The sequence below is a fragment of the Ovis aries genome, chromosome 6 (genome assembly GCF_016772045.2).
Source record: "Ovis aries strain OAR_USU_Benz2616 breed Rambouillet chromosome 6, ARS-UI_Ramb_v3.0, whole genome shotgun sequence".
NCBI classification, from domain to species: Eukaryota; Metazoa; Chordata; class Mammalia; order Artiodactyla; family Bovidae; genus Ovis; species Ovis aries.
In genome coordinates, this window is record NC_056059.1 from 84,568,111 (window position 1) to 84,712,289 (window position 144,179).

A 144,179-nucleotide genomic window follows, 5' to 3' on the forward strand; every position below is an offset into this window, starting at 1 on the left:
AATCTCTCCCTATATGAAGCTTACACAAACCACTGGACCAACCTTAGGAGGGCAGAAACCAAAAGGAAGAAAAAATTCAACCTTCTTCAAGGAAAGAATTCAACTTTCCTTGAGGCCTGGGAAAAGGAGACTGCAAACACAATAAGTTAAAAAATAATAATAAAATGGCAGAGAAATAGTACACAAATGAAGGAACAAACTAGAAACACACAAGTCCAAATAAATGAAGAGGAAATAAGCAAACTACCTGAAAAAAGAAACAGAATAATGATAAAAAATAATAATTCAGAATAATAATAATTAAGAATAATAAAGATGATCAAAAATCTTGACAACAAAATGGAGTAAATGCAAGAATCAATGAACAAAGATATAGAAGAATTAAAGAATAAACATACAGAGACAAACAACACAATTACTGAAATGAAAAATAATCTAGAAGGAATCAGTAGCAGAATATCTGAAGCAGAAGAACGAATCAGTGAGTTGGAAGATAGAATGGTGGAAGTAACTTCTGAAGAGGAGAATAGAGTAAAAAGTATGAAAAGAAATGAGGATAGTCTCAGAGACCTCTGAGACAATATCAAAAGCACCAACATTCAAATTATAGAGGTCCCAGAAGAAGGAGAGAAAAAGAAAGGGTATGAGAAAATTTTTGAAGAGGTTATAGTTGAAAATTTCCCCAACATGAAAAGGAAATAGTCAATCAAGTCCAAGAGGCACAAAGAGTCCCATATAGGATAAACCTAAAGAGAAACATGCCAAGGCACATACTAATCAAACTGACAAAACTAAACACAAAGAAATAATAAAATAAAGTAAAATTAAAAAAAACTCACAAAATTTAAATTAGGATTCTGAGGGTGAATAAATGAACTGGCAATGGCTCATTATGGAAATAAATAAAATTCACACTTTTCTCATAAAAAAATAAAACAAATAAAAGCAGCAAGGGAGAAGCAACAAGTAACATAAAAAGGAAACGCCATATTCTTCACAGCTGATCTTTCAGCAGAAACTCTACAGGCCAGAAGAGAATGATAGGATATATCTGAAGTATTGAAAGGGAAAAACCTACAGCCAAGATTACTGTATCCGGCAAGGATCTCATTCAAAATTGATGGAGAAATAAATAAAAACTTTTCAGAGAAGCAAAAGTTAAGAGAATTCAGTACCAACAAACTAGTTGTACAACAAATATTAAAGGGATTTATATAGTCAAGAAATACAAGAGAAGAGAAAATATCAACAAAATCAACCCGAAGTGATTAAGAAAATGGCAATAGGAATGTATACATCAATAATTACTTTAAATGTCAATGGATTAAATGCTCCAACCAAAAGATACAGACTGGCTGAAGGGATACAAAAACAAGACCTATATATATGCTGTTTACAGGAAACCCATCTCAGAACTAAAGACACATATAGACTGAAAGTGAGAGGATGGAAAACTATATTCTATGCAACTGGGAAGCAAAAGAAAGCTGGAGTAGCAATCCTCACATCAGACAAAATCAGTTCAGTTCAGTCACTCAGTCGTGTCTGACTCTTTGCGACCCCAAGAATCACAGCATGTCAGGCCTCCCTGTCCATCAACTCCCAGAGTTCATTCAAACTCATGTCCATCTAGTTGGTGATGCCATCGAAACATCTCACCCTCTATCGTCCCCTTCTCCTCTTGCCCCCAATCCCTCCCAGCATCAGGGTCTTTTCCAATAAGTCAACTCTTCGCATGAGGTGGCCAAAATATTGGAGTTTCAGCTTCAGCATCAATCCCTCCAATGAACATCCAGGACTGATCTCCTTTAGGATGGACTGATTGGATCTCCTTGCAGTCCAAGGGACTCTCAAGAGTCTTCTCCAACACCACAGTCAAAAGCATCAATTCTTTGGCACTCAGCTTTCTTCACAGTCCAACTCTCACATCCGTTCATGACCACAGGAAAAACCATAGCTTTGACTAGATGGACCTTTGCTGGCAAAGTAATGTCTCTGCTTTTCAATATGCTATCTAGGTTGGTCATAACTTTCCTTCCAAGGAGTAAGCGTCTTTTAATTTCATGGCTGCAGTCACCATCTGCAGTGATTTTGGAGCCCCCCAAAATAAAGTCTGACACTGTTTCCACTGTTTCCCCATCTATCTGTCATGAAGTAATAGGACCAGATGCCATGATCTTAGTTTTCTGAATGTTGAGCTTTAAGCCAACTTTTTCACTCTCCTCTTTCACTTTCATCAAGAGGCTCTTTAGTTCCTCTTCACTTTCTGACATAAGGGTTGTGTCATCTTCATATCTGAACTTATTGATATTTCTCCCAGCAATCTTGATTCCAGCTTGTGCTTCTTCCAGCCCAGCATTTCTCTTGATATACTCTGCATAGAAGTTAAATAAGCAGGGTGACAATATACAGCATTGACATAGTCCTTTTCCTGTTTGGAACCAGTCCGTTGTTCCATGTCCAGCTCTAACTGTTGCTTCCTGACCTGCATATAGGTTTCTCAAGAGGCAGGTCAGGTGGTCTGTATTCCCATTTCTTTCAGAATTTTCCACAGTTTATTGTGGTCCACACAATCAAAGGCTTTGGCATAGTCAATAAAGCAGAAATAGATGTTTCTCTGGAACTCTCTTGCTTTTTCGATGATCCAGCGGATGTTGGCAATTTGATATTTAGTTCCTCTGCTTTTTCTACAACCAGCTTGGACATCTGGAAGTTCACAGTTCATGTTTTGCTGAAGTCTGGCTTGGAGAATTTTGAGCAATACTTTACTAGCCTGTGAGATGAGTGCAATTGTTTGGTAGTTTGAGCATTCTTTGGTATTTCCTTTCTTGGGACTGGAATGAAAACTGATCTTTTCCAGTCCTGTGGCCACTGCTGAGTTTTCCAAACTTGTTGGCATATTGAGTGCAACACTGTCACAGAATCATCTTTCAGGATTTGAAAGAGCTCAACTGAAATTCCATCACCTCCACTAGCTTTGTTCATAGTGATGCTTTCTAAGGCCCACTTGACTTCACATTCCAGGATGTCTGGCTCTAGGCGAGTAATCACACCATCATGATTATCTGGGTCATGAAGATCATTTTTGTACAGTTCTTCTGTGTATTCTTGCCACCTCTTCTTAATATTTTATACTTCTGTTAGGTCCATACCATTTCTGTCCATTATTGTGCCCATCTTTGAATGAAATGTTCCCTTGGTATCTCTAATTTTCTTGAAGAGATCTCTAGTCTTTCCCATTCTGTTGTTTTCCTCTATTTCTTTGCATTGATTGTTGAGGAAGGCTTTCTTATCTCTTCTTGCTACTCTTTGGAACTCTGCATTCAGATGCTTTAAGGAAAGACACTACCTAATGATCAAGGGATCAATCCAAGAGGAAGACATAACAATTGTAAATATCTATACACCCAACATAGGAGCACCTCAATACCTAAGACAAACTCTAATAGACAAAAATGGAGAAATTGACAGTAACACAATAATAGTAGGAGACTTTAACACCCCATTCACACCAATGGACAGATCTTCAAAACAGAAAATTAGTAAGGAAACACAAGACTTAAATGATACATTAGATGAGATGGATCTCATTGATATCTTCAGGAAATTCTATCTAGATGCAGAATACACCTTCTTCTCAAGTGCACATGGAACATTCTCCAGGATAGACCACATATTGAGTCACAGATCAAACCTCAGTAAATTTAAGAAAATTGAAATCGTATCAAGAATCTTCTCCAACCACAATGCTATGAGACTAGATATCAATTACAAGGAAAAAAAAAACTGTAAGAAGCACAAACATATGGAGATTAAACAACACGTTTCTAAATATCCAACAGGTTACTAAAGAAATCAAAAGAAAATAAAAATTTTTTAGAAACAAATAACAATGAAAACACAACTCAAAACCTATGGGATGCAGCAAAAGCAGTTCTTAGAGTGAAGTTTATATCAATACAATCCCACCTCAAGAAAAAGTATCGAATAGACAACCTAACTTTACACTTAAAAAACTGGAAAAAGAAGAAAAAAAAAAAAACCCTCCAAATTAGTAAAAGGAAGGAAATCATAAAGATCCAAGCAGAAATAAATGAAAAAGAAATGAAAGACACAATAGTAAAGATTAATAAAACTAAAAGCTAGTTCTTTGAGAAGATAAACAAAATTGACAAACCTTTAGGCAGACTCATCAAGGAAAAAAAAAAGAGAAGAATGAAATCAACAAAATTAGAAATGAAAAAGGAGAGGTTACAACAGACAATGCAGAAATACAAAGGAGTATAAGAGACTACTATGAACAATCATATGGCAATAAAGTAGATAATCTGGAAAAAATGGACAGATTCTTAGATAAGTTCAATCTTCCAAGACTGAACCAGGAAGAAATAGAAGTTATGAACAATCCAATTACAAGCCCTGAAATTTAAGCTGTCATCAAAAATCTCTCAAAAAACAAAATCCCAGGGCCAGATGGCTTCACAGGAGCATTCTATCAAACATTTAGAGAAGAGCTAATGCCTATCCTTTTAAAACTCTTTAAAAAATTGCAGAGGATGGAATACTTCCAAACTCATTCTATGAGGCCACCGTCACCCTGATAACAGAACCAGACAAAGACAACATAAAAAAGAAAACTACAAGGCCAATATCACTGATGAACATAGATGCAAAAATCCTCAACAAAATTTTAACAAATAATTCAGCACCATATCAAAAAGTCCATACATCATGATCCAGTTGGGTTTATTCCAGGAGTGCAAGGATTCTTCAATCAATGTGATACACCATATTTACTAATTGAAAGATAAAAACCATACGATCATCTCGATAGATGTAGAAAAAGCCTTTGACAAAATTCAGCACCTATTTATGATCAAAACTCTTCAAAAAATGGGCATAGAAAGAACCTACCTCAACATAGTAAAGGCCATATATGATAAGCCTACAGCAAACATTATTTTCAATGGTGAAAAGCTGAAAGCATTCCTCCTAAGATCAGGAACAAGACAAGGGTATCCACTTTCACTACTATTATTCAACATAATTCTGGAATCCTAGGTATAGCAATCAGAGAAGGAAAAGAAATAAAAGGAATCCAGATCAGAAAAGAAGAAATAAAGCTCTCACTGTTTGCAGATGACATAATACTGCACATAGAAAGCCCTAAAGATAGTATCAGAAAATAACTAGAACGAATATTCTTGCCTGGAGAATCCCATGGACGGAGGAGCCTGGGCTACAGTCTACGGGGTTGCAAAGAGTCAGACACAACTGAATGACTTCACTTTCACATTCAATCAGTGAATTTAGCAAAGTTGCAGGATATAAGATCAATACACAGAAATCACTTGCATTTCTATATACTAACTGAAAAATCAGAAAGAGAAATTAAGAGTCAATCCCATTCACCATTGCAACAAAAAGACTTAAATATCTAGGAACAAACTTACCTAAGGAGACAAAAGAACTGTACACAGAATATGATAAGACACTAATGAAAGAAATCAAAGACAACATAAACAGATGGAGAGATATTCCATGTTCCTGGGTAGGAAGAATCAATATTGTGAAAATGACTATACTACCAAATGCAATCTACAGATTCAATGTAATCCCTATCAAATTACCAATGGCATTTTTCACAGAACTAGAACAAAAAATTTCACAATTCATATGGAAACACAAAAGACTCTGAATAGCCAAAGCAATCTTGAGAAAGAGGCATGGAGCTGGAGGAATCAACCTTCCTGACTTCAGATTATACTACAAAGCTACAGTCATCAGGAGAGTATGGTACTGGCACAAAAACAGAAATATAGACCAATGGAACAAGATACAAGGCCCAGAAATAAACCCATGCACCTATGGGTACCTTATTTTTGACAAAAGGGTAAGAATATACAGTGGGGCAAAGACAGCCTCTTCAGTAAATGGTGCTGGGAAAACTGGACAGCTACATGTAAAAGAATGAAATTAGAACAATTCCTAACACCATACACAAAGATAAACTCAAAATGGATTAAAGACTTAAATGTAAGGCCAGAAACTATAAAACTCTTAGAGGAAAACATAGGAAGAGCACTGGATGACATAAAGCAAAGCAAGATCCTCTATGACTCACCTCCTAGAGTAATGGAAATTAAAAAGTTAACAAGTGGGAGCTGATTAAACTTAAAAGGTTTTGCACAGCAAAGGAAACTATAAGCAAGGTGAAAAGACAACCCTCAGAATGGGAGAAAATAATAACAAATGAAACAACTGACAAAGGATTAATTTCCAAAATATACAAGCATTTCATACAACTCAATACCAGAAAAACAAACAAGCCAATCAAAAAGTGGGAAAAAGACCTAAACAGACATTTCTCTAAAGAAGACATACAGATGGCTAACAAGCACATGAAAAGATGCTCAACATTGCTCATTATTAGAGAAATGCAAATTGAAACTACAATGATATATCACCATACACTGGTCAGAATGGCCATCATCAAAAAGTCTACAAAAAATAAATGCTGGAGAGGGTGTGAAGAAAAGGGAACACTTTTGCACTGTTGGTGGGAATGTAAACTGATACAGCCACTATGGAAGACAGTATGGTTATTCCTTATAAAACTAGGAATAAAACATATGACCCAGCAATCCCACTCCTAGGCATATACCCTGATGAAACCAAAATTGAAAAAGACACATGTATCCAATTGTTCATTTCAGCACTGTTTATAATGGCTAGAATATGGAAGCAACCTAGATGTCCATCGACAGATGAATGGATACAGAAGTTGTGTTACATATACAAGATGGTATATTACTCAGCCATAAAAAGGAACACATTTGAGTCAGTTCTGATGAGGTGGATGAACCTACAACCTATATTATACAAAGTGAAGTAAATCAGAAAGAGAAAGATATATATTGTATATTATTGCATATATACAAAATCTAGAAAAATGGTAATAAAGAATCTTTATGGTGCAACAATGGAGAAACAGAGAATAGACTTATGGACACAGGAAGAGGGGAGGAGAGGGTGAGATATATGGAAAGAGTGGCATGGAAACTTACATTACCATATGTAAAATAGATAGCCAAAGGAACTTGCTGTATGGCTTAGGAAACTCAAACAGGGCTCTGTATGAACCTAGAGGAGTGAGATAGGGAGGGAGATGGGAGGGGATATATGTATACCTATGGCTGATTCATGTTGAGGTTTGACAGAAAACAACAAAATTCTGTAAATCAGTTATCCTTCAATGAAAAATAAATTCAAAAAAATAAACAAAGACAATTTTATTTTTCCTATCTAAGTTGTTGTGCTCTAGATTAAGTACTTCTTATAGGAGTTAGAGAAACTAGAGGTATTTGAAATTAGAGGTGCAGAAGCATGAAATAGAGGACTGCAAGTTTGGAAAAAGATCATTTTGAAGTTATTCCAATAAATCAGAAGTGATGGACGTGGAAAAGAAATTAAGGTCATTTGGATTTATGAGTTCAAAGAATTGAGGCTAGATGTGGATTATCCATTTGGATGCTGAAATTGAACAGAGTGAAATTAAGAGTCAGATAGAGAGGTCTATTTTGAGCAGATGGCTAGTACCTCAGCTAATGTGTGTGGGGGGTGATGTCCAGAGCCTAGAAGTTATTAAGAGGGATAATATGTGGTATAGCTAGAGGTATGAGCCTAGGTACTAAAAATATTAGTTTATATGTTTATGCTATTGTGCAACAGTAATTGTTGGATGAACACAAATATTTGGAAGCTTTTAATGGGGAGTTGGAAGAATATTGACTTAGTATGAGATCCAGAGAGAAAGATGAATCACTTGAGAGGGTTACAGTGAAGGCATATGTTAGAGATATCCAGACTGAAGTAAGAGGATGAGGAAACATTCTGTGAAATGTTGAAGGTACAGGAAAATTTTTGATTAAAAAAAAAAAGAAAAATTAAGCAGAATCAGCTGAGAAAAGGGGTAGTAATGAGGTGTTAAGCCTATGAGGAAGACAAAGAACTGTATGAGAAGAAACCGCAGGTCTTATGAGAAAGAAGCAATGTAGAGGGAAAGATAGGTGAGTATTAGGGGTCTTCCTTCATGCAGTATAAGAGGGTTCATGGAGTGAGGAAGGGAAGGATGCCATGCTTTATGACTCATGACTCTGATGTAAAATGTAGCTGATAGCAGGCTAGCCTGATGTTCTGGGCAAGGTCAATGTGGTGTAAGGATCTATGTATCAACTCAAAGGTATCCATTAAAAATGATGAGTATCCTAACATGTGGTCATTGAAAAATATATAGTCTTAGATGGAGAAATAAATAATTTTAAAAATGCTACTTTGTCAATTTCATTAAATACATGTATGCATATATACAAAAATAGGAAAATAAAAATAGTTGTAAGTCGATATAATTTTGTGCCCTCATCCTCTCAAAAAGTATTAGTTATAATGTTCCTGTAGGTTTTTCTAAAGTGGAATAAATAAATCATTCATTTCCTGTAATGAAAAAAAAGAAAAGCTTTTATTCTGTGGCCTACTTTTTTTTTCTATGACAATTCTATAAAGTGGATTTCGCTTAATGTATTTGTCTTTCCAATGGTTTCCTTTTCACTTTCAGGTTCTATTTATTTCTCCTCTCCACTTTTAAATTCTTCTTTTCTTCATTGTGAATTTCAACCAAGCATTAATTTCCTAATCCTCTTTCCCTAAGGATTACTACTTATAGGACAAACACTAGAGGATTGTTAAAAATTTCCCAAGCATTCACTAATCTCCACCTAGATCTAAGCAGGAAGGTATGCGTTTGAGGTTCATAAGAAGGCTCTTGTTTTGAATACAGATGAAGGGTAGCTGAAACCATTAGGAAAGTAATCCTATGTATTTCTGAAACTTGTCCTCCTGAAAATATTTAATAAGGGTATATCTGAACAACTTTTATGGAGAATACTGATGTTTGGGAGTAGAAAGGGAAGAAAGATCTAACAATGCCCGCATCATCTCCAAAACTAAATTTTAAGTAAAAGTTGGGACATAGACTCTGACAATGGAACAAAATGTATACAAATAGAACTTCGCAGGAAACCTTTAACATCTGGTTATCACACTCACAATTACATAGCTCTGTGACTTAAGTTGAATCTTAAATGGTTCAGAATGCAGTACTAAGCAGAGTACTTGAAATATACTTTGTTAAATTATGACTTTGGAGTGATTTTGATATTTTCCACTGTCAGTTATAAGGTAGCTTTAACAATATTCCCAGTTGATTGATTATAAAAGTTCTCCAATATGTTATGGTAAAATACGTTGTTTAGTTGCTAAGTCATGTCCAAATCTTTTGTGACCCTGTGGACTATAGCTCACCAGGCTTCTCTGTCCATGGGATTTCTCAGGCAAGAATACTGGAGTGGGTTGTCATTTCCTTCTCCGGGGGTTATTCCTGACCCAGGGATTAAACCTGTGTCTCCTGCATTAGCAGGCAGATTCTTTACTACTGAGCAACCAAGGAAGCCCAAAATATGCTGTAAATAAAATGAATTGGGACTGTATTGATTCTTAAAGCTATTAAGTGAACAAGAATTTTATTTGCCTGGCACTTTTCAAGATAAATTAATATTACTCATACTAGCTGTGGAGTTAAAGAGCCTCTTGATAAAGGTGAAAGAGAAGAGTAAAAAAGCTGGCTTAAAACTCAACATTCAAAATATGAAGACCATGGCATCTGGTCCCATCACTTCATGGCAAATAGTTTGGGAAACAATGGAACAGTGACAGTCTTGATTTTCTTGGAGTGCAAAATCACTGCGGATGGTGACTCTAGTCATGAAGTTAAAAGATGCTTACTCCTTGGAAGAAAAGCTATGACAAACCTAGACAGTGTATTAAAAAGCAGAGACATTACTTTGCTGACAAAGGACCATATAGTCAAAGCTATGGTTTTTCCAGTAGTCATGCACAGATGTGAGAGCTGGACAATAAAAAAGAGCGATCCCCAGAGAACTGATGCCTTTGAACTGTGGTCTGGAAAAGACTCTTGAGAGTCCCTTGGATAGCAAGAAGATCAAACCAGTCAATCCTAAAGGAAATCAAACCTGAATATTCATAAGAAGGACTGATGCTGAAGCTGAAGTTCTAATCCTTTGGCTATCTGATGGGAAGGGCCCACTCACTGGAAAATACCCGGATCTGGGAAAGATTGAGGGCAGGAGGAGAAGGGGATGACAGAGGATGAGATGATTGGATGGCATCACAGACTCGATAGACAGGAGTCTGAGCAAACTCCAGGAGATGGTGAAGGACAGGGAAGCTTGGCATGCTGCAGTCCACGGGGTCACAAAGAGTTGGACACAACTGAGTGACGGAACAACAAATATGAGCTATATTATATATTATTTCTCTTCAAGAAAATAACTATAATTTCAACAAAACAGTGGTATTTGAAAAATACATAAAGCAATACTAATGATAAACACAAATGCTAAGACTGTATAAAAACTTAATGAAATCTTAGTGTGGGTGCAACATCAGCTGTGCTGTTACCAGTTTATAATAATATACTTGTCACTTTTCAAGCTGTTTGAAACATTCTCTGAATTTGGACTCTCTCATTCAAGAAGAAAATCTCACAACATTGTGAGGTAGATAGGTTAATATTCCATTTAAAAAGTTAAGGGCAATTGGGAGCAAAGATATATTTCTCTTAATTGCCTGACATGATTACATTTCTCTCATTTCTTATTAGCCAGTTAAAACTTTCAGGCCAGAAAAATACTGAAACATGTAAAAGAATGTTCATTGTAAGCATTCACAAAATCATCTTAATCAAAACTTCTAGTTTGCTGCATTTTAGTGCACTTCCTGTAGTTTTGTTTATAAAACAGATTTTCTAATGAGGCATTAAAAGGAGCAAAGTTTAAAGCAAACACTTTGTTTTAGCAAGATCTGAAATCTTTTGCTGCTCCTCTGCTGGGGTCCAGCCCCAATGGATCCAGGGTGATTCGAAGGTGGGGACGGAGTCTGCATCTTTGGAAAAATACATATTTAATCACAGATATAGAGAGATTAGAAATGGATAGTGTAGTAGGAAGATTAGTGGAGAAAAAGAGGCTGAATAACTTGGATTACGTGGAATAGCATCCATGCTCCAGATGGGAATTCAGCCAGAAAAACGAGGGCAAGAAAGAAGCGACATGGGGGAATCAGTCTTTCTGGAAACTGATCCAATTTCTTTACTTTTGGGTTTGCTTATATACCTTTTGTTACACATAGGGATGAATACAGAGTCACATGGGAGTCAGCAGTCCTGACCTTTATCAAAATCAGGTGCTTCACATAAAAAGGTCTTAGGGATTTTATGATCCTTTCTTTCTGATAACCAAAAAACTTATTTTTTCCAAGGGTGTTTTTTCTTAAACCAGGCACCACCCTCCAAATAAAGTTACATTCCTATAGGGTGAGGGTGTAGTGAGTTACAATCAAGAAAGGAATTTATTTAACCCAAGGTTAACATGATTAGTCTTAAAGGTTAATACTTATTTCTCCTATATGCTTAAAGGTTAATACTTATTTCTTCCTATATGATAGTTATATTCATTATAAGGGTAGGGAACATGGAGATTTAGCAGTAAACATCAGCCCAACAAATGAAAATCCTTTCACCAATGCTCCCCTTAAGATCTATTTAGTCTTAAGATATGATAAAGTTACATTTTTACATAGCAAGGACACAGTGATTTATAACAAAGTACAGTGATCTATTACAAAAGAGGAAATTCATTAACTCAAAAAGTCTAGTATTGCTAACATCAAAAACTACCATATTTCCTTTTCTATAGTCCAAATATATTGATTAATATATTCCTAAATGCCTAAGGATATGGAGACCTGGCGGCAATCATTGAGTCAACAAGAAGAAAAAGCCCTATGCTAATTAAGACTCTCAAAATACTCCAAAACTCTCTGTGCTGTTTATGGTTAAGAGGTAGTAAACAATCATGTGGCAGGAGTATGGATAATCCTGTCCCACAAGCTAGTCTGTCAGCAGAGAGGTTTGACCTGAGACACCCTTGTCCCACCCAGAGCAGGGAATTAGCAGCAATTATTGACACAACAAATGAAAAACCCTTCACCAATATAATTCCTAACCAACCCATTATACTAATAATTTCTAACTCCCCAAAATAATTTGCCTTTAGTAAATCTAAAACATCTCGTGCCTCTCAGATTGGGAGGCTGTAAACAATCACATGTGGCTGGACAAACCTATACAGGCGGGCTAGATAACCTTCAGAGGAGTCTGTAAGCTGAAACACTCTTGTCACGCCCAAGAATTTTTATTGCCTTGGAGCTTCGCGTTTACTCCTTCTCCAAGAGAAACGGTTATGGGGGAGAGAGCCCCCCGTAAAGTCAGAGGTGTAGGTGAGAGTATAAAACAGACTCTGGTTTGGGGGTAGATGCTCTGGAACAGGGGGTTTCCTGAGGCTTGATCACGCCTTTGCGTATGCCAAGCCTCCTTCCTCATGACCTTTGCCATGGGCGGAGTTCCTCATGCTGGCTCCCGGCACTCATTTTAAAATATGGTATAGATTCTTAATTTACACCACATAAAGGCTTTAACTAGAAAGTTTAGTGTGGAGGGATGAGAAAGAGAAGGGATATTGTGTAGATTTGTAGGGGAAAGTTTCCATGGATTATCCTGACCTGCCAATTTAACTAGCTCTACAGTTTCACCTACATTAAAATCATCCTTCTTTTCCATAGTTATAGCTGGATATAATTTTAAGTGGTATTATTTATCTTAACCATAAAGCTGGTTTGATTAAATGACATACTTTGCCAAACACGATGTGAGTTGAACTTTTTTTCCTAGGAGAAACACTGGTCTAGCAATAATCATTTCATTCCAATGACTTCTAGAACCACAATATCCCTGTCTAGTGAACATGTGTAACTCATGACTGAACTGGATGAAAGAGTTCCTGCATTCTCCTCCTCTGTTGATTATCATCTAATGTATTTCCTGGGGAAATTCTCTTGGCTTTGAATTATTGAAAAAGAAGTTTCATATAGATAATCTCTTAGGTCCTGTCCAGCTCTAACAGCTATAACTCTAGCATTAATTTCAATAATTTGTAACAAGTTCATGTTTCACTTGCATGATGACATGAATGAATGCCTTGCACATATCCCATCTCTGTCAAATAAACATATGAGCAAAGCATCAAGTTCATTGGATGATTGCTATTAATGTGTTTTTGCTCTTAGTGTTATTGAATCATGAAGATTTTCCTGAGAGGTTGTTAGACATTGTAAAATTTTTGTTTCAATCTTGCTCTAGCATTAATAATTAACCCTTTTATCCACATGGCACCCCAAATTCTACCAAGATTCTATAGGAATTATGTGCTACATCATTTACTATCAACTGAAATGGCTTTGACCTCTCTTTTTAAAAACAATGAGTCAGACAAATTGTAGAGTTTTTTTTTTTTTTTTTCTGTGAAAAGTTGTGTGTGTTATTATAGTATTCACAGCATACAAGACACAGCCCAGGCTTTTTTTTTTAACCACAAAATATCTGCAAAATTCACAAAGCAATACTATTGATAAATAAAAATAACACTGTAAAAAAAACCACTTCTGTATAATTTTAATGCATTTACAGCATCATCTGTACTAATATCAGTTTGCAGAAATATACTTTGCATTTTTTGAGCAAATTTTAAACATTCATTGATTTTTCAACTTTATTATTTTACAAGAAAGCTTTACAACAATGCCATGAGCTAGATCACCCAATGTCCCATATAGTAGGTGGAAAACATGAGGAAAAGCTATTGCATGATCCTTGTATCACCACACAACAGATCAGAATCAAACTAGAAATAGTATATATAAATCTATTTTTAAAATCTGCTTTTCCATTCCTTAGATTTTCATAGTCTACTGCATTTATTCCTCTCATATGTGTCAAAATGTCATTGGGCTGAATTAAGTTAACTGTATTATAATTTAAATAAGTATACGTAGTTTCACAGATATTTATATGCAAAGAGAAGTCACAGTCTTCTGAAATAAAAATATAGGTACACAAAAGCACATATCCATCCAATCTAGACAGATTTGTTTTCTTTTGTCTACCAAAGGCTGTGTTAGGCTTTAATATAAAGAAGCTACATCATCAATCAAACAGATTTTGAATATGCTAAATATTTGCCAAAAAGTTTTGGCTGTATCTCTACATATAAAAGGAAGCATAAGGATTTAAATTTTTATTCTGCTTTTTCTGTTGACATTTAGTTGCTAGGAGTTATCAGATCAGAAATTTGGTGATTTTTTTGTTTTCAAAAAGGAAGTATGTATGAATAACCATTTTGTGTCTATTATATCTTAACATTTATATTAAATGACTAGGAGTTGTTTAGTTACGTTTATCTTGTTTACATATACATTACATATAACACACATACATGCAAATTTAAAGTTTCGATCATTAAAGAAACTAAGAGGCTAGATTTTTCTTAGATAAATCAGAGCAACAAGTCTAGAATATGAGACCTCACGTTTGGAACCTGAGTGTGAATCCAGCTGCATCTCTGTGGCCATAGCCCTGATGACAGATGACAAGCATCTTATGACTACTTGTGTATAAACAGACTTGGTTAGACATACATTACTGAGGCATACAAAACTGATTTTGAAAACCTAGTAATTCACCTAATTTTTTACAATGTAATTTAAACTATTCTGAAATCAATTACATGATTTTAAAGAAGCAAGGTACAATTTTTAAAAAGTATATTGTTTTGTTGAGTCCAAAGCACATTAATAATAATTCATAGCAGCTAATCTATATACATGCTTCCCAGGTGGCTCAGTGTAAAGAACCGACCTGTCAGTGCAGGAGACATGGGTTCGATCCCTGGGTCAGGAAGATCCCCCTGGAATAAGAAACAGCAACCAATTCCAGTATTCTTGCCTGGAAAATTCCATGGACAGAGGAGCCTGGCGGGCTTCAGTCCATGGGGTCACAGAGATAGATACAACTGAGCATGCACACACAGCATGACACATAGTCCATATTGAGAGCCCGCTGTGTAAAGACACTGTTCCAAGTAATTTACCTGTATGAATGCATTTAATCCTCATAATGATATGAGGTAGGTACCATTTTTATTCTCACTGTAGAGATGAAAGTGCTAATGCAGAGATGTTAAGGACCCATAGTTTATACATGGCAGAGTCAACATTCAAGCTCAAGCAGTCTGATTCAAAGCCTATGCTCTCTCCCACCAGACTGGTTTAAGCCCTATGTCATTCACTTATTAAACAAATTAAGTTAATTTACTTTAAAACTCATAAAGGCATTCCTTCCCATTATAATAAACCTTTATATAGTGTATAATATATGCCAGACACTGTGCCAAGTATTGCACAAATCAGATTTCCTAACCTGACATTCCAGTAGACATCTGACTTGTCAGAGAACTTAAGACTTATAAAAGCACTGTATATGATATAGATATATCTAAATGATAATTCTTGCCTGGAGAATCCCAGGGACGGGGGAGCCTGCTGGGGCTGCCTTCTATGGGGTTGCACAGAGTCGGACACGACTGAAGTGATTTAGCAGCAGCAGCAGCAGCAGCAGCAAATGATAACTGGATGTCTCATTCCACCAAAAATCTAAAGAGTGCTTGTTTTGTTAGTAATTATTTGAAACATCTCTGATAGCCTAGGTTCCATTGGTTCTTTTTATCCTCCTTATACCCACGAAAAAGTGCTCCCAAGAGTTGTCTTCTTTTCAGTCTAGCTTCAAATGTGTGAATGGAAAGATGTTGTTAAAGAATAAACCAGAAATGCTTATTAACAGTACAACATGCATCCTGAAGCTAGCAGTGATGTATATAACCCAATGTTAATAGCAAGTTCAGATATATTTAAACACCTTTTAAATGGCAATTCTCATGGTTAATGATAATGCTCTGTATTATTATTAGTAAACACAGGTTAGAATTCAAGTTATATTGCAAATCTCACACACTTCATTCAAGCCATTGAAGGTCCAGTAATCAGTCCTAGAATGCTGGAGCCCTGAATCCTCAAGGATGGTTTCTGTTCGATATTTTGCTAGATGAATCCCAAGTGCTCCAGGTACTATCTGAAGTAAGATTTTGAGAGCCCTGGCAGCTCTTCATATCCTCTGGAAAATGATGTTCCCATCTTCAATGGAAGGAAAGTTTATGTAAATATTCATCTGATTAGTAGGATCACAATTTCCCATGTGAGTGAGGAGTTGGTGCTACCTGTCATTTGCTGTATCTTTTTCTCTTAGGGTAGAGAAAGATTTCTGTCCCATATACACAAAGTTCACCTCATGATATTAGATTGCTCTGCCTCTGAAGGACTTCTTGAGATTCAGCAAAAGAACTGATCCAAATCACAAGAATATAAATAATACATTATATGCAGGAGTTTTAGCTCTATGTGCGATGTATAAAATTCAGGATCAGTTCACACTAGATACCAGTCTTGGAGGCAATCCAGTCTCGATACTGAGACACTCTTGTGTAGACCCCAGGTTTTTTGGGAAGAGCACATGATTGTCCCCAACTTACTATACCAACAAGGTACCAGATTTCATGATTTTCATAAACCAGAGGTCCACCAGAATCTCCCTAGGGAAAAAAAAAATTGAGATTGTTAACTCTAATTCAGTAGGACAATCACTGCAATCATCTTTCTTCCAGAGGAAAAATGGAAACAGTTACATAGAACATGCAACCAGATTAAAGACAGATTATATGATGGTGCTCTTGACTGAGTTAAAATTTTGTGCTAAATTATTAAGTAAATTATTTTCTAGAAAGACCAATACTAATTTATATGGAATGGCTACATTATTTATGCTTCAGCATACATATATTTTTTGCTAGTTTTATTAGACACTGTAAGCATGATTTGCTAAGCATTTATCTGAAATATTTAATATGAGGTTGGTATTTGTACACTGAAGGAAATGGCAACCCACTCCAGTATTATTGCCTAGAGAATCCTGTGGAGGGTGGAGCCTGGTGGGCTGCTGTCCATAGGGTCACACAGGGTCAGACACGACTGAAACGACTTAGCATGCATGCATGCATTGGAGAAGGAAATGGCAACCCACTCCAGTATTCTTGCCTGGAGAATCCCAAGGACAGAGGAGCCTGGCGGGCTGCCGTCTGTGTCGCACAGAGTCGGACACAACTGAAGCAACTTAGCAGCAGCAGCAATTTTCTGTGATCTCTTCTGAGTATGTTAGCTCTTGATTGTATTTTATGAACCGACTCTGGCTTTCCTTTCTTTCACTTACCTATTTCTATCTTATGTTTGCTTTCTGAATTTTATATAAGCCTTCTTAAATCTCTTTTGGATCAGAGAAGATTATGCAAATAAATAGATGCAAGTATCGAGGTTAAAATTGTGGTCTCAGTAGTTGAACTGCCCGTTTCAGGTCCAGCTCTATTAATTACTTGTTGTGCGATCTTAGGTAAGATACACAGGATAAATTCTCTGTGCCTCTCCCACTTGCTTCATTTGTTTTTTCTTTTATCAACTATTTATTGAGTTCCTACTATATGTCACAGGGCTTCCTTGGTGGCTCAGATGGTAAAGAATCTGCCTGCAATGCAGGAGACCCCTGGGTATTGAGGATGCCTGGGTCAGGAGTATCCCTTGGAGAAGGGAGTGGCTACCCAATCCAGTATTCTTGCCTGGAGAACTCCATGGACAGAGGAGCCTGGGGGCTACAGCACATGTGATTGCAAAGAGTTGGACACAATTGAATGACCTAACACTTCGCTACATGTCTCAGGCATTTTGATGGGCATTGAGGATTAACAATGACCAAAAATGAACTGTCCCTATGCTCATAGAGCTTGACATTTAGGATAAGAAAAAAACAATATGAAATAAGCCTACAAGTATGCAAATGACAACTGTTATGAGTGCTATGGAGACATAAAATAGGGGGATTTGACTAGTCAGGGAGGTTAGGGATATTTCCCTTGGTGAAATGTAATCAGTCTAATAGCTGAAGGAAGAGGAGTAAATCATGAAAAGCAAGGCGTGAATGAAATGCGTTTTAGACAGAGGGAAGCATGACAAATGCTCTGTGGCATGAAGCAGCCTGGCATATGCAAAGGCTTGTAGAAATAGGAGACTGGAGAGAGGACAGCAAGTGGGCAAGTGGTACAGAATGAGGCCATAGCAGTAAAGAGAGACTATTCTATATAAAGTCCTATGGGTCTTTTTAAGAAGTTTTTATCATAAGAAAAAAATAAAGATAAAACATTGAAGATTTAAGTGTTTTAAGGAGGGTGTTAACATGATCAGATTGCATCCTGTTAGAAACCATCCTGAAATTCATTCGACTAATGCACTACAGGATCATAAGAATGAATACAAAGAGATTAACTAGATAGTTAATGTGTATGGGAGGGTGTCAAGGGACAGGAAGAGGAGGAGAGGTTGAGAGAGGATAGAAAGGCAAAAGATGGTGGAGAGAGATTTAAGGAAGCAAAATCCATGGGATTAGGTGGTTATTTGAATATGGGAAAAAGAGAAATTACAATGGTTTCTAGCCTTTGGCGTATCTAACAGAATGAAAGGGAATACCATTTGCAGAAATACAAAACACAGAAAGAAGATTAGTTGGGGAGAAGAATCAGAGCAGAATCAGGTACAACATTTGAATTTAAAGTGCCTTTGAAATATCCAACTGGAGCTGCCGAGTAGGAATAGAATAGATAAATCTGGAGATCAAAAGAGAGGATGGGGCTAAAAGTAAAATTTTATGTAGCATCTGCAAAAAAAAAAGATAATTGAAGCTATGAAAGAGAATTAGATTCTCTGGGGAGAAAGTATCAAGTGAAAAGATAAACAGGCATAAATTAACATGTAATGGGTGGGATTAAGAGAAGGACACTGAAAAGGAGATAGAGAAGGAGCAGACAGAGATGCAAAATGAAAATTATTACAAGCCAAGAGAAGACAATATTTCAATAAAGAGGGAGTGGTAAGCACTATTAAATACTGCTAAGAGGAAAAAAAGACCCCCTCAAGTTGTTGATGGTTGTTAGTGATTCATTGAAAACATTAGGAAGAGAGATTTTGATGAGACGATAAGGCAGGAACCATATTGAAACAGTTTGAGGAGTTAGTGAGAGATGAGAAAATTTCGACAATAAACATTTTCTCAAATATTTGATGGTAAAGAGATAAAATGAGAGGCTAGCTGAAGGCATTATGGGTCAAATAAAAAATTGCTTTTCTTTTTTTTCTCCGTGACTTGAGAGATCTGAATAGAGAATTTAGTTACAAGAGAAATGTTGACTCTGGAAGGAGAGAGACTGTAATTGCTAATATATACATGCTAAGTCACCTCAGTTGTGTCCAACTGTTTGTGACCCTATGGATTGTAGCCTGCTAGGCTTCTCTGTCCATGGAATTCTCCGGATAAGAATACTGGACTGGGTTGACATTTCCTTCTCCAGGGGGTCTTCCTGGGGATCAAACCCTCGTCTCTTATGTCTCCTGCATTGGCAGGTGGGTTCTTACCACTAGTGCCACCTGGGAAGCCCAGTTGCTAGTGTAAACTTCCCCAAAAGGTCAACAAGAGGAGGAATCTGAACAGTGGGAAGAGGCTATCCTTAGTGAAGGGGCAACTTCTCTGCAGTGACCTAAGCTGAAGGTGGATGAAAAGGGTTCAGATAAAGGCAGATCTGCAATGTTTGAAGCTAGGAAGGTGGGAAAATTCCCTACCATGGCTTTTATTTATTTACTTATTTATTTTTGAAAATTCAGAACAGAATCATCAGTCGAGAATAAATGAGCAGGAAAAACTGGAAGTTAAGAAAAGTAGAGAATGGTGGGAGAATTCAGAGAAAGGTAGATTTAGGAAAAAGCAACAAAAATAGTAAGGTTGTCAGCTTTGTTATGTGGAACACATACTGGAGCCATGTGTTCTGTTGTATTTTTTTCAGGAGCATATGATTTCCCAGATGCAGGCAGAGAGAGAGTCTGAATAACTGAGTTCTTTCAGGTTTGGAACTTGTCAGACATAAACACTAGGAAGAGAGAACATCAAGTGGATTTGGGGTATAAGCAAAAATGTTTAAAAAATGATCACAGTGAAATCTAAATTGGACAAGTGAACAGTGGAAGAAAGGAAAGAATTAATGGACTGTGAAACAGCAGAGAAGCTATGCTCTACAAGACTCTGTGAAACTGAAGAAGGGTGGTATTCAGCCAACAAATATTTGTGCCAAGACTGATTGAGGTATTCATGAAACAGAGGTAAATAAAATAGATGCTCTAAATTAGGTGCCTTCACAGAATTCACTTTCTAGGCTAGTGAGACAGTTAAGTAAAATATATTGTGCATTGAATGGTGTAAGAGCTAGAAATGAAAATAAAACAGAGAAGAGATGCAAAGAATATGTGTGTAAGTTGTGTATGTTGGACACTCAGGATTGGTAGGTTGGATTATAACAGTGTGACCAAAGAAATAGAAGTAGTTTAAAATCAGGCAGAAAGGACTGAGGATAGTTGTTAAATAGGAAGATTTGGGAATTTAGTGTCATTGGAGACGCAACAGGTTTTGATGACAAGGTTCAAGGTGTGGCCCTAGGAATATGTGACTGAGGAGGAGTTAAGGTCCCTGGAAGTTGAGATCTATGAACTAAGGATCCAGTATTTAAATGAATTGATGATAATATTGCAGACGTTAGGATGAAGGTGGAATCTATTTTAGGTGTCAATGGCATGAAAGAATGAGTGGGACAAAGTAGAGAGATTAGGAGGTAGGGAGATAAAAACAAGATAAATGAGAGACGATACAGCTGAATAAAGTGCTTTTCAGAAGAGAGGTTTCTCTGCCTTTTGACTACAAATTTGTTTAAGAAAATAACAATAGAGCATAAGAGGTTGTCTGACCCAGAAACTGGAGCATTAGACTAATTTTCTAATTTATAAATAGTACTACGTCATGGTACTATGTCAATAGTACCACACAAAGATGGACACAATAAAGGACAGAAATGGTATGGACCTAACAGAAGCAGAAGATATTAAGAAGAGGTGGCAAGAATACACAAAAGAACTGTACAAAAATGATCTTCAGGACCCAGAAAACCACGATGGTGTGATTGCTCACCTAGAGTCAGACATCTTGGAATACAGAGTCAAGTGGGCCTTCCTTAGGAAACATCACTACAAACAGAGCTAGGGGAGGTGATGGAATTCTAGTTGAGATATTTCAAATCCTAAAAGATGACACTGTGAAAGTGCTGCACTCAATATGCCAGCAAATTTGGAAAACTCAGCAGTGGCCACAATACTGGCAAAGGTCAATGTGCATTCCAGTCCCAAAGAAAGGCAATGCCAAAGAATGTTCAAACTACCACACAATTGTGCTCATCTTATATGCTAGTAACATAATGCTCAAAATTCTCCAAGCCAGGCTTCAACAGTATGTGAACTGTGAACTTCCAGATGTTCAAGATGGTTTTAGAAAAGGAAGAGGAACCAGAGATCAAATTGCCAACATCCACTGGATCATAGAAAAAGCAAGAGAGTTCCAGAAAAACATCTACTTCTGCTTTATTGACTATACCAAAGCCTTTGACTGTGTGGATCACAAGAAACTGTGAAAAATTCTGAAAGAGATGGGAATACCAGACCACTTGATCTGCCTCTTGAGAAATCCGTATGCAGGTCAGGAAGCAACAGTTAGAACTGGACATGAAACAACAGACTGGTTCCAAATCGGACAAGGAGTACATCAAGGCTGTATATTGTCACCCTGCTTATTTAATTTATATGCAGAGTACATTGTGAAAAACACTGGGCTGAATGAAGCACAAGCTGGAATCAAGATTGCCAAGAGATGTATCAATAATCTCAGATATGCAGATGACACCACTCTTATGGCAGAAAGCGAAGAACTAAAGAGCCTCTTGATGAAAGTGAAAGAGGAGAGTGAAAAAGTTGGCTTAAAACTCAACATTTAGAAAACTAAGATCATGGCATCTGGTCCTATCACTTCATGGGAAATAGATGGGGAAACAGTGGAAACATTGACAGACTTTATTTTGGGGGGCTCCAAAATCACTGCAGATGGTGACTTTCTCCTTGCAAGAAAAATTATGACTAACCTAGGTGAGATGAGGTGAAGTCGCTCAGTCGTGTCCGACTCTTTGTGACCCCGTGGACTGTAGCCTACCAGGCTCATCTGTCCATGGGATTCTCCAGGCAAGAATACTGGAGTGGGTTGCCATTTCCTTCTCCAGAGGATCTTCCCGACCCAGGGATTGAACCCAGGTCTCCTGCATTGGAAGCAGACGCTTTAACCTCTGAGCCACCAGGGAAGCCCATGACTAACCTAGACTGCATATTAAAAAGCAGAGACATTGCTTTGCCAACAAATGTCAGTCTAGTCAAGGCTATGGTTTTTCCAGTAGTCATGTATCATTGTGAGAGTTGGACTATAAAGAAAGCTGAGCATTGAAGAATTGATTCTTTTGAAATGTGGTGTTGGAGAAGACTCTTGAGAGTCTCTTGGACTGCAAGGAAATCCAACCCATCCATCCTAAAGGAAAACAGTCCTGAATATTCATTGGAAGGACTGATTGAAGCTGAAGCTCCAATACTTTGGCCACTTGATGTAAAGAAGTGACTCACTGGAAAAGAGATACTGGGAAAGATTCAAGGCAGGAGGAGAAGGGGATGAGAAGATGAGATGGTTGGATGCCATCACCGACTCAATGGACATGAGTTTGAGCAAGCTCTGGGAGTTGGTGATGGACAGTGAGGCCTGGCGTGCTGCAGTCCATGCGGTTGTAAAGAGTTGGACACGACTGAGTGACTGAAATGAACTATGTCAATCTCATTATATTAAATGAAATAACGTATAGAAAGTGTTCAGCATTGTTTTTGCATGCTCAAAACAATATAATAATTTTTATTATCATTGGTTATTTAGGTAAACTGATTCTTTGATAAAATTCATGTTTTTTCTTTAAACATATAGGCCCAAATTAGAAATCATTAATGGAAACTTTCCTTTTAAAGTGTTGACCTTGTCTTTGAACTTACCTTACATGCATCTACTTTTCCTTCCATGAATCCGGCACACAACATTCCTGAAGTTATCATGCCATCATATACATCCTTTCTGTTACACACCTCAGGGCTTATGGTTTCTACCCTGGCTTGCCGTAGTTTATTTTGTGTTGGTCCTATTACACAAACAAATGAAAAAACAAAAAACATGTTCTTTGAACACGGCTATATTTAAGACTCAGAAGACACATGAATTGTATATTCTTAGGAGTAAAAGCATTAGATTTTTCATTATTAATGATTGCCTAATTTTATTTTCTGTGGTATAAATGTCTACATGCAAGGAAACAGTACACATATATGTGGCGTTGGTGGTTTAGTTGCTGTTGTGTCCAACTCTTGCATTTGTGGACCTTCAAAAGTTCTTTGAACTCTCAAAACTACATACAATATTGTATGTATATGACTTTTTTCATGATTTTCCACATAAGGAAGCTGAGGCTCAGAGAAGTTCATTGATTTTCCAAAATCTACTCAAGTATAAACCAGGGTACAAACTGCGCAGGTCTGTTTGCCCTGCTCTATGCTATACAGTGTTATTTCAGAATGTCTCAAAGCATGAGAAACAAAGCAAATGCTGAAGATATATCAACAATATGACACCAGCAGAGAAGAAGGCCAGTGGTTAAGAGGAAAAAATACTGCACAAGTTAGTCTTAAAACATTCACAAACCATTTTTATATTTATGACCATAGTATATCCTCATTAAAATTAGGAAGAATCTTAACAACAACAAAAAAAGCATATGAAGTATACACTAGCCAGGAGTGTTTACATCTGGCGAATATACAACTTGTAGTGATTTACTTCCCTGTACTCCCATAGCATTTTGTTCCTTCTTAGTGTAACCAGAACAGTCTGTTCATCTTATCCATGTTATAGAACTCTCCTCTTCCCCACGACTGCTCCAAATAATTGTGAACTCCTCAAGGATGGGTATATGATTCCTTTCAGTTTTTTCACTTTAACACATAGCGCCTTGTTCTTCTCAGAGCCATACTTTCCTTCTCCATGGAATCTTCCTGACCCAGGGATTGAATCTGGGTCTACTGCACTGCAGGCAGATTCTTGACCATCTGAGCCACCAGGGAATCCCATACACATTAGAAGAATGAACATTTTAATGAAAAGTCTAAAGAAGTACCTCCTAGATGGCACATTAGATCCCAAGATAAATTTGTACTAAGTAAATTACATTGAACAACTCACCATCATCTACAATGGATCCAAATCCTGTGACAAATACACCTGTTTTAGGTCGCAACTTTAAGGATGAATCTGGGAGGCAAACTCTCTGAACTACATTTGAAAACTCAACTCGGGTAGCAAGCTGAGCCAAAGCAATGTCATTTTCATTTGTTTCTTTACGGTAATTTTCATGAATGATAATTTTCCTCAAACTTCGTTTCACTGTGGGTGGTGTTATAGTTATACCAAAAGTAACGATCCATCTATTTGGGTCTTTATTTCTGCATAAAAATAAAGAATAATATTAGTGATACTTAACTGTATCCTTTAAAAACAATTGAGACAGTATTCTTCACAACTATTGGAATTATGTCCCTGAAAAATTCCTGTAGCGAGAGAATTTGCAATTGATGGCCTTATGTAAAAAAACAGGTTAAAATACTGATGATACAAGTGAGAGTAGGAAAGCTCTTAAAATATTTCACAAGCTCTAAAATTTAAAAGAATACAATAGCTAAGTGGAATTCCATGCTGCAGTTGGAATAATAATAATGGGTAGTATACAATTAGTTTATCTTTTTAATTCTACCATTTTAATTAAACATTTTAATGTTAAATTAAATTAACAGTTTTGTTCATTAGGAACTCTTCAAATTTGATTTTTTCTCTAATTTCAATGAAGTATATAGAAATTAATTTTGACCTGTTTTGGACATTATCACCCTAAGAGGTATTTCCTTCTGTATGAGACATTCTCTCCATTCTTATTTTATGATTTAACCTGTTGACTCTTGTTTTTGAGTCTTACCTTGATCTTTGAGACAAAGTGTAATTTGTCTTCTTCACAAACCCTCATGTGTATACAGGATTATTTCTCCACCCAGTGCCCATACCCTGCCCCAATACTCAAGGGCTAAAAGCAGCCTTAACTCATTATTGTGCTGTTAGGGCTCCCACTACCCTTTCATCTGCCCTGGTCAGTCCCTCTTACTGTTACGGCTTTCCCTTAACACAGATGCTTTTCTCTACTATGAGATTACACTACAAGCAAATTTTGCATCCTTCTATCATCTCTTTACTCCCTGTTCTACCCTAAACCTCAATTTCCTCTTTGTCTAACCAGCCCTTTCAAGAATGACAAAAATATGTAGAAACTTGAATTCTCTATGTACAGGAAAATTATGTAAAAGGAAATTACACATAAGAGAATTCAAAAAGGGAATTTCCCTGTTCATGCAGGATTACTGTGTTGGTGAATCATAAAGTTTTAACTGTAATGCAAAACCTGAAAGATCAGTGGTTTGCAAAGTACTCTGTACTGCCCCAGGGATGAGCAGGCAGAGCCTAGGGGCCAAGGAATTGGGGTATGCAGGGGTCTCCTCTCTCAGCTGCTCTACTTATTTACACTTTAAAGGAAGGTTTAATTCAAAGCAGAAATCTTATGGATGAAGCATTCATCTGAAAACTAGAATTCTGGAAGCTACAAAGACTTATGTTACTTCAGTCCTTAAGGATCTTGTAAACCAACTGAAGTAGACAGAACAGAAATACCTTCATACAGGCATGAAAAACCAGAAAGGGAGACTCAAGTAATAGGCACAGTTCAGCATGCTCTACAGATAAGAACACTGAGATTCAGAAATTAAATGACTTGGCCAGGTACATGATATATTCAGCTGGTTAGTGTCAGAGACAGATGGCCCAGGTCCCATGATTTCCTGTCAATAACTTTTCCCTATATACACTTGTGTCACAAAGACTGGGATCATTTTTCACGGGCATAAAGGTACTAACATTTGTCTTAAATATGATTTTTAAAATATAGTATTTCTTTGGGAAAAAATGTAAAAATTTTAAAAGTATTTGGATAATTGTGATATTGTCTTCAAAGTACCTTTATTTTTCCTTCACAATAGTGCACTTCATTATGCAATTATATGAAATTATATCACATGCAAAATTGATCCCTTCCTCTCCGGGATCATTATCATTTCAAACTCTTTATTATTATTGGCATAAAATATACTATCACATTTCTCATATTAAAAAAAAATTCCTCCTTAGAATCCACAGCCACCGTGGACTATCAAATTTCTCTGCTCCCTTTCATTTAAAAACTCCTTGAAAGTGGGGTCTAAACTCACTACATCCAATCCTTAACTTTCTTTTCTCTCTTGAATTCATTCTCACCCCTATCACATCTTCACAACTTCTTTTATCAAGATCACCAGTTATCTCTGTTTTATCAAACTCAATGGCCAGTCCCTTTATATGTCTGCCCACACAGAAATGGCAGTGGACCTGCTAGAACATGTATCTCAGTCTATATAGCTTATATTCTTCACTAAATAGTTAAAGGCTTTACATTCTGAGCTTATTTCTTTTTAATTTATGTAAGCAAATATCAGTTATAAATTTTTTAAATGTATGAAGAATGGAGGACTACATGAGCATGAAAAAAATCATAAAGCCTTGAAAAATTAGTGAGACCCAAGTTTACCTAAGCATGATGATATTACTGAGGTTGTAAATACATACGTGTGCATCCTTTTTCTCTTTTTTCATGAGACAGTGACAATCACCTTAAATCCATTAAGTCATTCTCACTACACATCTACTCCACAAATAAAGGTGTAGGCATCTTAGAACAATTTGGGTGTTACCCTTAGAAGGATGATCAAGCACCACCTAGACTCACCAAGGATAGTTTCTTCTGAAAGGGTGTGTGAACAGTGTTGTTGGCCAGGACATTTTTCAGAACTTTTGCTTTTTGAGGGTTTAAAAGGAAAAACTCTCTGTACCTTGATGTTGAAGCCTCAGGGAAAGAAGATAGTGTGTCCCTGATCTTGGGCAATAGTGTGCCTGTGCGTGTCTGTGTATGTGAAGTGATATAGCTGAGTGTTAAGGGTTACAACTGTGAAAGCCCAACAGAGAGCTCTTTTCAGGTTTATATAACCCATCTTTCACACCGTGAGGGCAGTGATATAGGTTGGTAGATCTCTCCCACCATCCACATACCTCTCTAGTCCAGAAAAGCCCACATGAAATGAAGTGAAAGTGGCTAAGTCATGTCTGACTCTTTGTGACCCCATGGACTATACAGTCCATGGAATTTTTCAGGCCAGAATACTGGAGTGGATAGCCTTTCCATTCTCCAGTGGATCTTCCCAACTCAGGGATTGAACGCAGGTCTCCTGCATTGCAGGTGGATTCTTTACCAGCCCACATGGTTCTTGGATAATTGGAAGCTGTTGCTTTTTAGTTGCTTCAGTCGTGTCCAACTCCGTGCAACCCCATAGATGGCAGCTCCTCCATCCCTGGGATTCTCCAGGCAAGAATACTGGAGTTGGCTGCCATTTCCTTCTCCAGAATTGGAAGGGAGACCTTCAAAAATGATACCTTTGATTTTTTTTTTTCCTATAAGTGGTGGTGGATGTTGATAGTTGGAGGATAGATGAAATAATTTTTTAAAAGTGAAAGTGGCTGAATTTTCCTTAAATATGCAGAAGAGTTTAAATTTGTACATGTATAATAGTCTTTAAAATAATTTATGATGTAGTAGATAAAGATCGCATAGTTTCATGATGCTACATAGAAGGAAACAGATGGTATGAGCCACAAGAATGGCTCATTGGTTTGGTTTTCACCAAACCAAACATGATATATATTGAGAGAAGGGTGAGGGGATGAGTTCAATTGGGGCATGGAGCAGCCACAATGCATTTAGGGGATGGCGTGCATCCAGAGTAGAGTAGAGGATAATTTGGTGAGATTAAACTCTTCCCAGGCACTAAATTGATGGTAATTAATAACTGAGTAAGCAAGACTCACAAGAGCTCTAATAAACTTACCTGCGGAAGCAGTGAGCTGCGGTGAGCAGCCATGTGTTACTGATGAGGCTGGCTCCACACTGATGGCCAGCTCCTATGAGCTGGAGGCTGGCCTGCCATGGCCACTCCCCTTCCAGAGCTGCTTCACTTCCTTGGACAATTCTTTCAGTAGATGCAAATGCTGGTAATGGCATGTATGAAGGTGTCATCCTTATTCCACAGCCTGTCACAGAAACAAGTGTTACCTTGCTTTCAAAACGAGGGGGAAAAAGCACATCTTGATTTGCATTGGGTGCAGATGCTTAGAGGGTCCATTGAACCTGTTGCTCTTTAACCCATTTCTAGCACTCAGTCTCTGGGGTTATTCTCTAGGGGTGCTACTATTCCCAGAGGGGTTCAAAAGAAATATTTACCAACATTTCAAGGCATCCAAACCAGAATGAACTTCTGCTTCTGTACAGAGCATATACAGATGAATAAAGAGATAAGTAGATAGATAATTTAAGAGCATAAAAATGTGTAGATCCTCTGCTGAGAGGTTTCAATACATGTGTAGCAAAACACTTTTTAAATGAGAAAACTCAGCCCAGGAAAAAGAACATAAATTACTGAAGGTAACACAGCTGGCAAGAGACAGAGTTGGATATTGGAAGGATTCAGTTCAGTTTGGTTCAGTCGCTCAGTCATTTCCGACTCTTTGTGACCCCATGAATCGCAGCACACCAGGCCTCCTTGTTCATCACCATCTCCCAGAGTTCACTCAGACTCACGTCCATCGAGTCCGTGATGCCATCCAGCCATCTCATCCTTGGTCATCCCCTTCTCCTCCTGCCCCCAATCCCTCCCAGCATCAGTCTTTTCCAATGAGTCAACTCTTCACATGAGGTGGCCAAAATACTGGAGTTTAAGCTTTAGCGTCATTCCTTCCAAAGAAATCCCAGGACTGATCTCCTTCAGAATGGACTGGTTGGATCTCCTTGCAGTCCAAAGGCCTCTCAAGAGTCTTCTCCAACACCACAGTTCAAACGCATCAATTCTTCGGCACTCAGCCTTCTTCACAGTCCAACTCTCACATCCATAAATGACCACAGGAAAAACCATAGCCTTGACTAGATGGACCTTAGTCGGCAAAGTAATGTCTCTGCTTTTGAATATGCTATCTAGGTTGGTCATAACTTTTCTTCCAAGGAGTAAGCGTCTTTTAATTTCATGGCTGCAGTCACCATCAGCAGTGATTTTTGAGCCCCAAAAAATAAAGTCTGACACTGTTTCCACTGTTTCCCCATCTATTTGTCATGAAGTGATGGGACCAGATGCCATGATCTTCGTTTTCTGAATGTTGAGCTTTAAGCCAACTTTTTCACTCTCCTCTTTCGCTTTCATCAAGAGGCTTTTAGCTCTTCTTCACTTTCTGCCATAAGGATGGTGTCATCTGCGTATCTGAGGTTATTGATATTTCTCCCGGCAATCTTGATTCCAGCTTGTGTTTCTTTCAGCACAGCGTTTCTCATGATGTACTCTGCATATAAGTTAAATAAGCAGGGTGACAATATACAGCCTTGATGTACTCCTTTTCCTATTTGGAACCAGTCTGTTGTCCCATGTCCAGTTCTAACTGTTGCTTCCTGACCTGCACACAGATTTCTCAAGAGGCAGGTTAGGTGGTCTAGAAGGATCTATGTTGAAATTTATATCCTTACTACTGAGACTGAATGTCAGCCATGATTCTGCCTTGACATAAATCTGTACATTGTCTTTGAAAAGCCCTGAATTTTAACCATCTTAAATATTAATGACTATCTTTTCTAAAATTTAAAAAGACTGTTTTTTAAAACATATTCTGATTCCCTGATAACAAATTCTCAGTTGATTAGACTTCAACCCTAAATAATACCTGAAAGTGCATTAGTGTACTTTATTAATGTGCCTTCTAATTATTGATGTTTATATTTTTATTAACAATGTACTTTTTAAAAAAGAGGTTTTATTCAGAAACAGATTTAAAAAATAGTTGTGAAATCATATGTATAAATTTATCATAATTCTGTCATGTAGAGTTTCTCCATTACTACGGTGCCACATCAGTAGAGTCTAATGCCTCCTCTCCCAATTTCCTCTAAAAATAAATGTGAAGGTAATAATAATAAAAATAATATCTACTAGTTATGATCTAGACCCTGTACATAGTGTTACATATACTTGCCCTAATTTTAATAACTCTGTTATTATCTCTCTGTTATTAGATGTTATTATCCCAAGACTGAAGATGAAAAATTTGAGCTTATGGTATTACTCAAAGGCAAAAGGAACAAAATCATCAAAAATTAAGGAAAGATAAGAAAAAAATATATATACATTTTGGAGGTAATTTTCAGTAACTGCAGTATTCAGTGGGTTGGTTTAAAAAACAACTTCTTGGACTGCCCAACCTATTTCTTTGAACCAGAACTGTGTGGAGAACCCTAACAATTCTGACAAAGCCACTGATATTGTGATTTGCCACACCAGAAATAAAGGTATAGTTCACCAGTCCCTTGCCAAACAGAAGCTATAGTTCGAAACTTCCAGTCTTGACCCATCAACTCTTTTCTCTATGTATGCATTCAGAAGCCACCATGCCTGCACACCATCTTATCTAGGAACACAGGAAAGATGAAAGGTTCTATGAAAATGTGGTTATTTCATGCAATGGTCTGAATGTGTACTCCCCAGATTTATAGTTGAAATCCCTAACCCTTAAAGGTGGTAGTATTAGTAGGTACAGCCTTCCAGAGGTGCTTAAGTCATGACAGTGGAGCTCTCATGAATGGATCAGTACCTTGTAAAATAGTCTGCAGAGGAACCCCTAGCCCCTTCCACCACTTGACTGTACAGCAAGAATCTATGAGTAGGAAGTGGGCCCTCACCTCACAACAATCTCGGACTTCTAGCCTCCAGAACTATTAGCAATATATTTCTGCTGTTTATACACTACCCAGTCTATGGTAGGTATTTTTTATAGCACTGTGACTGGACTTATGAAACACAATTTAAACAGAGAACGACAGAAAGCACTGGCACCAGTGAATGCTGGAACTGGTGGTGCCCTAAAGTGGGCGGTCGATGTCGTTTTCATATACTCTGTTTTTAAAATCCAAATTTAATCCTAGATCTAACTGTATGGCATGGTTAAGATCCTCAAAATAAGATGATATATAAACTTAGAAGACAGACATATCACTGAAAATTGTCCTCAGAAATTTTCAGAACTTGCGCTGGGTATCAGCAAAGATATTCACGAAAACATGACCTTAATAAAACAAAGATAGCCAAACATAAGGGGAAAATATACTCTGATAAGAGCACACACAACAAAAGATTTGTATGTCAATCAAGAAAATTCAAGAAATCACAGAAATGTCATAACAGATAATAAATCCACATAGGAGAAGAGAAAATGTGACACCAGACAACTGAGGTAAGAGGTTGTCAGGAGTATAGATCTGATGAGATCTTTCATAATGCACTGAAACTGAACTGGAACTAGAAATAATGATTGTCATAGAGTTCAGTAAATGGACATTCAGATAAAAAATTATTTGTGTTCCTGAGGAAGAAAAAAAAAACCAAACCAATCAAAACAGAGTCAATTATCAAATTTATAAAGGAAGAATATTTTTCCAGGATGAGAAAAAACAGTGTTCAAGTTGAAAATCTCATAGTGTCCCAGACAAGTTTCAGTGTCAAATACACATCTAGATCTCTTGACAAAAAAAAAAAAAAATGTTATAGGATAAAGATTTCCTACCTTCTTCCAGGAACTAAAAAGATAACTTAAAAGAATAAAAATCACACCAGCCTTAGACTTCTGCTCTATAACAATACACTAGAAGAAGGTGGAATTATATGCACATAGTTATTTGAGAAAATTTATGATCCAAGAATCCTATAAAACATTAAGATAAAGGCAATGGAAAGAGATTCTGATACATGCAACTTCTCAAAAATACACCATCTATGTAGTTGTCTTAACCGAAAAATAAAGATACAGTGTAACAAGCAAAAAGGTGAATTTAAATCAAGACTCAAGAAAGCGAAATAGTAAATGTATAACAAGAAACTTTGATCCTGAAGCTAAGTTCTGACAATTTGGCCACCTGACGTGAAGAGCTGACTCGCTGGAAAAGACCCTGATGCTGGGAAAGATTGAAGGCAAAAGGAGAAGACAGCGTCAGAGGATGAAATGGTTAGATAGCATCACTGACTCAATAGACACGAATCTGAGCAAAGTCCCGGAGATAGTGAAGGACAAAGAAGCCTAGCATGTTTCTGTCCTTTGGGTCACAAAGAATCAGCCATGGTTTAGTGACTGAACAATGATCAAGCAAGAGACTTTAGTGATGGGTAAATGACTGTGACTGTTGGGATAAAATGGAACATATTGTTCTGAAAAAGATTAGTAATAGAGTACGTAAAGTTTGTGCTGGTGCTCAGTCATGTCTGACTCTTTGCAACCTCATGGACTGTAGCCTGCCAGCTCCTCTGTCCATGGGATTATCCAGGCAAGAATACTGGAATGGTTTGCCATTTCCTCCTCAAAGGGATCTTCCTGACCCAGGGATCGAGGCTGTATCTCCTGTGTCTCCTGCATTGGCACGTGGATTCTTTACCTCTGAGTCACCTGGGAAGTCCATGTAAAGATTAGTGATAAGTAAAATGTGAAATTGGTCTTCCCAGGTGGCTCTAGTGGTAAAGAATCCACCTGCCAATGCAGCAGACAGAGATGCAGGTTTCATCCCTGGGTAGGGAAGATTTCCTGGGGAAGGGCATGGTAACCCACTCCAGTATTCTTGTCTGGAGAATCCCATGGACAGAGGAACCTGGCGGTCTATGGGCCATAGGGTCACAAAGAGTTGAACACGACCAATGGAACTTAGCACGCATGCATGCAAGATGTTAGAAATATAGCTATATATGTTATGTATGTAATATCAAGAATACTGTGTAATTTTTTTTTTACCACATTCTGTAAGTCAAAACACTAAAAATTATATTTGGCATAAATGTATAAATTTAAATGTCTTAAAATGTCAACAGTAATAAAGCATAATAAAAAGATTAAGTGGTTTACATAGGGAAAAAAAACCGCTTGGTATTACTGTTATGATCATTTTCAAATACAGGTAACAAATAATTATACACTGTATGTTCAAAACTAATACAATGTTATATCAATTATACCTCATAAAAGAATGTGGTAAATTCTACTTGTAACTTTCTGGGCTTTTATTAATTATCTTTGCTATGAAATAGACAGTTAATCATGGGCTTTGGAACTTACGGCTGTTGAGAAGATTCCTCATCTTTTTGTTGTTGATAGCTGGAATAAACAAAACGTGAATTAGTTGGTGGAAGTGTATGTTCCTATTTTCATGTGATTTTGTTCAAATGGTTACTATAAAATGCTTATTGCCCAAAGAATCCATTTAAGATATTTTTGTAACCAAGAAATATATAAATAACCCTCTACTCTGATTTGGTTCAAAATGTATAATTTTACCCCAGAAAGGTAACATTTTGTTTTCTGATTTTCGCTAAGAAACCAAAAAAAAAAACGGAAGTTAGGAAATGAGGAAAGAATGATTAGGATAAATGTCCATGACTGATTTCTGTGGGAGTTCTGATAAAACTAAGGGAAACGACCTCTATTCCCATCACAACTGGTGTTCACTGTAGCAGCTGGACTGGCCTATGTGTGTTAGGTATATGGCTGGAAGCCAGGTTGATAGGCATCCCAGGTCCCTCACAGGCCAATTCCCAGGCCTTTGACTACAAAGGGTGGGAACTTGGTCCTTGCAGGCTGATGGCTTCTCTCACTGAGGATGACTCTCATAGTGAATACGGTGGAAGTCAGCAGGTACTGGAGGCATGAAGGTCTCTTGTATACAGCCAGCCCCCCTATTTCTCCCTCCACTTTATGTCTCCCTTCTGTGACACCTTTTCCCCTTCAAATTTATCTTAGTCTTCCTTTATAGTCGGTTTCATTTGATTGGGGTGGTTTGGTATTTGTTTTATTTGTTAGAAAGTAGGAAAGTATATCATATTTTCTGCAAGAATACTGACTTTCCCCTAAGAGGAATGTGAGCCCCAAATCCTATTAGAAGTCTCCTGGACATTTTACTTCTCTTTATTTAATGTGAGCTTTGTATGTAGCAGAAGAAAATGTATGTGGTAGAAGTTTGGTTATCAAGGATGGTCATAGAATATCATTTAATACAATCAATTAAAACAACCTTTATAATAAAAAGTCAGTATACATAACCAGGAAGGCTGAAAAATGATTTTTAAAATTGTAAAATAAGAAACTCTACAATTTTAATTTATGGTGGATATTTTACTTTAGCTTATATAATCATGTGTTAGGCACAATTATATTACCAGGAATTGAGATTTAGTTTGAGATTGCCATTTACAGAGTGCTGGAAAATGCCATGTTTTTCCTTGGAATATAATTGATTTTAAAATAAAGGTGGACAGCGTATTCTTCATCATTTCTAATTACTCTATGAAGAAGCTATCACTATTGTACATGGGGATTCTATCAAAATGTATTTAAAGGATTTTCCTGGTTTTCTACCAACAGAGAAATTCGACAATCTGTTTTTTAAATTCATAGTTGTTGGGAGGGGAAACAATTCAAGATCTAAAGGACAAGCCTTATTTTTTGGTATTAAGTCAGAAGCAACCACATTTGGAAATACTTAATTAGAAACAATGAACAGAGCTGGAATACCTAACGCCTGTGAGACATATGCTAGAGTTCAGGGGGAGGAATAAGAAAATAAAAAGACACAGTCCCTGATCTTGGCACTTATAATCTTATTTGAAATACATTATTTTACTTTCTCTAATTTTGTGTTGGTACAGAAAAACAGAAATGTCTCTCAGTTTGGATTCCCACTAGCTGTGAGGCAGTTTTAGTTTTACTTTCATAACCTTTTTGAGCTCCATTTTTTTCTGCTTTGGGGGGAAAATGAAATGACAGCTTTCGAGTTTGTATTGTGAAGAATCTGTGAGGAGATGACTAAAATTGTTTTAAATTGAAAATAAGCTAGAGAGAATCTCTTTATGGTTCATGTTAATGTTTCTTGCAACAGGTTTCAACCTTCATAAAGATTCTGTTTCTTTGATACTATGGAAGCTAACCCCCAGAACTGGCCTCTGGGGGTCGTGATACCTGTGCTTTATTACCGTCCCCGCCGCCCCCTGCCGCCAATGCTTGCAGGTCCTGTCTGACACCTATCCTGAGGCTAGCTTCCTTAAAATGGTGCAATTAATGCCTACCCTTTCAGGCTTTTTAAAAGATCCAACATGAAAATTCTTACACAGGGGTGAATTAAAAACCCATAGTGATGCCAAAGTTAAATATGAAAAAAAAAAAATCATAAAACTAGACTTGACCTCATAGCGAATTTTTATTTTTGTTTTAATCTACACTGACATACATTCATCAAGGGTGAATTCTTGAAATGAGAGAATACATTGACCTGAATTCTTACGAAAAGTAAAAAAAAGGATTGTGAAGGGAAGAAACTACAAAGATGGTAAAAGGACTTACGTGTGAGTGTAAATGATGGTTTGTATATAGTTAAAGGCATCGGTTCTCTCTTCAGACTTTGATATAGAATCCTTTCAATTTTTTTCCTGACTTGCTCAGTACTATCAGTAGATGGGAATCGAAACACAAGCACCATAAGAATGTTCATACCATTTTGATCTGGACTAAAGAGGAAAAAGCAGATAGAGGTAATCATAATAAAGTCAGTTCTCTAACCAGGAACTAGTTTTACACACTAGATTCACACTAGATTTAAAGAAACATAGTGAGTGGAATGTGTGCATATCAGATTTTTAAATGATCTCTAGGAATCCCAGCTAAAATAAATAGCTGGAAAAAACATTATTCTTGCCTCTAACTTAGCTCACCATCTAGCTATGAGATAATTTTAGTTTCATAACTTTTTTGAACTTCAAAAAGAGGAGGTTGTGGGAGGAGGAGAGGTTCATGAAATCATGCCCTACACATGCACTTAAGTGACTTGCTTTTTAAGGGATTCTGAACCAAGTTGTAACCAAGGTCATTATTCCTCTGTTGTGGTGTGGAAAAGACAAAGCTTTGCATTCACCAAACCCTTCTGCTAAGCTTTGCCTTCTAAGCAAGAGCTAAATTTCATTTCCTAGCCTTCCTTGCAGTTTATTGAAACTCTCTAGTGAATCCTGGACAGTGAAATGTGGGAAGAAATGATGTACCCTGCTCCCAGACCTGGCCCTCCTGTACCATCCTCCATGCGTTCACTCTTCCCTTATTTGCCAACCAGAGATTCAGTGAGCAAGTCCATTCTACAATCCCAATCATTCCTACATCCACTTATGCCACTTCTGTTTGGACTGTACTGTGGAAATTAAATAGATCTTTATTGTGTTAAGCCATTGGTGTTTAGGGGCTTAGTAGTCAGTTAATATGAGTTTGAAACATGGGTGATTAAAAAAAGAAATTATAAAAGGAGATCATTTGATAAGTTCAAATATAAAAATTTACAATAATGTGTAGAGGTCTAGAAGCCCTCTAGTTATATTTTGAGAACAAATTTAATTGGAAATATATAAAAAATGAAGGAAGAAAGGAGAGTAGAAAGGGGAAAGGGGATAGAAAAGACATGGGCTCCTGACCATATGTATATTTACCATCAAGAAGTGAAGTAAATAAGTATTACAAGTATATATGTGTATTTACATATATATATGTATATGCATGTTATCACATGTGTATATATCAACATATATATAGATATATATGTTGTTTAGCTACTAAGTTGTGTCTGACTCTTTGCAATCCCATGGTCTGTAGCCTGCCAGGCTCCTCTGTTCATGGGATTTTCCAGGCAAGAATACTAGAGTAGGTTGCCAGTTCCTTCTTCAGGGGATCTTCCCAACTCAGGGATCAAATCTGAGTGTCCTGCCTTGCAAGTGGATTCTTTATCACTGCACCACCTCTGAAGCTCGTGTGTATAAATATGTATGTGTGTAAACTGATTGATATCCACAATAAAATTTTTAAAATTTCATCAATTTTTATCAAAATTGATAGAAAACAAGATATATTATTTCACTAAATGCCAAGCCTTTTGGATATTCTATTAAAATATATTCAGGATAAATTTCAGTAACTTAGTCTCTGATAATGCATACCTTCAATTTATGTATGTTGCCTTTTATCAGAACAAAGAGTGAAAAGGCATTAGAAATAAAATAATGCAGGAGCATCCAAGGAAAAACCTTATTGAAGAGAAAATCATAGTCTGATTTTGGGTAGGCTTAAAGTGAGGATAATCAAAAGGGGCTGGCCTTTATGTGCTAAGTCACTTCAGTGGTGTCCAACTCTTTGAGACCCTAGGACTATAGTCCATCAGGCTCCTCTGTCCATGGGATTCTCTAGGCAAGAATATCAGAGTTGAGTTGCCATGCCCTCTCCAGGGGATCTTTCCAACCCAGGGATCGAAACCATGTCTCCTGCATCTCTTTCATTGGCAGGCAGATTCTTTACCACTGCTGCCACCTGGGAAGCCCCAAGCCAAGTTTACATACCTTAATTTGATAACATGAGATTTGATAAACCGACCCTCTCCAGAATGTTGAAATATCCTAGACATCTGAATAGAAAAAAATTTAAAGTGTTAATCCTAAGAAAATGTTACTCTTCATCTTATCTAGAGACATATGGATAAGTTAAGGATGCATTTGTTCCCAGACTTCTGAACTGGCTATATGCAGTGGTAAGACTTAAACCAAGGTCTAATCCTTGTAAAACTGAACAGTCTTATCATTATAGTTTGATTCTGCTCTAACATGATGTAACAGAGTCATGTACATTGTAGAGTTGTTTTGAGGATAAAAAAAAACAATGTATACCACATGTCACACATTGCTGATATACTAAACACTATTCATAATGTTCATTTTGATTGTCAAATAATTTAAACTATTGGTGCTATTTTTCAAGGCAGCATTCACCTACCATGTATTTTCCTCATTCTCCAATATGGCATTCTAATCTCTATTGGTATCAATTTGCTTATTTCTCACATGAATATCCCTTATGAGAGCATTTGACATAATATGTATCAACATCTGTCATGTGACTCTGATACCCTCACTTGTTAATCTTCTCTTTGGCAGGTCTATATTTCATCACACTTCATACTGTCAGCATTTTATTACTTGGCTTTTTTAGTCTGAACCATTGAAGGATTTTGGATATTCTGTGAAATTATCTCCTAAAGTTACCTGATCCCCAAAAGAGTATTGAGGCACTGCCTGAAAAGATTAAAACAAACAAACAAACAAACAAACACCAGAGTGAAAGTCAAAATTCAGAAATTGCAGGTCCGTGTAAGTTTACGTAGGGACCAGTTCCATGGTAATCTTGCCTTCTTTGGGAAGAGGGAATATTGGTTCCCTTGCCCAATAGATTCTTCCTTCTCCTTGATTCCTCTAAATTAATAACAGTGCTCAGTAGATTTTACCTCATTAAATACTGAATTTCCCTCTCCCTTCCATCTCACTGCTGTGGTCTAAAAATCAGCTCCTTCAAAACTTGCGTTCAGGCTTTTGCAGTGTTCCCCTCACTGGCACCTTTATGTGATTCAACTCTGTCTTTCCTCCCCTACTTGTTACCCAATATGCCAGCAGCCAGGACGAGATCCCTAAAGCACAAGTCTGAGTATATTACACTCCTGCTTGAAACCCAGTGTCTCTTAGTATGAGCTCCACAATCTTAACCCTTCATGGGCCTTGTTGTTGTTGCTGTTTAGTCACTCAGTTGTATCTGACTCTTTGAGACCCCATGGACCGCAGCATGCCAGGCTTCTCTGTTCTTCATTATCTCCCAGAGTTTACTCAGACTCATGGCCATTGAATTGGTGATGCCATCCAACCATCTCATCCTCTCTCGTCCCCTTCTCCTCCTGCCTTCAATCTTTCCCAGCATCAGGGTCTTCTCTAATGAGTCAGTTCTTCACATCAGGTGGCCAAAGTATTGGAGCTTCAGCTTCAGCATCAGTCCTTCCAATTAATATTCAGGGTTAATTTTCTTTATGATTGACTGGTTTGATCTCCTTGCAGTCCAAGGGACTCTCAAGAGTCTTCTCCAGCACTACAGTTCAAAAGTATCAATTCTTTGTCCCTCATCTATCTTTATGGTCCAACCCTTACATCTGTATATAACTACTGGAAAAACCATAGCTTTGATTATATGGACTTTTGTGAGCAAAGTGATGTATCTGCTTTTTAATACAGTGTCTAGGTTTGTTATAGCTTTTCTTCCAAGGAGCAAGCAAATTCTTGTTTTACGGATGCAGTTACCATCCACAGTGCTTTTGGGGGCCCAAGAAAATAAAGACTGTCACTGTTTCCATTTTTTCTCCATCTGATTGCCAGAAAGTTATGGGACTGCATGCCATGATCTTACTTTTTTGAATGTTGAATTTTAATCCAGCTTTCTCATTACCCTCTTTTATCCTCATCAAGAAATTCTTTAGTTCTTCTTCGCATTCTGCCATTAGAGTGGTATCATCTGCATATCATGGTCCTTTTTTAATCCTGCTCCTATTATCTTCTTTATTACCTGTTCTTTCCTAATCTTACTGTCCTGGTTCACACCTTTACAATTTTGCACACTCATTTCCCTCTTCCTTCAGTATACTTTTTTTTTTTTTCAGGTAAGTTTCTTCAATGACAATTATGGTATTCTTCAGTGACAACTAACTTGTCTTTGACTTGCCTTCCTCAAACAAAATTAAATTCTCCTTTTCATGGTAAATAGATGGAGAAACAGTGGAAACAGTGGCAGACTTTATTTATTTTTTATTTTTTGGCTCCCAAATAGCTGCAGATGGTGACTGCAGCCATGAAATTAAAAGACTCTTACTCCTTGGAAGGAAAGTTATGGTTATGAGCAACCTAGACTGCATATTAAAAAGCAGAGATATTACTTTGCCAACAAAGGTCCATCTAGTCCAGGCTACAGTTTTTCCAGTAGTCATGTATGGATATGAGAATTGGACTATAAAGAAAGCTGAGCGCTGAAGACTTGATCCTTCTGAACTGTGGTGTTGGACAGACTCTTGAGAGTCCCTTGAACTGCAAGGAGATCCAACCAGTCCATCCTAAAAGAGATCAGTCCTGAATGTTCATTGGAAGGACTGATGTTGAAGCTGAAACTCCAATATTTTGGCCTGATGCGAAGAGCTGACTCAGTGGAAAAGACACTGATGCTGGGAAAGATTGAGGGCAGGAGAAGGGGATTACAGAAGATGAGATAGTTGGATGGCATCATCGACTCAATGGGCATGAGTTTGGGTAAACTCTTGAAGTTGGTGATGGACAGGGAGGTCTGTCATGCTGCAGTCCATGGGGTTGCAAAGAGTTGGAAGTGACTGAGTGACTGAACTGAACTGAACTGAAGCCACCCCAGCATCTTGCACATGATTCTATCATAGCAATTATCACACTGGTTTACAATTGTCTTTCCCACTCTGGACTGTATGTTTATTGTTTGACACAATGCCTGGTCCACAGTAAATGCTCAATGTATGTTAGATGGATTAAATAAATGAATGAATAAATGAGAAAATGAATGAAAGTTCAAGAATACCATAAAGGAGAGAAAATAATAACATGGCTGTTTTTGCTTTATCTGCAAATAATGTTGCCAAGGGTAAGTTAAACTCTGTGGGAATCTAAAGCAAGGCAGAAGCCAGGAGACCCCAGTAGTGACTTCTACCCCCTTCATAAGTGGTCATTCCAGGGGTTTGGAGCAGTTCTGATTTATGTCACTTCTGATTCACTAAGTTTTTCAGAACACATTTCATTTTCATTTCTCAAGGAACAAGGAGAAAATGTGATGTTAAGATCTCTGCATATGTGCAGGCATGCTCACATGTCTGACTCTTTTGTGATCTTATGGATCATAGCCTCTGCTCATCTGTCCATGGATGTCCCCAGGCAAGAATACTGGAGTAAGTAACCAGTCCCTTCTTCAGAGGATCTTCTCAACCCAGGGATCAAACCCACATCTCCTGCATCCTGCTTTGGCAGGCAGATTCTTTACCACTGAGTCATCTGGGAAGCCCTTAAGATTTTTAGCACTTTAATATAAATGGCCTCTGAAATTCTGAACTGTGTACATAATGGCACTGTAGGAAAGGATCAGGATTCTGTCATATCAGAGTGTAAGAAATTACTAAGAATCTATTTGAACTAAAATGTGATATTAATAAGACCATGGTCCCTTGAGGAGTTGACCTCTATTTAAAAAATGAGTAGATTCTGGTATAGTACACTATTGGTGTAACCACTAATAATAGCTTGCATGTATTAAGTCCATACTACATGGTAGGCATTGGACCAGCTCCTTAGTCAACTTCATACAGCCTTATGAGGAGAGTATTTTCTTTATTCTCATCAGTCCCATTTTATAGGTGAAAAAAACTGAAGCTCAAGACACTTAATTGTCTAAATTGGCATTGGAAGTGGTTGTTCTGCCATGTGAACCCAGGATATCTGGCTCGAGATCTTGTATTCTTAAGCATTAAGTGACATTGACAACCCCAAGTTACTTACATGCCTGATGACAGATTTCCAGGTTGGTGAAGGTAGAGGTTTGGGGGCAGGAAGCCCTTAAAGAAGTCCTCAAAGCATCTTTTATTTCCTGAATCTAAACCTAATAAAAGATAATCTCCTAGGAGTTTGCTTTTTTTCTGCTTCTAGTTTAACAAGGCTAAGGGGACCACTTCTTTTTGGACACCTAATCATTGCTGTAACCAATTTCTGGAGAAGTTAAATCTATGTTTATATTTATCTACTGGAAGATCAGTATATATAAGTAAATGTTATATTTAGTCCAAATTACAAAAAATTAATTGTATCCTTCTGTTTTTAATGGTCTAAACTTAAGAATGGTTTGGCTTGGAAACTAACAGAGATCATTCTGTTGTTTTTGAGATTGCATCCAAGTACTGCATTTTGGCCTCTTTTGTTAACTATGATGGTTACTCCATTTCTTCTAAGGATTCTTGCCCACAGTAGTATATATGATGGTCATCTGAGTTAAATTCACCCATTCCAGTCCATTTTAGTTCCCTGATTCCTAAAATGTTGGCGTTCACTCTGGCCATCTCCTGTTTGACCACTTCCAATTCGCTTTGATTCATGGACCTGACATTCCAGGTTCCTATGCAAGATAGCTCTTTATAGCATTGCACCTTGTGTGCATCAAGAGCCACATCCACAACTGAATGATCTCTGTTCATTTCCAAGGTAAACCACTCAATATCAGGGTAATCTAAGTCTATACCCAGACCAATAATGCTGCAGAAGCTGAAGTTGAAAGGTTCTATGAAGACCTACAAGACCTTTTAGAACTAATACCCAAAAAAGATATCATTTTCATTATAGGGGACTGGAATGCAAAAGTAGGAAGTCAAGAAACACCTGGAGAAACAGACAAATTTGTCCTTGGAGTAGCAAACACCCTCTTCCAAGAACACAAGCGAAGACCTTACACATGGACATCACCAGATGTCAATACTGAAATCAAACTGATTACATTCTTTGCAGTCAAAGATGTAGAAGCTCTATACAGTCAGCAAAAACAAGACCAGAAGCTGACTTTGGCTCAGATTATAAACTCTTTATTTCCAAATTCAGGCTTAAATTTAAGAAAGTAGGGAAAACCACTAGGCCATTCAGGTATGACCTAAATTAAATACTTTACAATTATACAATGGAAATGGGAAATAGATTTAAGGGACTAGATCTGATTGACAGAGTACTGATGAAGTATGGATGGAGGTTTGTGACATTGTACAGGAGACAGGGATTAAGACCATCCCCAAGAAAAAGAAATGCCAAAAAGCAAAATGGCTCTCTGAGGAGGCCTTACAAAAAGCTGTCAAAAGAAGAGAAGCAAAATACAAAGGAAAAAAGGAAAGATATACCCATTTAAATGCAGAGTTCCAAAGAATAGCAAGGAGAGATAAGAAAGCCTTCCTCAGAGATCTGTGCAAAGAAATAGAGGAAAGCAATAGAATGGGAAAGACTAGAGACCGCTTTAAGAAAATTAGAGATACCAAGGGAACATTTCATGCAAAGATGGGCACAATAAAGGATAGAAATGTTATGGACCTAACAGAAGCAGAAGATATTAAGAAGAGGTGGCAAGAATACACAGAAGAACTGTGCAAAAAAGATCTTCATGACCCAGATAATCACGATGGTGTGTTCACTCACCTAGAGCCAGACATCGTGGGATGTGAAGTTAAGTGGGCCTTAGGAGACATCACTATGAAAAAAGCTAGTGGAGGCAATGGAATTTTCATTGAACTAGTTCAAATCCTAAAAGATGAAGCAGTGAAAGTGCTGCACTTAATATGCCAGCACATTTGGAAAACTCAGCAGTGGTCACAAGACTGGAAAACGTCAGTGTGCATTCCAATCCCAAAGAAAAGCAATGCCAAAGAACGTTCAAACTACTGCACAATTGCACTCATCTCACACACTAGTGAAGTAATGCTCAAAATTCTCCAAGCCAGGCTTCAACAATATGTGAATCATGAACTTCCAGATGTTCAAGCTGGTTTTAGAAAAGGCAGAGGAACCAGAGATCAAATTACCAATGTCCGATGGATCATGGAGAAAGCAAGAGAGTTCCAGAAAAACATCCACTTCTGCTTTATTGACTATACCAAAGCCTTTGACTGTGTGGATCACAATAAACGGTGGAAAATTCTGAAAGAGATGGGAATACCCTACCACTTGACCTGCCTCTTGAAAAATCTGTATGCAAGTCAGGAAGCAACAGTTAGAACCGGACATGGAACAACAGACTGGTTCCAAATAAGAAAAGGAGTATGTCAAGGCTGTATATTGTCACCTTGCTTATTTAACTTATATGCAGAGTACATCATGAGAAACGCTGGGCTGGAGGAAGTACAAGCTGGAATCAAAATTGCTGGGAGAAATATCAATAATCTCAGATATACAGATGACAACATCCTTAATGCAGAAGGTGAAGAAGAACTAAAGAGCCTCTTGATGAAGGTGAAAGAGGAGAGTGAAAAAGTTGGCTTAAAGCTCAACATTCAGAAAAGTAAGATCATAGCATCTGGTCCCATCACTTCATGGCAGATAGATGGGGAAACAGTGGAAACAGTGTCAGACTTTATTTTGGGGGGCTGAAAAATCACTGTAGATGGTGATTGAAACCATGGAATTAAAAGATGCTTACTCCTTGGAAGGAAAGTTACAACCAACCTAGACTGCATATTAAAAAGCAGAGACATTACTTTGCCAACAAAGGTCCACCTAGTCAAGGATACAATTTTTCCAGTAGTCATGTATAGATGTGAGAGTTGGACTATAAAGAAACCTGAGCACCAAAGAATTGATGCTTTTGAACTGTGGTGTTGGAGAAGACTCTTGAGCATCCCTTGGACTACAAGGAGATCCAATCAGTCCATCCTAAAAGAGATCAGTTCTGAGTGTTCATTGGAAGGACTAATGTTGAAGCTGAAACTCCAATAATTTGGCCACCTGATGTGAAGAGCTGACTCATTGGAAAAGACCCTGATGCTGGGAAAGATTGAAGACAGGAGAAGGGTGCGACAGAGGATGAGATGGTTGGATGGCATCATTGACTCAATGGGCGTGAGTTTGGGTAAACTCTGGGAGTTGGTGATGGACAGGGAGGCTTGTCAAGCTGCAGTCCATTTGGTCACAAAGACTGAACACTACTGAGGGACTGAACAGAACTGAACTGAACTGAAACCTAAGATTACTAGAGAGTACCCCATTTTAAACAAGATAATGACGAAGCCCGTTTGTTGTGGTTCAGTCACTAAGTCATATCCGACTCTTTGCTACCCCATGGAGTACAGTAAGCCAGGCTTCCCTTTCCTTTACTGAGCAGATAGCTCAAATTCATGTCCATTGCGTTGATGCTGTTATCCAACCATCTCATCCTCTGTTGCCCCCTTCTCCTCCTGCCCTTAATCTGGTAAAATGAAAATAAAACATTTTCCTTAAAATCAGACACAAACTGTAGCCCTTGATGTGACTCCAGGATCAAAATTAAAAGAGCATAATTGAAAAAATATGTGTGGCCCTGACTGAAAGTACACCCAGTAACCAAAAGTTACTGTCTTTGGCAAGCTTGAGCTTGTGCCTTCCCTCTGGCTGGGAACTGCATGCAGATTAGGTCTTTATGGAAGATTAGTAGTTACTGGTGAGAACTAGGAAATCCCTTTCTGGGCCTACCCATGAAAGTAATCAGACAAGTTCTGCAGATACCCTGCTTCTTTCAGGGGAAAAGCTACACACACACACACACACGCACACACACACACACACACCAACCAAACAAAAAAATACCCCCTTCCCAAACCACACTAGACTGCTTTCCTTTCCAAGGAAGCTTTTTGCTAGCTCAAAGAGATGTTTACTTCCTTGGAACCCCTAAAATACTGATTGTTTGAGTCATATATTAAACTATTATATTTTGCAATATAGCAGCTCTAGTATTATCATTCAGTCTTGTAAGCTCTTATATGTCATATCATTTGCTAAATAAATTATCTTTTTCTAATATTGTCCATGTCTAAACTTCTACATATAAACAATATTATACACTCCAAATAAAAAAGGAACTGTACTATGTAGACCTTGGCATTTTTCATTAGCTTGCACAAAAGAGGTACACAGTAACATTTTCATAAATTCATTGATTCTCCAGCTATGGTTAATCTTACTCAATGGTATGAAGAAAAAAAAATGCTGGCTTTTGCAGTGCTTCAAGACTCTTTCATTGTATCCATTGTTTCCTTTTTTTCTAACTTATCTGTTCATTCAGAACAATTGGCTAGAGAATCCCAGATTTGTTACTGTGACAATACTGGATAAAGAGTAGGAACAAAAAGCTGTGGTCCCTGGGCTCATAGAATAGAGAGAGAGCCAGTAATAAATAGTTAAATACAAAGGCTGGAATTTGCTGGTGGTCCAGAGTTTAGAACTCTACACTCGCACCGCTGAGAGCCTAGTTCAGTCCTTGTCAGAGAATTAAAATGCCACAAACTGTAGAATGGCCCCCCTAAAAGGTAACTAAAACAGTAAGGTAATTCAGGGTAATGGCTGAGGGTCTATAATTACCTCCAGAGAGGTAACATGATACATGAAGGATACAGGAAGGATCAGAAGGATCAGAAGAAGTAAGCAACAGAAAAAGTGGGATCAGGGGGTGCAGTTCCAGATAGAAGGAAAAAAATGTGTAGGTAATCTCAAAGAATTGATGCTTTTGAACTGTGGTGTTGGAGAAGACTTTTGAGAGTCCCTTGAACAGCAAGGAGATCCAACCAGTCTATCCTAGGGGAAATCAGTCCTGAATATTCATTGGAAGGACTGATGTTGAAGCTGAAACTCTAATACTTTGGCCACCTGATACGAAGAACTGACTCATGTGAAAAGACCTTGATGCTGGGAATGACTGAAGGCAGGAGGAAAAGGGCATGACAGAGGATGAGATGGTTGGATGCATCACTGACTCAATGGACATGAGTTTGAGTAAGCCCTGGGAGTTGGTGATGAATAGGGAAGCCTGGCGTACCGCAGTCCATGGGGTCACAAAGAGTCAGACTTGACTGAGTGACTGAACTGAACTGAATCTCAAAGAAGACCATTATGGTCAGAAAATAGTGAGCAAGGAGGAGAATGTAAAAGTTGGAAGAATAGTCAGAACCTCTGGGTACTAGATGCCAGCAGCTTTCCTCCTCCCAGTGTGACAATAACAAAAAAAAAAAAGTCTCCAGGAATTGTAAAATATCTTTAGGGAAACAAAAGTGCCCATAATTGGAAATCACTGGACCAGACTGTGGATCAAGGCAACTCAACCACAAAGGGAGTCTCTCTGCTCTAAAAGCTCCAGGAGAGACTCAGCACTTGGAAATACCACATGAGAAAAAGGAGACAGAGTGAAAAGAGGTTATAAAAGCTCATCACATTTCTACACACTGGTAAAAACCATTTTTAAAGAATGCACTTGGAAAAGATATCCATTAACAATGACCAAAAACAAACAAACCCCATATACACATAAAACCAAACAACCACAAAACAATCATCTCAGTTCAGTTCAGTTCAGCCGCTCAGTCGTGTCCAATTCTTTGCAACCCCATGAACTGCAGCACGCCAGGCCTCCCTGTCCATCACCAACTCCCGGAGTTCACTCAAACTCATGTCCATCGAGTTGGTGATGCCATCCAGCCATCTCATCCTCTGTCGTCCCTTCTCCTGCCCCCAATCCCTCCCAGGATCAGGGTCTTTCCAAATGAGTCGACTCTTTGCATGAGGTGACCAAAGTATTGGAGTTTCAGCTTCAGCATCAGTCCTTCCAGTGAACACCCAGGACTGATGTCCTTTAGGATGGACTGGTTGGATCTCCTTACAGTCCAGGGGACTCTCAAGAGTCTTCTCTAACTCCACAGTTCAAAAGCATCATTTCTTCAGCACTCAGCTTTCTTCACAGTCCAACTTCCACATCCATACATGACCACTGGAAAAACCATAGCCTTGACTAGATGGACCTTTGTTGTCAAAGTAATGTCTCTGCTTTTCAATATGCTTTCTAGGTTGGTCATAACTTTTCTTCCAAGGAGTAAGCGTCTTTTAATTTCACGGCTGCAGTCACCATCTGCAGTGATTTTGGAGCCCAAAAAATAAAGTCTGACACTGTTTCCCCATCTATCTGCCATGAAGTGATAGGACCATATGCCAGATCTTAGTTTTCTGAATGTTGAGCTTTAAGTCAACTTTTTCACTCTCCTCTTTCACTTTCATCAAGAGGCTTTTTAGTTCCTCTTCACTTTCTGCCATAAGGGTGGTGTCATCTGCATATCTGAGGTTATTGATATTTCTCCCAGCAATCTTCATTCCAGCTTGTGTTTCTTCCAGTCCAGCGTTTCTCATGATGTACTCTGTATAGAAGTTAAATAAGCACGCTGGCAATATACAGCCTTGACATACTCCTTTTCCTATTTGGAACCAGTCTATTGTTCCATGTCCAGTTCTAACTGTTGCTTCCTGACTTGTATATAGGTTTCTCAAGAGGCAGGTCAGGTGGTCTGGTATTCCCATCTCTTTCAGAATTTTCCACAGTTTATTGTGATCCACACGGTCAAAGGCTTTGGTATAGTCAATAAAGCAGAAATAGATGTTTTTCTGGTACTCTCTTGCTTTCTCCATGATCCAGCAGACATTGGCAATTTGATCTCTGGTTCCTTTGCCTTTTCTAAAACCAGCTTGAACATCTGGAAGTTCACAGTTCATGTACTGCTGAAGCCTGGCTTTCAGAATTTTGAGCATTACTTCATTAGGGTGTGAGACGGGTGCAATAGGTGGTAGTTTGAGCATTCTTTGGCATTGACTTTCTTTCGGATTGGAATGAAACAATCATCTAGGATTAAATTTAACTAAGATATACGAGACATTTAAGAAAATAATTTTAAAGCTCTATTGAAATATAGCAAATAAATATAAATGGTGTCAATTATTTCTCTAGATTTCTACATTTGAAGCACGCTAAATCAAAACCTCAATATGAGGGTGTGTGTGTGTGTGTGTGTGTGTGTGTGTGTGTGTGTGTTTGCTTGGTATGGGAAATAAAAAGGACAAGAAAAACTACAGTATACCTGAAAGAGATGATGATAAATCCAGGTGTATGGGTTGAATGCTGGCCCCCTAAAGATACATTTGACTCTGGGAATGTGTAAATGTGTCCTTACTTGGCAAAGAGTCTTTGCAGGTATAATTAAGTATATCAAGATGAGACCAGTGTAGACATCATCCAGGAACACTTTGAATCCAATGATAAGTATCCTCATCAGAGTAGAGAAACAAAGAAACCCGGAGAAGGCCAGGTGAAGATGGAGACAGAGATCAAGTTCATGTAGTCACATGACAAGGAATGCCTGAGGCTACCAGAAGTTGGAAGAAGCAAAGAAGAACTCTTCTCTAGAGACTTCCAAGGCTGCTGACATCTTGATTTTAAGATTTCTGGTCTCCATAACTGTGAGGGAATAAATTTCTGTTGTTTCAAGTCACTAGTTTTTTGTAATTTGCTACAGCAGTCCTAGGAAATTAGTACAACAGGTATTGACACATTGTCAAACTGTAGAGGTTAAAGTATCACAGTAATGACCCAGTGAAAAACAAGCTGTTGGATGGAACAGATTACAGATCCCAGCAGTATTCCACATCATATATGGAAACTTGAATTGTGGTGGAAATGACATGGCAGATCAACCAGGAAAGGACTGACTATTCAATCAGTGGTGCTAAAACAACTGTTTATTCACATAGGGGGAAAGAACAAACTTAAATCCCTAAATCAACCATGCTACACCACTATTAGTCATGCAATAGCCGAGACAGGGAAGCAAACTAGGTGTTCATTGATGAATAACTGGATAAAAAAGATGTGGCATAGACATGAAGTGAAGTGAAGTCGCTCAGTCGTGTCCAGCTCTTTGCGACCCCATGGACTGTAGCCTATCAGGCTCCTCTGTCCATGGGATTTTCCAGGCAAGAGTGCTGGAGTGGATTGCCATTTCCTTCTCCAGGGGATCTTCTCGACCCAGGAATTGAACCTGGGTCTCCCGCATTGCAGGCAGATGCTTTACCACCTGAGCCAACTATTCAGACATAGACAAGAATGAAATCTTGCTATTTTTGACAATTTACTGATGGACTTTGAAGGCGTTATGCTAAATGAAGTAGGTCAGACAGAGAAAGATAAATACCATATGATCTCAATGATATAGAATGTAACCAAACAAGAAAAACCCACAAATTCATATCTAGAGAACAGATTGCTGGTTGCCAGGAGTGAGAGATGAGTGTTAGGCAAAACGGGCTGAGGTGGTCAAAGGTGCAAGCTTCCAGTTATAAAATAAGTAAGTTCTTTGGGATATAATGTGTAACATGGTGACTGTATCTACTAACACTTCATTGTATATTTGAAAGTTGCTAAGAGAGTAAATCTTAAAAGTTCTCATCATAAGAAAAAAAATTATTACTACCTATGGTGTTTCATGTTAACTACACTTATGGTGGTGTTCCTTCTCAATTTATACAAATATCAACCATTATGTTGTACATCTGAAACTAACATAATGTTATATATCAATTATATTTCAATTACAAATAAAAATTCTAAATAAAGCCACCTACAAATAAAGTTGAAAAAGAACTGTGGCAACAAAACTGTAAAAACATTGTCCTATTTAAATGCAAAACCCTATCTACATAGGTACGAAAAATAAACCAGTGTTTGTTTTCAAACTTTAGAATGGAACTACATATAATCAAGCTATATAAGAATAAACAGCCAAATAAAATGCAAATACTTTCTTATGTTGTTAACAATTAAGAGAAAGGAGAGTACAATTAAGAGTGGGAGTGCTAAAGTCCTCCTCCCTTAATTAAGGGATAGTCTGTTTGACATATGGTAATGTATATGTTTCAATGCTATTCTCTCAAATCATCCCACCCTGTCCTTCTCCCACTGTGTCCAAAAGTCTATTTTTTATGTCTGTGTCTCCTTTGCTGCCCTGCACGTAGGATCATTGGTACTATCTTTCTAGATTCCATATATATGAGTTAATATATGATATTTGTCTTTCTATTTCTGACTTACTTCACTAAGTATAATAGGCTCTAGGTTCATCCACTATGTTAGAACTGACTCAAATGTGTTCCTTTCTATAGCTGAGTAATATTCCATTGTGTCTATGTACTACAACTTCCTTATCCATTCATCTGCCAGAGGGGTGGGGTAGATGGGGAGTTTCGAGGGGGATTCAGGATGGAGGGTCACATGTATGCCAATGACTGATTCATGTTGATGTATGGTAGAAGCCATCACAATATTATAATGTAATTATCTTCTAATTTAAATAAGTAAGGAATTAAAAAAGAGAGATAGTGTCTATAGCTAATCATAAAAACCATACTAATTTAAGTCCGCTTTCTATAGACCCCTTACTTCCTTGTTAGAATAACTCTCATGACTTTAATTATACTCTAGTCCAATGCTGTGGGTTTTGCTAAAGAAATCTATAGTCTCTAAGGACATATTTTTTATTAAACAAAAATAAACTCTTTTATTTGACTTTCTACTATAACAGGCAAGGATTTTGCTTGCCTGATATACTTTAAAAAATTAGAAATGCCTTGATAATTGCCTAGGTTTTCAAGGAAAGCCAAAATAATTGAGGGACATAACTAAATTTGAGATTGATAAGAATCATAGACACACAGTCTTGTATGTGACTCTTTATGTGTTTCAAAATCAAAACCACAAAATGACGAGACAAAGCATCACAATCCTATTTTCTTATGTTGAAAGAAAAGTTTAAGGAAAATGAACCGAGAAAGGAAATCAAGAGTTTAAAAATTGATCTGTTTTTAACAGAGAAATTTAAATTTAAACATAACTTAAACTGAGAATACCTGTTTCAACCAACAATTTCCTCAGAGGTTAATTTGTTGCCTACTCTAATATGTTTAATGGCATATGACATTACTCTAAATATTTTACATACATTATGCTAAAACTGTATGACCTACTATATTATCCTCATTTTATAGAAGAAGAAACTGAGCCATGGAGAAATTATGTTCCTATAACAATCACATTCAATGTCAGGCAGAGAAACATTCATAAGCTTTCAAAATTTCTATTGGGCTTACCATTCTCTCAATCTGATGACTCCTTTCTATAAACTGTTTTGAGGTTCTCATTCCATAACATTCTCTATATTTTATATTTGTAGCTTTAAAAGAGGCAAGATAGTAGAATGACTTATCATCTGAAAGGTAAAAATAAACAAAAGATTCATGCTTAGACATGATCAATTGCTTGTCCCCTTCCCTCAGGAAATCGATTTACAATAACACAGCTTATTTCTTCTTATCATTATATAATTAGTCATAGTCATTTTTTAAAATATTGTGTAATTTTTATCATTGCATCCAGCTAAAATAGATTATACTTTCAGAACCTCCATTTCTAGTGTCTATGCATATAAAATTTTTCACACAATCAGATACACAACATACAATAAAAATTCAAATGCTGAAAACAATTGCTGACAGTCATATAATAAAAATTATCATTTTCCTTAAAGAATTTTAATATAGGTATATTATAAGTGAGCTGCATTATGAAGCTATATCGAACGGGTGATCACTTTTTTCTACACTAATGACAAACTTACTTAAATATAAACCAGTATTTTAAATCTGCATTTCCTTTTTGCCCATGCAGGCATCAATTTTCTGTAATGGACTCTTAACAAACCACTGTCGCTGCCATTGTTAAGGGCAAAACAGTTATTATATCTAAGGCCATATTTATTTTGGTCTTTTTCAAAAATCATCTTGATTTCTTAGCGGACTTAATCATATTCCTTGAAAGCTTGTCTCTGGCTTTATGAAGCCATCTTCTGATTTTCTCTCTTGCTCTTGGCCTCTCACCGGTTACTTTGGAGAACTCTGTAGTTCTGTCCTTTGTTGTTGCTGAATAGTGGCCAAGTCGTGTTCGACTCTTTTGCAACTCAGCAGACTGTAGCACTCCAGGTTCTCTGTCCATGGGGTTATCCAGGCAAGAATACTGGAGTGGGTTACCATTTCCTTCTTCAAGGGATCTTCCTGACCCAGGGATTGAACCCATGTCTCCTACAATGGCAGGCAGATTCTTTACCACTGAGCCACCAGGGAAGCCCACTTCTATCCTTAACCAGGATTATTTATCTCTTTTTAGATTCAAACCTTGCTTCATATCCTGTTTTCTATCTTCTGAACAACTTACACGTCTATACATTCACCCAAGTTCAGTTCAGTTCAGTTGTCGCTCAGTCGTGTCTGACTCTTTGTGACCCCATGAATCGCAGCACCCCAGACCTCCCTGTCCATCACCATCTCCCGGAGTTCACTCAGACTCAATCCATTGAGTCCGTGATGCCATCCAGCAATCTCATCCTCTGTCGTCCCCTTCTCCTCCTGCCCCCAATCTCTCCCAGCATCAGAATCTTTTCCAATGAGTCAACTCTTCACATGAGGTGGCCAAAGTACTGGAGCTTCAGCTTTAGCATCATTCCTTCCAAAGAAATCCCAGGGTTGATCTCTTTCAGAATGGACTGGTTGGATCTCTTGCAGTCCAAGGTACCAAGAGTCTCTCCAACACCACAGTTCAAACGCATCAATTCTTTGGCGCTCAGCCTTCTTCACAGTCCAACTGTCACATCCATATATGACCACTGGGAAAACCATAGCCTTGACTAGATGGACCTTAGTCGGCAAAGTAATGTCTCTGCTTTTCAATATGCTATCTAGGTTGGTCATAACTTTTCTTCCAAGGAGTAAGTGTCTTTTAATTTCATGGCTGCAGTCACCATCTGCAGTGATTTTGGAGCCCCCCAAAATAAAGTCTGACACTGTTTCTACTGTTTCCCATCTATTTCCCATGAAGCGATGGGACCAGATGCCACGATCTTCATTTTCTGAATGTCGAGCTTTAGCCAACTTTTTCGCTCTCCTCTTTCACTTTCATCAAGAGGCTTTTTAGCTCTTCTTCACTTTCTGCCATAAGGATGGTGTCATCTGCGTATCTGAGGTTATTGATATTTCTCCCAGCAATCTTGATTCCAGCTTGTGTTTCTTCCAGTCCAGCGTTTCTCATGATGTACTCTGCACATAAGTTAAATAAGCAGGGTGACAATATACAGCCTTGACGTACTCCTTTTCTTATTTGGAACCAGTCTATTGTTCCATGTCCAGTTCTAACTGTTGCTTCCTGATCTGCATACAGATTTCTCAAGAGGCAGGTCAGGTGGTCTGGTATTCCCATCTCTTTCAGAATTTTCCACAGTTTATTGTGATCCACACAGTCAAAGGCTTTGGCATAGTCAATAAAGCAGAAATAGATGTTTTCTGGAACTCTCTTGCTTTTTCGATGATCCAGCAGATGTTGGCAATTTGATCTCTTGTTCCTCTGCCTTTTCTAAAACCAGCTTGAACATCAGGGAGTTCACGGTTCATGTATTGCTGAAGTCTGGCTTGGAGAATTTTGAGCATTACTTTTCTAGCATGTGAGATGAGTGCAACTGTGTGGTAGTTGGAGCATTCTTTGGCATTGCCTTTCTTTGGGATTGGAATGAAAACTGACCATTTCCAGTCCTGTGGCCACTGCTGAGTTTTTCAAACTTGCTGGCATATTGGGTGCAGCACTTTCACAGCATCATCTTTCAGGATTTGAAAGAGCTCAACTGGAATTCCATCACCTCCACTAGCTTTGTTTGTAGTGATGCTTTGTAAGGCCCACTTGACTTCACATTCCAAGATGTCTGGCTCTAGATTAGTGATCACATCATCATGATTATCCGGGTCATGAAGATCTTTTTTGTACATTTCTTCCATGTATTCTTGCCACCTCTTCCTAATATCTCCTGCTTCTGTTAGGTCCAGACCATTTCTGTCCTTTGTCGAACCCATCTTTGCATGAAATGTTCCTTTGGTATCTCTAATTTTCTTGAAGAGATCTCTAGTCTTTCCCATTCTGTTGTTTTCCTCTATTTCTTTGCATTGATCATTGAGGAAGGCTTTCTTATCTCTCCTTGCTATTCTTTGGAACTCTGCATTCAGATGCTTATATCTTTCCTTTTCTCCTTTGCTTTTCACCTCTCTTCTTTTCACAGTTATTTGTAAGGCCTCCCCAGACAGCCATTTTGCTTTATTGCATTTCTTTTCCATGGGGATGGTCTTGATCCCTGTCTCCTGTAAATGTCACGAACCTCATTCCACAGTTCATCAGGCACGCTATCTATCAAATCTAGACCCTTAAATCTATTACTGACTTCCACTGTATAATCATAAGGGATTTGATTTAGGTTATACCTGAATGGTCTAGCGGTTTTCCCTACTTTCTTCAATTTAAGTCTGAATTTGGCAATAAGGAGTTCATGATCTGAGCCACAGTCAGCTCCCAGTCTTGTTTTTGTTGACTGTATAGAACTTCTCCATCTTTGGCTGCAAAGAATATAATCAATCTGATTTCGGTGTTGACCGTCTGGTGATGTCCATGTGTAGAGTCTTCTCTTGTGTTGTTGGAAGAGGGTGTTTGCTATGACCAGTGCATTTTCTTGGCAAAACTCTATTAGTCTTTGCCCTGCTTCATTCCGCATTCCAAGGCCAATCTTGCCTGTTATTCCAGGTGTTTCTTGATTTCCTACTTTTGCATTCCAATCCCCTAGAATGAAAAGGACATCTTTTTGGGTGTTAGTTGTAAAAGATCTTGTAGGTCTTCATAAAACCGTTCAACTTCAGTTTCTTCAGCGTTACTCGTTGGGGCATAGACTTGGATAACTGTGATATTGAATGGTTTGCCTTGGAAATGAACAGAGATCATTCTGTCGTTTTTGAAATTGCATCCAAGTACTGCATTTTGGCCTCTTTTGTTGACCATGATGGCTACTCCATTTCTTCTGATGGATTCCTGCCCGCAGTAGTAGATATAATGGTCATGTGAGTTAAATTCACCCATTCCAGTCCATTTTAGTTCGCTGATTCCTAGAATGTTGACATTCACTCTTGCCATCTCTTGGTTGACCACTTCCAATTTGCCTTGATTCATGGACCTGACAGTCCAGGTTCCTATGCAATATTGCTCTTTACAGCATCAGATCTTGCTTCTATCACCAGTCACATCCACAACTGGGTATTGTTTTTGCTTTGGCTCCATCTCTTCATTCTTTCTGGAGTTATTTCTCCACTGATCTCCAGTAGCATATTGGGCACCTAATGACCTGGGGAGTTCCTCTTTTGATATCCTATCATTTTGCCTTTTCCTACTGTTCATAGGGTTCTCAAGGCAAGAATACTGAAGCGGCTTGCCATTCCCTTCTCCAGTGTATCACGTTCTGTCAGACCTCTCCACCATGACCTGCCCGTCTTGGGTTGCCCCGCAGGCATGGCTTGATTTCATTGACTTAGACAAGGCTATGGTCCTAGTGTGATTAGATTGACTAGTTTTCTGTGAGTATGGTTTCAGTGTGTCTGCCCTCTGATGCCCTTTTGCAACACTTACCATCTTACTTGGGTTTCTCTTACCTTGGCATGGGATATCTCTTCATGGCTGGCTTAATTCTCATTTGCAATATCCCATTTTTCAGTCTTAAGATCTATGAATTCAACTTATTAATATCTTCTGAATCCCTTATCCCACCCAGAAGAGTTATATCCTTAATTCAGATCCTCATCACCCCCATAGCTAATGTCTATCCAAAACAAAATGACCTTTCTATTAAAAAAGTACTCTGCCTAGATTCTCTATCTTAAATTCTGTCATTACAATCTCCTTCATGACCCAGACTGGAAATTTTAAAGTACACTTTGATCTCTTCCTATTAATCAACAGATCCTGAAAATTTTATCTCCTAAATTGTAAAACTTCATCATCTTTTCACAAATTCTATTGTCATTAATGCTCTCATCCATTTCCTTATCATTTATTGTCTGGAAAGTGTAACAACTTTCTAACTGGTACCCTGCCTCCTGTCTTGTTTTCCTCAGTTCTATTCCCCACATACCAGCAGAAAAATCTTTTTAAATTGCAAATTTGACAATATCACTTCTCCAATTAAAACACTTTCATTTTTCTCCATTGCCAATGGAGAAGGAGTCACAACACTTTACTATGATCTATAAAGGTTTTCCTTGACCTAGGTCCTGCTTACCTCTTGAGCATATTTTTTGCCATGTTCCCTTAATAATTTCTGTTGAAACTACAGCAGACTGCTAATATTTGTCTGCATTCACCACACAGTCTTCTTAAAATTTTTCTTACATTATCCTTTTCATCTTTTTATAGACCACTCCACTGAAGTGTAGGAGCTTCAGCTTCAGCATCAATTCTTCCAGTGAATAGTCAGGGTTGATTTCCTTGAGGATTGACTGGTTGGATGTCCTTACAGTCCAAGGACCTACCTCTGTATTAATTTCCTATTGCTGCTGTGACCAGTGACCACCAATTTAGGTCAAAAGTTTGAAATAAGTTTTACAGGGCTCAAATTAAGACCTGTTTGTATGTCTGTTTGTTTTTCTGGAGGATCTAAGGGGTGAATCTTTTTCCTTGCCTTTTTTGGCTGCTAGAGGGATCCTGGTTCCTTGGCCTGTGGTTATACATCCATTGTTTTCCTCTTCCCTACTGCTATTGTCACCTAGCCTTTTTCCTTCTTTGGGCTTTTTGCCTGTCCTTTATAAAGATACTGGGATTACATTTAGGGCCCATCCAGAAAATCCAGACTAACAGCTCTTCAAAATCCTTGAAGTGATCACATCTGGAAAGCCCCTTTTGCAGTATGAGGTAACACTCATCAGTTACAAAGGCTAAGACACAGATGTATTGGGGTGTGGGGACATTATTCAACCTAACACAACTTCTATGATATTTTAAAAATACTTTTTCCCATTATTTGTATTATTCCTTCACTTTTTTATTTCTTGAACACATGAAATATTGAAGATGAACTGCATTCTAAACACAAAAGATATTAACAAGAAAGACAGAGGTTAATGTAGTTTATTACTTTATTATATGAGTTTAAGAAATGAATATGATCAATCCCCCAATAAAGTAGGTAAGCTAGTAAGCTGAGCACATTGGACAATAATTCATCCCCATTTGGGAATTCTTTCAAATATGGTTTTATTGTTATGGGTCATACAATTTTGTAAAATTTTTGGCAAAGTCTCAGTCATATGTGATTATAAATACACACACCAAAGACAAAGGTAAATGACTTTGGTTGATTGTCATTTGGTTTAAATGTGGTACTGACACTCTATTTTTTCACCTAAGGTAGAATAATTCTGAGTTTTTTCTTCTTCCTTCAGTCTTAGAACAATGTCTTTTTTCTTTCAAAAATAATGTTTAACCTTTAGCCCTTTAAAGATATTTTTCATGTAATTTTCTCATATTATTAGTTTTTCTTAGAGCATCTCATTAACATATTGATTTAAAATATATATATATTACACTCAACACATGATGTGATTTGTTTTTATTCTAAAGATAATGTTTTCATTCTTTTTAAAAAAATATGTATTTGTTTTCGATTGTCTTCATAATAATGTAAATATATCACAAGCATCACTGGCTGGAAATATGAAACATAGGACTCAATATTGGGGCAATCTATAATTTAACATCAGTAAAAGATTAATAATTAAAATGCTAATAGCATGCAAATGGAATTTTTATATGACTGAGAATTTCAAGATATTAAGTCATGGAGCACTGAGGCAATAGAAATGTGACCTGTATACTTACCCTCAACAACAAAATGAGTAACAATACCAATGGCAATTCCTATGATTGCTATGATTGCCAATGTGAAAAGAGATAGACTTATAGGGCCCCAGCATTGCTGTCTTCTTTGATATTCAACTTGTGGGTAATCAGCTTGTGAACATTCAAGTGGTCTGTGATAAACAGAAAGAAAAATAGTAAGGTTAAAAAAAAAATTGTAGTACAGTTCTATTCCAAGTCCATGTGTGATAGAATTCTGTGAAAATAGTTTCTACTGCTAATTCACAATAACATACTTAGATTTTGATAGGAACATGAGGTTTTGTTTACCCTCCCCCAGTACCTCAATCCCAGTATGTTTTAATTAAAGCTCTACTGATGTTGACATTGAAGGGAGGGCATCTCCCCTCTACATTTTGTCAAACACGTTGGCAATTTGAAATTTGGGTGGTGAAGTACAGAGGCTCATGTAATAAAAAGGTAATTTATAGATAACATCTTAATATTTTAAAACAGAAACTTTTAGCAACAAAGTTGCATAATAATCTCACTGGTATCTCTTGATTAAAAATAAAAGGTTTTAATATGTATACTTTTCAATGACCTTAAACTTTTTATTAATTGCTTATTTTAAAAGTAACAACATAATGGAGAAAAGATAGTCTCTTCAATAAGTGGATGCTGGGAAAACTGGACAACCATGTATAAAAGAATGAAATTAGAACACTTCCTAACACCACACACAAAGATAAACTTGAAATGAATTAAAGACCTAAAAGAAGACCAGAAACTAGAAGACTCTTAGAGGAAAATATAGGCAGAACACCCTTTGACATAATTCAGGGCAAGATCTTCTATGACCCACCTCCTAGAGTAATGGAAATAAAAACAAAACATAAACAAACAAGACAAATTAAAACCTTTTGCACAGTAAAAGAAACCACACATAAGATGAAAATACAGCCCTCAGAATGGGAGAAAATAATTGCAAATGAAGCAGTTGACAAAACATACAAGCAGTAGATACAACTCAATATCAGCAAAAAAAAAAAAAAAAAAAAAAAAGGCAGCCCAATCAAAAAATTGAAGAAGACCTAAACAGACATTTCTCCAAAGAACTCATCTGGATAGCTAATAAACAGATGAAAAGATGTATAACATCACTAATTATTAAAGAAATGCAAATCAAAACTACAATGAGGTACCACCTCACACTGGTAGGAATGGCCATCATCAAGTATCTACAAACAATAAATGCTGGAGAGAGTATGGATAAAAGGAAACCCTCTTGCACTGTTGGTGGGAATATAAAGTTACATAGCCACTATTGAGAATAGTATGGAGACCCCTTAACAGAAAACCAGGAATAAAACTACCATATGATCCAGCAATCCCACTACTAGGCATATACCCTGAGAAAACCTAAATTTAAAAAGATACATGTACCCCAATGTTCATTGCAGCACTATTTACAATAGTCAGGACATGGAAGAAGCCCCAGATGTTCATCAACAGATGAATGGATGAGAAAATGTGGTCCATATATACAATGGAATATTACAAGGAAAGAAATTGAGTCAGTTTTAGTAAAGTGGATGAATCTAGAGCCTGTTATACAGAGTGAAGCAAATCAGAAAGAGAAAAACAAATATCGTATATTAATGCACATATGTGAAATCTAGAAAATGATACTGATGAACTTATTTGTAGGGCAGCAACAGAGACACTGACATAAACAGACTTGTGGACACAGTGGAGGAAGGAATGGGTGGGATGAATTGAGAGAGTAGTGTTGAAACATATACATTACCATATGTAAACTAGCCAGTGGGAATTTGCTCTTTGGTTCAGGGAGTTCAACCCCATGGTCTGTGACAACCTAGAGGGATGTGATGGGGTGGGAGGTGGGAGGGAGGTTGAAGGGGGGGAAGACATATGTATCCCTATGGTTGACTCACGCTGATATATGGCAGAAACCAACAAAACCTTGCAAAGCAGTCATCCTCCAATTAAAATAAAAATTTTTTTAAAGAGCAACAACATTGCTCTTGAAGTTCTGACTACAGTTCTTCCCATTTTTATTAGTGAAACCACAAATTGCAAGTTATACTTGATAAGATTTCAGTCCCTACGGAAACTCATTTCCATTTTACACTTCTTGTTGTTGCTCAGTCGCTAAGTTGTGTCTGACTCTTTGTAACCCCATGGACCACAGCACGCCAGGCCTTGCTTTCCTTCAATATCTCCCAGAGTTTGATCAGACTCATGACCCTTGAGATGGTGATGCCATCCACCAATCTCATCCTCTGTTGCTCCCCTCTTCTGCCCTCAATCTTTCCCAGCATCTGGATCTCTTCCAGTGAGTCAGCTCTTTACATCAGGTGGCCAGAGTATTGGAGTTTCAACATCCTTCAGTGTCAGACTTAATTTTTTTGGGCTCCAAAATCACTGCAGATGGTGATTGCAGCCATGAAATTAAAAGACGCTTACTCCTTGGAAGAAAAGTTATGACCAACCTAGACAGTATATTCAAAAGCAGAGACATTACTTTTCCGACTAAGGTCTGTCTAGTCAAGGCTATGGTTTTTCCAGTGGTCATGTATGGATGTGAGAGTTGGACTGTGAAGAAAGCTGAGCACTGAAGAATTGATGCGTTTGAACTGTGGCATTGGAGAAGACTCTTGAGAGTCCCTTGGACTGCAAGGAGATCCAACCAGTCCATTCTGAGGGAGATCAGCCCTGGGATTTCTTTGGAAGGAATGATGCTAAAGCTGAAACTCCAATACTTTGGCCACCTCACGCGAAAAGTTGACTCATTGGAAAAGACTCTGATGGTTGGAGGGATTGGGGGCAGGAGAAGAAGGGAACGACAGAGGATGAGATGGCTGGATGGCATCATGGACTCGATGGACATGAGTCTGAGTGAACTCTGGGAGTTGGTGATGAATAGGGAAACCTGGCATGCTGTGATTCATGGGGTTGCAAAGAGTCAGACATGACTGAGTGACTGAACTGAACTGAATGAAAATTCCGGGTTGATTTTTCTTTAGAATTGACAGGTTTGATCTCCTTACTGTCCAAGGAACTCTTATGAGTCTTCAGCATCACAATTCAAAAGCATCAATTCTTTGGCACTCAGCCTTCTTTATGGTCCAACTCTCACATCTGTACATCACATTGGAAAAACCATAACTTTGACTATATGGACTTTTGTCAGCAAAGTGATGTCTCTGCTTTTTAATATGGTGTCTAAGTTTGTCACAGATTTCCTTCCAAGGAGCAAGCGCCTTTTAATTTTGTGGCTGCTGTCAACCTCTGCAGTTATTTTGGAGCCCATGAAAATAAAATCTGTCACTGCTTCCACATTTTCCCCTTCTACTTGCTGTGAAGTGATAGTACCAGATGCCATGAGCTTAGTATTTTGAATGTGGAGTTTTAAGTCAGATTTCACTCTCGTCTTTCACCCTCATCAAGAGTCTCTTTAGTTCCTCTTCACTTTCTGCCATTGAAAGTGAAAGTTAGTCACACAGTTGTGTCTAACTCTTTGAAAACCCATGGACTGTAGCCTACCTGGCTCCTTTGTCCATGGAATTCTCCAGGCAAAACTACTGGAGTGGGTTGTCATTTCCTTCTCTGATTTCTGCCCTTAGAGTGGTATCATCTGCAAATGTGAGGTTGTTGATATTTCTCTCAGCATTTTTGATTCTGGGTTTCCATAATGACACAGTTGGTAAAGAATCTGCCTGCAATGCAGGAGACCCAGGTTTGATCCTTGTGTTGGGAAGATCCCCTCAAGAAGGAAATGGTAACCTAAACTAACACTCTTGCCTGGAGAATTCCATGGACAGAGGAGACAGACAGGCTACAGTCCATGGGATCGCAAAGAGTCAGACACGACTGTGCGACTAACTTTCATTTTTCCACTTCCAACCTTGATGGCAGCTTGTGATTCATCCAGCCCAAGATTTCATATGATGTTCTCTGCATAGATGTTAAATAAGCAGGGTGAAAATATACAATCTTGATGTACTCCATTCTCAATTTTGAACTGGTCAGTTCCATGTCCAGTTTTAATTATTGCTACTTGACCGGCATACAGGTTTCTCAGGAGACAGACAAGGTGGTCTGGTATTCCCATCTAAGAATTTTCCAATTTGTTGTGATCCACACAGTCAAGGGCTTTCGCATAGTCAATAAAGCAGGAGTAAATGTTTTTCTGGAATTCTCTTGCTTTCTCTATGATCCAATGAATGTTGACAATTCGATCTCTTGTTCCTCTGCCTTTTCTAAATCCAGATTGCACATTTCGAAGTTCTCCGTTGATTAGACTGAAGGAGTTTGAACATCATCTTGTTGACATCTGAAGTGAGCACAACTGTGTGCTAGCTTGAATACTCTTTGGCATTTCCCTTCTTTGGGATTGGAATGAACACTGACGTTTTCTAGTCCTATGGCCACTGCTGTTTTCCAAATTTGCTGACACATTGAGTGCAACAGTTTAACTGCATTATATTTTAGGATTTGAAATAGCTCAGCTAGAATTCCATCACCTCCACTAGCTTTGTTCATAGTAATGTTTCTTAACATGTGTACACCCGTGGCGGATTCATGTTGATGTATGGCAAAACCAATACAATATTGTAAAGTAATTAGCCTCCAATTAAATAAATTTATATTAAAAAAAAGACCCACTTGGCTTCACACTCCAGGATATCTGACTCTAGGTGAGTGATCACACCATCATGGCTATATGAGACATTAAGATCTTCTTTGTATAGTTCTTCTGTGTATTTTTGCCACATCTTCTTAATATCTCCTGCTTCTCTGAGGTCATTACCATTTCTAACCTTCTTCATGCCCATCCTTGCATGAAATGTTCTCTTTTTTGTCTCAGATTTTCTTGAATATATCTCTAGTCTTTCCCATTCTGTTTTTTTCCATCTAATTCTTTGCATTGTTCACTTAAGAAGGCTTTCTTATTTCTCCTTGCTATTCTCTGGTACTCTACATTCGGTTGGGTATATCTTTTCCTTTCTCCCTTGCCTTTCACATTTCCTCTTTTCTCGGTATTTGTAAAGCCTTCTCAGAAAATCTCTTTGCCTTCTTACATTTCTTTTCCTTTGAGATGTTTTTGGACACCACTTCCTATACAGTGCTACAAACCTCCATCTATAGTTCTTCAGGGACTCTGTCTACCAGACCTAATCCCTTGAATCTATTCCTCACCTCCACTGTATAATCATAAGGGATTTGATTTAGGTCATACCTGAAGGGCCTAGTGATTTCCCCTACTTTTTCAATTTAAGTCTGAATTTTGCGATAAAAAGTTCATGATCTGTGCCACAGTTAGCTCCAGGCCTTGTTTTTTGCTGAGTGTACACAGCTTCAATCTCTTTGGTTGCAAAGAACATAATCAGTCTGATTTCAGTATTGACCATCTGGAGATGTCCATGTGTAGAGTCATTTTTTGGGTTATTGGAAAATGCTGTTTGCTATGCCCAATGTATTCTTTTGACAAAACTCTGTTAGCTTTTGCCCTGTCTCATTTTGTCTCTTACCTATCCCAACTCATGTATTACCTGTCCACCCAAAATACCTTAAGTAATTTAAATTATCTTTCTCCAACTTGAGAACTGGTATTTATTTGCTTTATGTTCTGAATCCCCAAATAGGATTCAATATTTAATATTTTACAAGTGAGATATTTTGGAGCAGTTTTTATGTTTTTAATTTTATCTTAAAAATTCTATCTTAATTTATTTGAACTTAAATCTTTAAATGAGATGATCTTGAGAACATTCTTGAAATTATTCTAGAGCCCAAGAAGTATAAAAATTTTAAAATATGTATTTAGGATGCTCATATTATAAATGAGGACATAGACATAGAAACAAGTAATCAATAGACAGTATGAACTATGCCAAAAGAAAATTTAGTACAAGAAGAGAAAGCAGCCTCTTAGAGTGCTGTGTCAGGGAGTTTTATCAAGAAAGAAACATGTTTAAAACTTTGATAAAAGTTGTCCAGGAATAAAAGAGAAGAAAGGAACAGAGGCAAAAAATAGTATGTGCAAAAAATAAAAACGAAAAACACTAGGGAGGTAAAACAGCATTTTGCAATAATAATTATACTGGGAAAATACATACATAAAATAAGAATTTTGCCCTTAAACAATTATGTCTTCCAAAGTATATCCATGATGGCAGGTCTTTCACAGCATTATTGTACTCAAAAGAGGACATGGTAAGGCTGGAGGGTTGAACCAGCTCACGAGGAGTCTCATAACCCAAAGTAAAGAGCTTGAAATTTATTCTGTCGAAGGTGAGGTGACAAACCAATAAAAGTTTTAGTTAGGCTGAGAATTTAGAATAATTTCAGAGGTATGAATGAAATTTACAGCAAGAGTGCAGATGGAAAGACCAGTTTAGATGTCATTTTGAAAGTCCAGGAGAAAGGGCAATGGCTTGTACTAAGGCTGAGGCGGTAAGTAGGGTGGAGAGGAGAAAATGGATTTTGCTCTAGTCCTTGAGCTTTGTTGATTTCTTAGCTATCAGACAAAGAAAAGATTAATGGCTCCCTTGTTTCCATGATAGTGCCTCCAGGCAAGGTGAGGAAAATTAAATGAAGAGAAAGTGTTTCCAATGTAGACATAAATATTGTTAATAATGAGCAGTGTATGTTCCTCATATTTGGTCTCAAATGGGAAGTATCCAGTTTGCATCTTCTCTTTGACTCATTTTATTTTAATTTTGTCACGAACACCTGTTTGTATGACTCTAATAAAAGTAACTATTAAAGTTGATATCACACAGCCCGGAAACAAACAAACAAAAAGTTACTTTCTGTCTCCACATAAGTAATATATTCCTTCTCATTCATAACTGAAATCTCCAGCTCCAAAATCTATAACATTAAGTATTCTCAATTGTTTAGGTATAGATATTTTGTTTGCTGCAATTTAAAAAAATTCTCACTTCCTTTTCCTGTAAATTTTGTCAGTTTGGTTTTAGTACTCTGGGCCCTTCAGAAAGCAAGAAATGACAAAAGTCAAATTTATGGGGATGTTATTAATCATGATATTATATCAGGATATCATGATAACTCTATCTTATGAAGGAGATTTTTTTATCATGGTCATATTTAATTTTTTTTCTTTTTTTTTCCAGTTTTTTTTTTTGTGCTCTCTATTTTTTATTTATTTATTTATTTTTTTTACTTTACAATACTATATTGGTTTTGCCATACATTGACATGAGTCCGCCACGGGTGTACATGAGTTCCCAACCCTGAACCCCCCTCCTGCCACCCTCCCCATATTTAATTTTAAAATGAATTTTGTTTGGTAATAAGCTATTCTCAGTCTGTTACAGCTGGAATATAGACTTTTTGTCTCACGTGGAAGCCTAAATTTTAACCAAATACTCATTTCCATGTTTTGAAGTAGAGCTGGAGGGAGCATTATGCAGACACCAGATAATTATAAAGGAAGTGCTTTATCCTAATAGAGAAAAATAAAGTGGTAAAAAACAAACAAAGCATTTAGGAAATTTAAATAAGTTTATTAGCTAGACTGTTGTGAAATGTTTGTATGAGCATAATATACAGAATGCATTCAAGGCAATTTTAAGTGTGCAATGAACTTTGAGAACTTGGCTATGATAAATTGGATTTTTTCAAAATATATAACTGGTTCAAACTTTGAAAAAATATTGCTTTATTTTAGTTACTTATATTCCCTTTACATTATTCCCATATGTTTATTCTGATTTGTAGATTATAATTATTTACTCATCGAATGTGATTCAGACAATAAGGGGAACTTTTTACTGTTTTTAATAGTGCCTAGTATTTGATCTGTTTAAAAGAGAATTAAGCCTAAGTTTGTCCTTTTAAAGAAATGCATTAAAATGAACAAAATACAGGAACTAAAGTCTTTTGGCAAATAGAAATAAATAGAAATAAAACTTGAGTGGTTACACAGATGAAGTATGTATGGAAACAGCACTAGAAAAAGTAGGACATTCAGCATCAGAAATCTAAGGTTCAAGTCTTTGGTCGTATATTGATCCTTTTATGTTGATGCTCTGATTCTAAGAATCCCTTGTCTATCAAATTAGAGTGATGATATCTGCCCCTCCCCCATTTTAATGTGGTTGTATTTTAAGAAAGTATATATGAGACATTTCCTAATTCTGAAGAACTATATGAACAGAAAGTCAGAAACCAGAAGCTTGAGAAAAGTGAAAGTGAAGTCGCTGAGTCGTGCCCGACTCTTTGAGACCCCGTGGACTGTAGCCTACCAGGCTACTCTGTCCATGGGCTTCTCCAGGCAAAAATACTGGAGTGGGTTGCTCCGTCTCCAGGGGAGCTTACCGACCTAGGGATCCAACCCGCGTCTTCCACATTGCAGGCAGATGCTTTACCCTCTGAGCCACAATAATCAGTTCAGTTCAGTCCAGTTGCTCAGTCGTGTCCGACTCTTTGCGACCCCATGAATCTCAGCACGCCAGGCCTCCCTGTCCATCACCAACCCCCGGAGATCACTCAGACCCACGTCCATCTAGTCAGTGACGCCATCCAGCCATCTCATCCTTTGTCATCCCCTTCTCCTCCAGCCCCCAATCCCTCCCAGCATCAGAGTCTTTTCCAATGAGTCAACTCTTTGCATGAGGTGGCCAAAGTGCTGGAGTTTCAGCCTTAGCACCATTTCTTCCAAGGAAATCCCAGGGCTGATCTCCTTCAGAATGGACTGGTTGGATCTCCTTGCAGTCCGAGGGACTCTCAAGAGTCTTCTCCAACACCACAATTCAAAAGCACGAATTCTTCCGCACTCAGCTTTCTTCACAGTCCAACTCTCACATCCATACATGACCACTGGAAAAACCATAGCCTTGACTAGACGGACCTTTGTTGGCAAAGTAATGTCTCTGCTTTTCAATATGCTATCTAGGTTGGTCATAAATTTTCTTCCAAGGAGTAAGCATCTTTTAATTTCATGGCTGCAGTAATAGATTACTCTAATACTCTGCATCTAATGCAAATAATACCTAGCATAATTCCTGACATAAATGTCACTGCTCTTGGATGAATGAATGAATGATGAATGAAAGAATTTCAGTCTAGGTCCTACATCCAGAAAAATTACTTGCAATAAAAGCTAAACAATTCTAAAATGTGTTATTATCAATACTTACCAAACAATTATATCACAAACACTATGTTTTAGGCACTAATCATTATTGAATACACAGTAAATAAAATGAAAACACATTATCCTTGCTGTCATAGTGTTTGTAGTCTAGAAGAGAGGAAAGATAAAACTAGTAAGCATAGAGATCCTTAAAAGTTGGGATAAGAACTTAGAAGAAGTTCAATAAGATATCTGTGGTTGAAAATAAGATTTTATAGATTAGGTTGGGAGAGAGGGTGTACTTGAAAAAAGTAATGGAGTCCTCTGTGTGAAAGTTATCTTAATGCTGGGATGAAGTGTGAGGAGAATGTGTAGGATTGTTGCAAGTCTTTCAGGCAGATAGAACGTGTGTGAAGAGCTTGCATTAGAAAATAATTTGGGTGTTTGGAACTGGTAATTAAAAATATTATGAATAAGAAAGTATAAACCAATGAACATTTCTTGGCTTTAAATATTGTTAATATTAATTGAAATATTTTGGTTTCTTTAGCATAAGAAATTTATTCTATATTACTACAGAGATAGCTCCTATTTGTATTTCTCCTTTTTCTAAGCATATGCTGCTGTTTCATTCCTATGACTTACTCACAGAGCAAGAGAGGTATGTTAAAAAAAGTCAGTCTTAAAACACCTTCCTCTCTAAACAGTCTCACAAATGTTTTGATCAAGATAGCAAATATAAAACCTATGACTGCCTCCTCCAAAATGCAGCTGTGTAGATTAGAAATTAAGCTTAAGAGTTATATCCTTTTTTAGAGACAGGTTCTTTAATGATAAGTGCAATAACCATACTTAAATAAACAGGTGAGAGAATTTGCCCCTTCCCAATCACTACTTGCAATGAGCTCTGTAATTAGTATATCAAAAATAGCTGATAATTGGACACATGACAAATAATTATTGAGAGGCCTACAGCTAGTTCAGTCTTGAAATTTTAAGTTTGTTTAAGCAATTGAAACAGATGCTTTCCCAGTTTCCTTTACAGAACTTTTCTTAAAATGGAGACTTTTAAGAAAAATTTGATTGGGGTTCTAACTAGTTTAAATAGCACTGTGCAGAAATGGGCACAGTGCTATTTATATATTTCATTATATATTACATTAAATAACATGGATCTCATGCCTTGCAGTTGATCCTCATTGCTTATCTATTTTACATACAGTAGTTTATATCTTTTAATAATAATATACTCCTAACCTGTCACTCCTTCCTTCTCCCCTTTGGTAGTATAAGTTTTTTTTCTTGTATGTCAAAACAGCTAAGCAGATGGGACTTTTTTATGTTAGGCACACAGGGGCAATTGTTGTATGAGTAAGACATATCCCCAGTTTCTCAAGCCTCAACATGCTATGCTGTGCTCAGTCACTAAGTCGTGTCTGACTCTTTGCGATTCCATTGACTATATAGCCTGCCAGGCTCCTCTGTCCATGGGATTTTCCAGGGAAGAATATTGGAGTGAGTTGCCATCTCCTTCTCCAGGGGATCTTCTGGACCCAGGGATCCAACCAACCCATGTCTCCTAAACTGGCAGGCAGATTCTTTACTACTGAGATACCATAGAATAAGTTATTCAAAAGTCAGTGAGATATGCAACTATGTTTATGAGTCATAGTATTTTGCATCTAAAGAGCAATGAGTTACAAATAAGTCATGACAAAGAAGATGTGTAAAATAACCTATTAGTGGATTGTACAAATCACAGGAGAACACTCATGATAAGAGAGGTTGCTCCAAGCAAGAGTAAAATATCCTTAACCACCAAACGTCACTATCAGATATTCTCTGGGTGACATAATTGAAGATTCAGATGACAAAGGATTACTTTAAAATTTATATTCAGGATTTATTTTCTGCCTTTTTTCCTTGATACAACTTCAGTCACTAATTTGAGACACTTCATAGCATGTGGTTTGGCACAGTACTATGTGCTCCTTTTTAAACTTAATCCCTTAGTGCTTTAGTTTATTCAGTTATAAAAATTGAAATTTGAGCCAATTCATTATTTGAACCAGCTTGTTACTGACATATCATTATTGGCACTACTTTCCCCATTTCTAGACTTCACAATACAGTTGGTGTGTGTGTGCTCAAGTGCCCATGTATGTGTTTGATTTTCTAAGATTATTTCACCAGAGGCATTAATACATTGTTGAATAACTGTGTATTGGTTTAGCGTTGATGGACTACTTCTCAGCTTCTCTGAACTCATTGTACATATTGCTTATATATATATATATATATACACTTATATTAAAAATGATATATATGAGACATATTAAACATATATAATACATATATCGCACATAAATCATGTTTAACTTTTTTATAATAGACATACTTCAGATCTATGTACTACAGTGCTTTATGGATTCAGATGCAAAGCTTCTCAGAAGCTTTGTAAACTTGGGTATTATCAATATCTACTGTCTCTAAACTCCAATTAGATTAGAAGGTTTCCCAGTCCTTTTCTCTCCCACAGTCTTGCTATGAGTATTAAGTTCATGGTAAAGGTCCTAAAACTATTTGTTAATAATAAGACAATTGGCTTATTCATGTTAAACATGTCAGGTGTTCCCAGGCAAAACTTTGGTAGTACTGAACTTGGAACATGCCCAGAGCCACGTGACACGTGATCAGGTCAGTAGAGTTGTCACATGCCCTTTCGTTATACTTATTTCAATTATATTTAAGAACCTTTTATTACGTGCCTAATATATTCCAAGCACTGGGTGGGGATACACAAATTTAAAAACAAAACAAGGGCACAGACTTAGTATTCAAGGGGCTTATGGTAGAGTAGAAAGACATAATAAAATCAACAGAGTGTCATAGGAAAATAATAGATCTACCAAGTATTGTAATAAGGAACAGAGAATTGACTAATAAAAGTTGTTTGGGAAAAGTATAGAAATAGATACAGGTAAGACTTCTCAGATAACATGACAGTTGGGTCAACCCTTGAGGGCTACAGGAAGTTCTCCTGCATGTGATACAGGTTAAACATATCCTTCCCATTTCACCCCTTGCTTACAAGCAGAACAAATTCTCATGATCATATTCTCGTTATTCTTTTAAAACAGAAATATGACCATAGAATTTATTTGGAAGTCAAAGAAAACTATGCGCACACACACCAACTGTATTGTGAAGTCTAGAAATGGGGAAAGTAGTGCCAATAATGATATGTCAGTAACAAGCTGGTTCAAATAATGAATTGGCTCAAATTTCAATTTTATAACTGAATAAACTAAAGCACTAAGGGATTAAATTTAAAAAGGGGCACATAGTACTGTACCAAACCACATGCTATGAAGTGTCTCAAATTAGGGCCCACTACTACTGAAAAGAAAATTTGATGAAACTGACAAAAGAGAACAATTCACAGAAGGTGAGAAGTGGAAAGAGTTTAAGAAAATCTGGGGAAACATTTTGATAGTTTAAACAGTCTAATTTACTTCAGCTATGGCAGTGCAGTTCTCTTTGGAAGATTTCTTTCTATGGGAGGACTGTTAATAACACTGGAAAACATGTCAGAAACATTGGCAAAATGATGTGTAGTTAAAAACAGGAGCTGGTTGGATTGCTGCACCACTTAAATGATCCAGATATCCAGGTAGTGATGACACTGGTATTTTCATGACAAGGCAAAATCTGTCTCAAACTTGAAAAAAATTCCAAAGACAGAAGTCACAAATCAAAGGGCGATGGAAAGAAATGTCTTTGGTTTTGTCCAAAAGACACATGTCATATTCTGTAAATGTCATGGTAATAAGTGACTGCAGAAGCTCGAGGAGCTGGCAAAATGGGGAGAAACTGGGGAATTTCAAGTATGAGTTAGTCATCAAAATTAACTTCCCCACCAGTCAGATATGACTGGCTTGACAGGCAATGGAGGAGGGCAAAGTTGCAGAGTGTGGGCAGAAATTGCATAGCATCGTAACCCTTTGCTGCAATGTGTGCTCTGTTTACGGGGGGAAGGGAGGAGGAGGCAGGATGCTAGTCTTATTAAACCCTATTTATATAGAACAATACAGTATAAAAGCATGTGAGATATGTCAGGATATCACAAAAATGTCATATGTTTTACAAAAATTCCTTAAAATAAATGTTTAAGACCTATAAATTCTAGAGCCAGCCTAGGATCTATTCCCCTTTATACCTGACCTTCAAAATCATGATTGCCATCTTATCAGCACCCAGAAGCCACCTCCTCCCATGCTATAATATCAGCAAGTTCAGTCCTACCTCTGAAAGCAGCTACATAAACAATATTTACTAATTTAATTTAATTGCTTATGCTACAAATATGAGCGACATTTCTATGGTTTCCCTGTGTCCTTCAAAGATATGCCAGAGAATACATAAACTGAGGTGGGAATTCAGTCCTGCTCCTGCCAGGGATGACGGTGGGAGCCCAGAGTGCCTTTTTCCTGCCTGAAAATGGGCAGCAATGGGAGGCCAGGCGCTGAGCAGTCTGAAGGGGCAGAGATAATTCAGAGGCGGTTGTTAGAAGTCTGAGAGTGTAACTGCAGGAGTGCATCTGTGTTCTTTGCCCCGTGCCAGGAGTCGGAAATGGTTACTACAAAAATTACCTTAGAATGATCACATTTTTCGCCTCAAGAAGACTTATGGCTACTATAACTATCAAGCACACTGCACCCTTTGATTTTATTCATTAACTCACCACATTTTCATTGAGTATTGACTTATTTCAGACACTATTTTAGATAGTAGGGATATAGTAGGACTGAGCATATCTTCTCTGCCTTCATGTCTCCAGGTGGGAAGGACAGACAGTGAGCAATAAATAAATCTACTCATAAATGGAAAGTGCGCGGTAAGAGGATAGTGAATGAACAGGGATGCAGAAGGATTAAACAGGTTAGTGGAGACATCTCGGCAGAAGTAACATCTAAGTGGAGATATGAACAAGTGCAGGATGGAATCATTCAGATATCAGGGGAGAAAGTATTGCAAGCAAAGTTCAAGTGTTTTGAAGTGAGGGAGACTTGGGGTATTTGCAGAAGAGCCATAGTGTCAATAAGGCCACTGGGCAGTGAACAAGGAGAAGCAGGGGGAAAGATGAGGTTGAAGAGGGTCTTAGTGCCAGTTTATACTCTCTCAGGCCATAAGGAACCCTTTATGTTATTCTGAATAAGAAAGAAAGACATTATAGAATATTGGTCAGTGGAGTGTCATGATTGTTTCAAAGAATCACTGCGTGAAGAATACTCTGATGGGGGCTAGGGGTAACATGAGGGTAGAAACAGGGAAACTGGTTAGGGGACTATCATAGTGGTTCATGGGACACGTGATGGTGGCTAGGACTGAGATATTAGCAGTGAGGAGATCAGAATTTATAATTAGATTCAGAATGTATTTTGAAAGAAGAGCTGACAGAATGCTGACGACCTGGTCATAGAATGTGAAAGAAAGAGGTTAGGAATATTGCAACACATTTTTGCCTGGGGAACAAAACATTTTGCAGGCCATGAGACCTCTTTCTCAAAGTAATGCTTATCGAGAACTCTGATGTGTAACACCAATTTTAAACAGAGCTGTTTCTGGGATGCAGAGGGCATACAGAACTCTCAGTCAGTTCAATCACTCAGTCGTGTCTGACTCTTTGCGACCCCATGAATCGCAGCACACCAGGCCTCCCTGTCCATCTCCAACTCCTGGAGTTTACCCAAACTCATGTCCATCCAGTCGGTGACCAACCAGACATTTCATCCTCTGTCGTCCCCTTCTCCTCCTGCCCTCAGTCTTTCCCAGCATCAAGGTCTTTCCAATGAGTCGACTCTTCACATGAGGTGGCCAAAGTATTAAAGTTTCAGCATCAGCATCAGTCCTTCCAAAGAAATCCCAGGGCTGGTCTCCTTTAGAATGGACTGGTTGGATCTCCTTGCAGTTCAAGAGACTCTCAAGAGTCTTCTCCAACATCACAGTTCAAACGTATCAATTCTTCGGTGCTCAGCCTTCTTCACAGTTCAACTCTCACATATATACATGACCATTGGAAAAACCATAGCCTTAACTAAACGAACCTTTGTTGGTAAAGTAATGTCTCTGCTTTTGAATATACTATCTAGGTTGGTCATAACTTTCCTTCCAAAGAGTAAGCGTCTTTTAATTTCATGGCTGCAATCACCATCTGCAGTGATTTTGGAGCCCCCAAAAATAAAGTCTGACACTGTTTCCACTGTTTCCCCATCTATTGCCCATGAAGTGATGGGACCAGATGCCACGATCTTAGTTTTCTGAATGTTGAGCTTTAAGCCAACGTTTTCACTCTCCTCTTTCACTTTCATCAAGAGACTTTTAGTTCCTCTTCATTTTCTGCCATAAGGGTGGTGTCATCTGCATATCTGAGGTTATTGATATTTCTCCCAGCAATCTTGATTCCAGCTTGTGCTTTATCCAGCCCAGCATTTCTCATGATGTACTCTGCACATAAGTTAAATAAGCAGGGTAACAATATACAGCCTTGATGTACTCCTTTTCCCATTTGGAACCAGTCTGTTGTTCCATATCCAGTTCTAAACGCTGCTCCCTGCCCTGCATACAGATTTCTCAAGAGGCAGGTCAGGTGGTCTGGTATTTGCATCTCTTTCAGAATTTTCCACAGTTTATTGTGATCCACATAGTCAAAGGCTTTGGCATAGTCAATAAAGCAGAAATAGATATTTTTCTGGAACTCTCTTGCTTTTTTCCATGATCCAGCAGATGCTGGCAATTTGATCTCTGGTTCCTCTGCCTTTTCTAAAATCAGCTTGAACATCTGAAAGTTCATGGTTCATGTACTGCTGAAGCCTGGCTTGGAGAATTTTGAGCATTACTTTACTAGCGTGTGAGATGAGTGCATATATGAATGCGAGAGTTGGACTGTGAAGAAAGCTGAGTGCCGAAGAATTGATGCTTTTGAACTGCTGTGTTGGAGAAGACTCTTGAGAGTCCCTTGCACTGCAAGGAGATCCAACCAGTCCATTCTGAAGGAGATCAGCCCTGGGTATTCTTTGGAAGGAATGATGCTAAAGCTGAAGCTCCAGTACTTTGGCCACCTCATGCAAAAAGTTGACTCATTGGAAAAGACTCTGATGCTGGGAGGGATTGGGGGCTGGAGGAAAAGGGGATGACAGAGGTTGAGATGTCTGGATGGCATCACCGACTCGATGGACATGAGTTTGAGTGAACTCCGGGAGTTGGTGATGGATGGGAGGCCTGGCGTGCTGCGATTGATGGGGTCGCAAAGAGTCGGACATGACTGAGTGAATGAACTGAACTGAACTGAACTGAAATAAATACAATTGTGCAGTAGCTTGAGCATTTTTAGGCATTGCCTTTCTTTGGGATTGGAATGAAAACTGACCTTTGCCAGTCCTGTGACCGCTGCTGAGTTTTCCAGATTTGCTGGCATATTTAGTGCAGCACTTTCACAGCATCATCTTTCAGGATTTGAAAGAGCTCAACTGGAATTCTATCACCTCCACTAACTTTGTTCATAGTGATGCTTCCTAAGGCCCACTTGACTTCACATTCAGGATGTCTGGCTCTCAGTAAGTGATCATGCCATCGTGATTATCTGGGTCATGAAGATCTCTTTTGTACAGTTCTTCTGTGTATTCTTGCCACCTCTTCTTAATATCTTCTGCTTCTGTTGGGTCCATACCATTTCTGTTCTTTATCAAGACCATCTTTGCATGAAATATTCCCTTGGTATCTCTAATTTGTTGACGAGATCTCTAGTCTTTCCCATTCTGTTGTTTTCCTCTATTTCTTTGCATTGGTCACTGAGGAAGGCTTTCTTATCTCTCCTTGCTATTCTTTTGGAACTCTGCATTCAAATGGGAATATCTTTCCTTTTCTCCTTTGCTTTTCACTTCTCTTCTTTTCACAGCTATTTGTAAGGCCTCCCCAGACAGCCATTTTACTTTTTTGCATTTCTTTTCCATGGAGATGGTCTTGATCCCTGTCTCCTGTACAGTGTCACAAACCTCATTCCACAGTTCATCAGGCACTCTATCTATCAGATCTAGTCCCTTAAATCTATTTCTCACTTCCATTGTATAATCAATTTAGGTCTGAATTTGACAATAAGGAGTTCATGATCTGAGCCACAGTCAGCTCCCAGTCTTGTTTTTGCTGACTATATAGAGCTTCTCCATCTTTGGCTGCAAAGAATAAAATGAATCTGATTTCAGTGTTGACCATCTGGTGATGTCCATGTGTAGAGTCTTCTCTTGTGTTGTTGGAAGAGTGTGTTTGCTATGGCCAGTGCATTTTCTTGACAAAACTCTATTAGCCTTTGCCCTGCTTCATTCTGTATTCCAAGGCCAAGTTTGCTTGTTACCCCAGGTGTTTCTTGACTTCCTACTTTTGCATTCCAGTCCCCTATAATGAAAAGGACATCTTTTTTTGTGTGTTAGTTCTAAAAGTTCTTGTACGTCTTCATAGAACCATTCAACTTCAGCTTTTTCAGCATTACTGATTGGGGCATAGACTTGGATTACTGTGATATTGAATGGTTTGCCTTGGAAACAAACAGAGATCATTCTGTTGTTTTTGAGATTGCATCCAAGTACTGCATTTCAGACTCTTTTTTGACCATGATGGCTACTCCACTTCTTGTAAGGGATTCCTGCCCACAGTAGTAGATATAATGGTACAGAACTCTACCAGTACCTAATTTCCCCACTGAGGCACAGGTGTAGGAACTAACTTCTGACTTTCATCATGACACACAATTTTTTTAATGTAACCCTAGAGGTCCCATACGATGGAGTCCTTGGCAGCCTGATCTGTCACACAGCCCCTTCTCATCTCTAACATCTAAGTCTACAGCCTTTGCCTGCCGTAAACCTAGAGGACACCTTATCACTTTTAAAGTGTCCCTCTCTACCATCTTTCCAATGTATGAAAATCCTGGGCAGGCTTTGACCTGTAAGAAAGGAACCAGCAAGGTGCGCAGTAGATATAAACATGAGCCATGTATTCCCTCCCTGTCCCAGGGCCTCAGAAGAGGAAGGCAAGTCTGGGATCTAGAGAAGTCATCTTTAGTAGAGGGACCTGCTTCCTGAGACTGGTTGCAGATACAAATATATTTTTAAGTCTGGGAGCAGGGATATGAAGATGCCTTTCTTGATTTTCCCCAGGAATCCATATGAAAGCTTAGAATTCATAGCTGAGCATAACTTATAATGAATCTGCTCAGTCAACAATGCCACAGTGTCCTGTATTATACCACTACTATGCTGTACAGTCATCCAGCATATTCTTGAAACACTTCCTCCCTACTTTTCTGAGGAAATTTCTTTCACCTTTGAATAAACTGATGATGATTTTTAGAAATGCATCCGTAAACTTTATATCCATTATGCTGGTTATATTTCCTTAGGATCACGCAAAATGGATCTAACCCTTCTGTCACATGCGATTCATTCAACAAGTTCTTACTGAGCACCCACTGTGTGCCTAGCACAGTTACATACACTGGGATATTTGCTGATGAATAAATCTAGGTACTTGTTGTGACATAAAATCAGGTGAACTTTTCCAGTTCTTTCTACCAATGGGCCAAATCTTTTTACTGCTTTGGGAAAACAATGAGACATGTTAAGAAAGTATTTCTCATCATCTCTTAGTACCTGAGAAATGTTAATAGGAATTATATAGCAGGTGAATAGAAATGATGAAAGCAGAGCTCCCAGAGAATTTTGTAAGCACACTTTTTTCATTCAGTATCTTTTTGTCTTTGTTTTAAAAATCAACCAAGTGATGCTTCTCAAAATTAAAAACAGAGAACCAAGAGTTTACGTTTGAATAAAGTCATATGTTAATTTGACTAGGTAACACAATGGAAAGGAGGATGAGTTGGCTAAGGGTCTTTTGAAATACAAAAGACAAGAAATTTTGTGAAGACTCTATGATCAACTTTATTTATATAAAGTGTGACCAATATTTTTCAAACCTTTAAGATCACTCTTAGATGACTTTCTCTTTGGGCAATATTATTAAATATTTGGGCAATATTATTAAAATATTACCAGGAAACCCTGTTTGATTACTTTGAAATAGGTGAAGTGAATCCATCAGATAACTATTGATATTCACATGAGAATTTAAATATGACTATTCTTGGTACTAAAGACATGTAAATATCCAAGGTTAAGGTAAATAAGATACACTCCTCCATGGGCAGCATAAATATCTACGTGTTAATAAGGTGTTCTCCTGACAGCAGCCCTAAGGGGAATTCTTATCATATCTTACACATGTCTTAACATATTTGTATTCAACCTGAAGCATAGATACATATTAGATATTCTGTTCGGGCACAGTCCTCTCTGCTTCTTGCCAAATAGCATATATTTCTGGGAATTCCCATGGTTAGTAATACCTCTATAATGACATGGGTTAACTGAGGTTAACAACCTTCCTTAAAACACACACACACACACAGAGTGACATATACACATAGTGACACACACAGGATAATGGAGAGAATCAGCAACAGAAAACTAACCCAAAATGCATTTTAAATACAATTTTGAATGCACAAAGGAAGCTTCACACCTCAGCAATATCTGCAGACTCAGAATCTTTTCCCCCAGTGTTTAGCCCTGGATATGACATAGCAGAAGTAAATCACTAACAGTGGACTTTTATTATGATCTACTGTATGGTCAGTTAAAAGGCATAAAGTTTGTTTTGAGTTGAGATACAGTATATTATAGTAACTAAAAGCACCACCAGGAGTCCAGTTGTTTCCTTTAAATTCCCATTTTAATTTGCCTGCAATGCAGGAGACCTGGGTTTTATCCCTGGGTTGGGAAGAACCACTGGAGAAGGGAAAGGCTAATCACTCCAGTATTCTGGCCTAGAGAATTCCATGGACTGTATAGTCCATGGAGTTACAGAGTTGGACACGACTGAGCGACTTTCACTTAATGCCTAACTGTGTAACTTCAGACAAGATGTTTAATCCCTCTGTGCTTCAGTATGTTTGTTTCTTTATTTTTAATCAGAAAATGTGTATAATACTTTGTTTTTTTCTTGTTTAGTCACTACTCTTTGTGACCCCATGGACTGCAGTCTTCCAGGCTCCTCTGTCCATGGGATTTTCCAGGCAAGAATACTGGAGTGGGTTTCCATCTCTTTCTCCAGGGGATCTGCCTGACCCAGGGATTGAACCCAGGTCTCCTAATTGCAGGCGGATTCTTTACCACTGAGTCACTAAGGAAGTCCATAATACTATCTACTTCACAAATTTCTTGCAAAAATAAAATGAAACTTTGTATGTAAAGTGCTATAAGTGCATGAATATTTTTTCTGTTGTTAAAATGCCACTAACTTGCTGAGCTTTATGAAAAAAAAATCCATTATTTTCCCAGGCAAAACAATGGTAACTGAATCCAAATAACTTTCTTCTTTTTCAATAAGCCATTTTATTTTGATTCTCACTCAAATGGAATACATTTTTGCATTCTTATCTGACTTTCTTTTCTTGAAAAATGGCTCTAGTAGGAGTCCAAGGATGGAAATGGAGAGTAACACCTCTTCAATCATTGGTCAGACATGGTACCAGGTAACCTCAAAATAATCAAGGCCATCATGCAGTTTAATCCCATTTTTATTGTCTTTTTTAGGTGAAGCTCACCAATAATGGGTAGTTTGTAAATTCTGTATTGCATTAAGCATGATGCTGTAACATATTGACCTCAGCACTAAAACCCCAGAACAAGGTTGTTTTCCCTGCCTTTGCCTTGTTGCCTTAGTCTATATTTGAAGCTTATATGTCTACTAATACAATTTACACTCATGTCTGTTTAGTATTTCTGAAATTATTCCTTCTCTTACACTGAATATCTTAATAAACACATTCTGCTTATAAAAATTTATGACTACTGTTATGACAACTCATTTTTACCTGGTGTATTAAGATACCATGAAATAGACTGCCCAATACTTGCAGATGACAGTAGGTTCTACTACTTATTAATAACTTTATAACTTCTTGATAGATTTCAGTTCTCTGTTAAAAAGCAGCAACAATGGCTCACATTTTCTGTACTATATTAAGAAATAATGGAAATGGGATTCTGAGCACAGTGCCTGACAAATAATAGACAGCCAATGGAAGGAAAGTGTTATAATTACAGTTCATCAACTTGAAACTATAATTCTTACACTGGTATTCCCCAAATGTTGGCAGAAATATCAACAACCTCACATATGCAGATGATACCACTCTAATAGCAGAAAGTGAAGAGGAACTAAAGAGCCTCTTGATGAGGGTGAAAGAGGAGAGCTAAAAAGCTGGATTAAAATTCAACATTCAAGAAACTAAGATCATGGCATCTGGTCCCATCACTTCATGGCAAATAGAAGGGGAAAAGTGGAAGCAGTGACAGATTTTATTTTCTCGGGCTTCAAAATCACTGCGGATGGTGACTGCAGCCCTGAAATTAAAAGTCGCTCCTTGGAAGAAAAGCTATGACAAACCTAGAAAGCATATTTAAAAGCAGAGACATCACTTTGCTGATGAAGGCCTGTATAGTAGAAGCTATGGTTTTTCCAGTAATCATGTATAGATGTGAAACATGGACTATAAATAACGCTGAGTGCTAAAGAATTGATGCTTTTGAATTGTGGTGCTGGAGAAGACTCTTGAGAGTCCTTTGGACAGCAAAGAGATCAAACCAGTCAGTCCTAAAGGAAATCAACCCTGGATATTCGTTGGAATGACTGACACTGAAGCTCCAGTATTTTGGCCACCTGATGCAAAGAGCCAGCTCATTGGATAAGACCCTGATCTGGGAAATACTGAGGGAAGGAGGAGAAGGGGGCAATAGAGGATGAGATGGTTAGATAGCATAACTGACTCAATGGACATGAATTTGAGCAAATTTTGGGAGATAGTGAAGGACAGGGAAGCCTGATGGGCTGTAGTCCACGGAGTTGCAAGGAATTGGACACGTCTTAGTGATTGAACAACAACAAATCCAAATGCCACCTTGGGGAAAGCAGACTTGTGTGACTTCCACTTTGGAACATATCCCCTCTATCACATTGGTGCTGAGCATTGATACATTTTATCTCAAATTCATCCCCAAATTCTGGAATGCAATCATTAGTAGCCTCAGTTAATAATAAATTAACTAAGATTTAGATTAGTTTGGGCAAGGTGAGATTGGCAAGAATTGAGACAAGAATTTAAAATCAAGACTATGACTCTAAATCTCAAGGCACTTCTATGTTCTACATGTTTTCCTTTGATAAGTAAACCCAAAGATCTGGGCAATTCCTGCCTCATTATGTCCTTACTGAACTATCATAATGGAATTTTAGCCATTTTCACTGTTCCTCCCCATCAGTCTATTCAGCACCTTGTAAACAGATATATTTTGGACATCTCATTTTCTGTGGTGTTTCTTCTGCTTAAATGTCTCTTCAGCTACTTTCTGTTTCCTCAATCAAGCCTAGACATTCTCTCATAGCTCTAAACCCATCTTTCCAGCCAGCTGGTTGCTATTTTCAGTTAAGCTCCCAGTAGCTTGCCTCCTGCATGATCTTTGATCCTCTAGACCTTCTCATATTTGAATGATTCTGTCCATGCCATCGCCTCCATCTGCATTGCTCTTTTCCACCTCTACCCCAGGCCAAATCCCACCCATCCTTCGAGATCCAACTCAGTTACTATGTTTCTGTGAAGGCTTTCAGAATCCCTGGCTAAAAATGATCTTTCTCTTCATAATCACAAACTTCTTCGGGGTTCATATTCTTATATGTTGTGTTCTCATACTATTGCATGTATGCTCCCATAGTGCCCTCTACATTTCCAAATTTAAATTTATAATAAATGATCAATATTATTTTTATTTATGTTAATGTCTCCCCCGCTCCCTACTTCTAGGTGGCAAACAGCATAGATAGTACCAGTCTTGCTAATTGCTGTATCTTCTGTGTCTAGCAGAGTGCCTGGTATACAGTAGTTGTTCAATAAACACTTTTGAGTGAGTACATAGATACTATCTTCTACTTCATTTAATAATCTGTTTTACTAACAATCTCCTATATCTTCTCCTGGGTTATAATTTCCTAAAGGATGGAATCTGTGACTGTCTTCTTTATATCACTCACTGAGTTCACAAATGTGGGTTAAATATATTAATAAATATTTCCTATACAAAACTTGTTCTATAAGAAATAAGATTTAAGAATATTTACATTTCTAATTTTGTACACTATATTAAATATTATACAGCTATACTCTTACACTTCAAATAAAAATATCCTAAATGGTTGCTTCTAGATAATAAACTGGGGTTTCACTAGTCAATATTTTAGCAAATACTATTTGGAACTAACTCACCAGTGCCAGTAGGAATAATATATAATCCCAAGAATTTGACCATAGTGGAATAAAGGTTTGAAGTTGACTGAAGAAGTATGTTGTTTCAGATAAAAACCAACTCAATAGAAATCCTCAGTCAAGAGTCTTCTAATCTTGTCAAAGTTTTACTTTGAATAAACAAATGGTGTGTTGTTGTTATTTTTTAATTTAAGAAGTTTGTTTTTATAATCAGTTAAGAAATAACATTTAGTCCCATATTACCACTAAATTAAATTATAAGCATGGTAAATATTTCAGTGGCCCAGTTCTATACATAACGTGTATCATTATGTTTTCAAATATTTCATAATTCAAGATGTCTTATCTCCCAGTTATTCTGGTAATATTTTACTCTGAATCATTAAAAAAAATGTTGCCTGCATCTTTGCATTAGAGTTTTCCTTTTGCTTAAAATACTCCCTCCCCAGATATCTACATGTCTCACTTTATAAAGACACTTTGGTTATCCTAATAACCTGTTTTACACTGAGAGCTCAACTCACTCCCTATCTCTTTATTCTTTTTCATTTTTTTTGTTGTACTTATCATTACCCGAATTATGATATATGTATTTACTTATTTTCAGCCTCAATTAAAATATGTTGCCTTAATAACAGACACATGATAGATATCAAGTAGCTACTTGATGAGTAAATGAACTTAACATTTAACTCATCAGTCACCTTCAGAACTCATCAGAAGTATTCATTGCTTTTAGTATTTTATAGCATAAACCTCTTTATCAGGTTGAACTCCAAGTTTGTGTCAAAAATATACTCAGTTTTTTGTAGTCATTTTTCAAATGTTTATACAGCTAAACAAGAGACACATAGCTGAAAATATAAGCTTTTCAAGGGAAGAAGTTTTTTCTCATGTTCATTTTCCACTTTTTTTTTTCCTATTCAACACAGTAAGTCAGCATCCAAGGGAAATAACTACCCTTCTAAGTTACCCATATATTTTTAACTCTAAAAATTTACTGGAAATAGTTTGTGAAGTACCCAAGTTGCAACCTTTAGTTGGTCCTAGAAAAATCTCAAGAGTGATGGTCATGTCACAAGAAAAGCTCCTCTTCACAGGGATACCTTTCCATTCTAGCTTTTGTCATCATTAATTTGCACTTAAATTTTAAAAATCTAGTGTAAAGGGCTTCCCAGGTGGTACAGTGATAAAGATTCCATCTGCCAGTACAGAAGATGAAAGAAACACAGGTTCAACCCCTGTGAGGGGGAAGATCCCTGGAGAAGGAAATGGCTATCCACTTCAGTACTCTTGCCTGGGAAATTCCATGGTCAGAGGACCCTGGCAGGTTACAGTCTATGGGATTGTGAATAATCAGACACACCTGAGCAAGTGAATGATGTCATTTTAGTCTTTTTTAGGAACACAATAACCTCAGATATGCAGATGACACCACCTTTATGGCAGAAAGTGAAGAGGAACTAAAAAGCCTCTTGATGAAAGTGAAAGAGGAGAGTGAAAAAGTTGGCTTAAAGCTCAACATTCAGAAAACTAAAATCATGGCATCCGGTTCCATCACTTCATGGGAAATAGATGGGGAAACAGTGGAAACAGTGTCAGACTTTATTTTTGGGGGCTCCAAAATCACTGCAGATGGTTATTGCAGCCATGAAATTAAAAGATGCTTACTCCTTGGAAGAAAAGTTATGACCAACCTAGATAGTATATTGAAAAGCAGAGACATTACTTTGCCGACTAAGTTCTGTCTAGTCAAGGCTATGGTTTTTCCTGTGGTCATGTATGGATGTGACAGTTGGATTGTGAAGAAGGCTGAGCGCTGAAGAATTGATGCGTTTGAACTGTGGTGTTGGAGAAGACTCTTGAGTGTCCCTTAGACTGCAAGAGATCCAACCAGTCCATTCTGAAGGAGATCAACCCTGGGATTTATTTGGAAGGACTGATGCTAAAGCTGAAGCTCCAGTACTTTGGCCACTTCATGAGAAGAGTTGACTCATTGGAAAAGACTCTGATGCTTGGAGGGATTGGGGACAGGAGGAGAAGGGGATGACCAAGGATGAGATGGCTGGATGGCATCACGGACTCGATGGATGTGAGTCTGAGTGAACTCCGGGAGATGGTGATGAAGAGGGAGGCCTGGCGTGCTGCGATTCAGGGGTTTGCAAAGAGTCGGACACGACTGAGCGACTTAACTGAACTTCCATTTCATTATTAAAAACAGAGTCATAGCAATGTGATAGTGATGTCTGACACTTAAAAGAAATCTGTGTACTTGAAATATTAAGCAAAATGCACATGCACTTGAATATTGACCTGAATGCTTTCCCCTAAGACTGGGATCACAGCAGGGATCACTCCTATTCATACTAGAGGCCCTAACCTGTTCAGGGAAGCAAGAAAAAGAAATTTAGAACCTACAGAATGAAAAGAATAAACTGCCTTTATTAGCATATTATATAGAAAATATCTAAGTATTGATCAGAAAGGGACTAGTATGTAAGCTTACAAAGGTTACAGGATAGCAAATTACATATAAACATCAAACAATATTTTCATATATTATCTCTGGATGAATGAATATTGAAATTATAAAAGCAGTACAGTTATACCTCAGAGATACAGGTTCAGTTCCAGATAACTGCAATAAAATCAGATATCACAATAAAGCAAGTCACACAAGTTCTTTGTTTCTCAGTATGTATAAAAGTTATGTTGATACTATACTGTAGCCCATTAAGTATGCAATGATATTATGACTAAAAAGCAATATCCATAGCTTAATTTAAAAATTCTTTATTACTAAAAATGCTAATCATTATATTAGTCTTCAGTGAGTTGCAATCTTTTATCTGATTGAGGCTCTTGCCTTGATGTTAATGCCTTGCTGACAGAAGTGGTTGCTGATGGTTGGGATGGATGTGAACATTTCTTAAAATAAAATGACAGTGTAATTTGCTGCATTAATTGACTTTTACTGTGACAAATGATTTCTCTTTGGCATGCAATGTGATTTGATAGTATATACCCATGGACTGCAAGGAGATCCAACCAGTCCATTCTAAAGGAGATCAGTCCTGGGATTTTTCTTTGGAAGGAATGATGCTAAAGCTGAAACTCCAGTACTTTGGGCACCTCATGCGAAGAGTTAACTTGTTGGAAAAGACTCTGATGCTGGGAGGGATTGGGGGCAGGAGGAAAAGGGGATGACAGAGGATGAGATGGCTGAATGGCATCATCGACTCCATGGACATGGGTTTGAGTGAACTCTGGGAGTTGGTGATGGACAGGGAGGCCTGGCGTGCTGCAATTCATGGGGTCACAAAGAGTTGGACATGACTGAGTGACTGAACTGAACTGATCCATAGTAGAACTTGTTTCAAAATTGGAGTCAGTTCTCTAGAAACTTACCACTACTTTATCAACTAAATTTATGTAGTATTCTAAATCCTTGTTATTTCAACAATCTTCATAGCATCTTTACTAGGAGTATATTCCATCTCCAGAAACCAATTTCTTTGTTTATCCATAAGGAGCAACTCCCCATCTGTTTTATCATGAGATTGTAGCAAATTAGTCACATCTTCAGGTTCCACTTCAAATTCTCGTTCTCTTGCTATTTCTGTCATATCTGCAGTTCCTTCCTCCACGGATGTCTTGAACCCCTCAAAGTTATCCAGGTGGGTTGAAATCTACTTCTTCAGAGCTGCTGTTAATGTTGACAACTTGATGTCTTCTTATGAATCACAAATATTCTTAACGGTATCTAGACTGGTGAATCTTTCCAGAAGGTTTTTAATTTAGTTTGCTTAGATCCATTAGAGGAATCATTATCCGTGGCAACTATGTGTGTATGTGTGCTCAGTCATGTCTGACTCTTTGCAGCCCTATGGACTGTAGCCCACTGGGCTCCTCTGTCCATGGGATCTCCCAGGCAAGAATACTGGAGTGGGCTACCATTTCATCCTCCAGGGGATCTTCCTAACCCAGGAATCCAATCCACGTCTCCTGCACTTTAGGTTGATTCTTTACCACTGAGCCACTGGAGAAGCCCATGACAACTCTGGTTTTACAAAATGTATTTCTTAAATAATAAGATTGAAAGTTAAAATTACTCCTTGATTCATGGATTGAAGAATGGCTATGTTAAGAAATAATAATAATAATGATAATAAAATAAAATCTGATAATAATAAAAAATTTTCTTTATCAGTGCTCTTTAGTGACCAGGTGCCTTGTCCATTAACAGTAATATTTTGAAAGGAATCATTTTTTCTGAACAGTAGATCTCAACAGTGGGCTTAAAATATTCAGGAAACAATATTATAAACAGATGTGCCATCATCCAGGCTTTGTTGTTCCATTTATAAATTACAGGCAGAGATATATAGCATAATCTTAAGGACACTAGGATTTTTTGGAATGATAAATTAGCATTGGCCTCAATTTAGAGTTACCAGCTGCATTAGCCCCTAACAAGAGAACCCACCTGTCTTTTGAAACTTTGAAGCCAGGCATTGACTTATCTCTAGCTCTGAAAGCCCTAGATGCCATCTTTTTCCAATATAAGGCTATTTCATTTACATTGAAAATCTGTTCTTCAGTGTTGCCACCTTCATAAATTATCTTAACTAGATCTTCAAGATAATTTAATGAAGCTTATATAATGCATCAGCATTTGTTGCTTAACTTCGTACCTTCATGTTCTGAAGATGACTTCTTTCCTTAAACCTTGTGAACCCAACTCTGCTAGCTTCAAACTTTTCTTCTGTAGTTTCTTTACTTCTCTTAGACTTCATAGAATTAAAAAGAATTAGGACCTTGGCTTTGGCCTAAAGGAATATTGCAATTGGTTTGATCTTCTATTCAGACACTAAAACTTTCTCCATATGAGCAATAAGGCTGTTTCTTTTCATTCATATATTCACAGGAGTAGCACTTTAAAGTTCCTTCAAGATTTTTTCCTTTGCATTCACAGCTTGGCTAACTGATGCAAGAGACCTAGCTTTTGGCCTGTACACAGGCTTTCAACATGCCTTCCTCACTAAGCTGAATTATTTCTAGCTTTGACTTAAAGTGAGAGATATATGACTGATCCTTTTACTTGAACACTTTGAGACTATTGTAGGGTTAGAAAGTGGCCTAATTTCAATATTGTTTTATTTTAGGGAATAGGGAGGCCTGAGGAGAGAAAGAGAAAAGGGGAAACTGCTAGTGGATAGAACAATCAGAACACACACATTTATCAATTAAGTTCGCTATCTTACATGGGCGCAATTTGTGGTGTCCAAAACATTTACAATAGTAACATCAGAGATACCGACCACAGACCACCATAGCAAATATAATAATAAAAAAGTTTGAAATATTGTGAAAATTAACATAATGTGACACAGAGACACAAAGTGAGCAAATGCTATTGGAAGAATGGTGTCAGTAGACTTGCTAGATATTAGGTTGCCACAAAACTTCAATTTGTTAAAAAATACAGTATCTGTGAAGGGCAATAAAATTAAGTGAAATGAAATGAGGTATGCCTGTATCGCCTCCAATAGCATTAAAAGCCAAGGGAATTGTAGATATTATCCTATAATAACTTTTAATGGAATATAATTTGTAAAAATACTGAATCACTATGCTGTATTCCAGAAACTAATACAATATTATTAATCAACTTTACTTCAATGAAAAAAAATTAAATTAAAAAAATAGAGCAAGGGATCAGGGAAGATTTCCCTGAGGACATTTGAACCTAAACCTAAAGGATTCTCTGATTAGGTGAAGCTTACAAGGAAGAGCTGCACAAGAAGAGGAAGCAGTGTGTGTTAGATGAGTAGGAGCTTGGTTAGTTCATGTTACTGATATGACAAGTGTGTATGAAACATAGTGAGCATGAAAGAAAACAGCCTATAGTTATTGCAAAAAGAAATGCAAAATCATTCCACAAAAATTTTAGTATATGAGTGTTCAAAATTAGCTTCTTTAATCTGGCCAGTTTTATAGTATATGAAGTTAATGTGTGCATGTGTGCATACCAAGTCACATGTTCAACTCTTTGTGACTCTATGGGCTATAGCCCACCATGCTCCTCTGTCTATGGGATTCTCCAGGTGAGAATACTGAAGTGGATTGTCATTTCCTACTCCACTGAAGTTCATTAAGGAGTAATAATGTATATGTAGATTTATAAAGTGAAAGTGGAGAGCGAAAAAGTTGGCCTAAAGCTCAAATTACAGAAAACGAAGATCATGGCATCCGGTCCCATCACTTCATGGGAAATAGATGGGAAAACAGTGGAAACAGTGTCAGACTTTATTTTTGGGGGGCTCCAAAATCACTGTAGATGGTGATTGCAGACATGAAATTAAAAGATGCTTACTCCTTGAAAGAAAAGTTATGACCAACCTAGATAGCATATTCAAAAGCAGAGACATTACTTTGCCAACTAAGGTCTGTCTAGTCAAGGCTATGGTTTTCCCAGTGGTCATGTAGGGATGTGAGAGTTGGACTGTGAAGAAGGCTGAGCGCCAAAGAATTGATGCATTTGAACTGTGGTGTTGGAGAAGACTCTTGAGAGTCCCTTGGACTGCAAGGAGATCCAACCAGTCCATTCTGAAGGAGATCCAACCAGTCCATTCTGAAGGAGATCAGCCCTGGGATTTCTTTTGGAAGGAATGATGCTGAAGCTGAAACTCCAGTACTTCGGCCACCTCATGCAAAGAGTTGACTCACTGGAAAAGACTCTGATGCTGGAAGGGAATGGGGGCAGGAGGAGAAGGGGCTGACAGAGGATGAGATGGCTGGATGGCATCACTGACTCGATGGACGTGAGTCTGAGTGAACTCCGGGAGTTGGTGATGGACAGGGAGGCCTGGCGTGCTGCAATTCATGGGGCCGCAAAGAGTCAGACACGACTGAGTGATTGAACTGAACTTAACTGATGCTGAATATTTTCTAAATGTAATAATTGTGACAATGTTGGAAAAACAGCAATAATAGGAATACTATATAGATAAAAGGTATACAAATTCTAGAAATGCTTCCTGCAATGATTATATATAAGCATCCTGGTTTATTATTAATATTCTTCTGTCTTTTCCACCAGTATTTATTACAGTGTTCACTGCTTAATTGAATGCTAATTTAATTTATTATTCCCTGTGTGATTAAAATTTACTTCTCCCAGATTGTAAAATCCTAAAAGGTAGAGGTTTTCTGCTTCTTTTGCATTTCCAAAAGGCCCTTGCTTAGCATTAATCAGAAACTTATGCACTTGGAAATTTCAACTATGAATACGAATCACAATGAACCTTAGATTCACAACTTGCCAGCATTTCAGGAAGTCAAGGAGAGTATAAATCAACATCTGACACATAATTAAGATCAATTAATAGCAACCATAGTGTAACTTCCCAGAGTCAAATTAAGAATCCCTTGTCTGAGGGCAGCAAAGAAGATGCAGACATAAAAAACAGACTGGTGGACACAGTGGAGGAAGGAGAGGGTGGAACGATTTGAGAGAGTTGCACTGAAACATATACATTACTGTAGAGCCAGTGAGAATTTGCTGTATGAAGCAAGGAGCTCAAGTTCAGGGCTCTGTGACACTGGTGGGGTTGGGTGGGAGGTGGAAGGGAGGTTCAAGAGGGAGGGGACATATGTATACCTATGGCTGATTCATGCTGATATACAGCAGAAACCAACACAGTGTTGTAAAGCAATTATCCTCCAGCTTAAAAAAAAAAAAAAAGAATCCTTGCTCTGAGGTTCTACTTTGTCCCCTGAAACTGTGGGCAAATACATCACCTAACAAGGGCGAGACAATACTTTTTTCCATTAGGTTCTTGAACTTCAGATTAGCTGACAGGCAAGGCATGTTTTGTCCTCAAAAAATGGCCCAGGAGTTCTCTTTTCAAATATTGGCAAAAGAGAAATTGAAAGAAAAATGCTAAATTACAAGAAATTGCATACAAATTTTACCTTCCTTTATATGTAACACTCTCACTTGACTGGATCCATAGCTCCCATGTTAGCTTTTTTAAAAAAATTATAAGATAGCTCAATAGACTCTCAATAAATTCTTAAAAACAAAAACAAAAACTCTAGTCCCATTTCTTTGAACTAAAGTAATTTTAACCATTCTTACCCAACACAGCATAAAATGTTTCTTGAGAAATCAAATTCTGTTACTTGAAACTGAGTTTATTAGAGCATCTTAGGGGACAAAAGCAGAGTTAAAACAGTTTTAATGACTGAAAAAGATTTTGTAAACTGTTAAGCACACACTCCTCTGACAAATATTTAGAATGTTTATTAATGCTCAATATTTTTGGCATCCATCCTTAAAAAAATCTTCAGAATATTGTCTCTTAATCAGAAACCAAATAGTTTATATAAAGTGTAATCTTACAATAAATTGAACTTGTAATAAATATATACTTTATATACACACTTGTATACACACATATTGTGGGCTTCCCCAATAGCTCAGTTGGTAAAGAATCCGCCTGCAATGCAGGAGACCCCTGTGCAGGAGACCCCGGTTTGATTCCTGGGTCAGGAAGATCTCCTGGAGAAGGGATAGGCTACCCACTTCGGTATTCTTAGGCTTCCCTTGTGGCACAGCTGGTAAAGAATCTGCTTGCAATGTGGGATCGATCCCTGGGTTCAATCCCTGGGTTGGGAAGATCTATAGAAGGGAAAAGTGACCCACTCCAGTATTCTGGCCTGGAGAATTCCATGGACTGTAGAATCCATGGGGTTGCAAAGTCAGACATGACTGAGCAACTTTTGCTTTCCCATACACACATATTGCCAAAAAGAATGTGGTATTGCTATTTTGTCTCTGGTAAAATAAATAATGAAATGCATAAATATGTATTTTTAAAACACAGTTGTTTTCAATAAGCAACCAGTTTTCTTTCCTCAGCTTCCTGTTTGGTTGACAGACATAAAGGTTTGCATTTCAGTGGTATTTTGCAATCCAGTTCAAAAGGAGGAGCTATGATTAAGATTTAAATGTCCTAGATAAGAGAGATCAACAATTATCATAATCTGCATATTAAATAAACAAAATTAATGTGCTCCAGAATCTTTCTGTCACATTTCTAAAGGGCCAGATGTGAAAGAGGTAATGAGGTTAGAGTGCTGCATAAGAAGAAGAAATGTAAGAGTTTCTCATTCTTGGAATTTTCCCCTCAAAAGTTGAGCTGCCATATCATTGACCAATGAACTAAACTGTTACGATGGCCAAAAGATTTATTTGAGTTTTTCCATAAGCTCTTATGGAAAAACTTAAACAACCTTTTTGCCTAACCCAGTATCATGCAGCCCAAATCCTGTTTCATTAGATTTATAGTTTTTCTAAAAAGTCATTCTTTATTTTTTGAAGGTCTAAGTATACATTAAGTGGTTACTTGATAGCTATTTGCTATAGTAAAATAATCTAATTCCTAGAAATTTAAAAAGACATACCTAATAGCTATGAAATTACATCAAATAATTAAACTGTATTTCCTGAGCTTTTAAAGAAAACTGACAAACTGTATGTATAGCTTAAAAAATGTAACTACTAAATTTTGTCTTTGTAAGAATGAAAGTGTGAAAGTGTTATTTGCTCAGCTGTGTGTCCTATTCTTTGAGATCCCATGGACTGTAGCCCTCCAGGCTCCTCTGTTCATGGAATTCCCCTGGCAAAAATACTGGAGTAGGTAGTCATTCCCTTCTCCGGGCTCAGCTGTGTGTCCTATTCTTTGAGATCCCATGGACTGTAGCCCTCCAGGCTCCTCTGTTCATGGAATTCCCCTGGCAAAAATACTGGAGTAGGTAGTCATTCCCTTCTCCGGGGGATCTTCCTGACCCATGGATCCTGCAGTGCAGGCAGATTCTTTACCATCTGAGCCACTATCCATTCTCGCTTTCTAAGAATGACTAGGGTTCTATTATTGAATTTCATTTTCTGAGAGATCCTACATTTATTTCTATAAATAGGTCAACAGAAATTTCCTTCCATATTTGCATGAAAATCTATTAATCAATTTATTATAATATTACATTTCCCTATAGATAAAATTTTGAAAAGGAATTACATCCAAAAAAAAAGCTTATTTCATGGCTGTATGTATAATAAATCATATTTCATTAAATATACTGAAGCATTTGGAATCTGGTTTTTAAATAATTTTCTTGATGAAATTAAGCTTTATGAATACAACATTAGCATTAGCAAATGTAATATAAATCATAGAAAATGCAATTCTAATCAATTTGATTCTAAATAATGTTTATTTCATTTATTTTAATGAATGGAAAACACATAATTAAAGTACATAATCCAGGTCCAGGCATTTAGAACAAATCTTACCACATAGCCTGTTGAATGAAAGGCATCTTATTTAAAATTTATAAAACTACTTTCAGAAAGGCAATCATTAACAGTATCTCTTATCCTTATTAGTTTAAAGATATTCACATTCAGTTCAGTTCAGTTCAGTTCAGTCTCTCAGTCGTGTCTGACTCTTTGCAACCCCATGAATCGCAGCACACCAGGCCTCCCTGTCCATCACCAACTCCCAGAGTTCACTCAGATTCCTGTCCATCGAGTCAGTGATGCCATCCAGCCATCTCATCCTCTGTCAGCCCCTTCTCCTCCTGCCCCCAATCCCTCCCAGCATCAGAGTCTTTTCCAATGAGTCAACCCTTCGCATGAGGTGGCCAAAGTATTGGAGTTTCAGCTTTAGCATCATTCCTTCCAAAGAACACCCAGGGTTGATCTCCTTCAGAATGGACTGGTTGGATCTCCTTGCAGTCCAAGGGACTCTCAAGAGTCTTCTCCAACACCACAGTTCAAAAGCATCAATTCTTCGGTGCTCAGCCTTCTTCACAGTCCAACTCTCACATCCATACATGACTACTGGAAAACCATAGCCTTGACTAGATGGACCTTTGAATATGCTATCTGGGTTGGTCATAACTTTTCTTCCAAGGAGTAAACGTCTTTTAATTTCATGGCTGCAGTCACCATCTGCAGTGATTTTGGAGCCCAAAAAATAAATTCTGACACTGTTTCCACTGTTTCCCATCTATTTCCCATGAAGTGATGGGACCGGATGCCATGATCTTCGTTTTCTGAATGTTGAGCTTTAAGGGTCCTTGAATTCTTGATCCACTTTAAAAAATTGGGAGCAATTAGAAAGATTTTTTTTTAATTTGAAGAAATGTAAACTGATGCCTAAATATGAACTCTGGCTTTCAAATATCAGCAATAGTATCTAGTTCAGCTTATTTGACTTGGTTAGTAAGGCAAGTATATAGCAATAATTGGCTTTACTATATTCTTTGATAATAAACTGCAACTTTGCTTCAGCCATGCACATGTCCAACCAGTGGAGGTTTCTGAGATAATCACCACAAATAGATCCCCGTAATATAAATAAGGTATATAGTTCAGTTCAGTTCAGTTCAGTCACTCAGTCATGTCCGACTCTTTGAGACTCCATGAACCGCCCAACCCCAGGCCTCCCTGTCTGTCACCAACTCCCGGAGTTCACCCAGACTCACATCCATCGAGTCGGTGATGCCATCCAGCCATCTTATCCTCCGTCATCCCCTTCTCCTCCTGCCCCCAATCCCTCCAACCATAAGAGTCTTTTCCAATGAGTCAACTCTTTGCATGAGGTGGCCAAAGTACTGGTTTTTCAGCCTTAGCATCATTCCTTCCAAAGAAATCCCAGGGCTGATCTCCCTCAGAATGGACTGGTTGGATCTCCTTGCAGTCCAAGGGACTCTCAAGAGTCTTCTCCAACACCACAGTTCAAAAGCATCAATTCTTCGGTGCTCAGCTTTCTTCACAATCCAACTCTCACATCTATACATGACCACTAGAAAACCATAGCCTTGACTAGATGGACTTTTGTTGGCAAAGTAATGTCTCTGCTTTTCAATATGCTAAGGTATATATAACAGTATCAAAAAATTTATTCAAAAACCATAAATTTGTAAATGAATAAATTATTGGCTAATAAGCCATATCTTCCACATTGTTACAGATCATTTATAAGTAATATTTAAGTAACCAACAAGGTATTAATTTCCAAAATTTACAAACAGTTCATGAGGCTTAATATTATCAAATAAATAAACAAAAATTGGGCAGAAGACTTAAAGAGAAATTTTTCCAAAGAAGATATACAGATGGCCAAGATACACATAAAAAGAGGCTTAACACCACTAATTATTAGAGAAATGCAAATCAAAGCTACAATGAGATATCACCTCACATTGGTCAGAATGACTATCATCAAAAAATCTACAAACAATAAGTGCTGGAGAGAGTGTGGAGTAAAGGGAACCTTCCTACACTGTTGGTGGGAAAATAATTTGGTGCAGCCTCTATGGAGAATAGTATGGAGATTCTTTTAAAAACAAAAAATAGAGCTTCTGTATGATTCAGCAATCTCACTTCTGGGCATATATCCAGAGAAAACTTTGATTCAAAAGGATATAGGGACCCCAGTGTTCATTACACACTGTTTACAATAGCCAAGACATAGAAGCAACCTAAATATCCATCATACGTGATTTCAGCACGTATGTAGATGAGATGGCCAAAAAGTTCATTCTGATTTTTCTGGACAATGATATAAAACCTTGAATGAATTTTTTGGCCAACCCAATATGTATGAAAATATTAGTGATTTCAATATGGAAGTGACATAAGTGACCTGACTTTTAGTCTATTTTTTAAAACTTTTATAAAGATGAAACTATAAATTCTTACTGTGTATAGCTTCACTTATGATTTGACACTGAAATATTGTCCAAAGTCTTTATTCATATGAGGTCTTTCTACCTATTCAAGTTTATTTGGCTGATTATGAAAAAGAAGCAGTGCACAGCATATACAAGAATCTGTCACTAGGTGAGAGAGGGAAAATACAAAACGAAGCAGCTGTCTAGCACTTGTAAATCAAATGATTATCTAGACTATTTTCCTTTTGACTTGCAATAGACACACTTTACATTTTGGTTTGCACTGGATTCTATTTTTTCTGTTTTTAGCACTTAATTCTTGCCAATTTGCTCTATTTTATCTCACTAGTTTGAGATGTGTATTCAAGATTTTTTGACATTCTAGTATCTAAGCCTGTATTTATTAGGTAGTATAAAGGGTTTTTCAAAGGATGCTTTGATAGGTTTTAAAATCATGTAAGTTTTAGGTTGTATTGCTCATTCCATATATAATATTCCAGAATAAGTAAAACAAGACATGGAAGAGACTTGATAAGTTTGAACCATGTGAAATTTCTGGTATTCATATGTTTTAACCCTACACAAAGGTCAATTTCATATGGTTCCCACTTGTAGATCATACTACTGTATATTTTCTACAGTTATATTTTAGAGTAATTCATTTTTATTTTATATTAAAGACTTAAAATAGGATCTGCTCTCTTCACCCAATGATAATGTTATATAAATTGTTGATGCCTCAGAGTAGCCTGATTTCAAATTCTGAGCCATAATAAGCAATTAATTATAAAATCTTAAGAACTGTGCAAAATAATTTAAAAGCAAGTCACTGGAAAAGACTCTGATGCTGGGAGGGATCGGGGGCAGGAGGAAAAGGGAACGACAGAGGATGAGATGGCTAGATGGCATCACCGACTCGATGGATATGAGTTTGAGTGAACTCCGGGAGATAGTGATGGACAGGGAGGCCTGGCGTGCTGCAATTCATGGGGTTGCAAAGAGTCGGACACAACTGAGCGACTGAACTGAACTGATACATTTTAAATATAGGCAACTATAGGGAATCAGTTAAGATTCACAGTTTAGTCATATACACTATTAAAAGAAAATATATTGTACAGAATTGAAAACAACAAATGTAAACATCTCTGAGTGTCTTTAAATGGGCTTTTGAACCTGGATTTTGAGTATTAGACTTCCTGAAATGCTAAGGTTTCAAGTGCTTCATAATCATTATATGAAACTATATAATGGTTATATGATTCAAGAGCATGAAAACTTTCTTGTCTCTACATATTCATTATCCTAACACATCCAGCCCCATAGTATTCCAGAGACACAATATCTTTTTCAAAGACTACTGCAAATAACTGCTCGAACCAACATAGACTTATCTTCTTGGTCAAAATACTGGTTTCTATGCTGTCTTCCTACACCCATATATGCACAACATATATCATGTGTGTATATATATAATGTACAAAGATATGCACATACAGTATATGTATAGTGTGCTACATTACAAGCAAAAATAATAAACATTTGTTGAATTAACAAATAAAGAAAACTATAAAATCTAGTGTATAAGCATCTGATATTTTCACATCATCCACAATAAATCCTTATCAGTACCACAAGTTTCAGTTCAGTTCAGTTCAGTCGCTCAGTCATGTCTGACTCTTTGCGACCCCATGAATTGCAGCCCGCCAGGCCTCCCGTCCATCACCAACTCCAACGAGAGAAGACCACAAGTTACTTGGAATGAATTCTTTCCACTGTTCAGTTCTTCACCTTCTGAATCACTATATTTCAAACATTCCATAGGTCTTCTTAAACAATTATGTAATGAAAAACAAATTTGAAATTTCCATTTATTCCTGATCTGTTGTCTTTTCTTATTATCTATTCTTTGGCTTTTGGCATATGTTACCCTAAGTCAGCATACAAATCTTGAATGCTTACAATGGGCCAAGCAATGTGTTTAGCGCTGGAAATACAGACAGCTCTCTGTTTAACTAGAGAGACATAATTGTAAGCAAATAATTAATCATGCAGAGAAGTGCCAACAGAAGCATATACCATCTGTTATCCAAGTTTGATTAGGATGACTAAGCCTCAGGAATAATTAAGATTAAAGATATGAGGGTAGGAAGACAGTAGGTTCTCATCTAACATGAGAAGGAAATTCATTTTAGGCAGAAGAAACGTGCTCAAGGATGGTCTCCTGCTACTCCCTACGTTTAGTTCTGCAACTGTACACAAAAGATAAGTAGAACCATGATACTGCTCTGGTAGTCTACCCTAGCATTTCTAAATTGCAAATTTCATCACTTCTTCCTCTTGTTTAGTTTTTCACTCAACTCTCAAAGTTCAAAGACTTAAACTGGGTACAAAAGGTCCTTCTTAGTCTTACTGATCATTTCAGTTTCATTTGATAATTTCCAACATCTATTGGTGAGTGTATCTCAAGTCTTGACTTTTGCAGGGGCTATGTTCTTTCAGCTCAAGAATACCATCTTTCTCTTCCAGCTAATCTCTACGTGCCTTTTAAGACTAAATTCAATCATTATACTTTCAGAGAAGTTTTTATGAGATTGAGTAGGCACCTCTAGAGCACTGTGTTTACACTTTAAATATTGATCAGTTCATACAATCAGCATGTGGATTTTTGACTTGTGTCTTGCCTCTTATATTGGAGAAGGAAATGGCAACCCACTCCAGTATTCTTGCCTGGAAAATCCCATGGACAGAGGAGCCTGGTGGGCTGTCTCACTGGTAGACAGCATCAGATATAGGGACCAAGAAAAATCAATCTATAATATAGAGTAATTTAAGAGGTTCTCTAAGGCCTTAAACAAGATAATATTCTCTATATTAACTACCTATTAGCACTTTAGAAATCATAGAATTTAAGTATTTAAAAGGACTTTAAGGCTATCTAATTGAAAGTTTTAAAAAATTTTTTTGACCATGACCCACCATAAGAGATGTTCTACATCACAGTGTGGTGTACACACACAATCACATATTTAAAGCAACAGTTCCACAACATAATACACTTACTACTTACAATACTGTAAAACTACAACAATATCAAATATTAATACAGCAAAGAAAAAACAAAATGAATAATGTAAAATATGCAAATTATAATCCAATAAACTAAAAGTAGCTTATCCACAAAAAGTATTTCAAATCCCCTTAATGCTTACAACACCCCCAGCCCCCATTTATTTTACTGCAAACTCTCCCTATATTACCAATAAAAGTGAAGTCTTGAGAGGTAAGTGTCTTGCTGAAGACTGGATCTAGAACACATTTAAAGCTCAGGCTAGTATTCTTTCCACTACATCAGTGAGAAAAAACTTCTGCTAAGAAGCCATCACATATCTAACTCATTCACTTTGAGGGATTGGATCCTTTGGCCCAGATATCTTTACAAATTAAGTGAACCACTGTCTAATCATCTTATTTTTAAGGCATAATCTGTATTTTTAGACAAAATATCTGTATTAAAAATAGTACTGATCTGGAATCCAATTAGAAAGATACTTTAAAATCCTCAGAACTATAAACTGTGAATCAATGCTGATGAAGCTTAAATTCAGAAATTTCATATACCTCTAACAATTCCTTCAAAGTGGAAAAGTGAATGAATAGAGATAATGCCATAAATTGGGAAGAGGAGAACCAGGCTGATAGAGAAGTCATACCAAAAAAATTCTGAAAAAAAAAGAAAAAAAGGAGAATGAGAGTACTTCAAATCCTTTGCTAATTTTTTTAAAATTGAGACTGTTGACATATGTTTACCTGAAGTTTGTTAAGTATAAAAGTAAGTTTTTTTCTAGTGCACATTTTGTCTTCCTCTAACCTTATCTTGGTAAACAAAAGATACATTTTCTTAAAATACATTTTAATTAAAAGTACAGATAATATTGCTATGCAATGCTATCATGAAAGGGTCTATGGGGGAAGCTTCGTGCATGAAATGGACATTCTTCTTCAGGATGTGCTGTTGTTTGAGAGTAAATTAAGGACGGCAGGAACACTCATTATTTAAGTGTCATAGCCTAATGGCTTAAAGCATTACATTTAATTGAAGACAAAATCAAATGATTGTACAGTTACAATGATCACAAAATCGTGACTGCAAGTTTGAAAGAGTCAGAGCTGAACATGTGGGAAATTGGTGTCTCTATAGAGATTAAGAATCTTTGAGAAGCAAGGTTAGACTAAGCAGGTGTTTGAACAAAATTACTCATCAAATATCAGTTATTAATTTCCGAGTCTGTAAAACAATAGCCTGAAGTTACCTAAATATAAATACAAATTTATCTACCTTAAATTCATCAATTAATCAATCACTTTGGAGTTCACTTACAACAAATGTCACATAGAGTCTAGATTTTGTTAATGCACTAAGTCTTTAGATAAGAATATTTTAATTCATTTCATTCATATGGTAGAAACAATCTTATTGCTACATACTTTCTATTATTTAGAGAGACTATGCTCTTACTTTTATATTTCAAATGTTCCCAGTATATACTTCAATTAGCAACATAGACAAAAATTTATACCAAGCTATTAATCATACTGAAGAAATTAAATGAACTATATTAAATACTTTATTCTTTAAGGCATAGATTTTTCTAAATGTTTAGGTATAATATAATTTATCACTGTGGATCATTTCTACTTCTACCATTTAGAAAGGACCATAATGTTTCATTTTGAGCACAGGGAGCTCTCTCTACTCAGTGCTCTGTAGTGACCTAAATGGGAAGGAAAGATAGATAAGGAGGGGATAAATGTGTACATATAGCTGATTTGTATACAGCAGAAACTAACAACATTGGAAAGCAGCTATACTCCAATAAAAATTTTAAAAAATAAAAGAAAATAAAACTTTAACACAAAATACAATAACACACATGAAAAACTCTTATTTTTAAAGCACTCTCCACCAGCCAACATCTGTTCTGACCATCTCAGGAGTAAGTCATAAACCTTTGTACCTATTGATAACCCGGACTGAGAAAAGCTGAGTACTTACTGGTACATCATGGAATCAGGGCTGCACCAGCTTCTATTCAGTCACTATCTGATCTTTATCAGCCAGGTCAGGGTTGGGAGGCTGGAAAATAATGAGAGTAATTGACAACAAGAAAGGAAACAAGTCTGACTAGTTTAGTGACTGAATTCTGCAACCTGAAAATAGTCTGATAAGAACATGATCAGTTTGCACCAGCTGGTTCCACACAGTGAAGTAATTGTCAATACCTTCACAGAGAAGCTCCATGCAGTAGAGGAAGCACAACATCAGCAGCTGATGATTCAGAGAACCACATTTTTCTGGTTGGAGAAGTATGATCAGCACGAGGTGTGGCCCTAATTTGTTTTTTAAAAAAATCAACACAAAAGACATTGATGGTGCTTCATACTTTTTCATTAGAATCATTATTTCTTCTCCAGTTTTCAGGGAACCATGAGGTGTTGTGACGTGGAGAAGACCTGGGTTATGGACCAGGATGGTTGTCTTTGCTATCTATCTTGCTAGTATGATAGTATCTATCTTGTTGGGATTTATTTTTTCATAAATAAATATTAGGAGTATAATAGCTTTTGATAATACTGTCCCCATTGTAACTCTAAAGATAATAAATTTATTCAAATAATTTATTAATCCCCAAAAGTCAAAAAAAAGAAAAGAAAATTTTCAAAAACTGAACTATTTTTCTCCTTTTTTATTAAGAATACTTTAGTCCATTTTAGTGTGTGTGAATTTCTCAGTATTTAGAGTCACTTTAGATGATTGCATTCATCCACAGAAATTTTAGTCTGACTACACGAACTGCTTAAGATCAGTGAAGTTTCAGGATGAATATTATAATTTTAAGTGCTGCTTTTAAAGGCTCAGAGCTAGGAAATATTAAAGGAAAAAAAGCTTTAAACGTGCATCTTCATTGTTCATACAGAATACTTTATCTAGGGAATTCCCTGGTAGTCCTGTGATTAAAACTCAGAGCTTTCTCTGCTGTACACCCTGGTTCTTTGCTTTAATTATAATAAATAAAGGCATTGATGTATGAGGACCTAGTTAATGTATCATATGAAGGTTTTTAAATGAATGTTCCTTAGAATTGACAACTCAATCCGTTAATTCTAAAAGTTAGCAGGTAGTAGTGAAATTCACTCCATGTGAATTTGACTTCATTGATATCATCACATGCAGCCACATATGGGCAGGCACCATGCTGGTCCTATCGCTGTGCTGCTGATTGATTTATTATCAGTCAAAGACAAAGAGTGTATGATGCAAAGCCTCAATGGGAAAAAGTTTACAATAAGATGACTTTACATCTTACATTCTGATGACCGGACATTAAGGGGAAAGTTAAGATACTCCCGAATTGATCATGTTTCATCAGTGTCCAAAATTAAAGAAAGGAACAGAAAAATACACCTTTTAGAATAGATTCTAAAGGTACATTTCCCTGTAATTTCAGATTTTTATGGTAAATTAATTAAATTTATGAACATAGTAAGTAGTGTCATCACAAAGAAATAATTTAACCTCATACTTTCTAGTAGCCTAAGGTTTGAGTGCTGACCTTAAGTCACCTTGCACTCATTAAGGCAATCAGTGTACTACTTTGCCGTTGAAAGAAAGTAAAGGAGGTTTAGTGGAGGATCACACCTTGCCTAAAAACCTTTTGGTGGTTGTAGTGATGGTTTAGTCCCTAGGTCATGTATGACTCTTTTGAGACCCCATGGATTATAGCCCACCAGGTTCCTCTGTCCATGGGATTTCTCAGGCAAGAATACTGAACTGGCTTGCCATTTCCTTCTCCAGGGGATCTTCCCAACCAAGGGATTGAACATTCATCAATCTGCAGGCAGATTCTTTACTGCTAAGCCACGATGGAAGCCCTAGCTTCCTATCTTTCACCTCATCAAGAATTTGTTCATTAAGTTCAAAATCCTCTAAGAATCAAATTTACCCAACCTTTTCCCCCATAATACATCACATCATGACTTTGTGATTTCTCTTCTATTTTCACAACCTCCTTCCCATTGGAGTGTTCTCCTTATTCTTTCATTCACTTAAGATAACATTTAGTAAAAGCCCAATACAATTACTATCTCAATCAAATCTCTAACTGTTTGAGACAGTTTAACATGCAGCTTATGGGCATCCATACTTAGATTCAAACTTTTGTTTTGTGACCTTGGTTATCTCTCTGTGCCTCAATTTCTTCATCATATAAAATAAAAATAACATAACTTTTACATTATTTTATTTTTATTCTAGTATAGTTGTTACAAAAGTTATGTTAGTTTCAGGTATACAACAGAGTGATTCAATATTTTTATAGGTTATATTTTTCTAAAGTTATAAAATAGTGACTATATTCCCTGTACTAAAGAGTATCTCTTTGTAGCTTATTTATTTTATACAGAGTAGCTTGTACCTCTCAATCCCCTGCCTCTATTTTGTCCCTCCCTCTTTCCCTCACCAACATTTGTTATTTGTGTGCTTTTTGATGATAGCCATTGTGACAGGTATGAGATGATAGCTCATTGGGCATTTCTCTGATGACAGTGAGGTTGAACATTTTTTCATGTACCTGTTGGCCATCCACATGTCTTCTTTGAGAAAAGGTGTATTGAGATCTTCTGCCCATTTTTGAATTGGGTTGTTTGTTTTTTATGTGGAGTTTTATGACCTGTTTATATGTTTTGGACATTAACCTTTAAAGACCAACAACTGGATCGTTTGCTTCTCTGATGTCTTCTAGTGTCTTAGGTAGACCAGTAGTAGGTGACCAATTAACACTTACTGGGTGATTTGTCATGTCACTTCCAAATCACAATTCATTTTTACCTTCTACATTGATTCTGGGCTTCCCTGGTGGCTCAGTGGTAAACAATCTGCCTGCCAAGCAGGAGAATCAGTACGTGTGGGTTGCAACCCTGGATCAGGAAGATTCCCTGGAAAAGGAAATGGCAACCCACTCCAGTATTCTTGCCTGAGAAATCTCATGGACAAAGGAACCTGGTGGGCTACAATCCATGGGGTCACAGAAGAGCCAGACATGACTGGTTGACTAAACAACAATTTTGCTTCTGGAAAGTTGGAATTTAGGTTTTGCAGTGGCTTATATCTTATTCATAAGTAGCTTATACTCCTTACTGATAACTTGATAAAACTCTGACTCTGGTACAGAATAACTTGGAAAAATTCTTTGCTGCTCTAAAATGGTGGTACACCAAGGTTGGAGTCAGGGCTTGTGGAAGCTGTCTATTCTACATATAGAAAATAAAGAGGATGTGTTTTCTGTAAATAGTTCTATTAATGAAACAAAAGAAAACTGATTAAAGTCAGTGTTGTTACTATTGTCACCATGTACCAGAATTTCTAAACATAATTAATAAAATGTTCCTCCCTGCTGAAGGGTTGAAAACTCAAACTAATGCCCCTAGCCTAACTTATCTTTTGCGTCATGTTCCAAAGTTATCCTGCAGGCATTAAATTTCTCCTGGTCAGTAATGAGGATCCTGATACATCTTAGTGCAGCCTTCTCACCCATATTTTTACTATGTGTCACAGTAACAATGCATTTCACATCACAGCAAAGTTTCCACACAGATACACATATATGTTCACTAAATGGACATCTTTACTTGTAACAGAGAATGGCACTGATTTCGAAAATTACCTTTTAATTTGATCCATAGCCATCCAAATTAGAACTTCCAAGAAACTGTTCTAGAATTAATTAAGTAGTCTCCAGAGGTTCTGTGAACTAGATAGAGCACAAAATTGGAAATATAGTAGACTGCTGATATTTAGGGGTAAAAATAGAATTTAAGAAACTGATTTACTTTCTTTGGCATCTACACTAGTAGGGTTACATTACAGAAAAAATAGTATATCAAAGCAAGTATCAAGAAATAAAGAGGCAAATGGTTGTCTGAGGAAGCCTTACAAATAGCTGAGAAAAGAAGAGAAGCTAAAGGCAAAAGAGAAAAGAAGAAATATACCTATCTGAATGCAGAGTTCCAAAGAAGAGCAAGGAGAGATAAGAAAGCCTTCCTCAGTGGTCAGTGCAAAGAAGTAGAGGAAAACAATAGAATGGGAAAGAACAGAGATCTCTTCAAGAAAATTAGAGATATCAAGGGAACATTTCACGAAAAGATGGGCACAATAAAGGACAGAAATGGTGTGGACCTAACAGAAGCAGAAGATATTAAGAAGAGGTGGCAAGAATACACAGAAGAATTATACAAAAAAGATCTTAATGACCCAGATAACCATGATGGTATGATCACTCACCTAGAGCCAGACATCCTGGAATGCAAAGTCAAGTGTGCCTTAGGAAACATCACTAAGAACAAAGCTAGTGGAGGTGATGGAATTCCAATTGAACTATTTCAGATCCTGAAAGATGAGGCTATTAAAGTGCTGTCCTCAATACACCAGCAAAGCTGGAAAACTCAGCAGTGGCCACAGGACTGGAAAAGGTCAGTTTTCATTCCAATCCCAAAGAAAGGCAATGCTAAAGAATGTTCAAACTACTACACAATTGCACTCATCTCACACTAGCAAACTAATGCTCAAAATGCTCCAAGTGAGCCTTCAACAGTACATGAACCAAGAACTTCCAGATGTTCAAGCTGGATTTGGAAAAGGAAGAGGAACCAGAGATCAAATTGCCAATATCCTTTGAATCATAGAAAAAACAAGAGAACTCCAGAAAAAAATATCTACTTTTGCTTTATTGACTATGCCAAAGACTTTGACAGTGAGAATCACAATAAACCGTGGAGAATTCTTTTTTTAATTTATTTTTTATTTTTTAATTTAATTTTATTTATTTATTTTAATGAAGAATTCTTAAAGAGATGGAAATACCAGACCACCTAACCTGCCTGCTGCGAAATCTGCATGCAGGTCAAGAAGCAACAGTTAGAACTGGACACGGAACAACAAATTGTTTTAAATTGGGAAGAGAGTATGTCAAGGCTGTATATTGTCACCTTGTCTATTTAACTTATATGCAGAGTACATCATGTAAAATGCCAGGTTTGATGAAGTGCCAGCTGGAATCAAGGTTGTCGGGAGAATAACCTCAGATATGCAGATGACACCACCCTTATGGCAGAAAGCAAAGAGTAACTAAAGAATCTCCTTATGAAAGTGAAAGAGGAGAGTGAAAAAGCTGGCTTAAAACTCAACTTTCAAAGACTAAGATCATGACATCTGGTCCCATCACTTCATGGCAAATAGATGGTAAAACAATGGAAACAGTGACAGATTTTATTTTGGGGAGCTCCAAAGTCACTGCAAATGGTGACTGCAGCCATGAAAGTAAAAGACACTTGCTCCTTGGAAGAAAAGCTATGACCAACATAGACAGCATACTAAAAAGCAGAGACATTACTTTGCTAACAAAGTCCATTTAGTCAAAGATAATGTTTTTCCAGGAATCATGTATGGATGTGAGAGTTGGACTATAAAGAAAGCTGAGCGCCAAAGAATTGATGCTTTTGAACTGTGGTGTTGGAGAAGACTCTTGAGAGTCTCTTGGACTGCAAGGAGATTCAAACAATCCATCCTAAAGGAAATCAGTTCTGAATATTTATTGGGAGAACTGATGCTAAAGCTGAAACTACAATACTTTGGTCACCTGATGCAAAGAGCTGACTCATTGGAAAAGACCCTGGTGCTGGGAAAGATTGAAGGCAGGAGGAGAAGGGGACGAGAGAGGATGAGATGGTTGGATGGCATCATCAACTCAATGGACATGAGTTTGAGCAAGCTCTGGGAGCTGGTGATGGACAAGGAGGCTCGGCATGCTGCAGTCCATGGGGTTGCAAAGAGTCAGACACAACTGAGTGACTGAACTGAACTCAACAGAAATAATAGTATGTCAAAGCTAGTATCCAGGCTGAGGGGTGATTATCGCCCAAAAGCCCCTTGCCCTTCCTCTTTGAAGTCTCAAGTCCTGCGCTGATCTGAGTACCATCTCTCAATTTCTCCCCCAACTTTGAAAAAAAACCGTGTGAGCTAGTCACTCAGTCGTGTCAGACTCTTTGTGACCCCGTGGACTATAGCCCACCAGGCTCCTCTCTGTACATGAAATTCTCCAGGCAAGAATACTGGAGTGAACAGCTATTCCCTTCTCCAGAGGATCTTCTGACCTAGGGATCAAACCCTGGTCTTCTACATTACAGAAGAATTCTTTACCATCTGTGCCACCACTTACTCCTCATCTAATAATGTGTTAATTATTCAACTCTGGCCAGTTTCTTATTCCATTCCAAATTCACATAATACTGAAGTTCATTAATATCCATCTCTTTCTAAAGCATTTGTTCATTCCTCTCTAATGAGTATACCAATCTCTTAGTCATCTTAGTCATCTCTCCATCTATGCATAATTTAAGTACTTCTTACTGGAGGAATTTCTTTATGCCTGCAATACATGAAGGCATCATTATGTAATGTTGACTGGTCAGGATGTCCTCATGAAAGCTATAGTTAGATGGCCCATTAACTGCAAGATTAGAAATTTATGCTTAATGACACATCTTAAATATTACAAATTATTCTCCCTTGTCCACTCTTTCGTTTAAGATAGAGACTGGTTGTAATCATTATAATTTTCAGAAGTTCGTTAAAAATAGCTAAAATTTTGTCAAATATATTGATAAAAGTTTAAAAAAGGATGATTTATTCTTAGTTATACATGAGTAAACCTTCAGCTGTTTTATTTAAAATGAGAAGGTGACCTTAAGTCTATTTCAATAGAGACTGTAGGGACTGATTACAGGTTAACATGCATATTTTTTTTTACAAAGTAGTATTCACATAGGTTATTATTTCCTCTGAGTTGTGATTTTTCTCACTGTTTAAATGAAGGCTATAAACATTAACAGTTTTCTGGTTGTTCATGATATAATGATATGGCATGAAACTGTAAAAGGACATGTAATTATTGAAAATTTGTTGGGTAAAAATAATATTTCTACACAAAAAATGCAAGTTAAGTAAATGAAAAATTACTAAACTAATACAAGATTTCAAAGTTGCCTGAATCAAGACATAAATATACCAAACTTACTAACTTTAAAATATTAGCCAATTATAAATTATAATAAAGTCATTTCTTTCAGAAAACAAAAAAATTATACAATATAACTAGTAATATCCTTAAGAAATTATAAGACTCATGTAGAGAAAGCTATATACACATTTTAAAAAGAATAAAAAATACTGCAAAGATATGTGCAAAAATGTTACAAAAGATAGAGACATTTATATAAGGATAAGATGATTTTTATATGTGAAAACTGGAAATATACAATTATTAAATAAATGTGACATTTAACAATTGTTAATTCATTTTAGGTTTGAGGATGGGAAAAGGGAGCTTTAGAGAAGAGAAAAAATGGGCAGAAAACAATGAAAAGATGAAAGAAAATGAGAGAAGAAACACAGAAAATTGATAGAACCACTATGGAAGGCAATATGGAAATTCCTTAAAAAAAAAACTAGGAATAAAACCATCATATGACTCAGCAAGCCCACCCCTAGGTATACACCCTGAGGAAACGAAAGTTGAAAAAGACACAGGTATCCCATTGTTCATTGCAGTATTATTTGCAATAGCTAGAACATGGAAGCAACCTAGATGTCTATTGATAGATGAATGGATAAAGAAGTTGTGCTCAAATACACAATGGAATATTACTTAGCCATAAAAAGGAATGCATTTGAGTCAGTTCTAATGAGGTGGATGAACCTAGAACCTATTATACAGAGTGAAGTGAGTAAGAAAGAGAAAGAGAAATATTATATTCTAATGCATATATACAGAATCTAGAAAAATGTTACTGAAGAATTTATTTGCAAGGCAGCAATGGAGAAACAGACATAGAGAACAGACTTATGGACATGGGGAGAGGAGGGAGAGGGTGAGATGTATGGAAAGAGTGACATGGAAACTTACATTAGCATATGTAAAATAGGTAGCCAACGGATATTTGCTGTATGGCTCAGGAAACTCAAACAGAGGTTCTGTATCAACCTAGAGGGGTGGAATGGAGAGAGAAGGAGGTTGAAAAGGGAGGGGATATATGTATATCTAAGTAAGAAACCTATGCAGGTCAGAAAACAACAATTAGAACTAGATATGGAACAACAGACTGGTTCCAAATAGGAAAAGGAGTACGTCAAGGCTGTATCTTGTCACCCTGCTTATTTAACTTCTATGCAGACTACATCATGAGAAACGCTGGGCCGGAAGAAGCACAAGCTGGAATCAAGATTGCTGGGAGAAATATCAATCACCTCAGATATGCAGATGACACCACCCTTATGGCAGAAAGTGAAGAGGAACTACAAAGCCTCTCAATGAAAGTGAAAGAGGAGAATGAAAAAGAAAAAGTTGGTTTAAAGCTCAACATTCAGAAAACGAAGATCATGGCATCCGATCCATCACTTCATGGGAAATAGATGGGGAAACAGTGGAAACAGTGTCAGACTTTATTTTGGGGGGCTCCAAAACCACTGCAGATGGTGATTGCAGCCATGAAATGAAAAGATGCTTACTCCTTGGAAGGAAAGTTATGACAAACTTAGATAGTATATTAAAAAACAGAGACATTTCTTTTCCGACTAAGGTCCATCTAGTCAAGGCTATGATTTTTCCAGTGGTCATGTATGGATGTGAGAGTTGGACTGTGAAGAAAGCTGAGCACCGAAGAATTGATTCGTTTGAACTGTGGTGTTGGAGAAGACTCTTGAGAGTCCCTTGGACTGCGAAGAGATCCAACCAGTCCATCCTAAAGGGGACCAGTCCTGGGTGTTCATTGGAAGGACTGATGCTAAAGCTGAAACTCTAAAACTCTGGCCACCTCATGGGAAGTGTTGAGTCATTGGAAAAGACCCTGATGCTGGGAGGGATTGAGGGCAGGAAGAGAGGCATCACCGACTCAATGCACATGAGTTTGGGTGAACTCCGGGAGTTGGTGGTGGACAGGGAAGCCTGGCGTGCTGTGATTCATGGGGTTGCAAAGAGTCGGACATGACTGAGTGACTGAACTAAACTGAAGGCTGATTCATGTTGAGGTTTGACAGAAAACAATAAAATTCTATAAAGCAATTATCCTTCAATTAAAAATAAATAAATATAGGTCCTCCTAGTGGACTGAAGTAGTGGGTGAAAGCTTCAAAGAGCACCAATTTAGGTCTGTGGAACTGATGTATCATTGTAATTGAATATTTTTCACTCAAGATCAAAGATCTCACACAGCAGACGGTGGAGAACTGGAGAAAATAATTAGCAATATAGTTAAAAGAATATTTGACTAGGAAACCAGATTCCAGTTTTAGAATTAGTCACTTAATAACTTGTGCTTCCTTGGTGGCTCAGATGGTAAAAATCCACTTGCAGTGAGGGATACCTGGGTTTGATCCCTGGTTTGGGAAGTTCCCCTGGAGGAGGGCATGGCAACCCACTCCAGTATTCTTGCCTGAAGAATCCCATGGACAGAGGAGCCTTGTGGGCTACAGTCTATGGGGTCTCAAAGAGTTGGACAGGACTGAGCGACTGAGCACACACACCACCTTGTTTGTTATCTATCCCTCTCTATGCCTCTACTTCTATCTCTGCCAAAGGAAAGCTTGTACTACATAATCTCTGATGTCGTTTTCTGATCCAGAATAATTATACTTCCATGATTTTAATCATGTAATCTATGACAAACCTAATTGACTTGTAGTGGGGTCTCACAAAGTTCTGATCATCAAAATATATGTATATTTAGAGATCGTCAGTGTGGTTATGGCAACCCACTCCAGTACTCTTGCCTGGAAAATCCCATGGACGAAGGAGCCTGGTAGGCTGCAGTCCATGGGGTCGTGAAGAGTCGGATACGACTGAGTGACTTAATTTTCACTTTTCGCTTTCATGCATTGGAGAAGGAAATGGCAACCTACTCCAGTGTTCTTGCCTGGAGAATCCCAGGGACGGTGGAGCCTGGAGGGCTGCCCTCTATGGGGTCCCACAGAGTTGGACATGACAGAAGTGACTTAGCAGCAGCAGCAGCAGCAGTGTGGTTATGGATGTGATTGTGTTAAATTGCTGGGACCAGGAGATAAACATTAAAACAAACACAAAAATACCTCCTGGAACAGTAGTGCTAAACATTTTAAAGTTTTTGATATGCAATCATTAAATGTATAATCACTGTGTTAAATATGTGATGGACTAAGTCACTAAATAAGAAAATAACAGATGACATTTTATGAGATTATATGTTTTAAAAATCTAGCTTCAAGGCTATTAAATTAACACCCTATCATAAAGGTATATTCTGATTGACTTCTCTCTTGCAAAGAATTAAAAGAAAGGTACTTAGATATTTTATTCTCATGAAACAGACATATCCTTAAAAATTATTGAGAACACTAAACAACTATGGTTTATATAAGCTATCAATATTTACTGTATTAGAATTAAAACAAAGAAATTCCAAACATTTATTAATTTAAAATTGAAGATAATCAGCCATTTAAAAATAACATCATTATTTTTAAAACTATTTTAAAAAATGTGAATCTCATTTTATATCTATCTGCTTTTGAACTCATTTCATTGCAATGGGTTGTTTTGATTGAAGTATTTTAGGCAAATTCTGTCTCCACAGAAGTAGTTGAAAAGAAAGAGTATCTTGATAGCCTTTTCAAATTATTATGGATATTCTTTGACTCTACACAAAATCTTGAAAAGCAGTAATTTCTTACAGGCTAGTTGTTGCAATATGAAGCCGTATCAATGAAACTGTTGTATTCAGTTCATGTCACTTTGTGAGGGAATCTTTTGATGTGCCTGATTTTGTAAAATATTATGCATTGGCTATTTATGAAGTATGGGTGTACTTAGTTCACACAGTCATACAGATCTCCCAAATGCTGACATATTCCATTATGCAATATCACCACCAATCTCATTATAGAACTCTCCATTTATAAGGATTCATTACCTTTTATAAAATTCTCATTTTCACATCAGAGTTTAAATTTTATCACAAGCAACACATTACTAATTATTTTTCCTGACGTGATTGGCTCACTTGATTAGTTTTCAATAAACTGTCTATAAAAGAACTGAGTCTAAATTACCATGGTATTGTCTGTTAGTTTCTTTTTCTAGCGAAAATGGCACTATGTGATAAACAGCAGCTACTTGAGCTTTTGACTCAAATGTCCAAGAACTTTCCTCAAGACAACCACCGTCCTTCAGTATGCAGCAGAGGTGTTTATGCATGTTTCCATTTTGTAACCTAGCGTATTAAAGAAAATCTGTACTCAGTGGGCAAGATTTAATAAAATTAATTTTTATTGTTTCATCAAGAACATTCTTAAATGAAACAAGAATTTTTTTTTTAAGAGCCCTTAAAAGGAAAAAGATTAGCTCTAAGGTGCTAACAATTTTAAACATCACTGCTTTGATTTTATCAGTACCAGTGTCAGCCCAGAGAAACCACAAATGATACTTTGTTTTGATGTCGCCAGCCCATGAGAGACTCAGGGATATCTGAGAGTTGACGGTACCCACTTTAAGAAACAAATTAGACTTTTCAAACCAAACAAATACCATTTCAAACCTCCCAAAATATCTTTTGATTGACTAAAAATCTACTTCTAAGCAACATATTGAAAATGCCTTATCATTCATTTAAGGTTCAAGTGGAGAAAATAAAATTTGAACAAGGCAGATAGAAAATGTAAACATAGAAGTACATTTAGGAAAGATCATGCCGTAGGAAACTATAACATGGTATAAGGAGAAAAATAGATTTTAAAATATGCATTAATCTCATAAATACTGCTTTCCATACCTTGTAATTTATGATCTTGAAGTGGTTCTGACATTAGATTGCATCTTCTCCTTTGCCTGGCAGCTGATGTAAACGGCCCTAGAATGAAACTTTTGAAACTTTCCTCTGAAATCCAAAATATATGAAAGACAATACCACCTCCTTCTCGACCAGGACTTGGGTCTTTAAACCTGAGTCAGGCATGCACCATGATTTCAAAATGATTCTTGACAATCTGAAGTCAGTCACATGCCATCTTTCTTTAGCCAATCATAGGGTGATGCTAAAAACAACAACAGGTCAATTGAGGCATTTTCTAACACACCTATAATCACCACTATCATTATTCCTGGCTCTCTTCCAGAGAACTCTGAGGACAGCACAGATCCCATCTGGTCCTACAGCTCCCAACACGTAGCAAGAAAACATCATGCTTACTCTCTTCTCTACAAGGATGATGCAGTTTGCCCAAAGTCTCATAGCAAACTTAGGAGTGAAAATGTTGATGAAAGAACTTGGGTATAGAATCCTTATTTCAAGAAATACCTTTTTTACTCATATTACTTTATGCTCTTGAAGAAAATGAATGGAATAAATAACCTACAGTAATAACTTTAGAGTATCCTTTGCTAGCACATTAAATTTCTGCTGATGAAACATTGCAGCATGAAACTAATATTTATTCAGTCCGGACTACCGCAAAACACACTTTTAATCACTTAACAATTGAAGGATTCAGCAGATATTATCATGACATAAATTATTCACAGTACTTTTCAGTTCAGTTCAGTCGCTTAGTCATGTCCGACTCTTTGCAACCCCATGAACCGCAGCACCCCAGGCCTCCCTGTCCATCACCAACTCCCAGAGTTCACTCAGACTCACTTCCATCGAGTCAGTGATGCCATCCAGCCATCTCATCCTCTGCCGTCCCCTTCTCCTCCTGCCCCCAATCCCTCCCAGCATCAGAGTCTTTTCCAATGAGTCAGCTCTTCGAATGAGGTGGCCAAAGTACTGGAGTTTCAGCTTCAGCATCATTCCCTCCAAAGAAATCCCAGGGCTGACCTCCTTCAGAATGGACTGGTTGGATCTCCTTGCAGTCCAAGGGACTCTCAAGAGTCTTCTCCAACACCACAGTTAAAAAGCATCAATTCTTTGGTGGTCAGCTTTCTTCACAGTTCAACTCTCATGTGCATACATTACCACAGGAAAAACCATAGCCTTGACTAGATGGACCTTTGTTGCCTAGTGTCTGATAAAAACATCTAATTTGAAAGGTTGTTGAGTAAATACCCCAAGGAAATAGTTTTGCAGCTACATTTTGGCTTTAAATTATTGCTGCTTAACAGAGGAGATATGTTCAAACTACTATATACTACATTATTAGTGTGCCCTTGGCAGTAGATTGAAACACAAGTCAACAAAGAGTTATATGAGGATGGTGATGGAGTCCAACTTTTGCAACCCCATGGACACTAGCCCTCCAGGCTCCTCTGTCCATGGGATTTCCAAGGCAAGAATACTGGAGCGGGTTGCCACTTCCTTCTCCAGGGGATCCTCCCAACCCAGGGGTTGAACCTGTGTCTCCTACATTGCAGGCAGGCTCCTACACTGCAAGTGGATTCTTCATCACTGAGCCACCAGGGAAGCCTAAAAGGACTCCTTAACAAATGCTCATTCTTCAAAATTTTTGCTGAATCCTCTACCTCTTCTCAGCTACTAAATTTTGCAAATTCTCTTGGCTCAGCCTTCACATGTTTTCTATTCAGATAATTTCTATTCTTTCTCTATCACACTTGCCTGACTCATCTAATTCCTTTGTTTCAAATGCACTCTCTATGTCCAGGAGTCCTAAACTTACATTTCCAGTCGTTATCTCCTCTCTGAACTCCATACTTGTATCTTTAAATCTCCACTCAGCATACTTACTTGTATTTTACATAAGCATCTTATGCTTAATATATACCAAATTTAACAATTAATTCTCCCTAGTCCTATAACTTCTTCTTTCAGCACTTTCAAATAGCAACAAACTGCACTGTTCTTCACCCAGTTGGTCACGACAAAAACCTTAAAGTCATGCTAGACTCTTCTCCACATCCAATCCATTAGAAAATCCTAGCATCTCTACCTTCAAAACGTATATTTGAATCTGACCACTAGTCATTATCTTCACTAATACCACCATAATCCATGATCTAATACCACCATAATCCATGATCTAATGACTAGTCATCTGAATTACTGCATTGTCTCCTAACTGGCATCACCACTTCCATAATTAGCCCTACTCAGTCTATTCTGTATACAATGATCAGAGTAACATTATTGAAATGTCAGTCAAGTTATGTTTCTGTCTTGAATAAAACCCTCAAATGCCTTTTTGGCACAGTCAGAACAAAATTAAGTCTTATCTTAGCAGGTGAGATCATGTATAGTCTTGCTCTTCTTGTTCTCTGGCATTTCCAACGTCATGTTCACTCAGTTCCAGACATGTTGCCTTTAGTCTTTGTAATTTCTATTCTCTCTCTTTGAAACTCTTGCTGCAAATACCTCCAAGTCTTGCTCTTTCACTTCTTTTACATCTCTGCTCTGATGTTACCTTATCAAAGGAACTTCTCTGACCATGTTGTCTAAAATAGTTACCTCATCACTTTCTATTCACAACCTCTGCTTACTTCTTTTTCTTAGCATTCATAGCTTGTTATCTCTACTCTCTTTTTGTGTATACTATACATATGCATATTATATTCATGTATATATATTAATTTATCAATTTATTAACAGAATGAAAATGAGTTATCTCCTGAATAATAGATAATCAATTATTCATTCATATGGACTTGTACATAAACACTAATTATAGTAAATAATTTTTGAGTCATTTGTTCTAGCTTTACCTAGTAGCCAATGCTTAAACAATTCTTTGATAAAGCACTGGAACTTACTGCTGGAACTATATATACTATATAATATTTTGTAAATTGAAAAACTACACACACATATATATATATAGCTCTAGTATAGAAACAAAAAGCAACTAAGTGAAAAAAAGTAATGACTGTTTATTCAGAGCATGCTATATACAGCCAGGGAGTCAGCCACCATCATTTGTGTTTGGCAGAGACTCAAAAGTAGGCACAGTGAGGGAAGCTTTATAGTATTAAAAAGAAGATTTCAAATATGCCCTGATTGGGGGCCGCTAGCATAGGAAAACTCTAAGAAGGTTAATTAGAAATGAAGCATTGTATTCGATTGGATAAAGCGTGCCTATTTAGCTTTCTCTGGTTGGTCCTAAGTTGGAAGTGGGGGAAAATATAAGGAAAGTTACCAGCTATTTATTAAGACCAAATCATTTGCGGCTGATTGCATGTTGTTTGGCCTTCTGGACTGGTTGTTGCAGATAGTGATTTGGCTTTGTGGGCTGGTTGCCAAAGCAAATGATAAGGATGCATTTTTTTTATATGATCTGGACATTGCCTGTTTGTATTTTGAACCTCTAACTAGGTGACTTTTAATAAGCTAAATATAATTTATTATATACTCTAAAATATTTTATAATGATAATATTTTAACATTATCTCATTTAGTATTTTTTTGTACTCAAAAAGGAAATACCTGGAGGTACTTCCAGGTATTGCTATTGATAAATATCTACAAGTAACAGACTCTGCATCTGAATCCACCCAATCTGCCCTCTTCCCCTTTCTGTTGATCTTGCATCAATTGTTCTTATCTGAGGCTCTTGTTCTTGGGTCCTAACACTGACCTCCACTAATATATCAAAAGATGTCACTATAGAAATTAATGGTCTTGTTCTCCTGCAAGCAATTTTTCTACTTTGTACTGGACTGTTTTCAGCATACAACCATGTTGGATAAACCTATTTTTAAGAAAGAAAGAAAATCCTTGAAAGCTCCCCTACCCCGATTAAGACACTGTCTCATTTTTTATTTTGCTTTAGAGCAAAATTTCTATAAAGGATTGTTACTTTCTAGTACATTAAAAATACCCCCCCCCCAAAAAAGGAACAAAAGTAACAGATAAACATGGGAAAATTTGTAATCTTAGTAGAAATCAGGAAACTCTAGATTTAGAGACATATGGGCATCCATTAATGAGCATTTAAAAATCTCTTTAATATCAGATCTTAACACAGATATGGAGAGAAGGTCCTCTCATACGCTGTTGGGGGAAGTACGAATTCTTTCCTCAAGTCTTTCTAAATGTTAACATGATGTTTATTTAAAAATCTATCAAGCAAGTGCTTCTCCCTTCCTTCCTTACTTCTTTGTTTTCCTCTTTCTTTCCTTGGTTGTTTTCTCCATTCTTCTTCTAATAATTCACTCCCAAATCAATTAAATGGGTCTGGGGGATGTAGGTGTCTATGGTGGTGGTGGTTTAGTTGCTAAGTGGTATTGGACTCTTGAGACCCCTTGGACAGTAGCCCACCAGGCTCCTCTATCCATAGGCTTTCCCAGGCAAGAATAATGGAGTGGGTAGTCATTACCTTCTCCAGGGGATCTTCCAACCCAGGGATCAAATCTGCCTCTCCTGCATTGCAGGCAGTTTCCCATATTGCAGATGGATTATTAAATGCTGAGTCATCAGGGAAGCCTGTAGGTGTCTATATGTGGAGGTTTAAAAAGCTCAACTGGGATGAGGGCATCCATACACAGAAATGCCAGTGGCAGCAGGCTGGCTTAAGTCTGGAGTCATGAGAGTACGTTCACACAGGAGCTCAGGAGTGGGAAGTAGTAAATAGAAGTAGTAGAATGAGCAGGAGTCAGTAATTGCCTACTCAGTAATAGCTAGACTGACTTTATTTATCTGGGCTCCAAAATCACTGCAGATGGTGACTGCAGCCATGAAATTAAAAGACGCTTACTCCTTGGAAGGAAAGTTATGACCAACCTAGACAGCATATTGAAAAGAAGAGACATTACTTTGTCAACAAATTTCCGTCTAGTCAAAGCTATGGTTTTCCCAGTGGTCATGTATGGATGTGAGAATTGGACTATAAAGAAAGCTGAGCACCAAAGAATTGATGCTTTTGAACTGTGGTGTTGGAGAAGACTCTTGAGAGTCCCTTGGACTGCAAGGAGATCCAACCAGTCCTTCCTAAAGGAAATCAGTCCTGAATATTCATTGGAAGGATTGATGCTGAAGTTGAAACTCCAATACTTTGGCCACCTGATGTGAAGAACTGACTCATCTGAAAAGACCCTGATGCTGGGAAAGATTGAGGACAGAAGGAGAAGGGGATGAGAGAGGATGAGATGGTTGGATGGCATCACCGACTCAATGGACATGGGTTTGGGTGAACTCTGGGAGCTGGTGATAGACAGGGAGGCCTGGGGTTGGGCAGTTCATGAGGTCTCAGAGTCAGACATGACTGAGTGACTGAACTGAACTGAAACAAGTAAATATACCAAGGACAGAAGGAGGAGCTAGGTTTCTCACAGTATGAGAAAGAAGTTACAATATTAAAAGAAAGAAAGCTTGAGTGAACCTTGTAACTTTGGATTGAAATTGGAGATATTGTGATTAATTTAGTTTTCCCTACAATGATAAAGATATATAGATGTAAGTATGTATATACATATACATAGGTAGTTCAGTTCAGTTCAGTTCAATCACTCAGTCATGTCCGTGAATCGCAGCACATCAGGCCTCCCTGTCCATCACCAACTGCCAGAGTTCACTCAGAGTCGCGTCCATCGGGTCAGTGATGCCATCCAGCCATCTCATCCTCTGTCGTCCCCTTCTCCTCCTGCCCCCAACCCCTCCCAGCATCAAAGTCTTCTCCAATGAGTCAACTCTTCGCATGAGGTGGCCAAAGTACTGGAGTTTCAGCTTTAGTTACTGATACACATATCTTCTTTAGCTCTATCCACTACGAAAGCTTGGTAGAAATAATAACCCAATAACAATGGTCGCATCTAGCATTCAGATCTTAGTTTCTAAATACCACTCTCCACTATGGTAACCAGAGATTTTAGAGGAACAACTGGATCACAAAAAGCACAGGATGAGCTTGGAACATTTTGTCCTGTCCTGACAGAAATTAGGGAAGTACTCAGTTATTGGAACTTGTCAAAAAGACACTAAAGCCAGAGTAAAGGGGACACCACTGTTCAAATCTATGATAACTATTGTATCCAAATAAATGATATAGTAACAGATTATAATTCATTAAGTAAAATAGGAAGCTACAAAGCAACACTTACAAATAACTAAATGTTATAGTTTTGACTTACAGTGGGATATCCACAATGAATGTGAAATGAATGATGGAATTATATAAAAATCATCTCTTGGCAATCAAGTTAGTAATGACGGATTCAGGAAGAAAAAAATTAGATGAGAAATTAAGTGAAAGTTGATGAAAAATAGGTTATTTGCATAGACCTGGCATATTTCCCACAAATTACCTACAATTTTAAAAAACTATCACCATGAAAAGGCCTTAAATACACCTTCTTATTTAAATGATGAAAAGTAATGGGACCAGCAATGGGAAATCAAAATTGTGGTCCATTTGACAGGATATAAAGAAAACAGTCTGAATCTGGCAATAAGGAGTTTATAATCTGAGCCACAATCATCTCCCGGTCTTGTTTTTCCTGACTGTATAGAACTTCTCCATCTTTGGCTGCAAAGAATATAATCAATCTGATTTCGGTGTTGATCATCTGATGGCCATGTGTAGAATCTCCTCTTGTGTTGTTGGAAGAGGGTGTTTGCTATGACCAGTGCGTTCTTTGGCAGAACTCTATTAGCCTTTGCCCTGCTTCATTCTGTATTCCGAGACCAAATTTGCCTGTTACTCCAGGTGTTTCTTGACTTCCTACTGTTGCATTCCAGTCCCTATAATGAAAAGGACATCTTTTTTGGGTGTTAGTTCTAAAAGATCTTGTAGGTCTTCATAGAACTGTTCAACTTCAGCTTCTTCGGCATTTCTAATAGGGGCATAGAGTTGAATTACCATGATATTGAATGGTTTGCCTTGGAAATGAACAGAGATCATTCTGTTGTTTTTGAGATTGCATCAAGTACTGCATTTCAGACTCTTTTTTTGACCATGATGGCTACTCCATTTCTTCTAAGGGATTCCTGCACACAGTAGTAGATACAATGGTCATCTGAGTTAAATTCACCCATTCCAGTCCATCTTAGTTCACTGATTCCTAGAATGCTGAAGTTCACTCTTGTCATCTCCTGTTTGACCACTTCTAATTTGCCTTGATTCATGGACCTAACTTTCCATGTTCCTATGCAATATTGCTCTTTACAACATCTAATCTTATTTCTATCACCAGTCCCATTCACAATTGGGTATTGTTTTTGCTTTGGCTCCATCCCTTCATTCTTTCTGGAGTTATTTCTCCACTGATATCCAGTAGCATATTGGGCACCTACCGACCTGGGGAGTTCATCTTTCAGGGTCCTATCTTTTGCCTTTTCATACTGTTCATGGGATTCTCAAGGCAAGAATACTGAAGTGGTTTGCCATTCCTTTCTCCAGTGGACCACATTCTGTCAGACCTCTCCACCATGACCTGCCCATCTTGGGTGGCCCCATAGGGCATGGCTTTGTTTCATTGAGTTAGACAAGGCTGTGGTTCATGTGATCAGATTGGCTAGTTGTCTGTGACTGTAGTTTCAGTCTGTCTGCCCCTGATCTCCTCTCGCAGTGCCTACTGTCTTACCTGGATTTCTCTTACCTTTGAAGTGGGGTCTCTCTTCATGGCTGCTCTTCAAATCCCTTATGACTATACAGTGGAAGTGAGAAATAGATTTAAGGGACTAGATCTGATAGACAGAGTGCTTGATGAAATATGGATGGAGGTTCCTGACATTGTACAAGAGACAGGAATCAAGACTCCAAGAAAAGAAATGCAAAAAAAGCAAAATGGCGGTCTGAGGAGGCCTTACAAATAGCTGTGAAAAGGAACTGAAATGTAAAGGAGAAAAGGAAAGATATTCCCATTTAAATGTAGAGTTCCAAAAAATAGCAAAGAGATAAGAAAGCCTTCGTCAGCGATCAATGCAAAGAAATAAAGGAAAACAATAGAATGAGAAAGCCTAGAGATCTCTTCAAGAAAATTATATATACCAAGGAACATTTCATGCAAAGATAGGCTCAACAAAGGACAGAAAATGTGGGGAACCTAACAGAATCAGAAGATATTAAGAAGAGGTATCAAGAATACACCGAAGAACTGTACAAAAAAGATCTTCATGACCCAGACAATCACGATGGTGTGATCACTCACCTAGAGCCAGACATCCTGGAATGTGAAGTCAAATGGGCCTTAGGAAGCATCACTACAAACAAAGCTAGGGGAGGTGATGGAATTCCAGTTGAGCTATTTCAAATCTTGAAAGATGGCACTGTGGAGGGAGGGAAAGATGGCGGAGGAATAGGACGGGAAGATCACGTTCTCCCTCACAAATTCCTCAAAAGAACATTTCAACGCCGAGCAAAATCCACGAAACAACTTCTGTAGGCTGGCAGAGGACATCAGGCAACCAAAAAAGCAGACCATTGTCTTCAAAAACAGGTAGGAAAAAATATAAAAGACGAAAAAGGAGACAAAGGAGGTGGGGAGGGAGCTCCGTCCCGGGAAGGGAAGCCCGTCCCGGGAAGGGAATTTTAAGAAGAGAGGTTTCCAAACACCAGGAAACACTCTCCCTGCCGAGTCTGTGGCGAGCCTTGGAAACACAGAGGGCAACATAACAGGAAGGAAAAATAGATAAATAATTAAAACCAACAGATTACAAGCCCACCAGTAACTCCCCCAGCGGAAAAGCAGCACAGACGCCTGCATCTGCCATTGGGAAGTGGGGGCAGGGCAGGGACGCGCGGGAGGCGCGGGCTGCAGTGCTTTGTAAGAATCGGGCAGGAACGCCCCACGCTCCACCAGAACGATCTAACTTGGGCTAGCAAACCAGACTGTGGGATAGCTACCACGCGAAAAGCTCGAACATAAGACACCGCCAGGACCCAGCACAGAACAAAGGACGGAACGGAAAAAGCCGGCTGCAGACCATTCCCCGCCGGGGACAGGCAGCCAGAGCCGTAAGGACTGGAAAGGGGCAATTGCAGACCCGGAGAGACTTTACTTACCTAACTGCAAGCAGGCTCCTTTGCTAAGACTTCTGGGGGTGCTGGACAGTCACAGTCTGCCTCACGGGGTGCGCCAGCGGTCCACCCAGAGAGCTGAGCGGCAGCGGCGGAAAAGGTGACAAGCCACGGCGGTTGCGCTCGCCAAACTCCTGAGCTACTCGGACCTGGGAAGGGCACAAAGCGCAGTCCCAGCCGCATTTGTGCCTCTGAGGGCTGCCTGAGGGCCGAACCTGAGCGGCTTGGACCGGGAAGTGCACGCAGCCTAGGGCCGGCCCCAGACGGTTCCCGGCTGAGCATCGTAGAGCCGGAGCGGTTTGTGCGCCGCGAGGAAGGACAGGTCAAGCGGGGCAGAGATACTGTGTGCACACGACAGTGCTATTTGTTTGCAGCATCCCCCCTCCCCACAGTGCGACTGAACTAGTGAGCCTAAAAACCAGCAAACAGAAGAAGTTAAACAGAGGGAACCACCTTGGAAGTGAGCCCACACGGCCCATAACATCAGAGAAAAGCAAGATATATTTTTAATTTTTAATATTTTTAAAATCATTCTTTTTTTTTTGCCTTTTGCTTTTTTTTCTTTTTTTCCGAGCTTTTTTAAATTGTTAAGTCTTCTATTTCTCCTCTAATTTTTATTTCTATAACCTAGTATTACTATTTAAAAAAAAAAAAAAAGACTTTTTTTTTTTTAAGGCAAACACCATATATACTCTTTGGATGGTTGTTGGTGTTTTGTTTTGTATTTTTTTGTTTGTTTGTTTTTAATAACTCTTTTTTTTCTTTCTTCCTTTTTCCTTCTGCTTTTCTTTAATATTGTATCTTTGAAAATCCAACCTCTACTCCAGATTTTTAATCTTTGTTGTTAATTTTGTACATTTAAAAACCCAAACTTCACTACCCAAGTTTACCTGAGAGCGAGATTATTGGCTTGTCCACTCTCTCCTCCTCTGGCCTCTCCTTTTTCTCCACCAGGTGGCCTCTGTCTCTTTGCTCCCCATCTCTTCTCTATCTAACTCTGTGAATCTCTGTGTGTTCCAGACGGTAGAGAACACCTAAGGAACTGGTTACTGGCAGGATTTGTCTCTCTCCTACTCATTCCTCTCTCTTATCCTCCTGGTCACCTCTGTCTACTTCCTCCCTCTCCTCTTCCCCGTATAACTCTGTAAATTCCTCTGAGCGGTCCAGACTATAGAGCGCACATAAGGAAGTGACTACTGGCTAGCTTGCTCTCTCCTCTCTTGATCTCACCGCATCTCATTCCAGTTACCTCTAACTACCCCCTCCATCTTCTCTTCTCCTTGTAACTTAGTGAACCTCTCTGAGTGTCCCTCAAGGTGGAGAAACTTTTCATCTTTAACCTAGATGTTTTATCATCGGTGCTGTATAGATGGAGAAGTCTAGAGGCTACTGTGAAAATAAAACTGAAAACCAGAAGCAGGAAGCTTAAACCCAAAGCCTGAAAACATTAGAGAACTCTTGAATTCAGGGAACATTAAGCAATAGGAGCTCATCAAAAGCCTTCATACCTACACTGAAACCAAGCTCCACCCAAGGGCCAACAAGTTCCAAAACAACACATACCACGCAAATTCTCCAGCAACACAGGAACACTCCCCTGAGCCTCAATATACAGGCAGCTCAAAATTATCCCAAAACCTTTGATGTCTCATAACCCATTACGGGTCACTCCACTGCACTCCAGAGAGAAGAAACCCAGCTCCACCCACCAAAACTCCAACACAAGCCTCCCTAACCAGGAAACCTTGACAAGCCACTGATAGAACCCCACCCAAAGTGAGGAAGCTCCATAATAAAGAGAACTCCACAAATTATCAGATTATAAAAAGGCCACCCCAAACGCAGCAATATAACCAAGATGAAGAGACAGAGGAATACTCAGCAGGTAAAGGAACAGGAGAGTTGCCCACCAAACCAAACAAAAGAGGAAGAAGTAGGGAATCTACCGGAGAAGGAATTCCGAATATTGATAGTGAAAATGATCCAAAATCTTGAAATCAAAATGGAAACACAGATAAACAGCCTAGAGACAAGGATTGAGAAGATGCAAGAAAGGTTTAACAAGGACCTAGAAGAAATAAAAAGAGTCAAAATATAACGAATAACACAATAAATGAGATCAGAAACACTCTGGAGGCAACAAATAGTAGAATAACGGAGGCAGAAGATAGGATTAGTGAAATAGAAGATAGAATGGTAGAAATAAATGAATCAGAGAGGAAACAAGAAAAACGAATTAAAAGAAACGAGGACAATCTCAGAGACCTCCAGGACAATATGAAACGCTCCAACATTCGAATTATAGGAGTCCCAGAAGAAGAAGACAGAAAGAAAGATCATGAGAAAATCCTTGAGGAGATAATAGTTGAAAACTTCCCTAAAATGGGGAAGGAAATAATCACCCAAGTCCAAGAAACACAGAGAGTCCCAAATAGGATAAACCCAAGGCGAAACACCCCAAGACACATATTAATCAAATTAACAAAGATCAAACACAAAGAACAAATATTAAAAGCAGCAAGGGAAAAACAACAAATAACACACAAGGGGATTCCCATAAGGATAACAGCTGATCTGTCAATAGAAACTCTTCAGGCCAGGAGGGAATGGCAAGACATACTTAAAGTGATGAAAGACAATAACCTACAGCCCAGATTACTGTACCCAGCAAGGATCTCATTCAAATACGAAGGAGAAATCAAAAGCTTTACAGACAAGCAAAAGCTGAGAGAATTCAGCACCACCAAACCAGCTCTCCAACAAATTCTAAAGGATATCCTCTAGACAGGAAACACGAAAGGGTGTATAAAACCGAACCCAAAACAATAAAGTAAATGGCAACGGGATCATACTTATCAATAATTACCATAAACGTAAATGGGTTGAACGCCCCAACCAAAAAGACAAAGACTGGCTGAATGGATACAAAACAAGACCCCTCTATATGCTGCTTACAAGAGACCCACCTCAAAACAGGGGACACATACAGACTGAAAGTGAAGGGCTGGAAAAAGATATACCACGCGAATAGAGACCAAAAGAAAGCAGGAGTGGCAATACTCATATCCGATAAAATAGACTTTAAAACAAAGGCTGTGAAAAGAGACAAAGAAGGCCACTACATAATGATCAAAGGAACAATCCAAGAAGAAGATATAACAATTATAAATATATATGCACCCAATATAGGAGCACCACAATATGTAAGACAAATGCTAACAAGTATGAAAGGGAAATCAACAATAACACAATAATAGTGGGAGACTTTAATACCCCACTCACACCTATGGACAGATCAACTAAACAGAAAATTAACAAAGAAACGCAAACTTTAAATGATACATTAGATCAGTTAGACCTAATTGATATCTATAGGACATTTCACCCCAAAACAACGAATTTCACCTTTTTTCAAGTGCTCATGGAACCTTCTCCAGGATAGATCACATCCTGGGCCATAAATCTAAACTTGATAAATTCAAAAAATCGAAATCATTCCAAGCATCTTTTCTGACCATAATGCATTAAGATTAGATCTCAATTACAGGAGAAAAACTATTAAAAATTCCAACATATGGAGGTTGAACAACACACTTCTGAATAACCAACAAATCACAGAAGAAATCAAAAAGAAATCAAAATATGCATAGAAACTAATGAAAATGAAAACACAACAACCCAAAACCTGTGGGACACTATAAAAGCAGTGCTAAGAGGAAAGTTCATAGCAATACAGGCATACCTCAAGAAACAAGAAAAAGTCAAATAAATAACCTAACTCTACAACTAAAGCAACTAGAAAAGGAAGAGTTGGAGAACCCCAGAGTGAGTAGAAGGAAAGAAATCTTAAAAATTAGGGCAGAAATAAATGCAAAAGAAACAAAAGAGACCATAGCAAAAATCAACAAAGCCAAAAGCTGGTTCTTTGAAAGGATAAATAAAATTGACAAACCATTAGCCAGACTCATCAAGAAGCAAAGAGAGAAAAATCAAATCAATAAAATTAGAAATGAAAATGGAGAGATCACAACAGACAACACAGAAATACAAAGGATCATAAGAGACTACTATCAGCAGTTGTATGCCAATAAAATGGACAACGTGGAAGAAATGGACAAATTCTTAGAAAAGTACAATTTTCCAAAACTGAACCGGGAAGAAATCGAAAATCTTAACAGACCCATCACAAGCATGGAAATTGAAACTGTAATCAGAAATCTTCCAGCAAACAAAAGCCCAGGTCCAGATGGCTTCACAGCTGAATTCTACCAAAAATTTCGAGAAGAGCTAACACCTATCCTACTCAAACTCTTCCAGAAAATTGCAGAGGAAGGTAAACTTCCAAACTCATTCTATGAGGCCACCATCACCCTAATACCAAAACCTGACAAAGATGTCACAAAAAAGAAAACTACAGGCCAATATCTCTGATGAACATAGATGCAAAAATCCTCAACAAAATTCTAGCAATCAGAATCCAACAACACATTAAAAGATCATACACCATGACCAAGTGGGCTTTATCCCAGGGATGCAAGGATTCTTCAATATCCGCAAATCAATCAATGTAATTCACCACATTAACAAATTGAAAAATAAAAACCATATGATTATCTCAATAGATGCAGAGAAGGCCTTTGACAAAATTCAGCATCCATTTATGATAAAAACTCTCCAGAAAGCAGGAATAGAAGGAACATATCTCAACATAATAAAAGCTATCTATGACAAACCCACAGCAAACATTATCCTCAATGGTGAAAAATTGAAAGCATTTCCCCTAAAGTCAGGAACAAGACAAGGGTGTCCACTTTCACCGCTACTATTCAACATAGTTCTGGAAGTTTTGGCCACAGCAATCAGAGCAGAAAAAGAAATAAAAGGAATCCAAATTGGAAAGAAGAAGTAAAACTCTCACTGTTCGCAGATGACATGATCCTCTACATGGAAAACCCTAAAGACTCCACCAGAAAATTACTAGAACTAATCAATGAATATAGTAAAGTTGCAGGATATAAAATCAACACACAGAAATCCCTTGCATTCCTATACACGAATAATGAGAAAGTAGAAAAAGAAATTAAGGAAACAATTCCATTCACCATTGCAACGAAAAGAATAAAATACTTAGGAATATATCTACCTAAAGAAACTAAAGACCTATATATAGAAAACTATAAAACACTGATGAAAGAAATCAAAGAGGACACTAATAGATGGAGAAATATACCATGTTCATGGATTGGAAGAATCAATATAGTGAAAATGAGTATACTACCCAAAGCAATTTACAAATTCAATGCAATCCCTATCAAGCTACCAGCCACATTTTTCACAGAACTAGAACAAATAATTTCAAGATTTGTATGGAAATACAAAAACCTCGAATAGCCAAAGCAATCTTGAGAAAGAAGAATGGAACTGGAGGAATCAACTTGCCTGACTTCAGGCTCTACTACAAAGCCACAGTCATCAAGACAGTATGGTACTGGCACAAAGACAGACATATAGATCAATGGAACAAAATAGAAAGCCCAGAGATAAATCCACACACATATGGACACCTTATCTTTTGACAAAGGAGGCAAGAATATACAATGGAGTAAAGACAATCTCTTTAACAAGTGGTGCTGGGAAAACTGGTCAACCACTTGTAAAAGAATGAAACTAGATCACTTTCTAACACCACACACAAAAATAAACTCAAAATGGATTAAAGATCTAAATGTAAGATCAGAAACTATAAAACTCCTAGAGGAGAACATAGGCAAAACACTCTCAGACATAAATCACAGCAGGATCCTCTATGATCCACCTCCCAGAATGCTGGAAATAAAAGCAAAAATAAACAAATGGGATCTAATTAAAATTAAAAGCTTCTGCACAACAAAGGAAAATATAAGCAAGGTGAAAAGACAGCCTTCTGAATGGGAGAAAATAATAGCAAATGAAGCAACTGACAAACAACTAATCTCAAAAATATACAAGCAACTTCTGCAGCTCAACTCCAGAAAATAAACGACCCAATCAAAAATGGGCCAAAGAACTAAATCGACATTTCTCCAAAGAAGACATACGGATGGCTAACAAACACATGAAAAGATGCTCAACATCACTCATTATTAGAGAAATGCAAATCAAAACCACAATGAGGTACCACTTCACACCAGTCAGAATGGCTGCGATCCAAAAATCTGCAAGCAATAATTGTTGGAGAGGGTGTGGAGAAAAGGGAACCCTCCTACACTGTTGGTGGGAATGCAAACTAGTACAGCCACTATGGAGAACAGTGTGGAGATTCCTTAAAAAATTGCAAATAGAACTACCTTATGACCCAGCAATCCCACTTCTGGGCATACACACCGAGGAAACCAGAATTGAAAGAGACACATGTACCCCAATGTTCATCGCAGCACTGTTTATAATAGCCAGGACATGGAAACAACCTAGATGTCCATCAGCAAATGAATGGATAAGAAAGCTTTGGTACATATACACAATGGAGTATTACTCAGCAGTTAAAAAGAATTCATTTGAATCAGTTCTGATGAGATGGATGAAACTGGAGCCGATTATACAGAGTGAAGTAAGCCAGAAAGAAAAACACCAATACAGTATACTAACACATATATATGGAATTTAGGAAGATGGCAATGACGACCCTGTATGCAAGACAGGGAAAGAGACACAGATGTGTATAACGGACTTTTGGACTCAGAGGGAGAGGGAGAGGGTGGGATGATTTGGGAGAATGACATTCTAACATGTATGCTATCATGTGAATTGAATCGCCAGTCTATGTCTGACGCAGGATGCAGCATGCTTGGGGCTGGTGCATGGGGATGACCCAGAAAGATGTTATGGGGAGGGAGGTGGGAGGGGGGTTCATGTTTGGGAATGCATGTAAGAATTAAAGATTTTAAAATTTAAAAAATAAAAAAAAAATAAAAATTAAAAAAAAAAAAAAAAAAAGAAAGATGGCACTGTGAAAGTGCTGCATTCAGTATACCAGCATATATGGAAAACTCAGCAGTGGCCACAGGACTGGCAAAGGTCAGTCATTCCAATCCCAAAGAAAGGCAATGTCAAAGAACGCTCAAACTACTGCACAATTGCACTCATCTCAATGCTAGCAAAGTAATGCTCAAAATGCTCCAAGTGAGGCTTCCAACAGTACATGAACCAAGAACTTCCAGATGTTCAAGGTGGATTTGGAAAAGGAAGAGGAACCAGAAATCAAATTGCCCACATCCTTTGGATCATAGAAAAAGCAAGAGAGCTCCAGAAAAAAAAACATCTACTTCTGCTTCACTGACTATGCTAAAGCCTTTGACTAAGTGGATCACAACAAACTGTGGATAATTCTTAAAGAGATGGAAATACCAGACCACCTGTCCTGCCTGCTGAGAAATCTGGTAGGTCAAGAAGCAACAGTTAGAAGTGGACATAGAACAATGAATTGGTTCCAAATTGGGAAAGGAGTACAGCAAGTCTGTAGATTGTCACCCTGCTTATTTAACTTGTATGCAGAGTGCATCATGCAAAATTCTGGGCTGGATGAAGCACAAGCTGGAATCAAGACTGCTGGGAGAAATATGAATAACCTCAGATTTGCAGATGACAAAACCCTTTTGGCAGAAAGCAAAAAGAAAGAGCATCCTGATGATGGTGAAAGAGGAAAGTGAAAAAGCTAGCTTAAAACTCAATTTTCAAAAGACTAAGATCATGGCATCTGGACTCATCACTTCATGGTAAATAGATGGGGAAACAATGGAAACAGTGACAGATTTTATTTTAGGGGGCTCCAAAATCACTGCAGATGGTGACTGCAGGCATGAAATTAAAAGACACTTGTTTCTTGGAAGAAAGCTATGACCAACATAGACAGCAAATTGAAAAGCAGAGACATTACTTTACCAACAAAGGTCCATCTAGTCAAAGATATGGTTTTCCAGTAGTCATGTAGGGATGTGAGAGTTAGATTATAAAGAAAGCTGAGCACTGAAGAATTGATGCTTTCAAACTGTGGTGTTGGAGAAGACTCTTGAAAGTCCCTTGGACTATAAGGAGATCCAACCAGTCCACCCTAAAGGAGATAAGTCCTAAATATTCATTGGAAGGACTGATACTGAAGCTGAAAATTCAATACTTTGGTCACTTGATGCAAAGAACTGACTCATTGGAAAAAACCTTGATGCTGGGAATGATTGAAGGTGGGAAGAGAAGGGGATGACAGAGAATGAGATGGTTGAATGGCATCACTGACATGAGTTTGAGTAAATTCCAGGAGTTGGTGATAGACAGGGAGACCTGGCATGCTATAGTCCATGGGGTTGCAAACAGTTGGACACAACTGAGCAACTGAACTGAACTGATGTATAGATGTGAGAGTTTGAAAACTGAGTGCCAAAGAATTGATGCTTTTGAACTGTGGTGTTGTAAAATACTCTTGAGGGTCCTTGAACTGCAAGGAGATCAAACCAGTTAATCCTAAGGAAATCATTCCTGAATATTCACTGGAAGGACTGATGCTGAAGCTTCAAAACTTGGCCACCTGATGTGAAGAACTGACTCACTGGAAAAAACCCTGATGCTGGGAAAGATTGAAGGCAAGAGGAGAAGGTGATGACAGAGGATGAAATGATTGGATGGCATCACTGACTCAATGAACATGAGTTTGGGTAAGCTCCAGGAGTTGGTGATGGACACAGAGGCCTGGAGTGCTGCAGTTCATGGGGTCACAAACAGGCAGACACAACTCAGCAACTGAACTGAGCTGATAGTCTTCAAAAATATCAGAATAATGAAAATCAAAGAAAGACTGAAGAACTCTTCTAGATTGAATGGATCTAAACAACAAAATGTAGTGTGTATTTCTGGGTCCCTTGGCTATAATAAGTATGGTTGGGATAATTAATGACACTTGAATAGAGTATTTGGATTGGGATGTAGTAATGTATTTATGTTAGCTTCTTGATTTTGATGACTTTGCTAAGTTACTTTGGTCATGTCCAACTCTTTGAGACAGTATGAACCGTAGCCTGCCTGGCTCCTCTGTCCATGAGCTTCTCCAGGCATGAATACTAGAATTGGGTTACTCCAGTTGGTTACTCCTTTGGGTTACTCCAAGGATCTTCCTCACCCAGGAACTGAACCCATGTCTCCAACGTCCCCTGCATTGGTAGGTGAGTTCTTTACCACTAATGCCACCAGGGAATATTTTACTGTACTAGAACGATGCCCTTGTTTATAGGAAATACACACTGTAGCACCTATGTTGGAGTGATTAGACATGATGATTGCATGTTACAAATGGCACAGAGAAAATAAATTTCTTGTAATATTTTTGCCACTTTCTCTAATTTTGAAATTATTTTTTAAAAATAGAAAAGAAAAAGAAAATCCTCATGAAGATTACACCTGAAATAAAACCACAGCCTTCACATTATTTTCTATAACAGAAAAGAAGGAAAGATAATCATTTAAAGTTCAGGTAAAGAAATCCACCTGGCTGAGTTTGTTAAAATTGTATCTTTTAAGTTAACTTTAAACAGCATTTTTGGTACAATTTTGTGTCTATTAAATGCAATAAATATTCTTGGATAATTCTGGTTATTCCCATACCAACAGATAAATATATATTCCATATTTGAGTTATATAACTATATTAAATTCCTGGAACTTGTACCTGCAAGTTTGAAAATCTTATTTCATTTTTGCTTACATTCTTAAATCTTAAATTTTCCATATTTTAGTAATTTAGATTCTATAGCTTATATAATAGATTCTAAAATGTTTAATAATTTGTCTAAATCAGATTAATTTTGGCTTTTCTAAATATATAGATATCCTGTTTAAGAAATAGTTTTTTCGTAAAAATGGCTGTCTCAAGACTTTTGAGTTTATGAAGAAAACGATTGACAATCAAGTGATATCATTATTATCATTATTTTATATTCATGTAAAATCAAAATAAATTAGAAGTCAGGAATTGGTTAAATATTTGCTGTTTCCTCTTTATTAATTCATATTTTCAGTGCTTGCTTTATTAGATTTGATATTTTCTGCTGTTTGTTTTTTCTGCATTCATGATTAAATGATTTGGATGAATTTCTCATTGAGAAAAAGTGAAAGTCTCTCAGTCTTGTCTGACTCTTTGCAACCCCGTGGACTATAAAGTCCATGGAATTCTCCAGGCTAGAATACTGGAGTGGATAGCTTTTCCCTTCTCCAGGGTATATTCCCAGTCAAGGGATCAAACTCAGGTCTAATGCATTGCAGGCAGATTTTTCACCAGCTGAGCCACCAGGGAAGCCCAAGAATACTGAAGTGGGTAGTCTATCCCTTCTCTAGCAGATCTTCCTGACCCAGGAATCGGACCGGGATCTCCTGAATTGCAGATGGATTCTTTACCAGCTGAGATACTAAGGAAGCCCTCTCTTTGAGAGATGATGCTTGTGAAATGTTAAGTTTATGTGGATCTGTTCATCATTGCCGTTGATTTCTTTTAGAATGGAGCATGGTCTCCATAGCTGGGAGATATGTTATAAATATGATTGAACAGAGATGGCAGGTGTGAGGAAAGAATCAGCTCTAGATAATTTCTCCATTCTTCATTTATCTATTTTAGGAGATGTATTGAGATCAACATTTACCCACTACACTCAGATATGCCAAGAAATATGGTTAATTTTCTTTTTCTGTCAAAGATGTCGTCTTTCCCCCTGGCACTTCTTTACCCTGGGCAGTGTGCAACAGGACTGAGATACCTATGTTTTGCTTTTAAATTCTTTCAACTTTTTACTCCCTAACTGGAATAGATTAGTTTCTTGAATTCAAAATTACACTTTCTATTAGGTTGGTTTAAAGATTGTTCTTCAGATAAATGTCCATCTGTACTATATTTTTCTCTTGGTTTCTTACTCCTCCCCTGATCCTCTCCAAGTATATTGATGTATGAATAAATAGTGCTGGTGACTAAGGCAGCTGAGCAGTGGAGACCTCGGATTCATGGGGTATTCTCTTGATCCTTGCTCTTTTCTGATCCGGTCCATAGTTAATACTGAGGTTTTCTTGCCCAGCTTATCTTCAGGATAGCATGATGGCACCCAGCAATGTAGTCTGATCCTGGTCATTTGCTTCTAGTCTCCAACTCCCTTCTTTCTGTGACTAGTTTGGGTCCAGGTCTCAGCACCTCCACACTTCATCACTGAAGTACATGGACACAGCCTTTTTCCTTGTATGCAGAGTAGGCCTTGAAGAATAAGCCTCAGGTTTATCTATATACTTACATTTCTTTCTCAAATGTGCAACATCTCTCCTTTATCAAGCTCAGTAAGACCACATACAGGGCTTCTTCCAGAACTTCGTAGCTTTCCCTAGCGATCACAGTTCCAGCATTTCTGGACTTACCCATTTCTATTTTTATTTGCTGCTCCACTCATCTTGGAGTTCTACCTCAAGAGGAGACAGGAGAACATGTGTATCTAACCACTCTTCCCAGCTCTGTTTCTCCACACACATCCCCACTCACCCCCACACACAATTTGCCCAGGTAGAAAGGATGGAGGGTCACTCCCTCTTTTTCACCAATGTAGACTCACCTTGCTTCATAACTTCCTTTCCTGAGGAAGTAACCCTCAAAGTTTGGCTTAAAGAAGAAAGAAATATTTTGTTTGCTATGAAAGGAATTTAATGATTTTATCCAGGACTGGATCTAAAAATAATTGGAGCTAAAAATTTTGAAAAATCTTTTTATTCCTTGATAAGGCTTGGCCTTCAAAATTATTGTTTTCTCTCAACTAAAAGCAAACCCTACTTTGGATTTTAAAAAGTGCATCTTTCTCTTACAAAATTTTCATTGTAAAAATTCCAACTCCAAAGATAGAGAGTTGGTCATGCACAAAAGTGTGCCAAAGAAAAAAGTACTGTAACACAATTTATTAAATATTTACTTATTATATGTTTTATTATCCTTCACATCCCTGTGAAACAATACTGTGTTTCTTATGGTAGCTGAATTGAATCTTCTAGATAATAATACTATCTTCTACTTTTCATAAAGTATGGAAACCACTAGATTTTCTAGCTACTTGTTTTGTTTTCATTGTTTTTGCTGCCCACACCCCATCTAGACCCTCAACTGGACTTTTTTTTTTTTTTAACCTCCTTGAGTCTAGGCTTCCGTGTTTAAGTGTAATTATTTACCCTTTGACACATCATTGTAGTCATAGGGAATTACAATCAAGAAATTTACTGGAAATAGAGTGTTCTTGTGTAAACAGCTTGCTTCTGAAACACTCAGTATTTTTTATTGAATCATAAATTTTCATTTGCTTTTATGTCTTAAAGGCACTAATGTACATTATTAGATTCATAAAATTACAAGTCTACACTCAAAAATTGTACACATAGAATGTCATTAAATAATTATGGTATGAGTCAGCTGTCACAATATGAATCTATTTAATTTACACCTTAGGCTACCACAAATATCTGATGAGAAAACAAAACAAGACTAACACTTTATAATACCTTTGGGGTTTTTTTTTTCTTAATTATATTGTACTTAACACTGGAAGATTCTTCTTTTGCAATGAAACTATATATGGCCTATAGCCCTTTGGAATAATTAAAGGACACATCATTGTTTCTCTCATTTTCTCATGGACCAATTATATTGAACAAATTCAAATCACGAGAACAGTTAAAATTCATAGATGCAATGGTAGCTCCACTTACATAAAAAGATATTATCTTAATAGGGTTTAACCTTAAATTTCTGATTAGGAAACTATAACAATAAAGATAAAATCTATTTATTAAATTTCTATCATATGTCATGGGCTTTGTTATATCATTTTTAATCTATACAAGAGCACTTTGGGTTGTATTACTATCTTATTAGTAAAAGGTGAAGAAATCAATGCTCAGAGAGGCCAATAAACTCAAAGTCGCACTGATAGTAAGTGGCAGAATCAAGATTTTAACATATACATGTTTGCTTTTTCCATTGTGCTATGTCAGCTATTAATTTGAAGAGACATCTTGATAGGCGGTGGTCTCATTTTCTACAGGCTCCCTTTCCAAAATTTAAGCAAGGACTGCGAAGAGGTGGTTTTCAAAAACTGCCAATCTCTCCCACCCCTGATTCTACTTCCACAGATTTAAGAACTGTCAAATCCCAGATAGTAATTAGGGTGAGTTACAAGTTCTATCTGGTGACTTCCTAATGGAAACGGTTGACTCATGCCAGATATCTTCTGAAGGACAGTTCTTGAAAATCCAAATGACTCTTTTGTCTAAGAAGAGGGAATACCACAAAAAGATGGGATTGAGAAGAAGAAAGTGTAGAAATCCAAATGGCAAAGATCCATTGACCAGTTTAAAGGGAAATACAATCAAGATAAACAATTTGGAGAGCTGGGGTAAGTCACAAATCACAATCTTAATTAACCAATTGGCTGAGCCTTCAGCTAAAGGCTGAAAATAAAAAAGGTGAAAATGACAAGTGAAGAAGAAGGCAGCAAAGGAATAGAGAATTCAGCTCAGAGCTCATTAAGCTCTGAAAGAAAAGTTTTCCTTTTTTTTTTTTTTGGTCAGTGTAAAACAACTGATACCAGAGCATATATGCCCAAGGACTCTCTGTGATTCAACAAAGCACGGGAAAGACCATGACTCACAACATAATGAAAAAGCACCTCACAGACACAAGGGGACAAGAAAAACAGGCTCTGTTACTCTGATTCAAACTACTTTATTTCCTTAATGTGATGTTATCATGCTGTTTCCTTTACTCCCTTAAAAAAAATACTATAGACTACAAGAATGAAGATGGCAGGTCATTATAAGGAAGAGAGGAGGAGATGGTGAGGTGGTAGAGAAGGAGGGAAATGATCCTGAGTGTGTGGTTTTGTGTGTGTTTGTGTGTATGATAGAACAAAAACTCAGGGCTGGAAGGGGAGGAAAAATTATATGTTTGAATCATGAAGCATTTTGTTTTATTTTTGAGAGTAATATAAAGCTACCAACTCTGATCAAAAGATCATATTTAGATCTGGTTAGATAAAGGTTGAGGGGAATCAGCATCAATCTATCAATGGGGCCTAAGAAGTTAAGTCGCCAGATAAAATACAGCGTGCCTGGTTAAATTTTAAATTCACATAAACAATAAATAACTTTTTAGTGTAAGTATACTTTATGCAATATTTAACATCTTCCCACATTTCGCAACTGCCCAGGTCTGAAACCCAGCTGAAACATTTATTTGCAAGGATAAGCAATGTTTGAAAATATATTTACACTAAATATTTTTAGTTTACTGAAATTCAGATTGAACAGAGGGTGACTGATCTGCAAATATATTTCTCTGGGGGTGTATTGTCGTGTAATAAGACATTACCATATAGAAAGAGAGGGCTGCTGCTTTAACAGAATAAGACAACAGCAGTTTCCATGATCAACTAGAAGTTTAAGAAGGAGTGAGTTTTTCTATATGACACAACATTATAACTAAGAATTTAACTTTTGGATGAGATATATTTTGGTTTAATCTCTAGTTCTGTAGTTTTCTAGCTATATAAACTTGGGAAAGTGACTTTTCAAACCTTAGTTTTCTAATTTTTTAGTAAAGCTACTAAGAATCCCTATCCTACTAATTGCTTCATGAGAGCACAATTTTTATAGTCTTAAAGGACATATCCCACCAAAAGGGCTCCCACTTGGGTTAACGTTCTATTGAGCCATCTTAGAATTCTTAGTAATTTTATCTGTGAACATATCCGTGAGAGAGGCAACACACTGGGTAACAATGAGCACATATGATTATGATCAAACATAGTGCCCACAACTGTAGACTCAAGTCCCAAGGCACGAAGGGCAGTATAGGTGACAAGAAGTGGGTCATATTGTCTGGAACACATGTACATACCTGAGCAGGCTGCTAGAATAGAACCTTGGTTCTGATTGCTAGTGGAAATTGTGGCAGCAGAGGTAGCTGTCAGCAGTGGCAGTGACCATGGTCCAGGAAAGTGCCCCACATGGACACCGGGATGAGACAGATGGTAGAAGACCCTTCTAGCTCATCTTTCTATTCTAAAGCTTTCCCTGCCAAGTCTGCACAAATATTAGCTCTCTATCCTGAGCTTTGTTAGAAGGAGTGCAAGCATTCAACTGGTAAACTTTCCTAATAAATTATCACAAAATAAGAATTACCCCACTTCCCAGGTAGCACCAGTGGTAAAGAACACGCCTGCCAATGCAAGAAACGTAGGAGATGTGGGTTCAGTCCCTTGGTTAGGAGTTATATAGGTGCCTTCCCTGGTGGCTCAGAGGGTGAAGGATATGTCTGCAATGCAGGAGACCTGGGTTTGATACCTGGGTCAAGAAGATCCCCTGGGGAAGAAATGGCAACCCACTCTGGTCCTCTTGCCTGGAAAATCCCATGGACAGAGAAGCCTGGTAGGCTACAGTCCATGGGGTTGCAAAGAGTCGGACACGACTGAGCGACTTCACTTTGAGTTATTAGAATTCTTAAAAATCTTTAAAATCTCCAGTTTTGAAAACTGCTCCACCATTGCACAACAAATACCTATGGGCTTAGAAATTAAAGTTTCATGTAAAGATCATGGCAGTCAATGGAAAAGAAGACTATTTTCAAATGATAATTTGAATGAAGTAATTATTAATGCAAAAGATAATTTAAAAATTAAGTTTTCTTTGTATAGGCACTTTGAATTATGTACAAATAAAGATGCCACTTTCAATTTTTTGTATGACCTCTGCACATGACAGGAAATGTCTGATGAAACATTAAAATTCCATTATGTAAATTTGAGTTTAAAATTAATTTCAGACTTATTCAGAACTGATTTCTATGAATAGTTAAATATTTTTAGAAAAAGAGTTATGTGAGAATCATCAGCTCTAGAAGTACTGAAACTTGTATTTTTTAATAATTTATTAGAAATTTATCCAAGTGTCCATTCCTATAGAATACTCTTAAGGAAATTCCCTGGTAGTTCAGTAATTAGGACTCTGTGCTTCTACTGCTGAGAGGCTGGTTTCAATCCCTGGTCAGGAAACTAGGATCCCACAAGCCACGTGGTGTGGCCAAAAACAATAAAAAAACAAAATAAAATACTTTTAAGAGGTCCAGTTGCAGTTGCATCAGTGAAAAGAACTTCCTCAAAATTAAAAATTCTCAAAATTTTAAAGACTTAAATGATCCATGAGGTAATGAATTAGATTTAGAGATATTTAGTTTAAAATAGATACAAAACTTTACACAGGTAAATATTTATAGATATGTATATATTGTCACCCTGCATATCTAACTTCTATGCAGAGTACATCATGAGAAACGCTGGGCTGGAAGAAGCACAAGCTGGAATCAAGATTGCTGGGAGAAATATCAATAACTTCAGATATGCAGATGACACCACCTTTATGGCAGAAAGTGAAGAGGAACTAAAAAGCCTCTTGAAGAAAGTGAAAGAGAGAGTGAAAAAGTTGGCTTAAACCTCAACATTCAGAAAACGAAGATCACGGCATCCAGTCCCATCACTTCATGGCAAATGGATGGGGAAACAGTGGAAACAGTGTCAGACTTTATTTTGGGGGGCTCCAGAATTACTGCAGATGGTGACTGCAGCCATGAAATTAAAAGACACTCTTTTGAAGGAAAGTTATGACCAACCTCGATAGCATATTCAAAAGCAGAGACATTACTTTGCCAACAAAGGTCCATCTAGTCAAGGCTGTGGTTTTTCCAATGGTCATGTATGGATGTGAGAGTTGGACTGTGAAGAAAGCTGAGCGCTGAAGAATTGATGCTTTTGAACTGTGGTGTTGGAGAAGACTCTTGAGAGTCCCTTGGACTGCAAGGAGATCAAACCAGTCCATCCTAAAGGAGATCAGCCCTGGGTGTTCATTGGAAGGAACGATGCTAAAGCTGAAACTCCAGTACTTTGGCCACCTCATGGGAAGTGCTGACTCATTGGAAAAGACTCTGATTCTGGGAGGGATTGGGAGCAGGAGGAGAAGGGGACGGCAGAGGATAAGATGGCTGGATGGCATCACTGACTCTATGGACGTGAGTCTGAGTGAACTCCGGGAGATAATGATGGACAGGGAGGCCTGGCGTGCTGCGGTTCATGGGGTCGCAAACAGTCAGACATGACTGAGCAACTGAACTGAACATATACACTGGACATATATATATATGTATATACATATATTTACTGTGTATACACTATGCTTGTACATATGTACATGTTCATCAAGGTCATCAAAATAAGTTTGAGAAACTGTCACAGATAAAATGATCCTAAGAAGACGTAACAACTAAATATTGATATAATATGGTAGCTGGGATGGGATCCAAGAACAGAAAAGGACATTAGGAAAAAAACTGAAGAAATATGAGTAAAGAATGGGTTTTATTTTAATAATAATGTATTAATATTGGCTCAATAATAACAAATGTACCATATTAATGTTAGATATTAACAACAAAGAGAACTTTGTGGGCACATATGTACACTGCACTTTTCTGTAAACCTAAAACTGCCTAAAATTATGCTTATTTTAAATAAATTTTTAACTAAAATATTCACATTTCAAAAAAAAAATGTGGTCTTGCCAAGAGCTATTGATATAAATTTTTTAAATACCAATTGAAAGCAAGGTTGATAAAAGTATAAATTTTCATATGTTAACAAATAAATTTCCATAAAGCCCCAAGTTTTTATGATAAACTAAGATATGATATACAGTGTTGCTATTTACTGTGACAGCAATAATTATATTTTTATAACTTATTAGTTTTTAATGTTACTCATGCACCATCAATAAATAATAAAACCTTTTTAGAGGAAAAAGCTTAAAGGACCTCAAATTTTCACATTTTACTAGGCCCTACAAATTATATAGCTGATTTACATAATTTCTATATCATAGGACTATTAGGATGTTAAATGAGATTATCTGTGTTAAGCACTTAGGTACCACCTGCTGCAAAAGAAGTGCTCGATAAACAGTTTTGTTATTGAGGAGTTATTGTCAGTGCCCAGGTATTAATACACGAGAACAGTCATTCTTCAGAGAATGTTTGCAACACCTCAGTTGGATTTTTAACTAATCAAAGCAAAATCACTTTTAGATTCAACAAATTAATGTTACACAGACGGTGAGAGATACTGGTAAATATATTTGCACGTAAAATTAAATATTGGAGAAGAAAAAATGTGATGAAAGAAAGTTCAGGAACAGTTTCTGATTTAAACAAGATTTGCTGATTTCCTGTTGCTGTAATGAGAGTTTAAATACTTTGTTTTCTTTAACTGTCAACACTGCCGTGAAGTGTAAGCACAAAGCAGGAAACCAAACTGAGATCTGGGAAGCTGAGTAAGATGCTCAGTTCACAATATGAGTAATAGAATTGGGACTGGAATCAGGTTTTTCTTATATCCATGTAGTTTTCTTTTCATTACCTCACAATGCCTCACATTTCCCATGGTGCAGTTGCTATTTTCTCTTTTTTTTTTTCCTTGAGATATAGTTGATTTATAATGTTCTTTAAGTTTCAGGTTTACAACATAATGATTCACAACTTTTAAAGGTTATGCTTGATTTATAGTTATTATAAAATGTTAACTATATTCCCTGAGTTTTACAATATGTCTTTGTAGTTCATTTATTTCTTACACAGTGATATGTACCTCTCAAACTCCATCTTGTCCCTCCCCTCTCCCTTTTTCTCACTGGTAACCACTAGTTTGTTCTTTACGTCTGTGAGCCTGTTTCTTGATATATTCCTTAGTTTGTTTTATTTTTTAGGTTTCACGTATAAGTGATATGCTATTTGTCTTTCTCTGACTTACTTCATTAAGCATAACACCCTTCAGGTCCATCCATGTTGTTACAAATGGCAAAATTTCATCCATTTTTATGGCTGAGTAGTATTCCTTTGTATGTGAGTGAGAACACACACACATATATACCACATCTACTTTGTCCATTCAGCTGTGACAGACACTTAAGTTGCTTCCATATCTTGGCTATCATAAATAACACACTGAGATGCATACATCCTTCTGAATTAATGTTGTTGTTGTTGTTGTTTTTTCCCATGGGTATATACCTAACAGTGGAATTGCTGGGTCATATGGTAGTTCTATTTTTAGTTTTCTGAGGAAGTTCCATACTGTTTACCACAGTAGCTACATCAATTGCATTCCCAACAGTGTAAGGGTTCCCCTTTCTTCACATCCTTACCAACATTCATTATTTGTATTCTCTTTTGATGGTAGCTGTTCTGACAGGTGTGAGGTGATATCTCCTTGTGGGTTTGATTTGTATTTCTCTGCTGGTTAGTGATGCTGAGTATCTTTTCACATGCCTGTTGGCCATCTTTGGATGTACTTTGTAGTCTTTGGAGTACTACTGGCTCTGGTTAACATTTTCTAATTTTAGTGAATGGAATGATTGCATATCTTTAATGGACTTAGTTTGAACAGGTAAGAATTAAGAGTGGTTTATTCCCCTACTTCTTTTACAAGCTTAATTTCCATAAATAGTTTGACTCATAATTTCCATAAATAGCTTTTTCCTTATAGTGGCTATAATACTCTGTCATGAATTCACTCCTTTCCATCTCTGTTGGGTTATGACTAGACTCAATTTTTATCCAATATTTGGTCAGGCAGTCCCATGGAAGTAACTGCTCCCAGCCCCTCATGGGATTCTCAAGCAAGACTGACATGTCGTCTCATTCTTTATACCTTGTGCTTTCCACCCAGGCCCTTCTTTTACCTATGAGACACACAGGAGGTGCAGTGGCTTGCCCAGCTTGGTCTGTGAGACTGAGTATGGACAGATAGGCAGTATCACTGACCTGCTTCTACTCACTAGCTCCCCTTATGTATTGTGGTGGGTGCTATGAATGCCATCACTCCAGTCTTGCTATTTAGATTTCCCATGGCTCCTGGAAGGACCAAATGGTACAACCTGAAAGTGTGCCACTATTGATTCACTATATGGTGAACTTTGTTTAAAGGCAGATAGGAGAAGGTAGATCAACTCTTCTTCCTCTTGCTCCTCGGTCAGACTATGCAGCAACACAGTAGCTCATGTAGACTTTCTTAAGATACTATATTTACTTGATATAAAGTTCTAGCCAGACTGGTAATCTACATTTGCTTTCCATGGCTTCCTGTTCATTGGCACCTTTCCTTCACTGTTTCTTTCCTAGAATTGCATGCCCAAAAGTAAAAGTAAGGGGATTTTTTTTCTTCAGGTTCTGTTTTCAAGAAAATCGGGACTAAGATCATTGGTGATTCTAAGATCCCCTATGATTAGGTTTTCTGCCTAGAGGTCGTCTTATTCCCCTTATTAAAAAAAAAAAAAATCAGCAATAGCTTTACATTGTAGATGCAGAATCTTTGTGTTCTTGCCTAAAACTAATTGATTGAGAGATAAAAGATAAATGGAAGAATCGTATCTATTGGGCTCCAAGTTTGTAGAGGAGGCTGTCCTAATAAGAAAACCATGATAAATTCATAGGTTAACAGACGATTTGGTGGGGGAAAGAGTTATTCATACAGCTATTCAAGTCATTAGCACTGTAACAATTCTTATTCTTGATTTGCAAGAGGTAGAGTTTAGCTTTTGGGGGGATGGGCATATCAGAAATAACTCTGAGGGCGTAATAGGTGAGTATATAGATAAACAGGTTATTCCATGTGTAATTGTTTATTTGCTTACTGTTTTGATTTATAGGGCCTCTCCAGTGGATCATCAGTTAAGAATTCACCTGCAATGCAGGAGATGCAGGAGATACAGATTTGATCCCTGGGTTGGGAAGAGCCTTTGGTGGAGGAAATGGCAACCAACTCCAGTATTCTTGCCTGGAGAATCCCATGGACAGGAGTCTGATGGGCTACAGTGCATGGGGTCGCAAAGAGTTAGACATGGCTGAGTGACTGAGTACAGCACAACACACAGTGATTTATATTAATGCATTCTATTCATTCGTGGCCAAACAAACAGAGTAAATTTGCTACTTAGTGTGTTTAAATAAAAACAACCAGACTGTAGAGAAGAACACAGGGTAACCACTATTTTCACACTCCTCTCACAGGACGATAATGAAGTGAAGACAACAACCCGGTCAAATTCCTGGGAGAGGAAGCTCAATAACATAAAATGATAGTTACCAATTTTTGCCCTATAATTAGTGGTAATCTAATTGATATGTCAGAATAAAGTTCAGGGAACAAATAAACATGTCTAGGTAACAATCTAGGTTGGTCATAACTTTTCTTCCAAAGAGTAAATTAAAAGACGCTTACTTCTTGGAAGAAAAGTTATGACCAATCTAGATAGCATATTGAAAAGCAGAGACATTACTTTGCCGACTAAGGTCCATCTAGTCAAGGCTATGGTTTTTCCAGTAGTCATGTATGGATGTGAGAGTTGGACTGTGAAGAAGGCTGAGGGCTGAAGAATTGATGCTTTTTTTAAAAAAAATTTTTGTTTTTACTTTATTTTACTTTGCAATACTGTATTGGTTTTGCCATACATTGACATGAATCCATTTTGAACTGCGGTGTTGGAGAAGACTCTTGAGAGTCCCTTGGACTTCAAGGAGATCCAACCAGTCCATTCTGAAGGAGATCAGCCCTGGGATTTCTTTGGAAGGAATGATGCTAAAGCTGAAACTCCAGTACTTTGGCCACCGCATGCGAAGAGTTGACTCATTGGAAAAGACTCTGATGCTGGGAGGGATTGGGGGCAGGAGGAGAAGGGGACGACAGAGGATGAGATGGCTGGATGGCATCACTGACTCGATGGATGTGAGTCTGAGTGAACTCCGGGAGTTGGTGCTGGACAGGGAGGCCTGGCGTGCAAGGGGTTGCAAAGAGTCAGATGCGACTGAGTGATTGAACTGAACTGAACTGAGGTAACAATAATGTGACATTAATATTAAAAATTCAGATGTCTCCTGACATAATATTACTTACTGAGTACTTTGCATCACACCAAATTTCTTGTTAAATGTTTAGTTCTCCCTTTGATGACTTGCTTGCTTAATGTATAATCACAGTTCTTGTTTCTAACATGCCTTTAAGCAATATCGTGACGTGATCATTTTCCTATTGTAACTGGGGTTGCAGGAGTTCAAAATGTTTTGGGAATGAATGACTAGGCATCCAAGTGACAACATATATTACCTAATTTGAAATAATATGGTAGAGGCTTAATCTGTCTGAGTTTAGAGGAAGCTCTGATTAATGTCTCTATCATTTGAGCACTGAAATGAATGGTTATGTCATTTACTTATATCTCAAAAGCAATGTTCTTTCACATAATTAAGCTGCAGCCTTTTTAAAGACTCATTTCCCTCTTATGTGTGTCATGATTGGGCTAGTTCTTCTGTGGCATCTCTTATTATTAATAAGAAATTCTCATTTTTATGCAAAGAGATGACTGTAAAGAGGAAGTGAAGAGTTTTCTGCTGCTATTTTAATTTACTCACTGTGAGGACAAAGATGACAGCCTATAACCTCATCAATTCACTTACCTTGTAGCATGCATTTGAATCTAGTATTTTACAGACTTGTTCATTTATTCAGCAAACATTTACTGGAGGCCTATCATGTAGAGGCACCATTATAGGTGTTGGTATTTTGGTAGTGAATCCAATAAAATCCTTGCTTCGGGGTAGCTTACAGCCAAAAAGAGGAGACAAGGAGTAAGCAAATAGACATAATATACTTCCAGGTTGGTTTTTGTTTGCTAAAGACACAAATTAAAGCAGAATGAGAGCTAGAGAATGGTGAGGTCCTGGGCACTCTTTCATGGTGGAATGAGGAAAAAAATCTTTGAGGATATGAGATTTAAGTTGAGACCTGAAGAATGGCATTCTTTGAGAAATGTTAAAACAGTTTTAATTCAGCAGCTCCTTTAAATAAATTTACATTTTATAAATTTCAATAGCATCTATACATATTTGGAAGTGGGAAGTAATATATATTCACAAGGTATTGTTTGGAGCACTAATAGATTTAGGATTCTTTATGATAACTACACACCCCAGTCCTTCCTTTAGGGCTCCAAAGCTGAGAAGCACTTCTCTAGATTACCTCCATATGCCAGGTCTGATCCTTGTACTCCATAATGTACATTTCTTTTCTAGTGTGCT

At 37.6% G+C, this 144,179-nt stretch overlaps 1 protein-coding gene across 1 annotated transcript; it reads right to left on the bottom strand.

The window, feature by feature from the left end:
- Positions 1-13,625: 13,625 nt before the first annotated feature.
- On the bottom strand, positions 13,626-112,018 carry LOC101121519 (transmembrane serine protease 11F). The gene is made up of 11 exons (XM_042251467.2): positions 111,850-112,018; positions 99,992-100,072; positions 58,649-58,800; positions 52,012-52,130; positions 37,801-37,865; positions 35,774-35,937; positions 33,497-33,535; positions 28,198-28,399; positions 24,368-24,627; positions 23,131-23,273; positions 13,626-16,673 (listed from the first exon to the last, which is right to left on the bottom strand). The coding sequence occupies exons 2-11, from the start codon at positions 100,000-100,002 to the stop codon at positions 16,515-16,517; spliced, it is 1,314 nt and encodes a 437-aa protein (XP_042107401.1). The 5' UTR covers positions 100,003-100,072; positions 111,850-112,018; the 3' UTR covers positions 13,626-16,514.
- Between the last annotated feature and the right edge of the window lie 32,161 nt (positions 112,019-144,179).

Coding starts and splice junctions, on each gene's coding strand:
- LOC101121519 (XM_042251467.2), bottom strand. Junction 35,938..37,800: donor TCTCATGTTATCAAATTAAG/GTATGTAAACTT, acceptor TTTCCTCTTTAG/TCCAGATCAAAATGGTATGA. Junction 16,674..23,130: donor GAAAAGTAGATGCATGTAAG/GTAAGTTCAAAG, acceptor TTTTTTCCCTAG/GGAGATTCTGGTGGACCTCT.